Below are 140,297 nucleotides of genomic sequence, written 5' to 3'. Positions count from 1 at the left end.
TTGTAGCCCTGTGTTAGCATGGTGGTGGCTGTTGTAGCCCTGTGTTAGCATGGTGGTGGCTGTTGTAGCCCTGTGTTAGCATGGTGGTGGCTGTTGTAGCCCTGTGTTAGTGAAAAGGACCGAACACTGCTTGTTTAGCGAGTACCACTTCCCCCTGATTTGGCCCATACCTTGTGCGAACTCAGGACCTCTGCCTCGCTAGCACATGAGACCGCCCACCTGCAGCGTGCTACCAGTCGGTGCCACGTGAAAAGATAGCTATTTACTGGTGCAAGTGGGGCCACTTCAGGCTGAGAAGTACGTCTCAGACATCACCATGTGCTACTCTAGCATGTTGGTGGCTGTTGTAGCTCTATGTTAGCATGGTGGTACCTGTTGTAGCCCTGTGTTAGCATGGTGGTGGCTGTTGTAGCTCTGTGTTAGCATGGTGGTACCTGTTGTAGCCCTGTGTTAGCATGGTGGTGGCTGTTGTAGCCCTGTGTTAGCATGGTGGTGGCTGTTGTAGCCCTGTGTTAGCATGGTGGTGGCTGTTGTAGCCCTGTGTTAGCATGGTGGTGGCTGTTGTAGCCCTGTGTTAGCATGGTGGTGGCTGCGGTAGCCCTGTGTTAGCATGGTGGTGGCTGCGGTAGCCCTGTGTTAGCATGGTGGTGGCTGTTGTAGCCCTGTGTAGCCCTGTGTTAGCATGGTGGTTACCAATGACCATGCTAACCTCTCTGCAGCCCGTCCCACTTTCAGATAAGGGCTGAATCATAACACTGAATCAGACATGGATTGTTAAATGGAGAGCAGAGCAGCAGTGAGCCTGGGAGAGATGAGCATGCAAGGAGGAGGAGGAGGAGGAGGAGGAGGAGGAGGAGGAGGAGGAGGAGGAGGTGGAGGAGGAGGAAGTGAGTTTGGTTTGGGATTGACCAGACTGCTGAGGTGTTGTCAGTAGCCTGCCCTAAGCAGTTTGGTACATTATGTAAAACCACTTCAACTATGAAACCTCCCTGCTTACCTTGTATGTGTGCTGACACACACTAGAAATGTGTTTGTGTGTTTCAGCACCATGGACAGCAGCCTGCTACTGGAAACAAGGCAACTCAATAGCCTGAGTTGCTACAGTGACTCCAAGTGATACAAAGTGATGATTGCATAGGCCTCTGGATTAATTCATTTCATGAAATTTGTAAAAACAAAGATTCTCTCTAGAGATCATCATTGGTCAATTACTCTAAATGTCAATCCAAAGCACAACCTGAATTTGAATTATTAGTGTACCAGGGCTCTCCAACCCTGCTCCTGGAGAGCTACCCTCCTGTAGGTTTTCACACCAACCCCAGTTGTAACTAACCTACTTCATGTTATCAACCACCTAATTTTTAAAATCAGGTGCGCTAGATTAGGGTTGGAGTGAAACCCTACACGACAGTAACTCTCCAGGAACAGGGTTGGAGTGAAACACTACAGGACAGTAACTCTCCAGGAACAGGGTTGGAGTGAAACACTACAGGACAGTAACTCTACAGGAACAGGGTTGGAGTGAAACCTTACAGGACAGTAACTCTCCAGGAACAGGGTTGGAGTGAAACCCTACAGGACGGTAGCTCTCCAGGAACAGGGTTGGAGTGAAACACTACAGGACGGTAGCTCTCCAGGAACAGGGTTGGAGTGAAACCCTACAGGACGGTAGCTCTCCAGGAACAGGGTTGGAGTGAAACCCTACAGGACAGTAACTCTCCAGGAACAGGGTTGGAGTGACACCCTTACAGGACAGTAACTCTCCAGAAACAGGGTTGGAGTGAAACACTACGGGACAGTAACTCTCCAGGAACAGGGTTGGAGTGAAACCCTACAGGACGGTAACTCTCCAGGAACAGGGTTGGAGTGAAACCCTACAGCACGGTAGGTCTCCAGGAACAGGGTTGGAGTGAAACCCTACAGGATGGTAGGTCTCCAGGAACAGGGTTGGAGTGAAACCCTACAGGATGGTAGGTCTCCAGGAACAGGGTTGGAGTGAAACCCTACAGGACGGTAGGTCTCCAGGAACAGGGTTGGAGTGAAACACTACAGGACGGTAGGTCTCCAGGAACAGGGTTGGAGTGAAACACTACAGGACGGTAGGTCTCCAGGAACAGGGTTGGAGTGAAACACTACAGGACGGTAGGTCTCCAACAACAGGGTTGGAGTGAAATTCTACAGGACGGTAGGTCTCCAGGAACAGGGTTGGAGTGAAACCCTACAGGACGGTAGGTCTCCAGGAACAGGGTTGGAGTGAAACCCTACAGGACGGTAGGTCTCCAGGAACAGGGTTTGAGAGCCCGGGGTAGACCGTTGTCTAAAAACAGAACTTCACTGCATTTATAGGCCACATAGCTAGATTCAAGAAATATAACGTTAAGTCATGTTTATGTCCAAAAAAAGTATACAACGAACAACAGCTAACATGCACACAGCAAACACATTGTCTGGAGACTGATTCTTCCATGCCACGATGAAACAACAACGAAAAGCATCATAAGTTCAAGGCAAATACATACAGCTAGCCATGGGTATAGGTTTAGTAAGACCTTACCTTCACAGATATTTGAAATGTACCTGGTCGCATCAGCAGGGTTGCTGTCTTGTTAGATCTCTATTCCGACCATCACCGAGGCTGGCACGTGAGTCACCGAAGGGTCGCGGGCAGACTTGGGTGATAATGATGAGTTTATTTCTGTCACTGCTTGACTGAACCCCTAACAGTTGTGTTAACCCCTCCAGTTTCACCATATGACCGATCCCCGCATGGAAAAGTGTCCAAAACAAAACGTTACATTAATAACTATTTAATACGAACTATAAAATGGATTTAAGGCATAGACTAAAATATGAGTTAATAATGTCTACTAAAATCACAACGAAATGATCTCAATATGAATAGTGTTGAGTCCCCGTTGTTTGTTTGTGTCGCTCTCCTCTCGTTCCGCTATCCAACTCCTTCATATAGGATAGAAAAGTCATATAAAGGCCAATTCCAGGCTCCTTTCAATTCACATGCAACGCAAAAACAAAGTATCCAAATCTGCTTAAAATAATCTCAAAATACGTCCAAAGAAACGACAAAAATATATGTTCTGATAAGGCATGCAGCCATATACCACCAGCGCCCGGTTGGACGGAGTTTGATAGGTTGTATTGTGACTGCCTGGTATCTGCTGGATATCTTTAAAATACGGTCCTTACACCCATACCGCGCAAAACAAAAGCATGTGTAACCGTCACAAAGCAGTTTTCCACATTTAGAAGTGGTCAGATTTCCTGTCCCGGGGGTGCTTTGAGAAATAACCGTCAGGGAATTGAAGCTGTTCTTTCTCCCCTCCCGGTTTTGGCTCCACTGTTAGGCTTGTGGCTGCAGTTGGTTCGGTTAGTCCATCAGCGAATGTAGACCGTATTCCTGACACTCGGGTAGTCGCCCTATAATTCCTGTACTGGGCGGCTTGTTCGTTATAACCTTGCTGTGTAGCGTATTTCCTCGCGCTCCCAGCGCAAATGGAAATCAGCAGACAAAAAAAATGATCGGCATTGGTGGTGCTCCAATCGAAAGCGTTGAGATTGAGACAGAAGAAAGAAACCTAGGAAAATATCACCGCTGAATAGAGTAAACCGCGGCTGAGCAGACAGAGCAGAGAAAGTGGTCATTAAAGTCAGCGCTCCTCGTAGCCTATGCCCAAATGTTCATGTAGTATATGGCTGTTGTAAAACTGTGACAAGTTGAATCACTACAGTATCGACTCGTGAGATGTCGACGTGAAGAGCATCCCTAAGAGTTAGATTCGACACCTCTGTCCTATTCTCATCTTCGACAAGAGGACTGTAAGATCATAGAAACGCATCACCTTAATTGCCCACTTTTCGTGAAGCGGTTATGAGCAGCTGCAAATTTATAGGCTAGACTAGTTTACTCTCACTGCAAGTTTTGTTATATTTCTGTCCATTTTGGTAGATTTCAACATTGTCTGTCTTTATAGGCTTTTTCAGACATTTCTCGCGGCTGTTTGTGTATTTCAGCAGCACGGCCTCATCAACATGCGAAATGAGTCTGTTTCATCACCATGGATAACAACTTAGCTATAATAATGCATAGGTGTTATACTCCTTCCAATGCATACGGAATTATAATATAACATTTATAATAATTCATAAAACATGTATAAACACTTGTAAGTGTTTATAATGGCTTATTCATGAAAGTTATTTTAAAGTGTCCAAAGAAACATTGGGAGAAAAGAGAGAGGAGAGAGGAGAGAGCAGAAAGAGAGAGAGCAATAGCACAGAGAGGAGATAGAAAGAGAAAGAGAAAGAGAGAGAGAGAGAGAGAGAGAGAGAGAGAGAGAGAGAAAGAAAGAGAAAGAGAGAGAGAGAGAGAGAGAGAGAGAGAGAGAGAGAGAGAGAGAGAGAGAGAGAGCAGAGATAAAGATTGAACCCAGCTATAAAGTGAGAGAGAGGGGCACAGAGAGAGGGAGAAACATATGTTTACCATGCCAACAAAGCCCCTTAAATTGGAACTGAATTGAAAGAGTGAAAGAGGAGAGAGGGAGTAGCAGCTTGAACACAGAGAGCAGAGAGAGCAGAGAGGGAAGAGAGTAGAGAGAGCAGAGAGGGAAGAGAGGGCAGAGAGTAGAGAGAGCAGAGGGAGCAGAGAGAGCAGAGAGGGCAGAGAGCAGAGGGAGTAGAGAGAACAGAGAGAGAAGAGCAGACAGAGGGAGCAGAGAGAACAGAGAGAGCAGATATAACAGAGAGAGCAGAGAGGGCAGAGAGGGCAGAGAGAAAAGAGCAGAGAGAGAAGAGCAGACAGAGAGAGCAGAGAGAGCAGAGATAACAGAGAGAGCAGAGAGAGCAGAGAGAAGAGAGCAGAGGGAAAAGAGAGAACAGAGAGAGAAGAGCAGACAGAGAGAGCAGAGATAACAGAGAGAGCAGAGATAACAGAGAGAGCAGAGAGAGCAGAGAGAACAGAGAGAGAAGAGCAGACAGAGAGAGCAGAGATAACAGAGAGAGCAGAGAAAACAGAGAGAGCAGAGAGAGCAGAGAGAACAGAGAGAGAAGAGCAGACAGAGAGAGCAGAGATAACAGAGAGAGCAGAGATAACAGAGAGAGCAGAGAGAGCATACTGGGACACATAGAACACACCCAGCCCAACCAACCAACCTGGCCAGGAGCCAAAACAAGCAGTGGTCCATCTGGTGTGCCCTAGCTGCTTTAGGATTTCAGCCAGCATGTTAATGACCAGTGACTGGGATACTTAGCTGGTTCTGAGCCCCACTGGGCAGCAGGTTATGGCTGGGTGCTGCTGAGATGGCAGATCAGCTATACAAATTATGGACATGTTAACCTTTATGTAATATCAGCCTAAAGACAAGTGATTTGTCTTAAGTCAAGAGAGGGCTTTACATGAAGAATATGTTACAATGCTGTTTTTATAAAGGATTGCCAATGACAGGAGGATGAGGATAGGGCTCTTGTCCAGGTTAATTTCTCTGTAGGTGATGGCTTTGTTATGGAGGGTTTGGGAATCGCTTTCTTTTAGGTGGTTGTATAATTTAACGTCTCTTTTATGTTGATTTTGATAAATACTGGGTATTGGCCTAATTCTGCTCTGCATGCATTATTTGGTGTTTTACATTGTACACTGAGGATATGTTTGAAGAATTCTGCATGCAGTCTCAATTTGGTGTTTGTCCCATTTTGTGAAATCTTGGTTGGTGAGCGGACCCCAGACCTCACAACCATAAAGGGGGCAATGGGTTCTATAACTGCTTCAAGTATTTTTTGCCAGATCTTAATTGGTATGTCAACTTTTATATTCCTTTTGATGGCATTGAAGGTCCTTTTGCCTTGTTTCTCAGATCGTTCACAGCTTTGTGAAAGTTACATGTGGCGCTGATGTTTAGGCCAAGGTATGTATCATTTTTTGTATGATCTAGGGCAACAGTATCTAGGTGGAATTTGTGTTCGTGGTCCTGGCAACTGGACCTTTTTTGGAACACCATTATTTTTGTCTTACTGAAGCACCAGAAGATCTAGGTGCTGCTGTAGGCCTTCCTTGGTTGGGGAGAGAAGCACCAGATCATCAGAAAACAGTAGACATTTGATTTCAAATTCTAGTAGGGTGAGGCCGGGTGCTGCAGACCATTTTTGTTCCCTCGCCAATTCGCTGATATATATGTTGAAGAGGGTGGGGCTTAAGCTGCATCCCTGTCTTGGCCCCGGACCTGTGGAAAGAAATGTTTTTTTTTCCAATTTTAACCACACACTTGTTGTTTGTGTACATGGATTTTAAAATGTAATGTATTTTTCCCCCAACACCACTTTCCATCAATTTGTACAGCAGGCCCTCATGCCAAACTGAGTTTGCTAATTTTCTTAGGTTGTCTGCTTGACATTTTTTAGTTTGACAGGCAAGCTGTGAGATCAAATATACTGTTTAGATGTTTTTACTGCTAAGTTTACACCTTCACTATTACAGTAAAACATTTTGTCCAGGAAGTTGTATAAAGGGATTGAATTTGTTGTTGCCTAAAAGTTTGTTAGATTTCCACACTACTTTCCTTCCGTCAATAGCATTTCTTAATATTATTCAGTTCCTTTGGCTTTGATGCCTCATGATTGTGCACAGCTCTGTTCAAGTAGAGTGTAATTTTGCTGTGATATGGTAAGGGTGTCAGTGGACTGACTGTGAACACTCTAAGAGACTCTGGGTTGAGGTCAGTGATAAAGTAATCTACAGTACTACTGCCAAGAGATGATCTATAGGTGTACCTATCATAGGACTCCCCTCAAAGCCTATCATTGACTATGTACATACCCAGCTTCCGACAGAGCTGCAGGAGTTGTGACCCATTTTATGTTGGTTATGTTGTCGTAGTTGTGTCTAGGGGGGCATATGGGGGAGGGAATGCTGTCACCTCCAGGTAGGTGTTTGTCCCCCTGTGTGCTGAGGGTGTCAGGTTCTTGTCCAGTTCTGGCATTTAGGTCACCACAGATTAGTCCATGTCCCTGGGCCTGGAAATGGTTGATCTCCCCCTCCTAGATGGAGAAGCTGTTGTTGTTAAATATGGGGATTTTACTGGGGGGATATAGGTAGCACACATGAACATATTTCCTTATTAATTTCTAGCCAGATGTTAAATGTTCCTGTTTTGACTAATTTAATAGAGTGGGTTTGGTCTGCTCTTTACCAAATTAGCATACCCCCTGAGTCTCTTCCGCTTCACACCCGGTAGTTTGGTGGATGGGACTACAAGGTCCCTGTAACCTAGAGGGCAACCAGTGGGTCCATCTCCTTTATACCATGTTTCTTGTAGGATGACAATGTCTGTATTTCCAATTTATTTGATGAAGTCTTGGTTCCTGCTCTTTAGGCCAAAGGCAGATGACCTCAGACCTTGTATATTCCAGGATGAGATTGTCACGGTTCATGAATCCACTGCCTCCCTCTCTCTTTCTCTCTCTCTCTCTCTCTCTCTCTCTCTCTCTCTCTCTCTCTCTCTCTCTCTCTCTCTCTCTCTCTCCCGTGTTTGTGTGGGCGTGGTTCCCAATCTCGGCCTGATTGTCTGCGCCAGTTGGAACCACTTATCGTCCCTTTATATGTTCTGTAACCAGTGTTTCTTGTTGTCAGATCGTTGTTACTTCCCTGAGGTTGTGTTGTTACTTCCCTGAGGTTGTGTCGTGTGTCCGTGCTCATCTCTCGCCGCCCTTGTGTGGATTATCTGCTGTGCTCCTTCCTACACATCCGGACACACTCCCCTGGATTTCTCAGCACGCTATCACCGGAAGATGCGCCCTAGTCCCTGGGTCGGATTCCGTCTGAGTACAGTCTGTCTGTCCTGTTGCTGCTGTAAATTGTATTCATTAAACCATCGTTGCTTGCATCTTGCATCCGCCTCTGTATTGTCACAGAACGATCTGACCAGACCATGGATGCAGCGAGTTCAATGAGTCTGACCGAATTCATTTCCTGCAGTATCACGAGAATGGATCAACAAGAGGAGAACATCTCCAGCACAGGTCGGGCAGTACAAGCCATTGCGACGCAGGTATCCCAGCTGACCCAACAATTACAACATCTGAGGGGTTCCGCTGCGCCACCTACACCGGCAGTTCAACCCGCCCCGCCAATGCCGGATTCCCAGCTAGAGCCACGGCTACCGATACCAGAGGGTTATTCAGGTGATCTTGACTATTGCAGAGCTTTTCTTACGAGATGTTCCATGCATTTCTCGTTGCAGCCACGGACCTTCAACCATGAACAGTCTAAGGTAGCATTCGTACTCACACTGCTATCAGGCAAAGCGGCTCTTTGGGGAACGGCGGTGTGGGCGAACCAGGACCCATGCTGCACCTCTTTCCAGACACTCTCCGAGGAGATGAGAAGGGTCTTCGATCGGGCCGTGGCGGGTAGGGAGGCGGCCAGACTACTCGCTGACCTTCGCCAAGGAGACCGTTCCGTATCGGAATACTCCATCCAATTCCGCACTCTGGCCGCAGAGTGTCAGTGGAACGAGGAGGCGCAGTGGGACATGTTCCTGCATGGGCTGGAGGACCGGATCCAGAAGGAGATTTATGTTCTGGACCTTCCCAGGAGTTTAAATGGACTAGCGGAACTAGCCTTGAGGGTCGACGCTCGTCTGAGTCGTATTGGCCGCCGAGCATGCCCTAACAGACCGTATAACGACACGGAGGGCTGGCATGCCAGCGGCGGGAACACGGCCAGTTCAGCCTCCGCTCACGAACCCATGCAGCTGGGGAGAGCTCGCCTCTCCTGGGAAGAGAGGGAGAGGCGGAGATCCCAAGGACTCTGTCTCTACTGTGGTAGAGCGGGCCACTTTATCCACTCCTGCCCGGTAAAAGATCAGGCCCGGTAGTAAGCATGAGGCTACTATCGGGTGGTGTCACCACAGAGAAGACCTCATCATCTACTCTCCTCCCGGTAAGACTAAGATGGGCCACCCACACGCACGACACCCAAGCCTTACTGGACTCAGGAGCAGAGGGAAATTTCATGGACATCAAGCTCGCTCACAAACTCCAGATTCCTATCAACTCACTCACGCACAAGATATCCGTCAACGCTCTCAATGGTCAAGAACTCCCCAACATTTCTCACACCACTGAACCTATCACACTCATCACTTCTGGCAATCACACTGAGACACTATCATTTCTACTCATGGACTCACCCCTTGCACCATTAGTTCTCGGCCACCCTTGGCTCACCCAACACAACCCCAGAGTTGACTGGGTTCATAACTCTATATCCATGTGGAGTAACAAGTGTCTTGAGTCCTGTTTAGTGTCTGCTTGTTCGTCTGTGTCTGATTCTGTGTTTCTAGAGGAGGCAGTGGATTTGTCTAACGTGCCCGTTGAATACCTTGACCTGAAGGAGGTGTTCAGTAAGTCCCGTGCTGCTTCTCTTCCTCCGCATCGTCCCTATGACTGTGCAATAGAATTATTGCCAGGTGAGTCTCCGCCTAAGGGCAAGTTATATTCACTCTCTGTTCCGGAGAGGGAGGCTATGGAGAGATACATCTCTGATTCTCTGGCATCTGGATTCATTCGTCCTTCCTCTTCTCCAGCGGGGGCGGGGTTCTTCTTTGTGGGGAAGAAGGACGGATCTCTGCGTCCTTGCGTTGATTACCGTGGGTTGAATAACATCACAGTGAAGAATACCTATCCCTTACCGTTGATGTCCTCAGCCTTTGAAAGGTTACAGGGAGCATCCGTGTTCACTAAGTTGGATTTACGTAATGCATATCATTTGGTTCGCATAAGGGGGGGGTGAATGGAAGACCGCGTTTAACACCCCCAGAGGGCACTTCGAATATTTGGTCATCCCAGCGGATGGAAGACCGCGTTTAACACCCCCAGAGGGCACTTCGAATATTTGGTCATCCCAGCGGTTTTCCAGGCACTCGTCAATGACGTGCTGAGAGATATGATTGATCAGTTCATATATGTTTACCTGGATGACATACTGATTTTTTCTTCTTCTCTCCAGGAACACGTTCAGCACGTCAGATGAGTGCTTCAAAGGTTGATGGAGAATGGACTTTTTGTCAAGGCGGAGAAATGCATTTTTCATGCACAATCCGTTCCATTCCTAGGTTACATCGTTTCGACTGAAGGTATTCGCATGGATCCGGACAAGGTTAAGGCTGTGGTGGATTGGCCAAGCCCAGATTCCCATAAGGCCCTACAGAGGTTTCTGGGATTCGCCTATTTCTACCGGCGTTTCGTTCGCAACTTTAGTCAGATAGTCGCTCCTCTTAGCGCCTTAACCTCCCCCAGAGTGACGTTCAGGTGGTCCGATACAGCCGAGGCTGCATTCGCCAAACTCAAGAGCCGCTTTGTTTCGGCTCCCATCCTCATAGCTCCCGATCCCTCGCATCAGTTCGTGGTGGAGGTGGACGCTTCAGAGGTGGGGGTAGGTGCGGTACTTTCCCAATGTTCCTCTTCTGACGACAAGATGCACCCTTGCGCGTTCCTTTCCCATCGGTTATCACCTGCGGAACGCAACTACGACATTGGCAACAGAGAGTTGTTGGCAGTGAAGTTAGCACTGGAGGAGTGGCGCCATTGGTTAGATGGGTCGGGGGTACCTTTTATAGTTTTGACCGATCACAAAAATTTGGAATATATCAGAACCGCCAAGCGACTCAACTCCAGGCAGGCGCGGTGGGCACTCTTTTTCGGACATTTTGACTTCTCTCTCTCGTATCGCCCAGGTTCCAAGAATGTCAAACCCGATTCCCTTTCTCGCATTTTTGACCATTCCGAACGCCCATCCACTCCCGAGTGCATCCTACCCGGGACCCTAGTGGTCTCCACACTCACATGGGAGGTTGAATCGAGGGTCAAAACGGCCTTAGAAGGGGTAACGCCTCCGCCCGGTTGCCCGCCTAATCGGTTGTTTGTGCCGGAGGGGTGTCGGTCTGATGTTATTCGGTGGGGGCATTGCTCCAACGTAGCGTGTCATCCAGGAGTCAGCCGCACTAGCTTTTTGGTTAAGCAACGCTTTTGGTGGCCACTGATGGCTCGTGACATTCACAGTTTCCTCTTGGCTTGCTCGGTTTGTGCCACTGGGAAGACTTCTAATCGACCCCCAGATGGGTTACTCCAACCGCTGTGGGTCCCTTCGAGACCCTGATCCCACATCTCGCTAGATTTTGTTACCGGCCTTCCACCCTCCCAGGGCAAGACGGTTGTTTTGACCGTGGTGGACCGGTTCTCGAAGGCGGCTCATTTTATTCCCTTGCCTAAATTACCATCTGCCAAGGAGACAGCGGTAACTGTCGTGGATCACGTCTTTCGCTTACATGGCCTGCCGATGGACGTAGTTTCTAACAGGGGGCCCCAATTTGTGTCCAAGTTTTGGCAAGAGTTTTGTAGGTTACTGGGAGCGAGTGTCAGCCTGTCTTCAGGGTTTCATCCCCAAAGGAACGGTCAAACGGAGAGGGCCAACCAAGATTTGGAGAGAGTGTTGCGATGTTTGGTTTCTAAGAATCCCTCTTCCTGGAGTCAACAACTCTCTATGGTTGAGTACGCTCACAATTCGTTGCCAGTGGCAGCCACGGGTCTCTCTCCGTTTGAGTGTAGTTTAGGTTACCAGCCACCTATCTTTCCCAGTACGGAGTCCGAGGTCACTGTTCCCTCCGCTCACGCTTTCATCCAGAGGTGCCGTCACGCATGGAGCAGAGCCCGTGAGACTCTTCTCCGGGTGGGGGCGCGCACCAAGGCTAAGGCCGATCGCCACCGGTCGAAGCCTCCGGTATACGTTGTTGGCCAAAGAGTGTGGCTTTCTACTAAGAACATTCCACTCCGATCCGTTTCGAACAAGCTTGCCCCCAAATTTATCGGCCCGTTCAAAGTCACCAGGATCATTAGTCCGGTGGCGGTCCGGCTCAAGCTTCCTCCGGCATATAGGAGAATTCATCCTACCTTTCATGTGACTAAAATAAAACCTGTGTTTCAGGCACGCATTAACCCGCCGGTCCCGGTTCCCCCGCCGCCACGACTTGTTGATGGGGAACCCACCTTTTCTGTCAATCGTATTTTGGACTCTAGAAGGAGGGGACGCGGATTCCAGTACCTGGTGGACTGGGAGGGTTACGGCCCGGAGGAGAGAAGTTGGGTACCTGCTAGGGACATTCTGGATCACTCCCTTATCGATGATTTCAATCGACAGGTAAATTCGCCTGGGATCACTCTCTTTCTCTCTCTCTCTCTCTCTCTCCCGTGTTTGTGTGGGCGTGGTTCCCAATCTCGGCCTGATTATCTGCGCCAGCTGGAACCACTTATCTTCCCTTTATATGTTCTGTAACCAGTGTTTCTTGTTGTCAGATCGTTGTTACTTCCCTGAGGTTGTGTTGTTACTTCCCTGAGGTTGTGTCGTGTGTCCGTGCTCATCTCTCGCCGCCCTTGTGTGGATTATCTGCTGTGCTCCTTCCTACACAACCGGACACACTCCCCTGGATTTCTCAGCACGCTATCACCGGAAGATGCGCCCTAGTCCCCGGGTCGGATTCCGTCTGAGTACAGTCTATCTGTCCTGTTGCTGCTGTAAATTGTATTCATTAAACCATCGTTGCTTGCATCTTGCATCCGCCTCTGTATTGTCACAGAGATAGTAAAAGCTTTGTGTTCCATAGTGTCTAGTGTTGTTTTTGTGTGGTTTAGGTCCGGACCATTACACTAGGTGTGAGCAGAGAATGTTGAGCATCTGATACATACCTCTTAGGTCGCAGGATGGGGCTTGGGCGGTGTAGCAGTGGGGGTTGTTAGGGGGGGTGGGGTCTGTTTGGTTTTTGGGGCCTGTGTTGTCTGTCCCATCGTGGTGTTGTGGTCTGGGTCTGAGGTGGGCTGCTCTGCTGGCTTCTCTGGGGGAGTGTCCTGCTCTCTGTTTGTTGTGTCTTTGGCTATGCCTGATTAATTGCTATGACATGCTATTCTATAAAATAATTTCTCCATAATTAATATCACCTGATTGAGCTAATCAGGTAAATGTAATTAACTAGAGAGTCGGGCACCACAAAATAATATTTATAGAGCTGTTATCTTCCGAATAAACTCTTAAAGATTTAGCAATATTTTACTTTAATAGCAGTCAACATTAATCGTCATCTTACTTCAGTCTCATATTCTGAAAGTTGTAAATTCTTGGTTATCTGCAAGAATCATGGCTAACAAGTTGAATCAGCAATACAAAATTTGGTTTAATTATTTATTTACTAAATACCTAACAAATCACACAGAATTACATATACAAAGAATTAATTATACCTGGAGAATTCTTTATGTCATAGGAAACGTCCCTAGCGGGTGGAACATATATGACAGCTTGTTACACAAAGGAAAAGGGGCGGGGTTTGAATGAAAGAGCGGGAAACTGGGGAACAAAGGGAAGAAGCTGTGCTATCGTAAATACAGTATCTTATGCATTCTAAATTACCGCCCATTTGGAAAAGGAAAATGCAATAAATATTTACTCTGAGCTGCGCTTCAGTAGGTTCGTGATAGATGGAAGGCCGTATTGCCAAACCGAGTCCTTTGAAGAATGTCTCTGGTGGTCACTTGAATAAGTTGTAGTAACGTCGTTGTGTGGTAGAACGCCGTTGTGTGGTAGATGGGATACTCTGTCTGTTCCTTCCTAACCTGCGTTTGCAGCTGCAGTCGCTAACTCAACGGCGAGGAGGTATCACTTCTGTCGTGAATAAGAGTTCAAAGTTCATACCATTCGCAACCAAAGCTCATGCTGATGTTGACATCGTTCTGTAGTTTTTTTCTGAACCCTTCTGACATGGGACCGTCATCTCATGTCACGTCATGTCACGTCATCGGAACAGGAAGTTATGTTGTAGTCAAGAGCCTATATAGGAAGTAAGAGGAGGGTGTGTTTTACAGCCTTCTTTGTCCCTTCACAGGGGAGGGCCATTGATTGACCAGCCCTATCTTATGAAAATCCAAATCTCACATTTTAGAAACTAAAATAACATTTCATCCCATCACAAATCATTTCAAATTCAAACATTTAAATTGAACAACAATTCCACCATGTGAATCTGATAACTCTGATGTGTAGACTTTCCACTGTAGAGTTTATGTCATCTTATCATGGATGAGAATGTCTCAGATGACAACCAAACTGACGTCATATTCATTAAGTACCACTGCATATGTTCAATTGTTCGGATTACCAGAATATAGTTCATTTCACCCCACCTTCTGATGTTCCCAGAATCTCTATGTTAACCAAGGGTTTTGCAAATGTAACCTTAGTAGGGTAGAGAGAGGAAAAGGGGGGAAGAGGTATTTATGACTGTCATAAACCAACCCCCAGGCCAACGTCATGACACTGTCACACCTCAGCTTACTCACCTTATCATTCAGTGCCATGTGTGCCTCTTTAAATTCTCTCACCTCAGTCCATAGAGCAGCCAGCTCACTCAGACATCTGTCCAACAACACATTCTGCCATCCGGGTTGTGTTGGGGGGGGGGGGGTTGTCCTGTCTGTATTGTGTGGACCTGGGTGGGACCTGGGTGTGTTCAGTGCTGGGGGGGACTCACTCAGGGTGGGGGAATCGTCACAGTGAGAGAGTTTTATCTGCTGTGCTGTCTCTTTGATCCAGTAAAAGTCATGCTGGAACTGCATGAGGATGCCCTGCAGCTTTACTGTCCCAGACTTTACAGAGGTTGTTTCAATTTCCTAAATGTCTAGTATTCTGAGTTTCCTCCCTGGGCCAATACCCTCTCTCTTGACATAGGGGTACCATCGATCACCACATGGTGATGGTTTGTTCTCTGACAAATCAACTGTAAATTTCGGTGTTCCTCAAGGTTCCGTTATTGGACCACTATTGTTTTCACTATATATTTTACCTCTTGGTGATGTCATTCAGAAACATAAGGTTAATTTTCACTGCTATGCGGATGACACACAGCTGTACATTTCAGTGAAATATGGTGAAGCCCCAAAATGGCCCTCTCTGGAAGCCTGTGTTTCAGACATAAGGAAGACATAAGGAAGTGGATGCTGACAAAACAGAGATGCTAGTTCTAGGTCCCAAGAAACAAAGATATCTTCTGTTGGATCTGACAATTCATCTTGGTGGTTGTACAGTCGTCTCAAATAAAACTGTGAAAGACCTCGGCGTTACTCTGGACCCTGATCTCTCTTTTGACAAACATATCAAGACTGTTTCGAGGACAGCTTTTTTCAATCTACGTAACATTGCGAAATTCAGAAACTTTCTCTCCAAAAATGATGCAGAAAAATTAATCCATGCTTTTGTCACTTCTAGGTTAGACTACTGCAATGCTCTACTTTCCCGAATGGTCTGCCTACCCATGTGAGAGATGCAGACTCGGTCTCAACCTTTAAGCCTTTACTGAAGACTCATCTCTTCAGTAGGTTCTATGACTGGGTGTAGTCTGGCCCAGGAGTGTGAAGGTGGACGGAAAAGCACTGGAGCAACAAACCACCCTTGCTGTCTCTGCCTGGCTGGATTCCCTCTCTCCGCTGGGATTCTCTGCCTCTAACCCTATTACAGGGATTGAGTCACTGGCTTACTGGTGCTCTTCCATACCGTTCCTGGGAGGGGTGCGTCACTTGAGTGGGTTGAGTCACTGACGTGATCTTCCTGTCAAGGTAGGCGCCCCACCTTGGGTTGTGCCGTGGCGGAGATCTTTGTGGGCTATACTCGGCCTTGTCTCAGGATGGTAAGTTGGTGGTTGAAGATATCCCTCTAGTGGTGTGGGGGCTGTGTTTTGGCAAAGTGTGTGGGGTTATATTCAGCCTGTTTGGCCCTGTTCGGGGGTATCGTTTGATGGGGCCACAGTGTCTCCCGACCCCTCCTATCTCAGCCTCCAGTATTTATGCTGCAATAGTTTGTGTTGGGGGGCTAGGGTCATTCTGTTATATCTGGAGTATTTCTCCTGTCTTATCCGGTGTCCTGTGTGAATTTAAGTATGCTCTCTCTAATTCTCTCTCTTTCTCTCTCTCCTTTTCTCTTTCTTTCTTTCTCTCTCTCTGAGGACCTGAGCCCTAGGACCATGCCTCAGGACTACCTGTCTTCATGACTCCTTGCTGTCCCCAGTCCACCTGGCCCTGCTGCTGCTCCAGTTTCAAGCCCTTCTTACATCAGCTGATGTCACAAAGTGCTGTACAGAAACCCAGCGTAAAACCCCAAACAGCAAGTAATGCAGGTGTAGTAGCACGGTGGCTAGGAAAAACTCCCTATAAAGGCTGGAACCTAGAAAGAAACCTAGAGAGGAACCAGGCTATGAGGGGTGGCCAGTCCTCTTCTGGCTGTGCCGGGTGGAGATTAAAGCAGAACATGGCCAAGATGTTCAAATGTTCATAGATGACCAGCAGGGTCAAATAATAATAATCACAGTGGTTGTAGAGGGTGCAACAGATCAGCACCTCAGGAGTAAATGTCAGTTGGCTTTTCATAGCCGATCATTGAGAGTATCTCTTCCACTCCTGCTGTCTCTAGAGAGTTGACAACAGCAGCTCTGGGACAGGTAGCACGTCAGGTGAACAGGTCAGGGTTCCATAGCCGCAGGAAGAACAGTTGAAACTGGAGCAGCAGCACGGCCAGGTGAACAGGTCAGGGTTCCATAGCCGCAGGCAGAACAGTTTAAACTGGAGCAGCAGCACGGCCAGGTGAACAAGTCAGGGTTCCGTAGCCGCAGGCAGAACAGTTGAAACTGGAGCATTACACTTACAAAAGTTCCAAAAGAATAAAGACATTTCAAATGTCATATTACAGATTTTTACAATCACTTTGGCACACATTTCGGAACCTTGATACCATTTTTCAAAACTCTAGCCACAAAACTCACAACCAATTATCAAAATGCTAATTTTTCAAAACTCTAACACTTTTTCCAATTGCTTGGATACAATACACATAAAGCTAAGATCATTTGTTCATTGAACTAAAATCACCTGTTGAAAATGACACAACTTAACATCACAGTATTACCATTTCAAAATGCAATTCACACATTACATCTGAATTGACTGTCTATTCATTTCATTACAATGATCTAACTCAATTGATACAACTGCTCAAAAAGTAACTGTTGCATTACTCTTAATGCATAGTTTTATGGAAACTGACAAACAAAATTCCATGTTTAGGTCATGAAGGTTTCAGGATAATGAGATCCATTGACACCAATTACCGTGGAACATGAACCAATTGGACTACATTATCTATGGATGTAATATTTCACCATCATTCTTTATCAGACACTGTTTCTACGGTCCCATGTTCCACTTTTCCAGACCATGTTTTCAGATTTGACATTACTGTACACTCACCGGACACTTTATTAGGTACACCTATCTAGTACTGGGTAGAGCCCCCTTTTGTCACCACGATCTCCTCTGACCTCTCTCATTAACAAGGTGTTTTTCCCCACAGAACTGCCGCTCACTGAATGTGTTTTGTTCATCGCACCATTCTCTGTAAACTCTAGAGACTGTAATGCGTAAAAAACACAGGAGGGCAGCTGTTTCTGAGATGCTGGAACCACCATGTGTTGCATCAACAATCATACCATGGTCAAAGTTGCTTAGATTACTCATCTTGCCTGTTCTAATGTTAGGTCGAACAACAACTAAAGCTCTCTACTCTATATACTTTATATATTGAGTTGCAGGCAGCCACATGATTCGCTGTTCGAATGTAACCTTCCTTGATAAGTCAGGTCTGTAGAGCTGATGGAGTGACCTATGTCATTGTGTGGGACAATGTCAGGCTCCACCATGCTCAAATGGTGCAAGCAGGTTTCAGGCCCATCCACGATTTACCACCCTGTGCTTACCCTCCATATTCTCCTTTCCTTAACCCGATTGAGGAATTTTTCTCCACATGGAGGTGGAAGGTATATGATAGGTGCCCTCACGAACAAGTCGCCCTTCTCCAGGCCATGGATGACACATGCAATGACTTCCCGGCAGACCAGTGTCAGGCCTGGATTCACCCTGCCGAAGATTCCTCCCAAGAGGTTTGGCTAATGAAAACATCCATTGTGATGTGGATGAGAACCTGTAGCCAAATCCACCAGACAGGGTTGATGAAATATAGAAGTACAGTAATCCATCTTTTGTTTAGCTTTTTACAGTAAGCCAGGTGAGGAACACTGCAGTGATGTTTTACAGTAAGCCAGGTGAGGAACACTGCAGTGATGTTTTACAGTAAGCCAGGTGAGGAACACTGCAGTGATGTTTTACAGTAAGCCAGGTGAGGAACACTGCAGTGATGTTTTACAGTAAGTCAGGTGAGGAACACTGCAGTGATGTTTTACAGTAAGCCAGGTGAGGAACACTGCAGTGATGTTTTACATTAAGCCAGGTGAGGAACACTGCAGTGATGTTTTACAGTAAGCCAGGTGAGGAACACTGCAGTGATGTTTTACAGTAAGCCAGGTGAGGAACACTGCAGTGATGTTTTACAGTAAGCCAGGTGAGGAACACTGCAGTGATGTTTTACAGTAAGCCAGGTGAGGAACACTGCAGTGATGTTTTACAGTAAGCCAGGTGAGGAACACTGCAGTGATGTTTTACAGTAAGCCAGGTGAGGAACACTGCAGTGATGTTTTACAGTAAGCCAGGTGAGGAACACTGCAGTGATGTTTTACAGTAAGCCAGGTGAGGAACACTGCAGTGATGTTTTACAGTAAGCCAGGTGAGGAACACTGCAGTGATGTTTTACAGTAAGCCAGGTGAGGAACACTGCAGTGATGTTTTACAGTAAGCCAGGTGAGGAACACTGCAGTGATGTTTTACAGTAAGCCAGGTGAGGAACACTGCAGTGATGTTTTACAGTAAGCCAGGTGAGGAACACTGCAGTGATGTTTTACAGTAAGCCAGGTGAGGAACACTGCAGTGATGTTTTACAGTAAGCCAGGCGAGGAACACTGCAGTGATGTTTTACAGTAAGCCAGGCGAGGAACACTGCAGTGATGTTTTACAGTAAGCCAGGCGAGGAACACTGCAGTGATGTTTTACAGTAAGCCAGGCGAGGAACACTGCAGTGATGTTTTACAGTAAGCCAGGCGAGGAACACTGCAGTGATGTTTTACAGTAAGCCAGGTGAGGAACACTGCAGTGATGTTTTACAGTAAGCCAGGTGAGGAACACTGCAGTGATGTTTTACAGTAAGCCAGGTGAGGAACACTGCAGTGATGTTTTACAGTAATCCAGGCGAGGAACACTGCAGTGATGTTTTACAGTAAGCCAGGCGAGGAACACTGCAGTGATGTTTTACAGTAAGCCAGGCGAGGAACACTGCAGTGATGTTTTACAGTAAGCCAGGCGAGGAACACTGCAGTGATGTTTTACAGTAAGCCAGACGAGGAACACTGCAGTGATGTTTTACAGTAAGCCAGGTGAGGAACACTGCAGTGATGTTTTACAGTAAGCCAGGTGAGGAACACTGCAGTGATGTTTTACAGTAAGCCAGGTGAGGAACACTGCAGTGATGTTTTACAGTAAGCCAGGTGAGGAACACTGCAGTGATGTTTTACAGTAAGCCAGGTGAGGAACACTGCAGTGATGTTTTACAGTAAGCCAGGTGAGGAACACTGCAGTGATGTTTTACAGTAAGCCAGGTGAGGAACACTGCAGTGATGTTTTACAGTAAGCCAGGTGAGGAACACTGCAGTGATGTTTTACAGTAAGCCAGGTGAGGAACACTGCAGTGATGTTTTACAGTAAGCCAGATGAGGAACACTGCAGTTGACCTTTATCTGTTTTTTCTTTTTTAGAGGTTATTATTTTTGCTTTGATTCAAAGAAACCTATGTTGTGATTTTATTGTTTCATCAATACATGTCATATTTTGTTCAATGATTTCACTGTGTCTGTAGTATTCTCTTTACTTGTCCTTTTACAGTGATGTATTTACGTGTAGTAGCATAATGAAACATATATCACATATTTTATACTACAATATTTAATGATTGGATGAACAACTACACAGTGAAACTATCGGTATCTTGTGTGTGGGTGAGCTAAATGAATGTTCCTATGGTATTTCATGATGAATGAGTTATTTGAACCAATGATTCTGCAAGTGGAAGGTTTCTTTAAAGATATGAATGCACTATGCAATGTTTTGAACATTGGACAGCCTGTGTTACAAGTGATGACCGTGTTGAGTTTGTGTCTAGAGTTTTGAAAAATGACCACAAGGTTCTGAAATTAGTGCCAAAGTGATTGTTAAAAATAATGTATCTTTACAGTGTTGTAATGATGTGCAAATAGTTTAAGTATGAAAGGGAAAATAAATAAACATAAAATTGGTATTTACAAAGGTGTTCGTTCTTCACTGTTTGCCCTTTTCTTGTGGCAACAGGTCACAAATCTCTCTCTTTTTCTCCCTCTTGCCCTCTCTCCTCCCCTAGTCCATCTATGTAGTGATGAAGATCTGTATTATTCATAGATGTAGGAAGACAGAAGTGAGGTTATTTTATTCTGTTCTCCTCCTGCTCTCCCATGAGACAATACAGTCCTCCCAGACAGACAGAGACAATACAGTCCTCCTAGACAGACAGAGACAAACAGCCCTCCCAGACAGACAGAGACAAACAGCCCTCCCAGACAGACAGAGACAATACAGTCCTCCTAGACAGACAGAGACAAACAGCCCTCCCAGACAGACAGAGACAGACTGCCCTCCTAGACAGACAGAGACAATACAGTCCTCCTAGACAGACAGAGACAATACAACCCTCCTAGACAGACAGAGACAAACAGCCCTCCTAGACAGACAGAGACAATACAGCCCTCCCAGACAGACAGAGACAAACAGCCCTCCTAGACAGACAGAGACAATACAGCCCTCCCAGACAGACAGAGACAAACAGCCCTCCTAGACAGACAGAGACAAACAGCCCTCCCAGACAGACAGAGACAATACAGCCCTCCCAGACAGACAGAGACAATACAGTCCTCCCAGACAGACAGAGACAAACAGCCCTCCCAGACAGACAGAGACAGACTGCCCTCCTAGACAGACAGAGACAATACAGTCCTCCTAGACAGACAGAGACAATACAACCCTCCTAGACAGACAGAGACAAACAGCCCTCCTAGACAGACAGAGACAATACAGCCCTCCCAGACAGACAGAGACAAACAGCCCTCCTAGACAGACAGAGACAATACAGCCCTCCCAGACAGACAGAGACAAACAGCCCTCCTAGACAGACAGAGACAAACAGCCCTCCCAGACAGACAGAGACAATACAGCCCTCCCAGACAGACAGAGACAATACAGTCCTCCCAGACAGACAGAGATACAGTCCTCCTAGACAGACAGAGACAGACAGCCCTCCCAGACAGACAGAGACAGACTGCCCTCACACACAGACAGAGACAATACAACCCTCCCAGACAGACAGAGACAAACAGCCCTCCCAGACAGACAGAGACAAACAGCCCTCCTAGACAGACAGAGACAAACAGCCCTCCTAGACAGACAGAGACAAACAGCCCTCCCAGACAGACAGAGACAGACTGCCCTCCTAGACAGACAGAGACAAACAACCCTCCTAGACAGACAGAGACAAACAGCCCTCCCAGACAGACAGAGACAGACTGCCCTCCTAGACAGACAGAGACAATACAGCCCTCCTAGACAGACAGAGACAAACAGCCCTCACACACAGGCAGAGACAGACAGCCCTCCCACACAGGCAGAGACAGACAGCCTACACAGACAGACAGACAGACAGACAGACAGACAGACAGACAGACAGACAGACAGACAGACAGACAGACAGACAGACAGACAGACAGACAGACAGACAGACAGACAGACAGACAGACAGACAGACAGACAGACAGACAGACAGACAGACAGACGGACAGACAGACGGAGATAGACAGACAGACAACCCACACAGACGGAGACAGACAGAGAGACAACCCACACAGACAGACAGAGACAGACAGAGAGACAACCCACACAGACAGACAGAGACAGACAGACAGACAACCCACACAGACGGAGACAGACAGAGAAACAACCCACACAGACAGACAGAGACAGACAGACAACCCACACAGACAGACAGAGACAGACAGACAACCCACACAGACAGACAACCAACAGAATTCATGCAACAATAATTGCCAAAATGGCACCCCCACTGTCCTACTACAGTCCCCCACTGTCCATGTCTAGACCCCCACCCCCACTGTCCTAGTCCAGTTCCCCACCCCCACTGTTCTAGTCCAGCTCCCCACCCCCACTGTTCTAGTCCAGCTCCCCACCCCCACTGTTTTAGTCCAGCTCCCCACCCCCACTGTCCTAGTCCAGCCCCCACACCCCCACTGTCCTAGTCCAGCCCCCACCCCCACTGTCCTACTACAGTCTCCCACTGTCCTAGGCCAGATTGTTCTAGTCCCGACCCCCACCCTTACTGTCCATGTCTAGACCCCCACCCCCACTGTCCTACTACAGTCCCCCACTGTCCATGTCTAGACCCCCACCCCCACTGTCCTAGTCCAGCTCCCCACCCCCACCCCCACTGTTCTAGTCCAGCTCCCCACCCCGACTGTCCTAGTCCAGCCCCCACCCCCACTGGCCTAGTCCAGCCCCCCACCCCCACTGTCCTACTACAGTCCCCCACCCCCACTGTCCTAGTCCAGCTCCCCACCCCCACTGTCCTTGTCCAGCTCCCCACCCCCATTGTCCTAGTCCAGCTCCCCACCCCCACCCTGACTGTCCTAGTCCAGCTCCCCACCCCCACCCCACCCCCACTGTCCTAGTCCAGCCCCCCACCCTCACTGTCCTACTACAGTCCACCACCCCCACTGTCCTAGTCCAGCTCCCCAATCCCACTGTCCTAGTCCAGACCCCCACCCCCACTGTCCTAGTCCAGACTCCCACCCTCATTGTCCTACTACAGTCCCCCACTGTCCTAGTCCAGCCCCCGACCCCCACTGTCCTACTCCAGTCCCCCACTGTCCTAGTCCAGCCCCCCACCCCACTGTCCTACTACAGTCCCCCACCCCCACTGTCCTAGTCCAGCTCTCCACCCTCACTGTCCTAGTCCAGCCCCCACCCCCACTGTCCTAGTCCAGCTCCCCATCCCCACTGTCCTAGTCCAGCCCCCACCCCCACTGTCCTACTACAGTCCCCCACCCCCACTGTCCTAGTCCAGCTCCCCACCCCCACTGTCCTAGTCCAGCTCCCCACCCCCACCCTGACTGTCCTAGTCCAGCTCCCCACCCCCACTGTCCTAGTCCAGACTCCCACCCTCATTGTCCTACTACAGTCCCTCACTGTCCTAGTCCAGCTCCCCACCCACACTGTCCTACTACAGTCCCCCACCCCCACTGTCCTAGTCCAGCTCCCCACCCTCACTGTCCTAGTCTAGACCCCCACCCCCACTGTCCTAGTCCAGCCCCCCACCCTCACTGTCCTAGTCCAGCCCCCCACCCTCACTATCCATGTCTGTCTAGACCCCCACCCCCGCTGCCATGTCTAGACCCCCACCCCTGCTGCCATGTCTAGACCACCCACCCCGCTGCCATGTCTAGACCCCCACCCCCGCTGCCATGTCTAGACCCCCACCCCGCTGCCATGTCTAGACCCCCACCCCCGCTGCCATGTCTAGACCCCCACCCCCGCTGCCATGTCTAGACCACCCACCCCCGCTGTCCTAGTCCATCCCCCCACCCTCACTGTCCATGTCCAGACTGTCCCTCACTGTCCACACTCGATCCCTCCGATGTCAACAATTACAGACCAGTATCCCTTCTTTCTTTTCTCTCCAAAACTCTTGAACGTGCCGTCCTTGGCCAGCTCTCCCGCTATCTCTCTCTGAATGACCTTCTTGATCCAAATCAGTCAGGTTTCAAGACTAGTCATTCAACTGAGACTGCTCTCTTCTGTATCACGGAGGCGCTCCGCACTGCTAAAGCTAACTCTCTCTCCTCTGCTCTCATCCTTCTAGATCTATCGGCTGCCTTCGATACTGTGAACCATCAGATCCTCCTCTCCACCATCTCCGAGTTGGGCATCTCCGGCGCGGCCCACGCTTGGATTGCGTCCTACCTGACAGGTCGCTCCTACCAGGTGGCGTGGCGAGAATCTGTCTCCTCACCACGCGCTCTCACCACTGGTGTCCCCCAGGGCTCTGTTCTAGGCCCTCTCCTATTCTCGCTATACACCAAGTCACTTGGCTCTGTCATAACCTCACATGGTCTCTCCTATCATTGCTATGCAGACGACACACAACTAATCTTCTCCTTTCCCCCTTCTGATGACCAGGTGGCGAATCGCATCTCTGCATGTCTGGCAGACATATCAGTGTGGATGACGGATCACCACCTCAAGCTGAACCTCGGCAAGACGGAGCTGCTCTTCCTCCCGGGGAAGGACTGCCCGTTCCATGATCTCGCCATCACGGTTGACAACTCCATTGTGTCCTCCTCCCAGAGCGCTAAGAACCTTGGTGTGATCCTGGACAACACCCTGTCGTTCTCAACCAACATCAAGGCGGTGGCCCGTTCCTGTAGGTTCATGCTCTACAACATCCGCAGAGTACGACCCTGCCTCACACAGGAAGCGGCGCAGGTCCTAATCCAGGCACTTGTCATCTCCCGTCTGGATTACTGCAACTCGCTGTTGGCTGGGCTCCCTGCCTGTGCCATTAAACCCCTTCAACTCATCCAGAACGCCGCAGCCCGTCTGGTGTTCAACCTTCCCAAGTTCTCTCATGTCACCCCGGTCCTCCGTTCTCTCCACTGGCTTCCAATTGAAGCTCGCATCCGCTACAAGACAATGGTGCTTGCCTACGGAGCTGTGAGGGGAACGGCACCTCAGTACCTCCAGGCTCTGATCAGGCCCTACACCCAAACAAGGGCACTGCGTTCATCCACCTCTGGCCTGCTCGCCTCCCTACCACTGAGGAAGTACAGCTCCCGCTCAGCCCAGTCAAAGCTGTTCGCTGCTCTGGCCCCCCAATGGTGGAACAAACTCCCTCACGACGCCAGGACAGCGGAGTCAATCACCACCTTCCGGAGACACCTGAAACCCCACCTCTTTAAGGAATACCTAGGATAGGATAAGTATCCCCCCCCCCCGCCCCTTTAAGATTTAGATGCACTATTGTAAAGTGACTGTTCCACTGGATGTCATAAGGTGAATGCACCAATTTGTAAGTCGCTCTGGATAAGAGCGTCTGCTAAATGACTTAAATGTAAATGTCCATGTCTAGACCCTCCACCCTTATTGTCCTAGTCCAGATTGTCCTAGACCCGACCCCCACCCCCACTGTTCATGTCTAGACTCCCAGCCCCACTGTCCTAGTCCAGACTGTCCTAGTCCAGACTGTCCCGTCTTGTCCTGTCATGTCCCACCCCGTCCTGTCCTGTCATGTCCCACCCCGTCCTGTCCTATCCTACCCCGTCCTGTCCTGTCATGTCCCACCCCATCCTGTCCTGTCATGTCATGTCCCACCCCGTTCTGTCCTGGCTTAGCCGAGCACAGTACAGTATGCTGGGATGTTCTAGGAGGAGTGAATGGCTTGTTCCAGGAGAAGTGACTGGCTTGTTCCAGGAGGAGTGACTGGCTTGTTCCAGCCCAGTTCAACTCACTGTCCCAGTCTCTAGTCATGTCTCCCTTTCTCTCTCTCTCTCTCTCTCTCTCTCTCTCTCTCTCTCTCTCTCTCTCTCTCTCTCTCTCTCTCTCTCTCTCTCTCTCTCTCTCTCTCTCTCTCTCTTGCTCTCTCACTCTTTCAATCTCTCTGTTTGTCTCTCTCTTTCTCGCTCTCTGTTCCTCTCTCTCTTTTCTCTAGTTCACATCCTTCTTTTGTGTCGCTACTGTATCAGTGGCGGAAGGAAGGAACTGGAGCTAGTAGAAGCAGCCTGTAGTCTCATCCAGCTACGTGTGGGCCTGCCTGGCGCATTGTCATGTCTCTCAGGCTATAAGACACAGCAGCCCCATGGCTTCAGGGCACAGCCCATCATTACATTACCCATGCTGCCTCTCTCTGCTACTCTTAACCCCTCCCTCACTCTCTCTCTCCCTCCATCCCCTGCTGACCTTTTCGGTAAACAAGAAGGTGTCCATGTATCTTCATTGAGAAAAACACAACGCTATTGACAGCCTTCTGATTGTATCTTCCTCTAACCCTGGAGGGGTGGGTAATGGTGGGGATTAATGGTGGTTTATCTGACACACACACACACGCACACGCACACGCACACACAAAGAGGAGGGCAGGACAATAGTGAGGGTTAATGTTCTTTTACTTCAGAGACATTGTGCCTCTTGTTTGAATTAGCCTCCTGAAAAGCCAGGCGAAAGCCAGGTGAAAGCCAGGTGAAAGCCAGTTGAAAGCCTGGTGAAAAACAGGTGAAAGCCAGGTGAAAGCCAGGTGAAAGCCAGTTGAAAGCCAGGGGAAGACTGGTGAAAGTCAGGTGAAAACCAGTTGAAAGCCAGGTGAAAGTCAGTTGAAAGCCAGTTGAAAGCCAGGTGAATGTCAGGTGAAAACCAGTTGAAAGCCAGGTGAAAGTCAGGTGAAAGCCAGTTGAAAGCCAGGTGAAAGTCAGGTGAAAGCCAGTTGAAAGCCAGGTGAAAGTCAGGTGAAAACCAGTTGAAAGCCAGGTGAAAGTCAGGTGAAAGCCAGTTGAAAGCCAGGTGAAAGTCATTTGAAAGCCAGGTGAAAGTCAGGTGAAAGTCAGGTGAAAACCAGTTGAAATCCAGGTGAAAGTCAGGTGAAAGTCAGGTGAAAGTCAGGTGAAAGCCAGGTGAAGACTGGTGAAAGCCAGGTGAAAGCCAGGTGAAGACTGGTGAAAGCCACGTGAAAGCCAGGTGAAAGCCAGTTGAAAGTCAGGTGAAAGCCAGGTGAAGACTGGTGAAAGCCAGGTGAAGACTGGTGAAAGCCAGGTGAAAGCCAGGTGAAAGCCAGTTGAAAGCCAGGTAAAAGCCAGGTGAAAGCCAGTTGAAAGTCAGGTGAAAGCCAGTTGAAAGCCATGTGAAAGCCAGGTGAAAGCCAGGTGAAGACAGGTGAAAGTCAGGTGAAAGCCAGTTGAAAGTCAGGTGAAAGTCAGGTAAAAGTCAGGTGAAAGTCAGGCGAAAGCCATGTGAAAGCCAGTTGAAAGCCAGGTGAAGACTGGTGAAAGCCATGTGAAAGCCAGTTGAAAGCCAGGTGAAAGTCAGGTGAAAGTCAGGTAAAAGTCAGGTGAAAGTCAGGCGAAAGCCATGTGAAAGCCAGTTGAAAGCCAGGTGAAAGTCAGGTGAAAGTCAGGTGAAGTCAGGTGAAAGCCAGGTGAAAGCCAGGTGAAAGTCAGGTGAAAGTCAGGTGAAGTCAGGTGAAAGCCAGGTGAAAGCCAGGTGAAAGTCAGTTGAAAGCCAGGTGAAGAATGGTGAAAGCCAGGTGAAAGTCAGGTGAAAGCCAGGTGAAAGCCAGGTGAAAGTCAGTTGAAAGCCAGGTGAAAGCCAGGTGAAGACTGGTGAAAGCCAGGTGAAACCCAGGTGAAAGTCAGGTGAAAGCCAGGTGAAAGCCAGGTGAAAGCCAGGTGAAGACTGGTGAAAGCCATTTGAAAGCCAGGTGAAGACTGGTGAAAGCCAGGTGTAAGCCAGGTGAAAGCCAGGTGAAGACTGGTGAAAGCTAGGTGAAGGAGGATTGTTCCTTGAAAACCAACACCTGGTGAGATCGATAGCATGATACCAGCTTTCAGCAACAAGGACAAATAGCAAAATGTGTGTGTGTCTTACTCCAGATTAAAATAATTACTCTACAAGGACTAAAATTGGCATATTCATAAAAAATGTCCTCATTAATTATGAATATTTCTGTTTCCGTTATTATAGGCCTTTCTGTCAGTGCAATTTGTTGTTGATCAGACAGTAAAATCAATGAAAGCATAATTTGCAGAAGAACGTGAGAGTCTGTTTTGATATCATGTCACGACAAACTAAAATAACAAAATTTTCATAATCTCAAAGCAGTTGTCATGGTGAAAGGTCCCAGAGTTTTGACTGGTCAGGTGATGTGGTGCTAGAATGGCTCACGTACACGTTGTGGCTGGTCTTCTGCCTGATCAGACAGATAGCAACCAAGGTCAGAGTTTGAACATCAGACTTCCCTTAAATCCAGCCATACATCCCCAATTGGCCTATGAGACCAAAAGCAGAGGAGATTGAATAGGCAATAAAACTCAGTTAGTCTGTCTGGATTGCCATTGATAATGTCCATGGTCCATTAGGATCAATTATGGACTGGCAGATGTCGAAAACCGTGCTTGACCCGAGGGCTTAATGAAAACAATTGAATTTTGGTCAACAAACATAATGTCGTTAAACCAGATAAAGAGTCAGGGGTCACATGGGATTTCCTTTAAAAGACTAGAAAGAGAGTGAGAGGGATGAGACAGGTCGCAGAGACAGAGAGAGACACAGGCCAGAGGAGAGACACCAACCAAGAAGAGACAGGAAACAGAAAAAGAAGAAGACGGTGTTCGATGGCATTCAATCGAGAGAAAAAGAGACTAGTTAGAAAAAGATGAGGAACTGAGAAGACAGGATACTGTGAAAAAACCGGATAACCCACAAACCAGACATTGGCATGAGGAACCACCTGGAGAAATAAGGAGAAAGAGAAGAGAGCGTTACTGTGAAAAAACAACTGGTAGACAAGAGAATGAGAGGCACTTCAGTTGCTCTTTGTGAGAACTGAGTTACACTGAGACTAACAGACCAAACAACCAACTAACCAACTCACCATCCAACTGACACCGGCTAACTGACCAACCGACTAACCAACCCACCAACCCACACAATAGTCTCTGCACAGTATGCGCCTCTTCAACAAGGACCTGAGGCTGCAGGACGTGACTCTGATGTACCTGACCGTCTTAGCCACCCTGGTGGTGATCCTGGTAGCCTCCTACCAGGTAGATCCTGCTGCCAGCCCCTCCAGGGGAGGATCCACCCCAACCTCCACCTCCACCCCGGTGCAGCTGCCCTACCACATGCCCCTGGACCCCCGCGGACACCTCCATCTCTCTTGGAACATCTCCTACCCCCTCCAGGAGCTGTATCTGGAGGTGCTCTGCAGCGAAATGAAACATGGCCTGGTCCTGGGAATGTCCGACCGCGGGGAGCTCACCAACGCTGACCTGGTGGTCCTCTGGGACGACGGCCACCAGTCCTTCTTTGGGGTAAGGAAGTGGCATATTGTAAGGACTAGTCAGTCCTACTTTGGAGAAAGGAAGGGCACTAGTCCTAGTTTGGAGAAAGGAAGGGCACTAGTCCTAGTTTGGAGAAAGGAAGGGCACTAGTCCTACTTTGGAGAAAGGAAGGGTACTAGCCTTAGTTTGGAGAAAGGAAGGGTACTAGTCCTAGTTTGGAGAAAGGAAGGGTACTAGCCTTAGTTTGGAGAAAGGAAGAACACTAGTCCTAGTTTGGAGAAAGGAAGAGCTCTAGTCCTAGTTTGGAGAAAGGAAGGGTACTAGTCCTACTTTGGAGAAAGGAAGAGCTCTAGTCCTAGTTTGGAGAAAGGAAGGGTACTAGTCCTAGTTTGGAGAAAGGAAGAGCACTAGTCCTAGTTTGGAGAAAGGAAGGGTACTAGTCCTAGTTTGGAGAAAGGAAGAGCACTAGTCCTAGTTTGGAGAAAGGAAGGGTACTAGTCCTAGTTTGGAGAAAGGAAGGGCACTAGTCCTAGTTTGGAGAAAGGAAGGGTACTAGTCCTAGTTTGGAGAAAGGAAGGGCACTAGTCCTAGTTTGGAGAAAGGAAGGGTACTAGTCCTAGTTTGGAGAAAGGAAGGGCACTAGTCCTAGTTTGGAGAAAGGAAGAGCACTAGTCCTAGTTTGGAGAAAGGAAGAGCACTAGTCATAGTTTGGAGAAAGGAAGAGCACTAGTCCTAGTTTGGAGAAAGGAAGGGTACTAGTCCTAGTTTGGAGAAAGGAAGGGCACTAGTCCTAGTTTGGAGAAAGGAAGGGCACTAGTCCTAGTTTGGAGAAAGGAAGGGCACTAGCCCTAGTTTGCGTCCAAATAACATTCTATTTCCTATGAGGTGACCTATTTTAATCCAGGGTTATGGTCAGAGGTAGTGTACTATATAGGGAATAGCATTTGGGTCCTGTTCTGTTGCTTTCAATAAGGGGTGCTTCTGCTAGTATAAGAGAGACAGTGGCTCAATGTGTTTCCAATGACAGGTTCATTAGAGAGTGTGATGTTTACCAAGGTTGAGGGCTTCATTCCCACGTGGAAGGGATAATGCTGTAGCTCAGTGGTGTTTTCCTTCTTCAATCTGATTCAGAGTGCAGTGCTGCCTACAGGGCAGAACAAATGTGAATGATTGCGTGAAAGAAAGAAAGCACAACGCCTAACCTTAACCAATTAGGATTACTTGCCTAAATTTAACCAATCCCATTTGTTTCTGCCCTCGAGGCAGAGCTGCCCCCAGAACAAGATTGAGTAAGAAACACGCCAATCTGCCACATTGTGGCTGGTACCCGTTATATTGCTTTACGTAAGAGCTGGTTCTGTTGATGGTAGACTGCCAGGCAGGATATGTCCACATCATCCTAAACTAGAGAATAAATAAGGCCATTGAAATGGGCATTTGTTGCATATCAAACTTATCAAAAGACATTGAATGTTGAATGTTGACATCATGTAAAAACCAATATCTGGAAATGCTGTAAACTCAATAAACTAGTAGAAACTTGTGATCATCCAAAAGATTTCCCCCACCAAGGGAAAATATACTTTTCTCAAAATAAACATTTAATGTCTGCTAAATTTTGCAATGCTCTCAAAAGGACATCTCACTTTCCATGTGAGGACAGGAGTCTTATAATAGGAAGGATCCCAGCCATATGTCTGTCTATGTGGGATGAGATCCTCTTTCCAAGCCATATGTCTGTCTATGTGGGATGATATATCCTCTTTCCCAGCCTTAGGGAAAGGCTGTTGGGAGCAGGAAGGTCACAACGGTGTGCTAGCCATTCACAGATTCTCTCTCTCTCTCTCTCTGGGGCTTCAATTCAAGGGGCTTTATTGGCATGGGAAACATGTGTTAACATTGCCAAAGCAAGTGAGGTAGATAATATACAAAAGTGAAATAAACAATTAAAAAAAAAAATTATCTCTGTACTAATCTGCTGTGGGGCAGCACACATGCATTATAAATCCATTTTCACTCCTCCTGCCTCTACCTGGACCCGTCCCTGGTCTGCCTGACTCTCTGCCTGGACCCGTCCCTGGTCTGCCTGATTCTATGCCTGGACCCGTCCCTGGTCTGCCTGACTCTCTGCCTGGACCCGTCCCTGGCCTGCCTGACTCTATGCCTGGACCCGTCCCTGGTCTGCCTGACTCTCTGCCTGGACCCGTCCCTGGCCTGCCTGACTCTCTGCCTGGACCCGTCCCTGGTCTGCCTGACTCTCTGCCTGGACCCGTCCCTGGTCTGCCTGGACCCGTCCCTGGTCTGCCTGACTCTCTGCCTGGACCCGTCCCTGGTCTGCCTGACTCTCTGCCTGGACCTGTCCCTGGTCTGCCTGATTCTCTGCCTGGACCTGTCCCTGGTCTGCCTGACTCTCTGCCTGGACCTGTCCCTGGTCTGCCTGGACCCGTCCCCGGTCTGCCTGATTCTCTGCCTGGACCCATCCCTGGTCTGCCTGACTCTCTGCCTGGACCCATCCCTGGTCTGCCTGACTCTCTGCCTGGACCCATCCCTGGTCTGCCTGACTCTCTGCCTGGACCCGTCCCTGGCCTGCCTGACTCTCTGCCTGGACCCGTCCCTGGTCTGCCTGACTCTCTGCCTGGACCTGTCCCTGGTCTGCCTGGACCCGTCCCCGGTCTGCCTGATTCTCTGCCTGGACCCATCCCTGGTCTGCCTGACTCTCTGCCTGGACCCATCCCTGGTCTGCCTGACTCTCTGCCTGGACCCATCCCTGGTCTGCCTGACTCTCTGCCTGGACCCGTCCCTGGCCTGCCTGACTCTCTGCCTGGACCCGTCCCTGGTCTGCCTGACTCTCTGCCTGGACCCGTCCCTGGTCTGCCTGACTCTCTGCCTGGACCCGTCCCTGGTCTGCCTGACTCTCTGCCTGGACCTATCCCTGGTCTGCCTGACTCTCTGCCTGGACCCGTCCCTGGTCTGCCTGACTCTCTGCCTGGACCCGTCCCTGGTCTGCCTGACTCTCTGCCTGGACCCGTCCCTGGTCTGCCTGACTCTCTGCCTGGACCCGTCCCTGGTCTGCCTGGACCCGTCCCTGGTCTGCCTGGACCTGTCCCTGGTCTGCCTGGACCCGTCCCTGGTCTGCCTGACTCTCTGCCTGGACCCGTCCCTGGTCTGCCTGACTCTCTGCCTGCCTGATTCTCTGTGAAAAACTGCCTAGCTTCCTTTTGCGCCCTCTCTCCAAATGAGTGTTGAATGGCCCCTCCAATCCCTGTACAAGGGAGTGGGTCCAAAAGGGAGAGATGAATGGAGAGAGAGAGAGAGAGAGAGAGAGAGAGAGAGAGAGAGAGAGAGAGAGAGAGAGAGAGAGAGAGAGAGAGAGAGAGAGAGAGAGAGAGAGAGAGAGAGAGAGAGAGAGAGAGAGAGAGAGAGAGAGAGAGAGAGAGAGAGAGAGAGAGAGAGAGATGAAAGGGGAGAGAGGGGTGAGGGATCAGGATAGAGAGATAACTCAGAACTTCTGTTAAAATCCTAGGACCACTTTGGTCACAACAGCACACGGAAACTGCTTCAAAATGGAGTCTGAGGCGCACAGAGCCCAACTAACTCTGACACATGGAGCATCCCTGGTTAATTTGGGCTTTTTAATAAATGTGTGGCTACTTTGGAGTCTTTATACTTTGCCCCAACCTCAAGCAATCATGCAAGGTGGAGCAAACATGTATTGGATGGCTGGTTCTATTTCGGTGCATTTTACATGCGGACGATGTGATTGGAGGAGACAGATTCAGTTGTTACCATTGGCTCCTGGGACTTGCATCTTGCACGTTCACTTGGCCATTGCTCGGCATCGCTGTATAATAGGGTTGGGGTTAGGGTTATATGTCACAGAATGTTTATGGAAATACATACTTGGCTGGCTGGGAGATCTCTAGGGTTCTTTAATTGCAATTGCCCAGCATGTGGATTGCTGTCCATAAAATTGATCTAGTATCTGTCTTTGTGTGTGTGTGCGTGCATGTGTGTGTATTCGGACCTATGGGTGTGTGTTTGTTTCTCTCTGTGTGTGTTACTCCAGGATGCGTGGAGTGACAGTCAGGGTCATGTGAGTCTGGACAGCCAACAGGACTACCAGCTGATGGACACCAGGCAGACACCTGAGGGATTCTCCCTGCTGTTCAAGAGACCCTTCAGCACCTGCGACCCCAGAGATTACATCATAGAGGTGAGAGACAGAGAGAGAGACACAGGGGGAGAGGGTGAAAGAGAGAGAGGGAGTGAATCACTAAAACAATTCAGAAATACAATATGGAAAAAGAAGGAACAGCACGTCAGAAATCAGCTCAATGTAATTGAAGAATCGATAGTCTCTAACCACTTCGGGGAAAATTGGAAAACACTAAACAAACAACAACACAACGAATTATCTAGCCAAATTGGAGATGTATGGATAAACCACTTCTCCAATATTTTTGGCTCTATAACAAAGAACAGCAAAAACATATACATGATCAAATACAAATCTTAGAATCAACTATTAAAGACTACCAGAACACACTGGATTCTCCAATTACCTTGAATGAGCTACAGGACAAAATAAAAACCCTCCAACCCAAAAAGGCCTGTGGTGTTGATGGTATCCTCAATGAAATGATCGAATATACAGACACAAATTCCAATTGGCTATACTAAAACTCTTTAACATCATCCTTAGCTCTGGCATCTTCCCCAATATGTGGAACTAAGGACTGATTACACCAATCCACAAAAGTGGAGACAAATTTGACCCCAATAACTACCGTGGGATATGCATCAACAGTTACTTTGGGAGAATCCTCTGCATTTTCATTAACATTTTCATTGACTCCTACACTTCCTCAGTGAAAACAATATACTGAGCAAATGTCAAATTGGCTTTTTACCAAATTATTGTACGACAGATCACGTATTAACCCTGCATACCCTAATTGACAAACAAACAAAGGCAAAGTCTTTTTTTAACCTTTATTTAACTAGGCAAGCAAGTTAAGAACAAATTCTTATTTTCAATGACGGCCTAGAAACAGTGGGTTAACTGCCTTGTTCAGGGACAGAACGACAGATTTTCACCTTGTCAGCTCGGGGAATTGATTTTGCAATCTTTCGGTTACTAGTCCAATGCTCTAACCACTAGGCTACCTGACGCCTCTTAATGCATTATTCATTTCAAAAAAGCCTTTGACTCAATTTGGCATGAGGGTCTGCTGTAGAAATTGATGTAAAGTGGTGTTTGGGGAAAAACATATAACATTATAAAATCCATGTACACAAACAACAAGTGTGCAGTTAAAATAGGCAAAAAACAAGACCCACAGGGCCGTGGGGTGAGACAGGGATGCAGCTTAAGCCCCACCCTCTTCAACTTATATATCAGCAAATTGGCAAGGGCACTAGAAAAGTCTGCAGCACCCGGCCTCACCCTACTAGAATCTGAAGTCAAATGTCTACTGTTTGCTGATGATCTGGTGCTGTCACCAACCAAGGAGGGCCTACAGCAGCACCTAGATATTCTGCACAGATTCTGTCAGACCTGGGCCCTGACGGTAAATCTCAGTAAGACCAAAATAATGCTGCTCCAAAAAAGGTCCAGTCGCCAGGACCACAATTACAAATTCCATCTAGACACCGTTGCCCTAGAGCACACAAAAAACGATACATACCTCAGCCTAAACATTAGTGTCACAGGTAACTTCCACAAAGCTGTGAACGATCTGAGAGACAAGGCAAGAAGGGCATTCTATGCCATCAAAAGGAACAAAATATTCGACATACCAATTAGGATTTGGCTAAAAATACTTGAATCAGTCATAGAATTCATTGCCCTTTATGGTTGTGAGGTCTGGGGTCCGCTCACCAACCAAGAATTCACAAAATGGGACAAACACCAAATTGAGTCTCCGCATGCAGAATTCTGCAAAAATATCCTCCATGAACACCAAATAATGCATGCAGAGCAGAATTAGGCCAATACCTGCTAATGATCAAAATCCAGAAAAGAGACATTAAATTCTACAACCACCTAAAAGGAAGCGATTCCCAAACCTTCCATAACAAAGCAATCACCTACAGAGAGATGAACTTGTAGAAGAGTCCCATAAGCAAGCTGGTTCCCCACAGAGCCCCAGGACTGCAACACAATTAGACTCAACCAAATCATGACAAAACAAAAATATAATTACTTGACACATTGGAAATATTTAACAAAAAAAACATGCAAACAAGAATGCTATTTGGCCCTAAACAGAGAGTACACAGTTGCAGAAAACCTGACCACTGACTGACCCAAACTTAAGGAAAGCTTTGACTATGTACAGACTCAGTGAGCCTAGCCTTGCTATTAAGAGAGGCCGCCGTGGGCAGACCTGGCTCTCAAGAGAAGACAGGCTATGTGCACACTGTCCTCAAAATGAGGTGGAAACTGAGCTGCACTTCCTAACCTCCTGCCCAATGTATGACCATATTAGAGACACATATTTCACTCAGATTACACAGATTCACAAAGAATTAAAAAACAAACCCGATTTTGATAAACTCCCATATCTACTGGGTGAAATACCACAGTGTGCCATTACAGCAGCAAGATTTGTGACCTGTTGCCACAAGAAAAGGTCAACCAGTGAAGAACAAACACCATTGTAAATACAGCCCGTATTTATGATTATTTATTTTCCCTTTTGTATTTTAACCATTTGTACATCGTTACACCACCATATATACATAATATGACAATTGTAATGTCTTTATTATTTTGGAACTTCTGTGAGTAGAATTTTTCTGTGAGTGTTCATGTTTATTGTTTATTTCACTTTTGTATATTATCTACTTCACTTGCTTTGGCAATGTTAACATATGTTTAGCATGCCAAAGAAAACTCCTTCAATTGAATTGAATTAAGAGAGAGATGGAAAAAGAAAGAGGGGGGGAAAGAGAGATAGAGAGAGGGGGGGAGATAAATAAAGATAGGGAGAGAGAGATAAATAAAGATAGGGGGAGAGAGATAAATAAAGATAGGGAGAGAGAGATAAATAAAGATAGGGAGAGAGAGATAAATAAAGATAGGGAGAGAGAGAAAGCCAGAGAGAGAGATAGAGAGAGAGAGAGAGGGAGAGAGAGAGAGAGAGAGAGAGAGAGAGAGACAGAGAGAGAGAGGGAGAGAGAGAGAGACAGAGAGAGAGAGAGAGAGAGGGAGAGAGGGAGATAAATAAAGATAAGGAGAGAGAGGTGACTAAAGTTAGGAAGAGAAGGAGAGAGAGAGAGAGGGAGAGAGGGAGATAAATAAAGATAGGGAGAGAGAGATAAATAAAGATAGGGAGAGGGGGAGAGAGAGAGAGAAAGAGAGGGAGAGAGAGAGACAGAGAGAGACAGAGAGAGAGAGAGAGACAGAGAGAGAGAGAAAGAGAGAGAGAGGGAGAGAGGGAGAGAGAGAGAGAAAGAGACGGAGAGAGAGAGACAGAGAGAGAGAGAGAGAGAGACAGAGAGAGAGAGAAAGAGAGAGAGAGGGAGAGAGGGAGATAAATAAAGATAAGGAGAGAGGTGACTAAAGATAGGAAGAGAGAGAGAGAGAGAGAGAGAGAGAGAGAGAGAGAGAGAGAGAGAGAGAGAGAGAGAGAGAGAGAGAGAGAGAGAGAGAGAGAGAGAAGAGAGAGAGAGAGAGAGAGATAAATAAAGACAGGGAGTGAGCCAGAGAGAGAGACAGAGGGAGAACAGTATAGCAGGTGAAAAGAGAGAGACAGAGAGAGAGAGAGAGACCGAGAGACAGAGAGAGACAGAGAGAGAGACAGAGAGAGAGACAGATAGAGAGACAGAGAGAGATACAGAGAAAGAGACAGAGAGAGAGAAAGAGAGACAGAGAGAGACAGAGAGAGGACAGTAATAGCAGGTGAAAAGAGAGAGACAGAGAGAGAGACAGAGAGAGACCGAGAGACAGAGAGACAGAGAGAGAGAGACAGAGAGAGACAGAGAGAGAACAGTATAGCAGGTGAAAAGAGAGAGACAGAGAGAGAACAGTATAGTAGGTGAAAAGAGAGAGACAGAGAGAGACAGAGAGAGGACAGTATAGCAGGTGAAAAGAGAGAGACAGAGAGAGAACAGTATAGTAGGTGAAAAGAGAGAGACAGAGAGAGAACAGTATAGCAGGTGAAAAGAGAGAGACAGAGAGAGAACAGTATAGTAGGTGAAAAGAGGTAAAGAGAGGAATAATAAAGACTGTGCTTGATTCTGATTGGCAGGAGGGTACTGTTCACCTGATCTACGGAGTGTTGGATCAGCCAATCCGCTCGCTGCAGCAGCTCAACCTGTCCCAGATTGAGACGGGAGTGCAGAGGGCCCTCCTGCTGCGCCCAGACACCCCACCCCCCTCCCTGCCCCGAGACGTACAAACCCTGGAGGTCCGGACCCCCGACATCACCATCCCCACCCAGGAGACCACCTACTGGTGCCACATCTTCCAACTGCCACCCAACATGCCCAAGAACCACATTGTCATGGTAAACCGCTAAACCTAGTCCTTTTCAATAATGGAACCAGAATTAGAATGACATTTCGTTATTCCATAGAATTAGAATGACATTTCATTATTCCATAGAATTAGAATGACATTTCGTTATTCCATAGAATTAGAATGACATTTAGTTATTCCATAGAATTAGAATGACATTGAGTAATTCCATAGAATTAGAATGACATTTAGTTATTCCATAGAATTAGAATGACATTTAGTTATTCCATAGAATTAGAATGACATTTAGTTATTCCATAGAATTAGAATGACATTTAGTTATTCCATAGAATTAGAATGGCATTTAGTTATTCCATAGAATTAGAATTACATTTAGTTATTCCATAAAATTAGAATGACATTTAGTAATTCTATTAGGATTATTCTCAGTAATTATATTTCTATGGATGGAACCATCGAGTCCAATTCCATCAAACCCTGGCCCCTAGGCATTCGAATAGACTTGGATAAGTGAATATGGATATGGATATGAATGTAATCAATATGACAATATCCCTCCCATCCTTATTGCTTAGCCCTACCCAATCCTTGGGCATAGCAATGAGTTTGAAAATCTCAACAGTAGAGTCAATACCAATCAATCTCCACCTCTTCTTTCCTCCTCCTCCTCCTCCTCCTCCTCCTCCTCCTCCTCCTCCTCCTCCTCCTCCTCCTCCTCCTCCTCCTCCTCCTCCTCCTCCTCCTCCTCCTCCTCCTCCTCCTCCTCCTCCTCCTCCTCCTCCTCCTCCCTCCCTCCTCCTCCTCCTCCCCCTCCTCCTCCTCCCCCTCCTCCTCCTCATCTCTCTTCATCACCCCCACCCCAGTATGAGTCGGTGGTAACCCCTGGTAACGAGGCCATAGTGCACCACATGGAAGTGTTTGAGTGTTCTCCTGAGATGAGTACAGTCCCACAGTACAGCGGGTCCTGTGACTCCAAGATGAAGCCCGCCAGCCTCAACTACTGTCGCCATGTTCTGGCGGCCTGGGCTATGGGGGCGAAGGTAATACACACACAGACACCAGCACTGGGTTCAAATAGTATTCCTTTTTGTTCAAGTGCTTACAGTGCCTTCAGAAAGTATTCAAACCCCTTGACCTTTTCTACATTTTGTTGTGTTACAACCTGAATTTTAAAAAACTGCCTGAATTTAAAAAATATTAAATGTAGATTGTTTTGTTGTCTCTGGCCTAAACACAATACTCTATAATGTCAAACTTTAAAACATTTTTTTACTAGGCAAGTCAGTTAAGAACAGATTCTTATTTTCAATGACAGCCTAGGAACAGTGGGTTAACTGCCTGTTCAGGGGCAGAACAACAGATTTGTACCTTATCAGCTCGGGGATTTGAACTTGCAACCTTTCAGTTACTAGTCCAACGCTCTAACCACTAGGCTACCCTGCCGCCCCTGGAATGATGTTCTGAGAAATGTTTACAAATTAATTAAAAATGAAAAGCTGAAATGTCTTGGGTCAATAAGTATTCAACACCTTTGTTATGGCAAGCTTAAAAAATGTTCTGGAGTAAAAATGTGCTTAACAAGTCACATAATAAGTTGCATGGACAATAATAGTGTTTCACATTATTTTTTCATGACTACCTCATCTCTGTACCCCACACATACAATTATCTGTAAGGTCCCTCAGTAATGCTAAGAATTTCAAACACAGTTTCAACCACAAAGACCAGGGAGGTTTTCCAATGCCTCGCAAAGAAGGGCACCTATTGGATGGGTAAAATATTAAAAATATTTAAAAAATGCAGACATTGAATATCCCTTTGAGCACGGTGAAGTTATTAATTACACTTTGGATATTGTATCAATGTACACAGTCACTACACAGATACAGGCGCCCTGAGCGGTTTCCTTCCTCTCTGGCTACTGAGTTAGGAAGGACACCTGTATTCTTGTAGTGACTGGGTATATTGATACACCATCCAAAGTGTAATTAATAACTTCACCGTGCTCAAAGGGATATTCAATGTCTGCTTTTTATTTTATTTTACCCATCTACCAATCAGTACCCTTCTTTGCGAGGCATTGGAAAACCTCCCTGGTCTTTGTGGTTGAATCTGTGTTTGAAATTCACTTCTTGATTGAGGGACCTTATAGATAATTAAATGTGTGGGGTAAAGAGATGAGGTAGTCATTTAAAAAGCATGTTAAACACTATTATTGCACAGAGAGTGAGTCCATGCAACTTATTATGTGACTTTAACTTACTCCTGAATGTATGTAGGCTTGTTATAACAAAGGAGTTGAATAGTTATTGACTCAAGACATTCCAGCTTTAATATTATGGGGTATTGTGTGTAGGCTGTAACACAACAAAATGTGGAAAAAGTCAAGGGGTGTGAATACTGTCTGAAGGCACTATAGGTACACTGACACTTTGAGGGCATAATTGGTTAACATAGTAAAATCCTGAACAGTAAGAGCCTGCTGTTCAATTCTTTCCATATTAAGCACAGACGTGTCAACCAGGTAAGTCACAGTAGTAGAGAGGCAGGGTGGTAAAGTCTGAGAGACTAGAGATCCACAGAAACAGAGACAAACTGAGGAAACAACTCAGAGAAACCATTAAAGCATCAGAGGATGTTACTAGGAAAATACCTATCTCTGAATAATGTCATGTCTGGTTCAATAGAAGTATGTTTTGATGAGAGCAGGGAAGCAGTCTCTAGAGGAGCTGGTGCGTGGTGGTGAGTAGAGGAGCGTGTGTGTGTGTGTTTGTATGTGCCTCTGTGCATTGGTGTGTGTGTGTGTGTGTGTGTGTGTGTGTGTGTGTGTGTGTGTGTGTGTGAGTGAGTGAGTGAGTGAGTGAGTGAGTGAGTGAGTGAGTGAGTGTGTGTGTGTGCGTGTGCGTGTGCGTGTGCGTGTGCGTGTGCGTGTGTGTGAGTGAGTGAGTGAGTGAGTGAGTGAGTGAGTGAGTGAGTGAGTGAGTGAGTGAGTGAGTGAGTGAGTGTGTGTGTGTGTGTGTGTGTGTGTGTGTGTGTGTGTGTGTGAGAGTGTGTGAATCTGTGTGTGAATCTCTCTCTTTGTGTGTGTGTGTGTGTGTGTGTGTGTGTGTGTGTGTGTGTGTGTGTGTGTGTGTGTGTGTGTGTGTGTGTGTGTGTGTGTGTGTGTGTGTGTGTGTGTGTGTGTGTGTGTGTGTGTGTGTGTGTGTGTGTGTGTGTGAGAGTGTGTGTGTATGTGTGTCTGTGTGAATCTGTGTGTGTGTGTGTTCATGTAGGTGGTGGTGATTCTCTGGGATGTGTGAGGCAGAGGAAGACACATCTTACTGGATAAGAATCACATCACAGCCAGAGAACTGGTGCCTAGTGCCAAGCCTCTGAGCCCTCCCATTGGATTAGCAGACGGCGAAAACAAAACAGAAATCATGTGTTCTGCTGAGTGGCGAGGGTAGAAGCAGAGCTGGAGAGATGAGATTAGCTAGGAAATATACAGGCCTGTTCAGTTTTAGCACATTCTGGATCCCACTCACATCTAAAGGGAAATATGGCATTATAAAAGAAGGGAGGCGAAAGAAGAGGAGGAAGGCGAGAAAAAGAAAGAGAGAGGGAAGAGAGAGATAGGGGAGAGTGTGGAGGAGGAGGAGGAGGATGAGGAAGAGAAAGACCAGTTATGTAAAATAGTCCTAGGGATGCTGCCAGGCCGGGGGAGAGAAAAGATTCACAAGCTCTCCTCTCCTCTCCGGAATGTTAATAAGATTGATATGAAAATAAGTTTTTATCTCCAAAAGTATTTTTGTTTAATCGTCTATCTCTTTTATGAACAGATCCTCAGAACACGTTAGGGGAACATATACCATGTATAGTGATGAATATAGAAGATAGAAATAGAGACAAACAGACTCGGTGCTGTTTTAGTCTTCTCTGGATCAATAAGAGCTATTTCCTTCCTGCTGAAACTACTCCTTTTATGGTGGATGATTCACATGTCCCAAAAATAATATGTTCAATGATTAAAAAATATACATGTTAAATGATAAAAATAACGTGATGTTCAATGATTAAAAAATATACATGTTAAATGATAAAAATAACGTGATGTTCAATGATTAAAAAATATACATGTTAAATGATAAAAATAACGTGATGTTCAATGTTAAAAATAATGTGATGTTAAATGATAAAAATAACGTGATGTTTAATGTTAAAAATAATGCATCTGTGTGTGTGTGCATGTGTAGTCTTTCTACTACCCAACTGATGCAGGGCTGCCTCTAGGAGGACCAGCGTCTTCCAGGTTTCTTCGACTAGAGGTGCACTACCACAACCCACTCCTCATATCAGGTAAAACGACCTACCCATCACAAAGTTATATACTATTCTACCCCTAAGAACCTTAGAGCTAGGTTATTAAATTACCACCCTTCAGCAATGTAGCAGCTAGCTTTATTTTCTACCTGGTGGTAAATTGATCAATTACTGTCACTGATTGTCAACAGTCCACCCACCAGGTGTTCCCTGATTGGAGGCAGAGAATGAAAACCAGAAGTACCAGTTGATTAGCTCTGCTCTATAGTCTCCCAATATCTCCCCTGCTTCTTCCATCTTCCTTCTACTCAACACCCGTCTTCATCTCTCCCCTCCCTACGTCATCCGTCACTCCCTCTACCCCTTCTTCCGAATCCCCATCCTTCTCTCATATTTTATCTCCTCCCCCACTACTCCTCTTCCCTCCCTCCCTACACCCCTTCTATCTCCCCTTCCCCTTTCCTTCCCCCTCTACCCCCTTCTTCCCCCACTTACCTCCCTTCAGTCCCGCCCCCTCCCTCTACCTCTCCTCCTTCCTGTCTCCCCTCCTCTCTGACAGGTTCTGGTTATGCTGTGTCCCCATGCAGGTCGTAAGGACAACTCTGGGGTGCGTCTCTACCACACCCCCAGCTTAAGGAGGTACGACGCGGGCATCATGGAGCTTGGGCTGGTCTACACCCCGGTTATGGCCATACCACCCAGAGAACAGAACTTCCATCTCACAGGATTCTGCACGTCCAAGTGTACACAAACTGTTAGTACAATATCTTTCTAACATAAATCCTTAGAAAACGTGTACACAGACTGTTGGTACAATATCTTTCTAACATAAATCCTCAGAAAACGTGCACACAGACTGTTGGTACAATATCCTTCTAACATAAATCCTTAGAAAACGTGTACACAGACTGTTGGTAGGCTACAATATCCCTCCGGGATGTCTACTGTAGATACAGGACTGAAACCACTCCTGGACCTTCTATAACAATGGAACATTTTGGTAGCTGGTAACATTTTACTCAAAACCCAGAGGTAAATGCATTAAGATGTGGTTGTAATGCATTGTGATACTTGTCATGACCTCCTTTGTCTTATTGTAATCAGATACTATTTCTACTTACATGGCCAGAACTACAGTACAGTATCTCAGTACAAATGGAACTGACAGGAGTTAGTATATCATAATGGTGTAAGGGTTGTTGTCGGTGGAAAAAGTGTTCATGATGATTTTAATAAAAGAAAGCACTGAACACTGAATCAAAACAATAAACGATGACGTGAATTTACAAAACCGAAACAGTACCGTGTGGCCCAAACACTCACATGGAAACAAACACCCACAAACCAAAAGTGAAACCCAGGCTACCTAAATATGATTCTCAATCAGAGACAATTAATGACACCTGCCTCTGATTGAGAACCATAATAGGCCGAACATAAAAACCAACATAGAAAAACAAACATAGATTGCCCACCCTAGCCATGGGTCCCAAATGGATGGGAGATTCCGGCAGCCATGGACAGGCGGGAGACTCCGGAAGCGCCGGACAGGCGGGAAGCTCCGGCAGCGCCGAACAGGCGGGAGACTCCGGCAGCTCCAGAGTGAAGGGCGATTCTGGCATCGCCTGGCTGACTGACGGCTCTGGCGGCTCCTGGCTGGCTGACGGCTCTGGCGGCTCCTGGCTGGCTGGCGGCTCTGGCGGCTCCTGGCTGACTGGTGGCTTTGGCGGCTCCTGGCTGACTGGCGGCTCTGGCGGCTCCTGGCTGACTGGCGGCTCTGGCGGCTCAGGACAGACTGGCGGCTCTGGCGGCTCAGGACAGACTGGTGGCTCTGGCGGCTCAGGACAAACGGGAGACTCTGGTGGCTCAGGACAGACGGGAGACTCTGGCGGATCAGGACAGACGGGAGACTCTGGCGGATGAGGACAGACGGGAGACTCTGGAGGCTCAGGACAGACGGGAGACTCTGGAGGCTCAGGACAGACGGGAGACTCTGGCGGCTCAGGACAGACGGGAGACTCTGGCGGCTCAGGACAGACAGGAGACTCTGGCGGCTCAGGACAGACGGGAGACTCTGGCAGCGCTGGGCAGGAGGAAGGCTCTGGTAGCGCTGGACAGGCGGGAGCACCTGTAGGAAGAAGACGGAGAGACAGCCTGGTGCGGGGGGCTGCCACCGGAGGGCTGGTGTGTGGAGGTGGCACCGGATAGACCGGACCGTGAAGGCGCACTGGAGCTCTTGAGCACCGAGCCTGTCCAACCTTACCTGGTTGAATGCTCCCCGTAGCCAGGCCAGTGCAGCGAGGTGGAATAGCCCGCACTAGGCTGCGCTGGCAAACCGGGGACATCATGCGTAAGGCTGATGCCATGTACCTCGGCCCGAGGAGATGCACTGGAGACCAGATGCGTAGAGCCGGCTTCATGGCACCTGGCTCGATGCACACTCTAGCCCGGCCGATATGGGGAGCTGGAACGTACCGTACCGGGCTATGCACACGCACCGGGGACACCGTGCGCTCCACCGCATAACACGGTGCCTGCCCGGTCCCTCTCTCTCTCCGGTAAGCCCGGAAGTTGGCGCAGGTCTCCTACCTGGCTTCACCACACTCCCCGTGTGCCTTCTCCAAGACATTTTTGGGGCTGCCTCTCGGGCTTCCAGCCGTGCTGCTGAGCTAGCTCCTCATAATGCCGCCCCTCGGCTTTCGCTGCCTCCAGCTCTGCCTTGGGGCGGCGATATTCTCCCGGCTGTGCCCATGGTCCCTTGCCGTCTAATATTTCCTACCAAGTCCAGTTGTCCAGGCATTGCTGTCTCTCCTGCTGCTGCTGTCTGTTACCACGCTGCTTGGTCCTTTCTTGGTGGTGGGTGTTTCTGTAAGGGTTGTCGTCGGTGGTAGAAGGATCGGACCAAAGCGCAGCGTGGGAAGTGTTCATGATGATTTTAATAAAAGAAAGCACTGAACACTGAATCAAAACAATAAAAGATGACGTGAATATACAAAGCCGAAACAGTACCATGTGGCCCAAACACTCACACGGAAACAAACACCCACAAACCAAAAGTGAAACCCAGGCTACCTAAGTATGATTCTCAATCAGAGACAACTAACGACACCTGCCTCTGATTGAGAACCATACTAGGCCGAACCCAAAAACCAACATAGAAAAAAAACATAGACTGCCCACCCCAACTCATACCCTGACCATACTAAAACAAAGAATAAAATAACAGAACTATGGTCAGAACGTGACAAATGGACCTTTCTTAACGTGTCCAATTCCTCTCATGACCTCCACCAGGCCCTTCCTCCAAGGGGGATCAACATCTTTGCGTCCCAGCTGCACACTCACTTGGCGGGGAGAGGGGTGAGGACGGTCCTGGTGAGGGGTGGAAGAGAGGTGAAGGTGGTACAGGAGGATAAGCATTTCAGCACCCACTATCAGGTAACCCCTCTGGGTACATACTGCATGCACCAACAAACACACACGCACACACAGAGCTCTCTCTCTCTCGCTCTCTCAAGATACCACAAACTCTCCAAGGTTCAGTGAGGCAAGACACACACATCTGGTTTGCTGCTGCAGAACAACACAACTCTCCCTTGACCTGTATTCATATCCTTTCTCTAACTGATCAGTATTCATATCCTTTCTCTAACTGATCAGTATTCATATCCTTTCTCTAACTGATCTGTATTCATATCCTTTCTCTAACTGATCAGTATTCATATCCTTTCTCTAACTGATCAGTATTCATATCCTTTCTCCGACTGATCAGTATTCATATCCTTTCTCTAACTGATCAGTATTCATATCCTTTCTCTAACTGATCAGTATTCATATCCTTTCTCTAACTGATCAGTATTCATATCCTTTCTCTAACTGATCAGTATTCATATCCTTTCTCTAACTGATCAGTATTCATATCCTTTCTCTAACTGATCAGTATTCATATCCTTTCTCCGACTGATCAGTATTCATATCCTTTCTCTAACTGATCAGTATTCATATCCTTTCTCTAACTGATCAGTATTCATATCCTTTCTCCGACTGATCAGTATTCATATCCTTTCTCTAACTGATCTGTATTCATATCCTTTCTCTAACTGATCAGTATTCATATCCTTTCTCTAACTGATCAGTATTCATATCCTTTCTCCGACTGATCTGTATTCATATCCTTTCTCTAACTGATCAGTATTCATATCCTTTCTCTAACTGACCTGTATTCATATCCTTTCTCTAACTGATCAGTATTCATATCCTTTCTCTAACTGATCAGTATTCATATCCTTTCTCTAACTGACCTGTATTCATATCCTTTCTCTAAATAGTCTAGATGCAACCTCGAGGGACATAAACCATTTTATTTGTAGATGTTATCGCAGGTGCAGCGAAATGCTCGTGTTTCTAGCTCCAACAGTGTAGTAATACCTAGCAATACAAAATAAGTGTCATGTAAGCCTTTCTATTGAGACTCCCTTTGTATGTATTACAACTATTTTCCTCGTATCTTCTAACCTCCTGCCTGTACAACACTCTTCCTTGTAACCAGCTCATATCTTCTGATTAGTCTAGATACAAGACAACTTTAAGCAACATCAAAACAAGAAATCACAGCCAGATCATTGTGTTTTATAAAAATAAATAAAGAGAGTTACACTCTGTATATACAAGCTGCCAGTAATTTATTGGGTAAAACACCACCAATGTTTCAGCATCACAGTGACTTCTTCAGGATGAAGGTGGGTTGTTGGTGTTTTACCAATTCAATTACTGAGACTTTATATTGTATAGAGTGAGTGCCAATCTCTTTATTATTATTGTTTTATAGCCTACAGTTTACTCGCCGTTAGTCAGCACCTCTACTAACTTTTCTTGGCTCATGTTTTTCACTGGATCATTGTGTTTTGAAAGCAATTCAATCGATGAGAATGTTGTTGTCTCCTCCTGCAGATAATCAGAATGCTGAGGAAGATGGTGACAGTGCTGCCTGTAAGTATGCTCCTCTTTCTACTTTCACAGCTGTCTCAGCAGGTGGAATAAGATACCACACAGTACGGTGGGTTTTGTCTCTGGAATAAGATTCAGTAAAGGGAACGGGGACAGTGAGAGAAAGAAGGAAGAGAAGATGACTGAGGGTGAAACAAGACGAGAACAACAGAGATGATACACAGTACTACTACAGCTACAGTCTGTCTCTGCTCTGCTGCAGATCAACAAAGATGATACAATATACTCCTACAGCTACAGTCTGTCTCTGCTCTGCTGCAGAACAACAGAGATGATACACAGTACTACTACAGCTACAGTCTGTCTCTGCTCTGCTGCAGATCAACAGAGATGATACAATATACTCCTACAGCTACAGTCTGTCTCTGCTCTTGCAGATCAACAGAATGAACAAGAAATCACAGCTACAGATCATGTCTCTGCTCTGCTAAAGATCAACAGAGATGATACAATATACTCCTACAGCTACAGTCTGTCTCTGCTCTGCTGCAGAACAACAGAGATGATACACATACTCCTACAGCTACAGTCTGTCTCTGCTCTGCTGCAGATCAACAGAGATGATACAATATACTCCTACAGCTACAGTCTGTCTCTGCTCTGCTGCAGATCAACAGAGATGATACAATATACTCCTACAGCTACAGTCTGTCTCTGCTCTGCTGCAGATCAACAGAGATGATACACAGTACTACTACAGCTACAGTCTGTCTCTGCTCTGCTGCAGAACAACAGAGATGATACACAGTACTACTACAGCTACATAATCTCTGCTCTGAGGAAGATCAACAGAGATGATACTACTACTACAGCTTCAGTCTGTCTCTGCTCTGCTGCAGATCAACAGAGATGATACACAGTACTACTACAGCTACAGTCTGTCTCTGCTCTGCTGCAGATCAACAGAGATGATACACAGTACTACTACAGCTACAGTCTGTCTCTGCTCTGCTGCAGAACAACAGAGATGATACACAGTACTACTACAGCTACAGTCTGTCTCTGCTCTGCTGCAGAACAACAGAGATGATACACAGTACTACTACAGCTACAGTCTGTCTCTGCTCTGCTGCAGAACAACAGAGATGATACACAGTACTACTACAGCTACAGTCTGTCTCTGCTCTGCTGCAGAACAACAGAGATGATACACAGTACTACGACAGCTACAGTCTGCTCTGCTCTGCTGCAGAACAACAGAGATGATACACAGTACTACTACAGCTACAGTCTGTCTGCTCTGCTGCAGAACAACAGAGATGATACACAGTACTACTACAGCTACAGTCTGTCTCTGCTCTGCTGCAGATCAACAGAGATGATACAATATACTCCTACAGCTACAGTCTGTCTCTGCTCTGCTGCAGAACAACAGAGATGATACAATATACTCCTACAGCTACAGTCTGTCTCTGCTCTGCTGCAGATCAACAGAGATGATACAATATACTCCTACAGCTACAGTCTGTCTCTGCTCTGCTGCAGAACAACAGAGATGATACACAGTACTACTACAGCTGAAGTCTGTCTCTGCTCTGCTGCAGAACAACAGAGATGATACACAGTACTACTACAGCTTCAGTCTGTCTCTGCTCTGCTGCAGAACAACAGAGATGATACACAGTACTACTACAGCTACAGTCTGTCTCTGCTCTGCTGCAGAACAACAGAGATGATACACAGTACTACTACAGCTGAAGTCTGTCTCTGCTCTGCTGCAGAACAACAGAGATGATACACAGTACTACTACAGCTACAGTCTGTCTGCTCTGCTGCAGAACAACAGAGATGATACACAGTACTACTACAGCTACAGTCTGTCTGCTCTGCTGCAGAACAACAGAGATGATACACAGTACTACTACAGCTACAGTCTGTCTGCTCTGCTGCAGAACAACAGAGATGATACACAGTACTACTACAGCTACAGTCTGTCTCTGCTCTGCTGCAGATCAACAGAGATGATACAATATACTCCTACAGCTACAGTCTGTCTCTGCTCTGCTGCAGAACAACAGAGATGATACAATATACTCCTACAGCTACAGTCTGTCTCTGCTCTGCTGCAGATCAACAGAGATGATACAATATACTCCTACAGCTACAGTCTGTCTCTGCTCTGCTGCAGAACAACAGAGATGATACACAGTACTACTACAGCTGAAGTCTGTCTCTGCTCTGCTGCAGAACAACAGAGATGATACACAGTACTACTACAGCTTCAGTCTGTCTCTGCTCTGCTGCAGAACAACAGAGATGATACACAGTACTACTACAGCTACAGTCTGTCTCTGCTCTGCTGCAGAACAACAGAGATGATACACAGTACTACTACAGCTGAAGTCTGTCTCTGCTCTGCTGCAGAACAACAGAGATGATACACAGTACTACTACAGCTACAGTCTGTCTCTGCTCTGCTGCAGAACAACAGAGATGATACACAGTACTACTACAGCTACAGTCTGTCTCTGCTCTGCTGCAGAACAACAGAGATGATACACAGTACTACTACAGCTGCAGTCTGTCTCTGCTCTGCTGCAGAACAACAGAGATGATACACAGTACTACTACAGCTGCAGTCTGTCTCTGCTCTGCTGCAGAACAACAGAGATGATACACAGTACTACTACAGCTACAGTCTGTCTGCTCTGCTGCAGAACAACAGAGATGATACACAGTACTACTACAGCTACAGTCTGTCTGCTCTGCTGCAGAACAACAGAGATGATACACAGTACTACTACAGCTACAGTCTGTCTGCTCTGCTGCAGAACAACAGAGATGATACACAGTACTACTACAGCTACAGTCTGTCTCTGCTCTGCTGCAGAACAACAGAGATGCAGAGTTGCCTGTTTAAAAATAAAGAGGAACAATGCAAATATTCTGTAAACCATGGTAACTTAATGTTACCCTCTAGGAAGATACGTGTAAAACATTGGCAGAACATTGCCTGATTTGAGTGTGTGTCCCCAACAGGGGGACGTCCTCTTGACAAAGTGCACATACAACACAGAGGACAGGAGCCAGCCTACAGTGGTGAGTATGTTTGGTTTTCACTACAAGTGCAGCCATGAAATGTAGCAAATGGTTATGCAGACCGCAAACATGCACACATGCACTTGAAGGCGAGTCTAGACTGACTGATCTACAAAATCACCTTCATAAATAACTCAATACTATTTGTAGAATAGTAAGTCAGTTAATCACGATCTACCCATGATACATAATGATACATAACGGTTTCGATGCTCTTCAGGGCAGTGGCTGTGTTCGAAGCATCTATCCAGTAACTTTAGCCAACCAGCTTAATGTGTTTAATGTGGGTATATCCTCATGCCACATACAGACAGGGCTCAGAGCGGCTCTACTGCCCTGCCCAGATCTCAGTAATCTGGGGTCAGACACAGTGAGAAGGAGGCTCTGGGCTGGATGATGATGATGATGATGATGCTCTCTCCTCCTCTCCACTGATGCTGAGAGCAGTGGACAGAAGTGGACACACACACTCACTCTCACGCATGTACAATTGCACGAACAGACACATGCACAAATATAAACACACATACTCACACACTGTCCTCAGTGTTTCTGGGGTTACGATAAGGGCAAGGAGGAAATTCTGGGCAATTGAGAAAGTTTCTCTTTCCTCCAGAGGTTGCAATATAGTGAGGAGATTGTTACAGAGAGAGATACTTTGGATCGTCTGCAATCAGATTGCATTGAGCCACAAGGTCTGAATGAACAACTGTCTGTTTTGGTAAATACCTTTTTCCTTAGTTGATATCTGTCTTTTGCTATTCAAGTGGGATGTATGTGGAGGAGTCTGAAATGTATATGTATGGGGAGGAGACTGGAATGTATGGGGAGGAGTCTGGAATATATGGGGAGGGGTCTGGAATGTATGGGGAGGAGTCTGGAATATATGGGGAGGAGTCTGGAATATAAAAAATAAAATAAAAACATTATTTAACCAGGTAGGCTAGTTGATAACAAGTTCTCATTTGCAACTGCGACCTGGCCAAGATAAAGCAAAGCAGTTCGACACATACAACAACACAGAGTTACACATGGAACAAACAAACATACAATCAATAATACAGTAGAAAAATCTATATACAGCATGTACAAATGAGGTAGGATAAGAGAGGTAAGGCAATAAATAGGCCATGGTGGTGAAGTAATTACAATATTGCAATTAAACACTGGAATGGATGGATGTACAGAGGATGAATGTGTAAGTAGAGATACTGGGGTGCAAAGGAGCAAAATAAATAAATAAATACATTATGGGGATGAGGTAGATTGGATGGGCTATTTACAGATGAGCTATCTACAGGTGCAGTGATATGTGAGCTGCTCTGACAGCTGGTGCTTAAAGCTATTGAGGGAGGTAAGAGTCACAGCTTCAGCAATTTTTACAATTTGTTCCAGTCATTGGCAGCAGAGACCTGGAAGGAGACCGGCCAAAGGAGGAATTGGCTTTGGGGGTGACCAGTGAAATACACCTGCTGGAGCGCGTGCTACGGGTGGGTGCTGCTATGGTGACCAGTGAGCTGAGATAAGGCGGGGCTTTACCTAGCAGAGACTTGTAGATGACCTGAAGCCAGTGGGTTTGGCGACGAGTATGAAGCGGTGGCCAGCCAATGAGAGCGTACAGGTCGCAGTGGTGGGGCTTTGGTGACAAAACGGATGGCACTGTGATAAACTGCATCCAATTTGTTGAGTAGAGTGTTGGAGGCTATTTTATAGATGACATCGCCAAAGTCGAGGATCGGTAGGATGGTCAGTTTGGCTGCATGAGTGAAGAAGGGTTTGTTGTGAAATAGGAAGCCGATTCTAGATTTAATTTTGGATTCGAGATGCTTAATATATATGTATATGTATGGGGAGGGGTCTGGAATGTATATGTATGGGGAGGGGTCTGGAATGTATGGGAGGGGTCTGGAATGTATATGTATGGGGAGGGGTCTGGAATGTATGGGAGAGGTCTGGAATGTATATGTATGGGGAGGGGTCTGGAATGCATGGGAGGAGTCTGGAATGTATATGTATGGGGGGTCTGGAATGCATGGGAGGAGTCTGGAATGTATATGTATGGGGAGGGGTCTGGAATGTATGGGAGGGGTCTGGAATGTATATGTATGGGGAGGGGTCTGGAATGTATGGGAGGAGTCTGGAATTTATATGTGTGGGGAGGGGTCTGGAATGTATGGGAGGAGTCTGGAATGTATAGGAAAGAGTCTTGAATTTATATGTATGGGAGGAGTCTGGAATGTATAGGTATGGGGAGGGGTCTGGAATGTATAGGAGGAGTCTGAAATGTATATGTGTGGGGAGGGGTCTGGAATGTATGGGAGGAGTCTGGAATATATATGTGTTGGGAGGAGTCTGGAATGTATATGTATGTTGAGGAGTCTGGAATGATTAGGAGGAGTCTGGAATGTATGGGAGGAGTCTGGAATGCATATGTATGTTGAGGAGTCTGGAATGATTAGGAGGGGTCTGGAATGTATGTCAGGAGTCTGGAATGTATAGGAAGGAGTCTGGAATGCATATGTATGGGGAGGGGTCTGGAATGTATATGTATGGGGATGGGTCTGAAATGTATAGGAGGAGTCTGGAATGTATATTTATGGGAGGGGTCTGGAATGTATATGTATGGGGAGGGGTCTGTAATGTATAGGAGGAGTCTGGAATGTATATGTATGGGGAGGGGTCTGGAATGTATAGGAGGAGTCTGGAATGTATATGTGTGGGGAGGGGTCTGGAATGTATAGGAGGAGTCTGGAATGTATATGTGTGGGGAGGGGTCTGGAATGCATGGGAGGAGTCTGGAATGTATATGTATGGGGGGTCTGGAATGCATGGGAGGAGTCTGGAATGTATATGTATGGGGAGGGGTCTGGAATGTATAGGAGGAGTCTGGAATGTATATGTGTGGGGAGGGGTCTGGAATGTATAGGAGGAGTCTGGAATGTATATGTGTGGGGAGGGGTCTGGAATGTATGGGAGGAGTCTGAAATGTATATGTATGGGGAGGGGTCTGGAATGTATATGTATGGGGAGGGGTCTGGAATGTATAGGAGGAGTCTGAAATGTATATGTGTGGGGAGGGGTCTGGAATGTATGGGAGGAGTCTGGAATATATATGTGTTGGGAGGAGTCTGGAATGATTAGGAGGAGTCTGGAATGTATGGGAGGAGTCTGGAATGCATATGTATGCTGAGGAGTCTGGAATGATTGGGAGGGGTCTGGAATGTATGGGAGGAGTCTGGAATGTATAGGAAGGAGTCTGGAATGCATATGTATGTTGAGGAGTCTGGAATTATTAGGAAGAGTCTGGAATGTATATGTATAGGGATGGGTCTGAAATGTATAGGAGGAGTCTGGAATGTATATGTATGGGGAGGGGTCTGGAATGTATAGGAGGAGTCTGGAATGTATATGTATGGGGAGGGGTCTGGAATGTATAGGAGGAGTCTGGAATGTATATGTATGGGGATGGGTCTGGAATGTATAGGAGGAGTCTGGAATGTATATGTATGGGGAGGGGTCTGGAATGTATAGGAGGAGTCTGGAATGTATATGTATGGGGATGGGTCTGGAATGTATAGGAGGATTCTGGAATGTATATGTATGGGGAGGGTCTGGAATGTATAGGAGGAGTCTGGAATGTATATGTATGGAGAGGGGTCTGGAATGTATAGGAGGAGTCTGGAATGTATGGGAGGAGTCTGGAATGTATATGTAGGAGGGTCTGGAATGTATATGGGGGAGTCTGGAATGTATATGGAGGAGTCTGGAATGTATGGGGAGGGGTCTGGAATGTATATGTATGGGGAAGGGTCTGGAATGTATGGGAGGGGTCTGGAATGTATATGTATGGGGAGGGGTCTGGAATGTATGGGAGGAGTCTGGAATGTATATGTGTGGGGAAGGGTCTGGAATGTATGGGAGGGGTCTGGAATGTATATGTATCGGGAGGGGTCTGGAATGTATGGGAGGGGTCTGGAATGTATATGTATCGGGAGGGGTCTGGAATGTATATGTATCGGGAGGGGTCTGGAATGTATGGGAGGGGTCTGGAATGTATATGTGTGGGGAAGGGTCTGGAATGTATGGGAGGGTCTGGAATGTATGGGAGGGGTCTGGAATGTATATGTATGGGGAGGGGTCTGGAATGTATATGTATCGGGAGGGGTCTGGAATGTATGGGAGGGTCTGGAATGTATATGTATGGGGATGGGTCTGGAATGTATGGGAGGGGTCTGGAATGTATATGTATGGGGAAGGGTCTGGAATGTATGGGAGGGGTCTGGAATGTATATGTATGGGGATGGGTCTGGAATGTATAGGAGGAGTCTGGAATGTATATGTATGGGGAGGGGTCTGGAATGTATAGGAGGAGTCTGGAATGTATATGTATGGGGATGGGTCTGGAATGTATAGGAGGATTCTGGAATGTATATGTATGGGGAGGGGTCTGGAATGTATAGGAGGAGTCTGGAATGTATATGTATGGAGAGGGGTCTGGAATGTATAGGAGGAGTCTGGAATGTATGGGAGGAGTCTGGAATGTATAAGGAGGAGTCTGGAATGTATAGGAGGAGTCTGGAATGTATATGGAGGAGTCTGGAATGTATGGGGAGGGGTCTGGAATGTATATATATGGGGAAGGGTCTGGAATGTATGGGAGGGGTCTGGAATGTATATGTATGGGGAGGGGTCTGGAATGTATGGGAGGAGTCTGGAATGTATATGTGTGGGGAAGGGTCTGGAATGTATGGGAGGGGTCTGGAATGTATATGTATCGGGAGGGGTCTGGAATGTATGGGAGGAGTCTAGAATGTATGGGAGGGGTCTGGAATGTATATGTATCGGGAGGGGTCTGGAATGTATGGGAGGGGTCTGGAATGTATATGTATGGGGATGGGTCTGGAATGTATAGGAGGAGTCTGGAATGTATATGTATGGGGAGGGGTCTGGAATGTATAGGAGGAGTCTGGAATGTATATGTATGGGGATGGGTCTGGAATGTATAGGAGGATTCTGGAATGTATATGTATGGGGAGGGGTCTGGAATGTATAGGAGGAGTCTGGAATGTATATGTATGGAGAGGGGTCTGGAATGTATAGGAGGAGTCTGGAATGTATGGGAGGAGTCTGGAATGTATAAGGAGGAGTCTGGAATGTATAGGGAGGAGTCTGGAATGTATATGGAGGAGTCTGGAATGTATGGGGAGGGGTCTGGAATGTATATATATGGGGAAGGGTCTGGAATGTATGGGAGGGGTCTGGAATGTATATGTATGGGGAGGGGTCTGGAATGTATGGGAGGAGTCTGGAATGTATATGTGTGGGGAAGGGTCTGGAATGTATGGGAGGGGTCTGGAATGTATATGTATCGGGAGGGGGTCTGGAATGTATGGGAGGAGTCTAGAATGTATGGGAGGGGTCTGGAATGTATATGTATCGGGAGGGGTCTGGAATGTATATGTATCGGGAGGGGTCTGGAATGTATGGGAGGGGTCTGGAATGTATATGTATCGGGAGGGGTCTGGAATGTATGGGAGGGGTCTGGAATGTATATGTGTGGGGAAGGGTCTGGAATGTATGGGAGGGGTCTGGAATGTATATGTGTGGGGAAGGGTCTGGAATGTATGGGAGGGGTCTGGAATGTATATGTATCGGGAGGGGTCTGGAATGTATGGGAGGGGTCTGGAATGTATATGTATCGGGAGGGGTCTGGAATGTATGGGAGGAGTCTGGAATGTATATGTATCGGGAGGGGTCTGGAATGTATATGTGTGGGGAAGGGTCTGGAATGTATGGGAGGGGTCTGGAATGTATATGTATCGGGAGGGGTCTGGAATGTATGGGAGGGGTCTGGAATGTATATGTATCGGGAGGGGTCTGGAATGTATGGGAGGAGTCTGGAATGTATATGTATCGGGAGGGGTCTGGAATGTATATGTATTGGGAGGGGTCTGGAATGTATGGAAGGAGTCTAGAATGTATGGGAGGAGTCTGGAATGTATAAGGAGGAGTCTGGAATGTATAGGGAGGAGTCTGGAATGTATGGGAGGGGTCTGGAATGTATATGTATCGGGAGGGGTCTGGAATGTATATGTATCGGGAGGGGTCTGGAATGTATGGAAGGAGTCTAGAATGTATGGGAGGAGTCTGGAATGTATCGGAGGGGTCTGGAATGTATATGTATCGGGAGGGGTCTGGAATGTATATGTATCGGGAGGGGTCTGGAATGTATGGAAGGAGTCTAGAATGTATGGGAGGAGTCTGGAATGTATAAGGAGGAGTCTGGAATAGTCAGCAGTCTGAATGTATATGGAGGAGTCTGGAATGATGGGGAGGGGTCTGGAATGTATATATGGGGAAGGGTCTGGAATGTATAGTCTGGAATGTTATGTATACTGGGGTCTGGAATGATAGTCAGGAGTCTGAAGTATATGTGGGGGAAGTCTGGAATGATAGTCAATGTATGAAGTATCGGGAGGGGTCTGGAATGATAGTCAGGAGGGGTCTGGAATGTATACTGGGGTCTGGAATGATAGTCAGGAGATGAAGTATATGTATCTGGAGGTCTGGAATGATAGTCAATGTTATGTATACGGGAGGGGTCTGGAATGTATGGGAGGGGTCTAGAATGTATGAGGGAATCTTGACTGATGTCACTCTTGATTGAATAACCTGTGTAGTTGAGACTACTGACAGTATTGATATTATGGACATGTTTGATTGACATAATGAGCACACTCCCCTGGGAGGAATAATAGTCCTCCCAGTTTTTCTACTCAAAGCTCTGAATGAAAGTCATGCGGAAATGTAAGCTGATTGTTTTCTTGTCCTGTCAATAATCAGATTTACCCAGAGCTGCTTTTCCTTTATTTTCCTGGATAGTCAGCAGTTGAAGTATCCTGGGGTAAGGAATGATAGTCAGCAGTTGAAGTATCCTGGGGTAAGGAATATAGTCACTAGTTGAAGTATACTGGGGTAAGGAATGATAGTCACTAGTTGAAGTATACTGGGGTAAGGAATGATAGTCACTAGTTGAAGTATACTGGGGTAAGGAATGATAGTCACTAGTTGAAGTATACTGGGGTAAGGAATGATAGTCAGCAGATGAAGTATACTGGGGTAAGGAATGATAGTCACTAGTTGAAGTATACTGGGGTAAGGAATGATAGTCAGCAGATGAAGTATACTGGGGTAAGGAATGATAGTCACTAGTTGAAATATACTGGGGTAAGGAATGATAGTCACTAGTTGAAGTATACTGGGGTAAGGAATGATAGTCACTAGTTGAAATATACTGGGGTAAGGAATGATAGTCACTAGATGAAGTACACTGGGGTAAGGAATAATAGTCACTAGATGAAGTATACTGGGGTAAGGAATGATAGTCAGCAGATGAAGTACACTGGGGTAAGGAATAATAGTCAGCTAGATGAAGTATACTGGGGTAAGGAATAAAGTCACTAGTTGAAGTATACTGGGGTAAGGAATGATAGTCACTAGTTGAAGTATACTGGGGTAAGGAATGATAGTCACTAGTTGAAGTATACTGGGGTAAGGAATAATAGTCACTAGTTGAAGTATACTGGGGTAAGGAATGATAGTCAGCAGTTGAAGTATACTGGGGTAAGGAATAATAGTCACTAGTTGAAGTATACTGGGGTAAGGAATGATAGTCAGCAGTTGAAGTATACTGGGGTAAGGAATGATAGACAGCAGATGAAGTATACTGGGGTAAGGATGTTTTTTTTTAAACTCACACACTGTCCTCAGTGATGCCTGAGCTAGCTGTTTCTGGGGTTATGATGAAGGCATGGAGCTAAACCCAGGAACCTGACTCCTCCCCCTCTCTCTCTCTCTCTCTCTCTCTCTCTCTCTCTCTCTCTCTCTCTCTCTCTCTCTCTCTTCCTCTCCCTCCCTCTCTCTCCCTCTGTTTCCCCTCTCTCCCTATCATTTGCTCTGTCTCTCTCTCCTCATTTTTAATCCAGGGAGGCTTTGGGATCATGGAGGAGATGTGTGTGAACTATGTACACTACTACCCCAGAACTCAACTAGAACTCTGTAAGAGTAACATTGACCCTGGATACCTGCAGAAGTACTTCAGCTTCATCAACAGGTAATATACAGTACATGAGCACCACAGAAGGCTGGTGAAGGGAATGACAGCTCATAATAATGTCTGGAACGGAGTGAATGAAATGGCATGTGTTTGATACGATTCCCTGATGTTTTTGATACCATTCCACTAATTCTGCTCCAGCCATGAGCCCATCCTCCCCAATTAAGGTGCCACCAACCTCCTGTGATGGGCACACCAACTTGGGGGAGTGGGCACACACACACACACACACACACACACACACACACACACACACACACACACACACACACACACACACACACACACACACACACACACACACACACACACACACACACACACACACACACACACACACACACACACACACACACACACACACACACAGTACTGTAGCTTCATCGGCAGGTAACACACGCACAGGATAGCTTCATTTCTCGGTAATACCCATCCTCTTTATTAAGAAGAGCTAGCTGTCATCTTTAACCAAACACACACTGCATCTTCATTTCCGTTTTTGCTGACTCAGCTGCCATTAGAAAATCAATCTCTGGAGAACAATCAATATTCTCCTCATCAAACAGCTGTTATTGTTCAGCAGATGAAATCCACTCACACAGACTTCACACGAACCAGCAGAAGAAAACTGCTCATTCCATTCCTTATATAAAACAATCACCAACACAAGGTCAAGAGGTGTGACCACTATGTCACATGAAACTCAAAGAGTTTGTGAACAGATTTGTGATGTCCCAATACCATGGCATCGTGTTTATGAACTGATAAACAAAGACAGCAATGTTCATTTTTTTCTCCTTTATTTAACTAGTCAAGTCAGTTAAGAACAAATTCTTATTTTCAATGACGACCTAGGAACAGTGGGCTAACTGCCTGTTCAGGGGCAGAATGACAGATTTGTACCTTGTCAGCTCGGGGGTTTGAACTTGCAACGTTCCAGTTGCTAGTCCAACGCTCTAACCACTAGGCTACCCTGCCGCCTCTACACTCTAACCACTAGGCTACCCTGCCCCCTCTACACTCTAACCACTAGGCTACCCTGCCCCCTCTACACTCTAACCACTAGGCTACCCTGCCGCCTCTACACTCTAACCACTAGGCTACCCTGCCCCCTCTACACTCTAACCACTAGGCTACCCTGCCGCCTCTACACTCTAACCACTAGGCTACCCTGCCCCCTCTACACTCTAACCACTAGGCTACCCTGCCGCCTCTACACTCTAACCACTAGGCTACCCTGCCCCCTCTACACTCTAACCACTAGGCTACCCTGCCACCTCTACACTCTAACCACTAGGCTACCCTGCCGCCTCTACACTCTAACCACTAGGCTACCCTGCCCCCTCTACACTCTAACCACTAGGCTACCCTGCCCCCTCTACACTCTAACCACTAGGCTACCCTGCCCCCTCTACACTCTAACCACTAGGCTACCCTGTACGCATCAATCTGTACTTTTCAATTTATACAAAATTAATAAAGTATCGTCACAAAACAAGAAAAACATCTATACATGGGGCATTGAACAGTCAGACAGTGCAGACTGCCACGAGGAAACAGAATAAATGGATCATTTCTCTTGGTACTGCCCTTCGGTGGTTATGAAGTCATAATGTCTGTGTTCAGATGGACCTACAAACAGTATTGTTAGGAGATCTGAAAATCCACAATCAAAAGGAAATATGATTATACTCTTAGGTAAAGTATGTATTTTCAGGGAAATCTCAATAGAAATGGTACGGAATAGAGAGGTGCGTGACCCTCGTAAGACATCACAGTAAAATAGAGGGATGTATTGCAAAAGGAAAGAGTAAATGGGTCAAATTGGTTAGTCTGTAGACATCTGAGGGTTGGAATTAAGATTAGAGTGATTGGTTGATTAGCCAATATAATTGGAATCCAGTACGATTAGGATATAAACTATATACAGTCCCTTCAGAAAGTATTCAGACCCCTTGACCTTTTCCAAATTTTGTTACGTTATAGCCTTTTTCTAAAATGGATTTTAAAAAATGTATCCTCACCAATCTACACTCAATACCCAATAATGATAAAGCTAAAACAGTTTTTAGAAATTTTGGCAAAATTATTACACATAAAAACATAACCTTATTTACTTATTTAATTGAGACCTGAAAATAGCTGTGCAGCAATGCGCACCCATCCAACCTGACAAATCTTGAGAGGATCTGCAGAGAAGAATGGGAGAAACTCCCCAAATACAGGTGTGCCAAGCTTGTTGCATCAAACCCAAGAAGACTCACGGCTGTAATCGCTGTTCAAGGCTGCTTCAACAAAGTACTGAGTAAAGGGTCTGAATAGTTATGTAAATGTTATATTTCATTTTTTCATTTTTAATAAATTAGCAAACATTTATAAAACCTGTTTTTGCTTTGGCATTATGCGGTATTGTGTGTAGGTAGATTGATGAGCATTTAAAATAAAACACTTTTAGAATAAGGCTGTAATGTAAGAAAATGTGGAAACGTCAAGAGGTCTGAATACTTCTGAAGGATCTGTATTCACTTATTCCACATGTTGTTGTGATACAAAACATCTCACCCATCTACACACAATACCCCATAATGAAAAAGTTAAAACATGGTTTTAGACATTGTATTGAAAATGAAATGCAGAAATATCTCATTTACATAAGTATTCACACCCTTAAGTCAATATACGTTGGAATCAGCTTTGGCAGTGATTACAGCTGTGAGTCTTTCTGGGTAAGTCTCTAAGAGCTGTGAGTCTTTCTGGGTAAGTCTCTAAGAGCTGTGAGTCTTTCTGGGTAAGTCTCTAAGAGCTGTGAGTCTTTCTGGGTAAGTCTCTAAGAGTTGTGAGTCTTTCTGGGTAAGTCTCTAAGAGCTGTGAGTCTTTCTGGGTAAGTCTCTAAGAGCTGTGAGTCTTTCTGGGTAAGTCTCTAAGAGCTGTGAGTCTTTCTGGGTAAGTCTCTCATTTGGATTGTACAATATTTGCACATTATTCTTTCAAAAATGTTCAAGCTCTGTCAAATTGGTTGTTGATCATTGCTAGACAGCCATTTTCAAGTCTTGCCATAGATTTTCAGGCTGATTTATGTCAAAACTGTAACTAGGCCACTCAGGAACATTTAACGTCATCTTGGCAAGCAACTCCAGTTTATAGTTTGTCTTGTGGTTTAGCTTAATGTCCTGCGGAAAGGTAAATTTGTCTCCCAGTGTCTGTGATTTTGCCTGTGCTTGGCCCTATTACATTTATTTTTTACCTTTTAAAACTTGCTTGTCCTTGTCCGATGAAAAGCATACCCATAGCATGATGCAGCCACCACCACACTTTGTATTCAGGACATAAAGTTAATTTCTTTGCTACATTTTTTGCAGTTTTACTTTAGTGCCTTATTGCCAAAAGGATGCGTATTTTTATATTTTATTCACTTCTCGACTGACGGATCTTACACATAATTGTATTTGGGGTACAGAGATGAGGTAAAAATCATGTTAAACACTATTATTGCACAAATAATGAGTGAATTTTTACTCCTGAACTTAAATAGGCTTGCCCTAAAAAAGGGGTTGAATACTTATTGAATCAAGATATTTCAGTTTCGTGCTCAGTTATTTGTAGTTCATTTCTAAAAATGAAAAACTTATTTCAAAATTCCACTTTGAAATAAGGTTTATTGTGTGTAGACCAGTGACACACAATCTACATTTTATCCATTTTAAATTCAGGCTGTAATACAACCAACATGTGGAAGAAGTCAAGGGGTGTGAATACTTACTGAATTTATGTTGAATTGTAATGTTTTCCACCAAGTCATTGGGGCATGGAGTCTACAAGGTGTCGAAAGCATTCCATAGGGACGTTGGCCCATGTTGACTCCAATGCTTCCCACAGTTGTGTCAAGATGGCTGGTAGTGGATTTCTACTCCGAACAGCTCATTCCATCTCATCCCACAGATGCTCAGTTGGATTGAGATCTGGTGACTGGGAAGGCCACTGCAGTAAGCTGAATTCAGTGTCATGTTTATGAATCCATTCCTGGACAATCCTAACCTTGTGTCAAGGACCATTATCCTGCTGAAAAAAATATTTTTTGTAGATGGGTACACTGCTGCCATGAAGGGATGCACCTGATTGACAATGATGTATCCTGTGGCTTTGAAATGTTGCTCCACTTTTATCACGGAGCCCAATGTGCGCCATGAAAACACACCCCACACCACCACCTGGTACCAGCAGGATTAGGTAGGTTACTTTCTAAATGTAATCTGTTACAGGTACTAGTTAACCGTCCAAAATTGTAATCGGTGGCGTAACTTTTGGATTAACCAAACTCAGTAACATAATCTGATTACATTCCGTTACTTTTAGATGACTTTCCTCTTCATCTTAAGAGGCATTAGAAGAAGACAAAAAAGCAGTTTCCCAATTGAATGACATCTATCGCAGGATAAATCAATGTTAAAGTTTACATAGCTGGCCATACGTGGATTTCAACTTTTACTTTATGGTTTGGTTATGTAGGCTTCTTCTAATCACTTTCTACCACACATAATAATATGATTAAATTATATCTTTACATTAAAAACCAAAGTCTATCAGAAGTTTAGTCATTCCAATAAATGCATTTTATTTATATTTATCTATTTAACTAGGCAAGTCAGTTAACAACAAATTCTTATTTACAATGACGGCCTACTTTTATAACCCTTGATATTCAAGAATAGGACTTGGAAATATGGAAGTATAGATTAGCCAAACTGTTTTACCTGAGCATGACCCCTAAACTAAGGACATATTAGCCAGCCCTACTCTGTTGTTTATGATTTTGCGCTCATGGAATGGCATGCTTTGAGCACTACTGAAAACTGCTATTTACATGTGATAAATGAATGCCATATTCTGCATTTGCTAAAGGCCTATTGTTTACCTTTTTGTTGGTGACACTTTGATATATTGATAATATGCAGCTGTTTAAAGTGCAAATTCACAGATGAAACAATAACAAAACAGTTGACCCGCCTCTATTTTGGTAAAAAGCTGAGGGATGGGCCTGAAGAAATGTAACAACTCTGAGGTTAATAGACAGAGCTATGGAAGCAAGGACTGGCCATCCATGATATCAACATTATTGTTTTAACCATGTTATGAGGCTATACAGTGTTTGTTTACATTTACAATACTTATAAACATTGCATATAAACAAGTTTATATTTTGGGTTCTCATGGAATGTGTCAATTGAACTAAGCTCATGAGGCATTTAAGTTATATTCTTCAAGAATCAGTGGATACCGTTCAAAAGTTTAGGGTCACTTAGACCTGGTTTTTGGAAGAAAAGCAAATGTTTTTGTCCAATTAAATAACATCAAATTGATCTGAAATACAAGTGAAGACATTGTTAATGTTGTAAATGACTATTGTAGCTGGAAAAGTCTGATTTCTTATGGAATATCTACATAGGTGTACAGAGGTCCATTATCAGAAACCTCTTCTGTGTTCCAATGGCACGTTGTGTTAGCTAATCCAAGTTTATAATATTAAAAGGCTAACTGATCATTAGAAAACCCTTTACCAATTATGTTAGCACAGCTGGAAACTGTTGTTCTAATTACAGAAGAAATACAACTGGCCTTCTTTAGACTAGTTGAGTATCTGGAGCATCAGCATTTGTGGGTTCGATTACAGGCTCAAAATGGCAAGAAACAAATAACTTTCTTCTGAAACTTATCAGTCTATTCTTGTTCTGAGATATGAAGGATATTCCATGCGAGAAATTGCCAAGAAACTGAAGATCTCATACATCGCTGTGTACTACTCCCTTCACAGAACAGCACAAACTGGCTCTAACCAGAATAGAAGAGTGGGAGGGCCCGGTGCACAACTGCGCAAGAGGACAAGTACATTAGAGTGTCTAGTTAGAGAAACAAGACACCTCACAAGTCCTCAACTGGCAGCTTCATTAAATACTACCTGCAAAACACCAGCCTCAATGTGTTTGATGAAGGCCACTGTCAACATTGGATGCTGCAAAGAAAAAGCCATATCTCAGACTAGTTCTTCAAAGGTATCTCTAATCTGATCAAATAAATGTTGCTGGTAATGTAACGGATTACAGTTACCGTTTTTTGGTAATCCCTTACATGTGGTCCGTTACTCCCCAACCCTGGGTACCAGCCTGCAATGTTGTGGCATGATGGATGCATGTACTCTGGGTTTTGTCCATACTCTAGTTAAGCGTGAAACAGCAGGAAGTGGGATTCATCGGACCAGCCAATGTTTTTCCAATTCTCCAGTGTTTATGTTCCATAGCCCACTGCAACCACAGTTTCTTGTTTTTTTCCTGAAAGATGTGGAACTCTAAACGGTCGCCGGCTGCCATTACCCCATTCATGTCAAGGTACAACAAGTTTGCATTATTTTATGGCTCTCTGGGCACCAATGTTGGACTGTCAGTTGACTAACTGTAGCCCTTCTATTGCTCTGCACAATGTGTCAGCCTCCTTTGTTCTCATTAATAACCCATTTTCGACCACTGGCCTGCCATTGGCTGGATATCCTTTGGGTAGTGAATCATTCTTGAAACACGGGACACTGTTGAGATTGAAAACCCCAGCAGCGTTGCAGTTCTTGACACACTCAAACCAGTGCGACTGGCAGTGACTACCATACCCTGTTCAAAGGCACTTAAATCTTTTGTCTTGCCCATTCGTCCTCTGAATCTACGTCTCGATTTGTCTCAAGGCATGAAAATGCTTCTTTAACATGTCTCCTCCCTTTCATCTTCACTGATTGGTGGATTTAAAAATTTACATCAACAATAGATCATAGCTTTCACCTGGGTTCACCTGGTCAGTCTATGTCAAGAAAATAGTTTTTAATGTTTTGTACACTCAGTGCATACAGCGCATTCGGAAAGTATTCAGACCCCTTGACTTTTCCACATTTTGTTAGGTTACAGCCTAATTCTGAAATTGAATACATCCCCCCCCCCATCAATCTGCACACAATACCCCAGAATGACAAAGTAAAAACAGTTGTATATTTTTTTGCTAATTAATAAATAAAAAACTGAAATATCACATTTACATAAGTATTCAGACCCTTTACTCAGTACTTTGTTGAAGCACATTTGGCAGTGATTACAGCCTAGAGTCTTCTTGGGTATGATGTACAAGCTTGGCACACCTGTATTTGTGGATTTTCTCCAAATCTTCTCTAATGATCCTCTCAAGCTCTGTCAGGTTGGATGGGGAGTGTTGCTGCACTACTATTTTCAGGTCTTTTCAGAGATGTTCTCTCGGTTTCAAGTCCAAGCTCTGGCTGGGCAACTCAAGGACATTCATAGACTTGTCCCGAAGACACTCCTGCATTGTCTTGGCTGTGTGCTTAGGGTCGTTGTCCTGTTGGAACGTGAACCGAGCTCTGAAGCAGGTTTTCATCAAGGATCTCTCTGTAATTTGCTCCGTTCATCTTTCCCTCGATCCTGACTAGTGTCCCTGCCCCTGAAAAACATCCCCATAGCATCATAGCATGATGCTGCCACCACCATGCTTCACCGTAGGGATGGTTCCAGGTTTCCTTCAGATGTGATGCTTGGCATTCATACCAAAGAGTTAAATCTTGGTTTCATCAGACCAGAGAATCTTGTTTCTCATGGTCTGATAGTCTTTAGGTGCCTTTTGGAAAACTCCAAGCGGGCTGTCATGTGCCGTTTACGGAGGAGTGGCTTCCGTCTGGCCACATTACCATAAAGGCCTGATTGGTCAAGTGCTGCAGAGATGGCTTTTCTTCTGGAATGTTCTCCCATCCCACAGAGGAACTCTAGAGCTCTGACAGAGTGACCATCAGGTTCTTGGTCACCTCCCGACCAATGTCGCTTCTCCCCTGATTTCTCAGTTTGGCCAGGCGGCCAGCTTTAGGAAGAGTCTTGGTGGTTCCAAACTTCTTCCATTTAAGAATGATGAAGGCCACTGTGTGCTTGGGGACCTTCTATGCTGCAGAAATGTTTTGGTACCCTTCCCACAATCCTGTCTTGGAGCTCTACGGACAATTCACTTGACCTCATGGCTTGGTTTTTGTTCTGACATGCACTGTCAACTGTGGGACCTTATATGGACAGGTGTGAGCCTTTCCAAATCATCTCCAATCAATTGAATTACCACAGGTGGACTCCAATCAAGTTGTGGAAACATCTCAAGGATGATCAATGGAAAGAGGATGCACTTGAGCTCAATTTTGAGTCTCATAGCAAAGGGTCTGAATACTTATGTACATTTCTGTTTTTAATTTTTAATAGATTTGCAGAAAATCTAAAAACCTGTTTTTGCTTTGTCATTATGGGGTATTGTGTGTAGATTGCTGAGTATTTTGTATTTAATCCATTTTAGAAAAAGGCTGTAACGTAACAAAATGTGGAAAAAGTGAATGGGTCTGAATACTTTCTGAAGGCGTAATATAAAAGGGGATTAGAAAGGATGCAGGTAATGGTATTTGATAGATTTCAGTTCTTTCATAGATGATCTACATCCCACTCCATATTTATTCACATAAACCTGGTTCTCCGTATACTCCGTATTTGTTTTTACAACAAGCTCTGTCTATGAGGGAGTACTAACATGAGCATGACCATGACCATGCTTGGCCATTCAATGTCTCATCCTCCCTCACCCTCCTTCACTGTCCTCTCATCCTCCCCCTGCTCCCTCCTTCCCCCTACCAATCCTCCTTCACTGTCCTCTCATCCTCCCCCTGCTCCCTCCTTCCCCCTACCAATCCCTCTTCACTGTCCTCTCATCCTCCCCCTGCTCCCTCCCTCCTTCCCCTACCAATCCTCCTTCACTGTCCTCTCATCCTCCCCCTGCTCCCTCCTTCCCCTACCAATCCTCCTTCACTGCCCTCCCTCCCTCCCTCCCTCCCTCCCTCCCTCCCTCCCTCCCTCCCTCCCTCCCTCCCTCCCTCCCTCCCTCCCTCCCTCCCTCCCTCCCTCCCTCCCTCCCTCCCTCCCTCCCTCCCTCCCTCCGTCCCTCCCTCCCTCCCTCCCTCCTTCACTGTCCTCTCATCCTCCCCCTGCTCCCTCCTCCCCCTACCAATCCTCCCTCTCTCCCTCACTGTCCTCTGATCCTCCCCGTGCACCCTCCTCCCTCCCCCTATCTCACCCTCCTTCACTGTCCTCTCCTCCTCCCCCTCTTATTCCCCCTCTCTCCCTACTTCACCCTCCTTCACTGTCCTCTCATCCTCCCCCTCTTTCCCTCTTTTTCCCCCCCTACCTCACCTTCATCCCTCCCCTCCCCCTCCCCTCTCCTCCTCTCAGGTTCCAGGGTGGTGATGTGTGTAGCTGTGGTCAGACCAGTGTGACGGACCAGTTCTCCTCTTTGTCCTGGGACTCCTTCAGTGGAGAGGTGCTCAACTCTCTCTACAACACCGCTCCCATCTCCATGGCCTGTAACCAGTCCTCTGCCAAGCTCTTCCCTGTGAGTATAGTACAGGACAGAGTACAGTTATAGTATAGGACAGGACAGTAGAGTACAGTTATAGTAAATATTCTAAATATGGTTCCGGAGAAAGAAGGCAGTCGTTTTAAGGGTCTCCAACCGATTGCATTTTTTATTTGTTTATTTGCGTTGTTTGTAACTTATTTTTGTACTTATTTTGTACATAATGTTGCCGCAACCAGCTTTTATGACCCAAAAATAACTTCTGGACATCAGGACTGTGATTACTCACCACGGACTGTCAGAATCCTTTTTTCTTTTCATGAGTCTGAGGAGCCCGATGCGAATGATAAACTGCTTTCTCAGGAACATGCCCAGATCCCTGTGATTTGCGTAAAGAGGAGGCGGAGAAAAAGGCCTTATGAGAATTTGTAGGTGATCGAATAAACCCCCACTTCCTTCCATTCTGATAGCAAACGTGCAATCTTTGGAGAATAAAATAGATGACCTACACGGAAGATTAAATTACCAACATGAAACATTAAAAACTGAAATATCTTCAGCTTCACGGAGTCGTGGCTGAACGACGACACTATCAACATACAGCTGGCTGGTTATACGATGTACTGGCAGGATAGAACAGCAGCTTCTGGTAAGACAAGGGGCGGTGGACTATGTATTGTTGTAAATAACAGCTGGTGCACGATATCTAAGGAAGTCACAAGCTATTGCTCGCCTGAGGTAGAGTATCTCATGATAAGCTGTAGACCACACTATCCACCTAGAGAGTTTTCATCTGTATTTTTCGTAGCTGTTTACATACCATCACAGTCAGAGGCTGGCACTAAGACAGCATTGAATGAGCTGTATTCCTGTTATGAGAATTATGTTCTCGATATTCATAAACCAATTCAATTAACTACTCAGTCTACTAACCAGGATTTGTAAAATACTGGTGGAAATGAAACAGACGGAGGCCCAGCTAAAATAGTCAATAAGGTTTATTCACGAGAGAGCTGGTTAGTTGTACAAAACCATTCATTTTATACTGGCTTCTTACTCACATACTTTCACAAAAAAACATTAGGCATCCTACGCACACACTGTCCTGCTACCCAGCCGATAAAGATTAGGGGAGTCCGTGAGAATCACTCCCTGTCCTCCCAAAGAGATAGGGAGAGCCTGGGAAGTACTCTCAGTGGCCCCAGCCAAGGTCGGCACCGAAACTTGCTCAGACAGTCTGTTTTTTAGATACTATAATAGACATTGTTACAGTTATATTGTTTTACCCTAATTCTGAGTTAAACTACACACATCATGACTAAAACTACACACATGATTTATTATAATTTTACTGACTAACACTACACACGTAATTGATTATAGTTTTATGATTCTAATCAATTTCATACAATTATATGGCTTCAGATTTGATTGTATAGTACAGGGCAGTAGAGTACAGTAGAGTACAGTTATAGTATAGTACAGGACAGTAGAATGTGCAGGTGTAGTATATTACAAGACAGTACGGTATAGTTATAGTATCGTACATGACAGTGCAGTTGTAATGATCTTCGTCTGTTGTTTGTAGAAAGTCAGACCGAAATGCAGCGTGTAGGTTACTCATGACTTTTAATGAAGCTAATACGGTACATGAAATAACGGAAGAAGAAAACAACAAACGAATGAAACTAATACAGCCTATCTGGTGACTAACACTAAGACAGGTACAATCACCCACGAAATACAACGCGCACTCAGGCTACCTAAATACGGTTCCCAATCCGAGACAACTAGAACCAGCTGACTCCAATTAGGAATCGCCTCAGGCAGCCAAGCCTAACTAGACACACCCCTAATAATACACACTCCCAATTAATACAAACCCAATACGAAATAACAACATATAAACCCATGTCACACCCTGGCCTACCCAAACATATAACAAAAACACAAGATACAATGACCAAGGCGTGACAGCAGTAGAGTATAGTAGAGTATATTTAAAATATAGTAAATGACAATAGAGGGGAGTTATGGTACAGGACAGTAGAGTACAGTTATAGTACAGGACTGTAGAGTACAGTTGGAGTACAGGATAGTATAGTACAGTTATAGTATAGCACAGGACAGTAGATTACAGTTATGTACAGGATAGTATAGTACAGTTATATTATAGCACAGGACAGTAGATTACAGTTATGTACAGGATAGTATAGTACAGTTATAGAATAGCACAGGACAGTAGAGTACAGTTATGTATAGGATAGTATAGTATAGATATATATAGTACAGGACAGTACAGTAGAGTATAGTTATGTATAGTACAGTAGAGTATAGTTATGTATAGTTATGTATAGTACAGTAGAGTATAGGTATGTATAGTTATGTATAGTACAGTAGAGTAATTGTTATGTATAGTACAGTAGAGTATAGTTATGCATAGTACAGTAGAGTATAGTTATGTATAGTACAGTAGAGTAATTGTTATGTATAGTACAGTAGAGTATAGTTATGTATAGTACAGTAGAGTATAGCTATGTATATTTCAGGACAGTACAGTAGAGTATAGTTATGTATTTTACAGTAGAGTATAGTTATGTATAGTACAGTAGAGTATAGTTATGCATAATTCAGGACAGTACAGTAGAGTATGGTTAGAGACTAACTCTACCGTATAGAGACCTGGTGACTGGAGACTAACTCTACCGTATAGAGACCTGGTGACTGGAGACTAACTCTACCGTATAGAGACCTGGTGACTGGAGACTAACTCTACCGTATAGAGACCTGGTGACTGGAGACTAACTCTACCGTATAGAGACCTGGTGACTGGAGACTAACTCTACCGTATAGAGCATATTCTCATAGAGAAACACTGCACAGAAACACATTCCATCACACATGATCAAACACACAGTTTAACAGTTCAAATGTGCGCTTAACCATCACAAAAAACGAGTCAAAAGTTCACAGCACATTTAAGGTCTTCACAGTACAGTGATAATCACACACACACACACACACACACACACACACACACACACACACACACACACACACACACACACACACACACACACACACACACACACACACACACACACACACACACACACACACACACACACACACACACCTTGTCTGACTGCTTCTGTGTTTTTTTTGTGCCAGGGCGACTGGGAAAGGCAGGAGCTTCCTGTTGTGACATCACAGCTCCAGAGGCCCCGCTACCCGTGTGAGGGGGGCAAGCTGCCCTCCCAGAGCAGTGAGCCCACCGTGGTGCAGCCTGACAGGGGGGAGGAGGTCTGATGCTCTCTCTGGTGATCTACTTCACCTCCACCACATCAACAACACAAGGACTAGCATGATATCAGCTCTGTCATCATCACATTGCAGTATTATTACACAGTGAATTACGACAACATACTCCAACATCTCTCACCAGATATGTTTTGTCCAATGAATGTGAAAACATTGTCACATTGTTGGGTGAAGATACTGGTGGATAAATATGAAGCTTGATTTTACTGGTCGTCGTGGTTTATCATTTTAAGCTGTATGTTAATCATTGACATCAAGAACTGCATATCAATGATACATGTTAAAGTCTTCTAAACCTGCCACTCAATTGATTTGGACATATAGGACCAGTTTCCCAGAGACAGATTAAGCCTAGTTCTAGTCCCATGCTTAACAAATATCAATATTGTCTGTCCCAAAGAAAGAATTCCTGCATTGCATTTGAAATGAATCAATAAAGTGTATTGAAGAATTCACAGGCAAGCAGTTCGACCTTTTGTTTTATACAGGCAAGTAATTATATTTCGTTAATTAATTATCATTGACTCCAATTCAGCAAGAAGAAAATACTGGGTATTCAGTTCTACAATTAACATAGCGCAGTATACAACACTAATATGAACACAACAGCTAAATGAAACCAATGGGATCATATAACATGCTCACATATAGAGTGCCACAGTAAGAGTCATAATACCCATTAAACCTAGCGGTCAAACAGGGAAATGGTTCCAATCGTTTTTCCACCATAGATTTTTCCCATGGGGGATTTTAGAAATAATTCAAATAAGGGCTGTGTTTTGTGTAGGCTTACCCTGGCGTGACGTTTTCATAACCGTGTATATCTCTCTAGGATAAGGTGGTCGGCAGGGTAAATGTCCTTCACACAGTTGTTTGAGGGGTCAAAGTGCAACTTGAGGTATGCCTTAGCCTCGGATACCACTCCGATTCCCCCCAGAGTAAACTTCTCAATCTTTAAAAAGTCAGCATTGACCTGAGAGAGAGAGAGAGAGAGAGAGCACTTAACCTCCTGCAGGTTAGCGATGGATGTCTTACAATGCTACTAACAGAAGATTACATTCACCCCCGAAGCTTGATTGCTAGGAAAAACCTACAAGGATAAACCATCAGATTAGTTGATCTGCTGTTGTTACCGTGTCAAGTGACTACGATACCAGACAGCTGGTCTAGGTTCTCTACTCTCGCCCCCAAATATCAACCCATCAGGAGCATTGAAAACCGTAAGGCTGATCAATCAATCAAATGTGTTGTCATGTGTTGCTGCCTTGCTATGTTGTCTCTCTTGTTGTGATGTGTATTTTGTCCTATATTATATTGTATTTATTATTATTATTATTTTTAATCTCAGGCCCCCGTCCCCGCAGGAGGCCTTTTGCCTTTTGGTAGGCCATCATTGTAAATTAGAATGTATTCTTAACTGATTTGCCTAGTTAAATAAAGGTTAAATAAAATAAATAGTATTTTGTAAAGTCCTTTTTACATCAGCACATACAGTTGAAGTCGGAAGTATACATACACTTTAAAACTCGTTTTACTTGATTTAGTTAAACATTTCAAATATGGACTGTCCAGGGATATTTTTGCCTCAATCTTGATAAGAAATGACCACATTGGAAAATGTTATATAAAAAAATACAAGTGAGCAACACCATTAAAACATTGGTTTTCCATTCATACAACGTGTTGGGTAAATTGCCACAGTAAACGAGGAAATACTTTTTTTCCAAATAGATAACGTCGCCCTTAGTCTGCTCATAAAATAGGACTAAGTTCCCTTACAAAAAAAGATTGCAGTTTTGAAATTGCAGTAAAAGTGCAGTAACTGCAGTTGACTGTGATATTTTGGCGCAGTAATTACAGAATAAACTGCATTTATATTGTACTGTAACTGCAGTTACACAGCAAAACCACTGCAGCAAAAAAAACAGTTATTTTGGACTTAATTGTTTTAATTTCACCTCTATTTAACCAGGTAGGCCAGTTGAGAACAAGTTCTCATTTACAACTGCGACCTGGCCAAGATAAAGCAAAGCAGTGCAACAAAAACAATAACACAGAGTTACACATGGGATTAACAAACATACAGTCAATAACACAATAGAAAAATCTGTATACAGTGTGTGCAGATGAAATAAGGAGGTAAGGCAATAAATAGGCCTATAGTGGCAAAGTAATTACAATTTAGCAGTTTACACTGGAGTGACATATGTGCAGACGACGATGTCCAAGTAGAAATACTGGTGTGCAAAATAACAGAAAAACAAAAACAAATATGGGGACGAGGTAGATAGTTGGTTGGATGGGCTATTTACAAATGGGCTGTGTACAGCTGCAGTGATCGGTAAGCAGCAGAGGGAGATATAAGTCTCCAAACTTCAGTGACTTTGGCATTTCGTTCCAGTCATTGGCAGCAGAGAACTGGGAGGAAAGGAGGTGTTGGCTTTGGGGATGACCAGTGAAATATACCTGCAGGAGCATGTACTATGGGTGGGTATTGCCATGGTGACCAGTGAGCTGAGATAAGGCGGAGCTATACCTTGCAAAGACTTATAGATGACCTGGAGCCAGTGGGTTCGGCGACGAATATGACCAGCCAACGAGAGCATACAGGTCGCAGTGGTGGGTAGTATATGGGGCTTTGGTGACAGAACAAATTGCACTGTGATAGACTGCATTCAATTTGCTGAGTAGAGTGTTGGAGACTAATTTGTAAATGACATCGCTGAAGTCAAGGATCGGTAGGATAGTCAGTTTTACAAGGGTATGTTTGGCAGCATGAGAGCAGGCGTTGTTGCAAAATAGGATGCCAATTCTAGATTTAACTTTGGATTGGAGATGTTTAATGTGAGTCTGGAAGGAGAGTTTACAGTCTAGTCAGACACCTAGATATTTATAGTTGTCCACATATTCTAAGTCAGAACCGTCCAGAGTAATGATGCTAGTCGGGCGGGCGGGTGCGGGCAGCAATCGGTTTAAGAGGATGCATTTAGTTTTACTCGCATTTAAGAACAGTTGGAGGCCACGGAAGGAGTGTTGTTTGGGCGTTGAAGCTCGTTTGTCGGTTTGTTAACACAGTGTCCAAAGAAGGGCCAGATGTCAGTGACCTTGGATATACAGTATATACAGAGAAAAGAGTCGGTCTGAGAATTGATCCCTGTGACACCCCCATAGAGACTGCCGGATGTCCGGACAACAGGCCCTCTGACACACTGAACTCTGTCTAAGATGTAGTTAGTGAACCAGGTGAGGCAGTCACTTGAGAAACCAAGGCTGTTGAGTCTGCTGATAAGAATACGGTATTTGCAGCACACGATATTGCAGTTATACACCACTCTAACTGCAGTTATACTGCACTCTGACTGCAATATTTTATTGTAAGGGGTTGTTCCAAGGATAATACCAACCAGAGGGACGAGATAGTCTTGAAAAATGTTGGCTGCCATCAAGAATAAAGATAACCTCAACATCTGAGTTAGATTGTGGTAAATTGCTGGCCAATGTTGGTTGCAATTGAGATCAGCAGTGCAGGTGGTTTCAGCGCGTATTGAATGTTTAACGAGAGATCAGCTGGAAAAAAACTGGTGGCTCATCCATGGTTGCAATTGGCCCAGAGTGTTTAAAGACAGTTCTTAATCCATCCTTAAGAACTGTGGGCTCAGAGAACCTGAGACTGTTCTTAATGATACTAAACTAAACCTGACTCCTTTCTTCAAAATAACTAGTCCATGCTAAATATTTTAGAATGTATTTTTCTTTAATGTAGAAAAATAAAGACAGGAGGTGCTCCCAACAATTCAGCAGTTACATGGACACATCAGCTAATGGATTTTAGTAGGGAAATAGGGAAAGGGAGGGGATACCTAGTTAGTTGTAGAAATGAATGAATGTATTCAAATGAAATGTGTCTTCCACATTTAACCCAACCCCTCTGAATCAAAGTGGTGAGGGGGGATGCTGCCTTAATCAACATCCACGTCATCGGCGCCCAGGAAACAGGGGCAGAATGACAGATTTTTACCTTGTCGGATTCGGGATTCGATCCAGCAACATTTTGGTTACTGGCCGAAAGCTCCGACCCACCAGTAGTCTCTTTCTTTAATGAAAACCGCATTTAAAAAAGAGGTCTAAGATAGACTCTGATGAGGTCACAAAACACTTACACCCGTTCATTCACGTCTCAATGTCAAAACCATTTGGGTCCAGTGAGTCTGTTCCTTTGCTTCCTTCCCTCGCAGGAAGCCCCGGCTCTGTTCCACAAACGAGCTTGTCTGGAGGCTTGTCTAACCCAGGCCCAAGCCTGGACACTAGCTCAACCGCAGTAAAAGTCTACGGGCCTAGCGTCTAACCCATGGACCCAGCCTAGCCAAGACCCTCCTTAGCCTGCTCCATTCCAAATCGTTATTTCACACCATCTCTTTCGCACCTGTCTCTTCTCTTCCTGTCTCTCTTCCTGTCAGTACTTCATGCTGAGTCTTTCATCCCCTCGCTCACTTCTCTTCCTCCCTTCTAGTATAGGCAGGGCCTATGGAGGGCTTCAACGTAGGCAGGGCCTATGGAGGGCTTCAACGTAGGCAGGGTCTGTGGAGGGCTTCAACGTAGGCAGGGCCTGTGGAGGGCTTCAACATAGGCAGGGCCTGTGGAGGGCTTCAACGTAGGCAGGGGCTATGGAGGGCTTCAACGTAGGCAGGGCCTATGGAGGGCTTCAACGTAGGCAGGGCCTATGGAGGGCTTCAACGTAGGCAGGGCCTGTGGAGGGCTGCAGTGTAGGCAGGGCCTGTGGAGGGCTTCAACGTAGGCAGGGCCTGTGGAGGGCTGCAGTGTAGGCAGGGCCTGTGGAGGGCTGCAGTGTAGGCAGGGCCTGTGGAGGGCTGCAGTGTAGGCAGGGCCTGTGGAGGGCTGCAGTGTAGGCAGGGCCTGTGGAGGGCTTCAACGTAGGCAGGGCCTGTGGAGGGCTGCAGTGTAGGCAGGGCCTGTGGAGGGCTGCAGTGTAGGCAGGGCCTGTGGAGGGCTTCAACGTAGGCAGGGCCTGTGGAGGGCTTCAATGTAGGCAGGGCCTGTGGAGGGCTTCAACGTAGGCAGGGCCTGTGGAGGGCTGCAGTGTAGGCAGGGCCTGTGGAGGGCTTCAACGTAGGCAGGGACTGTGGAGGGCTTCAACGTAGGCAGGGCCTGTGGAGGGCTTCAACGTAGGCAGGGCCTGTGGAGGGCTTCAACATAGGCAGGGCCTGTGGAGGGCTTCAACATAGGCAGGGCCTGTGGAGGGCTTCAACGTAGGCAGGGCCTGTGGAGGGCTGCAGTGTAGGCAGGGCCTGTGGAGGGCTTCAACGTAGGCAGGGCCTGGGAAGGGTTTAAACGTAGGCAGGGCCTGTGGAAGGCTTCAATGTAGGCAGGGCCTATGGAGGGCTTCAACGTAGGCAGGGCCTGTGGAGGGCTTCAACGTAGGCAGGGCCTGTGGAGGGCTTCAACGTAGGCAGGGCCTGTGGAGGGCTTCAACGTAGGCAGGGCCTGTGGAGGGCTTCAACGTAGACAGGGCCTGTGGAGGGCTTCAACATAGGCAGGGCCTGGGGAGGGCTTCAACATAGGCAGGGCCTGTGGAGGGCTTCAACGTAGGCAGGGCCTGTGGAGGGCTTCAACATAGGCAGGGCCTGTGGAGGGCTTCAACATAGGCAGGGTCTGTGGAGGGCTTCAACGTAGGCAGGGCCTGTGGAGGGTTTAAACGTAGGCGGGCCTGTTGAGGGCTGAAACATTGGGCTAGGGCCAGGGCTGTGTGATTGTGTGCTCTGCACTCTGACACGCTGCTCTGCTCTAATGCTACGCTGTGTTGGGCTGATGTGATGGGATGTGTGCCTAATGATAAGGGACAGGGGAATAGATCCTCTGGGACAGGAGGGGACCTGGAGATTACACCCCAACATACCACAGCCTTAACACACACACACACACGCACGCACGCACGCACGCACGCACGCACGCACGCACGCACGCACGCACGCACGCACGCACGCACGCACGCACGCACGCACACACACACACACACACACACACACACACACACACACACACACACACCTGTCTCTACCGTACTGTCCAGCAGCAGCTTAGTGAACAAGACAACGGTCGTCCACTGTGTCACAACATGCTTGGCTGGGTATTGGCGGGAGGGGGGGGGGTCACGGATGAGAATAACACAGGACGTACACATGGATTCACATATAAATCCATGTGTGGTACAAAGAACATGTCCCCCCCAGAAACAATGGTTAACAGTTTCGATACACCGAGAACATGTCCCCCCAGAAACCCTGGTTAACTGCTTCGATACACGGAGAACATGTCAAATCAAATCAAAATGTATAAAAAATAAAAAATAAAAAAATGCCATTTAGCAGACGCTTTTATCCAAAGCGACTTACAGTCATGTGTGCATACATTCTACGTATGGGTGGTCTCGGGGATCGAACCCACTACCCTGGCGTTACAAGCACCATGCTCTACCAACTGAGCTACAGAAGACCACATACACATGGTTAGCAGATGTTAATGCGAGTGTAGTGAAATGCTTGTGCTTCTAGTTCCAACAATGCAGTAATAACCAACAAGTAATCTAACTAACAATTCTAAAACTACTGTCTTATACACAGTGTAAGGGGATAAAGAATATGTACATAAGGATATATGAATGAGTGATGGTACAGAGCAGCATAGGCAAGATACAGTAGATGGTATCGAGTACAGTATATACATATGAGATGAGTATGTAAACAAAGTGGCATAGTTAAAGTGGCTAGTGATACATGTATTACATAAGGATGCAGTCGATGATATAGAGTACAGTATATACGTATGCATATGAGATGAATAATGTAGGGTAAGTAACATTATATAAGGTAGCATTGTTTAAAGTGGCTAGTGATATATTTACATCATTTCCCATCAATTCCCATTATTAAAGTGGCTGGAGTTGAAGTCAGTGTCACTGTGTTGGCAGCAGCCACTCAATGTTAGTGGTGGCTGTTTAACAGTCTGATGGCCTTGAGATAGAAGCTGTTTTTCAGTCTCTCGGTCCCAGCTTTGATGCACCTGTACTGACCTCGCCTTCTGGATGATAGCGGGGTGAACAGGCAGTGGTTCGGGTGGTTGATGTCCTTGATGATTTTTATGGCCTTCCTGTAACAACGGGTGGTGTAGGTGTCCTGGAGGGCAGGTAGTTTGCCCCCGGTGATGCGTTGTGCAGTCCTCACTACCCTCTGGAGAGCCTTACGGTTGAGGGCGGAGCAGTTGCCGTACCAGGCGGTGATACAGCCCGCCAGGATGCTCTCGATTGTGCATCTGTAGAAGTTTGTGAGTGCTTTTGGTGACAAGCCGAATTTCTTCAGCCTCCTGAGGTTGAAGAGGCACTGCTGCGCCTTCTTCACGATGCTGTCTGTGTGAGTGGATCAATTCAGTTTGTCTGTGATGTGTATGCCGAGGAACTTAAAACTTGCTACCCTCTCCACTACTGTTCCATCGATGTGGATAGGGGGGTGTTCCCTCTGCTGTTTTCTGAAGTCCACAATCATCTCCTTAGTTTTGTTGATGTTGAGTGTGAGGTTATTTTCCTGACACCACACTCCGAGGGCCCTCACCTCCTCCCTGTAGGCCGTCTCGTCGTTGTTGGTAATCAAGCCTACCACTGTTGTGTCGTCCGCAAACTTGATGATTGAGTTGGAGGCGTGCGTGAACAGGGAGTACAGGATAGGGCTCAGAAGGCACCCTTGTGGGGCCCCAGTGTTGAGGATCAGCGGGGTGGAGATGTTATTTGAATCAGATTCTATCACCATGACTTTGAGATACACAGCAGCACTTTTGTTGCTTCCTCTGAAACGGACAACTTTATTTCTAGCATTTCAAAATATACTTTAAAGGGCTTTATGCTTTCAAAGCTGTTAACCAGGGTTTCTGGGGGGCATGTTCTCTGTGTATCGAAGCTGTTAACCAGGGTTTCTGGGGGGACAGAGCGCCGACAGAGATGGCCGCCTCGCGTCGCGTTCCTAGGAAACTATGCAGTTTTTATTTTTGTACGTGTTATTTCTTACATTAGTACCCCAGTTCATCTTAGGTTTCATTACATACAGTCGAGAGGAACTACTGAATATAAGATCAGCGTCAACTCACCATCAGTACGACCAAGAATATGTTTTTCGCGACGCGGATCCTGTGTTCTGCCTTTCAAACAGGACAGCGGAATGGATCCCATGCAGCGACCCCAAAAAACGACTCCGAAAAAGAGGGAAACGAGGCGGTCTTCTGGTCAGACTCCGGAGACGGGCACACCGTGCACCACTCCCTAGCATTCTTCTTGCCAATGTCCAGTCTCTTGACAACAAGGTTGATGAAATCCGAGCAAGGGTAGCATTCCAGAGGGACATCAGAGACTGTAACATTCTGTGCTTCACGGAAACATGGCTCACTGGATAGACACTATCCGAAGCGGTGCAGCCAACGGGTCAATCACAGCCGTATATACCCCCCCCCAAGCAGACACATCGATGGCTCTGAACGAACTTTATTTAACTCTTTGCAAACTGGAAACCATTTATCCGGAGGCTGCATTCATTGTTGCTGGGGATTTTAACAAGGCTAATCTGAAAACAAGACTCCCTAAATTTTATCAGCATATCGATTGCGCAACCAGGGGTGGAAAAACCTTGGATCATTGTTACTCTAACTTCCACGACGCATATAAGGCCCTGCCCCGCCATCTTTATGTACATATTCTTTATCCCCTTACACTGTGTATAAGACAGTAGTTTTGGAATTGTTAGTTAGATTACTTGTTGGTTATTACTGCATTGTCGGAACTAGTCGCTACACTCACATTAACATCTGCTAACCATGTGTATGTGACAAATAAAATTTGATTTGATTTTGATTTGATTTGAAATATAATTCTGAATCACCTATCATTCTAAATCAAATATCATTCAAAATCATCTATCATTCTATATTCTGTTCATTGACTATAGCTCAGCATTCAACACCATAGTACCCTCAAAACTCATCATTAAGCTCGGGACCCTGGGTCTGAACCCCGCCCTGTGCAACTGGGTCCTGGTTTTCCTGACGGGCAGCCCCCAGGTGGTGAAGGTAGGAAACAACACCTCCACTTCGCTGATCCTCAACACAGGGGCCCCACAAGGGTGTGTGCTCAGCCCCCTCCTGTACTCCCTGTTCACCCATGACTGAGTGGCCATGCACGCCTCCAACTTAATCATCAAGATTGCAGACGACACAACAGTAGTAGGTCTGATTACCAACAATGACGAGACAGCCTACAGGGACTGCAGTGGAGAAGGTGGAAAGCTTCAACTTCCACATCACAGAAGATCTAAAATGGCCCACCCACACAGACAGTGTTTTGAAGAAGGCGGAACAGCGCCTCTTCAACCTCAAGAGGCTGAAGAATTTTGGCTTGGCACCTAAAACCCTAAAACCCAGCTGCACAATTGAGAGCATCCTGTCGGCTGTATCACCGCATGGTAACTGCACCGCCCATAACCGCAGGGCTCTCCAAAAGGTGGTGCGGTCTGCCCAATGCATCACCGGGGCCCTCCTGCCCTCCAGGACACCTACAGCATCCAATGCCACAAGAAGGCCAAAAATATCATCAAGGACAACAACCAGGCCACTGACTGTTCACCCCGCTATCATCCAGAAGGAGAGGTCAGTACAGGTGCATCAAAGCTGGGACTGAGAGACTGAAAAACAGCTCCTATCTCAAGGCCATCAGACTGTTAAATAGCCATCACTAGCACCTTAGAGGCTGCTGTCCTATACACATAGACTTGAAATCACTGCACACTTTAATAATGGAAAACTTGTCACTTTAATAATATTGATACATTTTTCACTACTCATCTCATACGTACAGTTGAAGTCGGAAGATTACATACACCTTAGCCAAATACATTTACACTCAGTTTTTTTCTCGCAAATCCTGACATCTAATCCTAGTAAACAGTTCCTGTTTTAGGTCAGTTAGGATCAACACTTTATTTTAAGAATGTGAAATGTCAGAATAATATTAGAGAGAATTATTTATTTATTTCTGCTTTGATTTATTTCATCACATTCCCAGTGGATAAGAAGTTTACATACACTCAAATAGTATTTGGTAGCATTGCCTTTAAATCATTTAACTTGGGTCAAACATTTCGGGTAGCCTTCCACAAGCTTCCCACAATAAGTTGGGTGAATTTTGGCCCATTCCTCCTGACAGAGCTGGTGTAACTGTGTCAGGTTTGTAGGCCTCCTTGCTCGCACATGCTTTTTCAGTTCTGCCCACAAAATATCTATAGAATTGAGGTCAGAGCTTTGTGATGGCCACTCCAATACCTTGACTTTGTTGTCCTTAAGCCATTTTGCCACAACTTTGCCACAACTGATGTCTTGAGATGTTGCTTCAATATATCCACATCATTTTCTTCCCTCGTGATGCCATCTATTTTGTGAAGTGCACCAGTCCCTCCTGCAGCAAAGCACCCCCACAACATGATGCTGCCACCCCCGTGCTTCAGTACAGTACAGTCTTTGTCCCCATGTGCAGTTGCAAACCGTAGTCTGGCTTTTTTATGGCTGTGTTGGAGCAGTGGCTTCTTCCTTGCTGTGCTGCCTTTCAGGTTATGTCGATATAGAACTCGTTTAACTGTGTATATATATATATATTGGTACCTGTTTCTACCAGCATCTTCACAAGGTCCTTTGCTGTTGTTCTGTAATTGATTTGCACTTTTCGCACCGAAGTACGTTCATATCTAGGAGACAGAATGCGTCTCCTTGCTGAGCGGTACGACAACTGCGTGGTCCCATGGTGTTTATACTTGCGAAATATTGTTTGTACAGATGAACGTGGTACCTTCAGATGTTTGGAAATTGCTCCCAAAGGTGAACCAGACTTGTGGAGGTCTACATTTTGATTTGATTTTATTTCCCATGATGTCAAGCAAAGAGGAACTGAGTTTGAAGGTAGGCCTTGAAACACATCCACAGGTATACCTCCAATTGAATCAAATTATGTCAATTAGCCTATCAGAAGCTTCTAAAGCCATGACATAATTGTCTGGAATTTTCCAAGCTGTTTAAAGGCACAGTCAACTTAGTTTATGTAAACTTCTGACCCACTGGAATTGTGATACAGTGAACTTCAAGTTAAATAATCTGTCTGTAAACAATTGTTGGAAAAATGACTTGTGTCATGCACAAAGTAGATGTCCTAACCTAATTCCCAAAACTATAGTTTTGCCAAAACTGTAGAAATTTGTGGAGGGGTTGAAAAACAAGTTTTAATGACTCCAACCTAAGTGTATGTAAACTTCTGACTTCAACTGTATATATTCTGAGATCATGTGACAGATCATGTGCTGTAAATTACCAACCTAATTTGATTTGATTTGAATCATTAATCATTCTGATTCAAATATGAAGCTGTTAAAATGCAAGATTTGCTGATGTGGTGTGATTATATGCAGATCTGGAATTCTGCTCCAACACAAGGAGACAATAATAGTAGTCCGATTACTATCTTTACTAAGCAGAGGCTCAGTGTGTGTGTGTGTGTGTGTGTGTGTGTGTGTGTGTGTGTGTGTGTGTGTGTGTGTGTGTGTAGGCTGAGGTGATCAGACTAGATCCAAGAGATGATGACTCATGACTGATAATAGAAAGAGACTGAGCTTCAGAACACACACACACACACACACACACACACACACACACACACACACACACACACACACACACACACACACACACACACACACACACACACACACACACACACACACACACACACACAGTCATAGCTTCACACAGGCTCTGAGAGGAGTCGTAGCTTCACACAGACTCTGAGAGGAGTCATAGCTTCACACAGGCTCTGAGAGGAGTCATAGCTTCACACAGGCTCTGAGAGGAGTCACGGCTTCACACAGGCTCTGAGAGGAGTCATAGCTTCACACAGGCTCTGAGAGGAGTCATAGCTTCACGCAGGCTCTGAGAGGAGTCATAGCTCCACACAGGCTCTGAGAGGAGTCATAGCGTCACACAGGCTCTGAGAGGAGTCAAAGCTTCACACAGGCTCTGAGAGGAGTCATAGCTTCACACAGGCTCTGAGAGGAGTCATAGCTTCACACAGGCTCTGAGAGGAGTCATAGCTTCACACAGGCTCTGAGAGGAGTCAGCTTCACACAGGCTCTGAGAGGAGTCATAGCTTCACACAGGCTCTGAGAGGAGTCATAGCTTCACACAGGTTCTGAGAGGAGTCATAGCTTCACACAGGCTCTGAGAGGAGTCATAGCTTCACACAGGCTCTGAGAGGAGTCATAGCTTCACACAGGCTCTGAGAGGAGTCATAGCTTCACATAGGCTCTGAGAGGAGTCATAGCTTCCTGGCCAAAGGGGGAAGAAGAGCAGAGCAGCACTGAGGCATTTCTAGAAGGCTGGAAACCAGCAGTGTTATCCTGTCTGCCATTCGTCAGAACACAACCAATTATAATAGAAATCCCATATCCCAACCAAGAAGGAATAAAAAGCCTGTTAATGTTCGTTCCACTTGTGGTGGTGGTAGTGACATAGACCGTGTGTGTGGGTGAGCTGAGTTGAGTCACGGACAGGGGAGCTAGTCTGTGTGTGTAGCTAACTATACATTGCTCACCACTCTTCTGTCAGGGTTGTGGATATATCCATATCCGATCTGCTTGTCAATTAAGAATTCATAGTTGGAGCACCTACATGAATGCAGTTCCGGAAGATTTCCTCCACAGCGAACATAGTGATTTTCCTGTTAGTATGAACAACAGATAGACAGCCATGTCAGCTCACACTCAGAAGGATGTAATGTTAGTGAGAGGGGACTGTTAGAGACTGTTAAAGTCTGTTACAGACTGCTAGAGAGAGAGGACTGTTAGAAAGAGGGGACTGTTAGAAACTGTGAGAGAGAGGGGACTGTTAGAGACTGTTAGAGAGAGGGGACTGTTAGAGAGAGGGGACTGTTAGAGACTGTTAGAAAGAGGGGACTGTTAGAGACTGTTAGAGAGAGGGGACTGTTAGAGATTGTTAAAGAGGGGACTGTTAGAGACTGCTAGAGAGAGAGGGCTGTGAGAGAGAGGACTGTTAGAGGCTGTTAGAGGCTGTTAGAGAGAGGAGACTGTTAGAGGCTGTTAGAGGCTGTTAGAAAGAGGGGACTGTTAGAGACTGTTAGAGAGAGGGGACTGTTAGAGATTGTTAAAGAGGGGACTGTTAGAGACTGCTAGAGAGAGAGGGCTGTGAGAGAGAGGAGACTGTTAGAGGCTGTTAGAGGCTGTTAGAAAGAGGGGACTGTTAGAGACTGTTAGAGAGAGGGGACTGTTAGAGATTGTTAAAGAGGGGACTGTTAGAGACTGCTAGAGAGAGAGGGCTGTGAGAGAGAGGAGACTGTTAGAGGCTGTTAGAGGCTGTTAGAAAGAGGGGACTGTTAGAGGCTGTTAGAGAGAGGAGACTGTTAGAGGCTGTTAGAAAGAGGGGACTGTTGGATACTGTTAGAGAGAGGGAACTGTTAGAGACTGTTAAAGTCTGTTACAGACTGCTAGAGAGAGAGGGCTGTTAGAGGCTGTTAGAGGCGGTTAGAAAGAGGGGACTGTTAGAGACTGTTAGAAAGAGGGGACTGTTAGAAACTGTTAGAGAGAGGGGACTGTTAGAGACTGTTAAAGTTTGTTACAGACTGCTAGAGAGAGGGCTGTTAGATAGAGGACTGTTAGAGACTGTTCGAGGCTGTTATAGAGTGTTAGAGACTGTTAGAGGCCGTTAGCGGCTGTTAGAGGCTGTTAGAGGCTGTTAGAGAGGGGACTGTTAGAGACTGTTAGAAAGAGGGGACTGTTAGAAACTGTTAGAGAGAGGGGACTGTTAGAGACTGTTAAAGTCTGTTACAGACTGCTAGAGAGAGAGGGCTGTTAGATAGAGAACCGTTAGAGACTGTTTGAGGCTGTTATAGAGTGTTAGAGACTGTTAGAGACCGTTATAGCGGCTGTTAGAGGCTGTTAGAGGCTGTTAGAGAGGGGACCGTTAGAGAGAGGGGACTGTTAGAGTCTGTTAGAAAGAGGGGACTGTTAGAGACTGTTAGAAAGAGGTGACTTTTAGAGGCTATTAGAGATGGTTAGAGACTGTTAGAAAGAGGGAACTGTTAGAGACTGTTAGAAAGAGGGGACTGTTAGAGGCTGTTAGAAAGAGGGGACTGTTAGAGGCTGTTAGAGAGAGGGGACTGTTAGAGGTGGTTAGAGACTGTTAGAGAGGGGACTGTTATAGGCTGTTAGAAAGAGAGGACTGTTAGAGACTTTTAGAGAGAGGGGACTGTTAGAGGTGGTTAGAGACTGTTAGAGAGCGGACTGTTAGAGACTGTCAGAGTGAGGGGACTGTTAGAGGCTGTTAGAGATGGTTAGAGACTGTTAGAGACTGTTAGAAAGAGGGGACTGTTAGAGTCTGTTAGAGATGGTTAGAGACTGTTAGAGACTATTAGAAAGAGGGGACTGTTAGAGTCTGTTAGAGATGGTTAGAGACTGTTAGAGACTATTAGAAAGAGGGGACTGGTAGAGTCTGTTAGAGATGGTTAGAGACTGTTAGAGACTATTAGAAAGAGGGGACTGTTAGAGGCTATTAGAGATGGTTAGAGACTGTTAGAGAGAGGGGACTGTTATAGGCTGTTAGAAAGAGAGGACTGTTAGAGACTGTTAGAGGTGGTTAGAGACTGTTAGAGAGAGCGGACTGTTAGAGACTGTCAGAGTGAGGGGACTGTTAGAGGCTGTTAGAGATGGTTAGAGACTGTTAGAGACTGTTAGAAAGAGGGGACTGTTAGAGTCTGTTAGAGATGGTTAGAGACTGTTAGAGACTATTAGAAAGAGGGGACTGGTAGAGTCTGTTAGAGATGGTTAGAGACTATTAGAAAGAGGGGACTGTTAGAGTCTGTTAGAGATGGTTAGAGACTATTAGAAAGAGGGGACTGTTAGAGTTTGTTAGAGATGGTTAGAGACTGTTAGAGACTATTAGAAAGAGGGGACTGTTAGAGTCTGTTAGAGATGGTTAGAGACTGTTAGAGACTATTAGAAAGAGGGGACTGTTAGAGTATGTTAGAGATGGTTAGAGACTGTTAGAGTCTGTTAGAGAGAGGGGACTGTTACAGTCTGTTAGAGACAGGGGACTGTTAGAGTCTGTTAGAGAGAGGGGACTGTTAGAGTCTGTTAGAGAGAGGGGACTTTTAGAGTCTGTTAGAGAGAGAGGACTGTTAGAGTCTGTTAGAGAGAGGGGACTGTTAGAGTCTGTTAGAGAGAGGGGACTGTTAGAGTCTGTTAGAGAGAGGGGACTGTTAGAGTCTGTTAGAGAGAGGGGACTGTTAGAGTCTGTTAGAGAGAGGGGACTGTTAGAGTCTGTTAGAGAGAGGGGACTGTTAGAGTCTGTTAGAGAGAGGGGACTGTTAGAGTCTGTTAGAGAGAGGGGGCTGTTAGAGTCTGTTAGAGAGAGGGGGGACTGTTAGAGTCTGTTAGAGAGAGGGACTGTTAGAGTCTGTTAGAGAGAGGGGACTGTTAGAGTCTGTTAGAGAGAGGGACTGTTAGAGTCTGTTAGAGAGAGGGGACTGTTAGAGTCTGTTAGAGAGAGGGGACTGTTAGAGTCTGTTAGAGAGAGGGACTGTTAGAGTCTGTTAGAGAGAGGGGACTGTTAGAGTCTGTTAGAGAGAGGGGACTGTTAGAGTCTGTTAGAGAGAGGGGACTGTTAGAGTCTGTTAGGAGAGAGGGGACTGTTAGAGTCTGTTAGAGAGAGGGGACTGTTAGAGTCTGTTAGAGAGAGGGACTGTTAGAGTCTGTTAGAGAGAGGGGACTGTTAGAGTCTGTTAGAGAGAGGGGCTGTTAGAGTCTGTTAGAGAGAGGGGACTGTTAGAGTCTGTTAGAGAGAGGGGACTGTTAGAGTCTGTTAGAGAGAGGGGACTGTTAGAGTCTGTTAGAGAGAGGGGACTGTTAGAGTCTGTTAGAGAGAGGGGACTGTTAGAGTCTGTTAGAGAGAGGGGGCTGTTAGAGTCTGTTAGAGAGAGGGGGCTGTTAGAGTCTGTTAGAGAGAGGGGACTGTTAGAGGTGGAAAAAGCTAATACAAAAAAAAAACATTCTTTTGTATTTTTCTTTGTACCAACATCTTTGAAATGCAAAAGAAAGGCCATAATGTATTATTCCAGGACCGGTGCAATTTATATTTGGGCCACTAGATGGCAGCAGTGTATGTGCAAAGTTTTAGACTGATTCAAGGAACCATTGAATTTCTGTTAAAGATTTGTATCAAGACTGCGCAATGTGCCTCATTTGTTTCGTAATAACTTTTCATGCTCAAAATTGTGCACTGTCCTCAAACAATAGCATGGTATTCTTTCAAAGTAACAGCTACTGTAAATAGGACAGTGCAGTTAGATTAACAAGAATTTAAGCTTTCTGCCAATATCAGATATGCCTATGTCCTGGGAAATGTTCTTGTTACTTACAACCTCAAGTTAATCGCATTAGCCTACATTAGCTAAACCATCCCGTGGAAGGGACACAGATCCAGAAGTAGTTTTAAGAATGCTGTTCATTGACTACAGCTCAGCGTTCAACACCATAGTGCCCTCAAAGCTCATCACTAGGCTAAGGACTCTGGGACTAAACACCTCCCTCTGCAACTGGATCCTGGACTTCCTGACGGGCCGCCTCTAGGTGCTAAAGGTAGGTAACAACACATCTGCCACGCTGATCCTCGGGGGCTCCTCAGGAGTGCGTGCTTGGTCCCCTCCTGTACTCCCTGTTCACCCACGACTGCGTGGCAAAATATGAATCCAACACCATCATTAAGTTTGCTGACGACACAACAGTGTTAGGCCTGATCACCAACAACGATGAGACAGCCTATAGGGAGGAGGTCAGAGAACTCGTGGTGCCAGGACAACAACCTCTCCCTCAACGTGAACAAGACAAAGGAGCTGATCGTGGACTTCAGGAAAAGGCGGGCCAAACAGGCCCCCATTAACATTGACGGGGCTGTAGTGGAGCGGTCGAGAGTGTCAAGTTCCATGGTGTCCACATCACCAACGAACTATCATGGTCCAAACACACCTCTTAACAAGACAGTCGTGAAGAGGGCACGACAAAACCTTTTCCCCCTTAGGAGACTGAAAAGATTTGGCATGGCTCACCAGATCCTTAAAAAGTTCTACAGCTGCACCATTAAGAGCATCCTGAACAGTTGCATCACCGCCTGGTATGGCAACTGCTCGACATCTGACTGTAAGGCTCTACAGAGGGTAGTGCATACGGCCCAGTACATCACTAGAATGAGAATATATTAGCAAGTGAGTGATTGAATGAGTGAAAGTCTGAGTGAGTGAGTTTGTGAGTGAACGAGTGAAAGATGAATGAATGAATTACTTTCAAGTTTTGAGTTTTATTTTCCATATGCACAAGAACAGTGAAATGCTTAACTTGCAAAGCCCTTCCCAACAATGCAGTGTCTCTAATGAAATACAGTAGATGGAACAGATAGTCCCTCTCTTCCAAACAAACTGCATGTAATGACACTTCAAAATGCATGAGCACAACACAATGTACTCTAGATGTAATGGAATGAATAAATGAGTTGTATATGAGTTGTCCTTGAAAGCAGACAGGCGGACAGACAAGCAGACAGACAGGCAGACAAGCAGACAGACAGCTTCAGACTGGTCTAGTCAGTGTTTTGATGCATTTGACAGAGAGAAGAATCCTTCTAGAGAACAGAACAGCTGCTCTGTATCCTTCCCCCTGCCTACTGCTCACACACACACACACACACACACACACACACACACACACACACACACACACACACACACACACACACACACACACACACACACACACACACACACACACACACACACACACACACACACACACACACACACACACACACACACACACACACACACACACACACACACACACACACACACACACACACACACACACACACACACACACACACCCTCAAGGACATGGTCTGTATGCCTGGCTGCCACACATTCTAATGAAGAACAACCTCTGTCTGCTCCACAGGGAGAGAGGGAACAGAGAGAAGAGAGAGAACGAGGGAGGAACTACAGAACCATGGGAAAGGAAGAAAGGAACAGAGATGGGGATGGAGATAAAAGAGAAGAAGAAAAGTGAGTAGATTTAGTAATGAAGGATAGATTGAAACGAAGAGATTCATGTAAAGACTGTGGAGGAGTAGGTGAAGTGGGATTGGACAGAGGGAGAGAGAAAAAAAAGACGGAGGGGGAAATATTAAGATGGAAAAGGAGTGAAGGAATGCGTAAGGGAAAGAGATGGATAAGGAGTAGAAGAGAGGAAGAAGTGAAAGTCAGAGACTGAAGGAGAGAGGGTGAGAGACGAAGGAGAGAGGGTGAGAGACTGAAGAATGAGAGAGGATGAGAGACTGAAGTATGAGAGGATGAGAGACTGAAGAAGGAGAGGGTGAGAGACGAAAGAGAGAGGGTGAGAGACTGAAGAAGGAGAGAGGATGAGAGACTGAAGAATGAGAGGATGAGAGACTGAAGAAGGAGAGGGTGAGAGACGAAGGAGAGAGGGTGAGAGACTGAAGAAGGAGAGAGGATGAGAGACTGAAGAATGAGAGGATGAGAGACTGAAGAAGGAGAGGGTGACAGACTGAAGAAGGAGAGGATGAGAGACTGAAGGAGGGTGAGAGACTGAAGAAGCAGAGGGTGAGAGACTGAAGAAGGAGAGGGTGAGAGACTGAAGAAGGAGAGGATGAGAGACTGAAGAAGGAGAGGGTGAGAGACTGAAGAAGGTGAGGATGAGAGACTGAAGAAGGAGAGGATGAGAGACTGAAGAAGGAGAGGGTGAGAGACTGAAGAAGGGGGGATGAGAGACTGAAGAAGGAGAGGATGAGAGACTGAAGAAGGAGAGGATGAGATACTGAAGAATGAGAGGATGAGAGACTGAAGAAGGAGAGGGTGAGAGACAAAGGAGAGAGGGTGAGAGACTGAAGAAGGAGAAAGGATGAGAGACTGAAGAATGAGAGGATGAGAGACTGAAGAAGGAGAGGGTGAGAGACGAAGGAGAGAGGGTGAGAGACTGAAGAAGGAGAGGGTGACAGACTGAAGAAGGAGAGGATGAGAGACTGAAGGAGGGTGAGAGACTGAAGAAGGAGAGGGTGAGAGACTGAAGAAGGAGAGGACGAGAGACTGAAGAAGGAGAGGATGAGAGACTGAAGAAGGAGAGGGTGAGAGACTGAAGAAGGGGGGATGAGAGACTGAAGAAGGAGAGGATGAGAGACTGAAGAAGGAGAGGATGAGAGACTGAAGAAGGAGAGGGTGAGAGACTGAAGAAGGAGAGGATGAGAGACTGAAGAAGGAGAAAGGGTGAGAGACTGAAGAAGGAGAGAGGGTGAGAGACTGAAGAAGAAGAGGGTGAGAGACTGAAGAAGGAGAGAGGATGAGAGACTGAAGAAGGAGAGCGGGTGAGAGACTGAAGAAGGAGAGCGGGTGAGAGAATGAAGAAGGAGAGCGGGTGAGAGACTGAAGAAGGAGAGAGGGTGAGAGACTGAAGAAGGAGAGAGGATGAGAGACTGAAGAAGGAGAGAGGATGAGAGACTGAAGAAGGAGAGGGTGAGAGACTGAAGAAGGAGAGGGTGAGAGACTGAAGAAGGAGAGAGGGTGAGAGACTGAAGAAGGAGAGGATGAGAGACTGAAGAAGGAGAGGGTGAGAGACGAAGGAGAGAGGGTGAGAGACTGAAGAAGGAGAGGGTGACAGACTGAAGAAGGAGAGGATGAGAGACTGAAGGAGGGTGAGAGACTGAAGAAGGAGAGGGTGAGAGACTGAAGAAGGAGAGGACGAGAGACTGAAGAAGGAGAGGATGAGAGACTGAAGAAGGAGAGGGTGAGAGACTGAAGAAGGGGGGATGAGAGACTGAAGAAGGAGAGGATGAGAGACTGAAGAAGGAGAGGATGAGAGACTGAAGAAGGAGAGGGTGAGAGACTGAAGAAGGAGAGGATGAGAGACTGAAGAAGGAGAAAGGGTGAGAGACTGAAGAAGGAGAGAGGGTGAGAGACTGAAGAAGAAGAGGGTGAGAGACTGAAGAAGGAGAGAGGATGAGAGACTGAAGAAGGAGAGCGGGTGAGAGACTGAAGAAGGAGAGCGGGTGAGAGAATGAAGAAGGAGAGCGGGTGAGAGACTGAAGAAGGAGAGAGGGTGAGAGACTGAAGAAGGAGAGAGGATGAGAGACTGAAGAAGGAGAGAGGATGAGAGACTGAAGAAGGAGAGGGTGAGAGACTGAAGAAGGAGAGGGTGAGAGACTGAAGAAGGAGAGAGGGTGAGAGACTGAAGAAGGAGAGGATGAGAGACTGAAGAAGGAGAGGGTGAGAGACTGAAGGAGAGGGTGAGAGACTGAAGAAGGAGAGGGTGAGAGACTGAAGAAGGAGAGAGGGTGAGAGACTGAAGAAGGAGAGAGGGTGAGAGACTGAAGAAGGAGATAGGGTGAGAGACTGAAGAAGGAGAGGGTGAGAGACTGAAGAAGGAGAGAGGATGAGAGACTGAAGAAGGAGAGCGGGTGAGAGACTGAAGAAGGAGAGCGGGTGAGAGAATGAAGAAGGAGAGCGGGTGAGAGACTGAAGAAGGAGAGGGTGAGAGACTGAAGTAGGAGAGAGGGTGAGAGACTGAAGAAGGAGAGGGTGAGAGACTGAAGAAGGAGAGAGAGTGAGAGAATGTCTAAGCAGGAGAGGAGAAGGAATGTGAAGAAAAGCTGAGGAGATGTGACAACAGCAAGGAGAGATAAAGAGATGTGACAACAGCAAGGAGAGATAAAGAGATGTGACAACAACATTGAGAGATAAAGAGATGTGATAACAAGGAGAGATAACGAGATGTGACAACAGCAAGGAGAGATAAAGAGATGTGACAGCAACAAGGAGAGATAAAGAGATGTGACAACAACAAGAAGAGATAAAGAGATGTGACAACAACAAGAAGAGATAAAGAGATGTGACAACAACAAGAAGAGATAAAGAGATGTGACAACAACAAGAAGAGATAAAGAGATGTGACAACAACAAGAAGAGATAAAGAGATGTGACAACAAGAAGAGATAAAGAGATGTGACAACAACAAGAAGAGATAAAGAGATGTGACAACAACAAGAAGAGATAAAGAGATGTGACAACAACAAGAAGAGATAAAGAGATGTGACAACAACAAGGAAAGATTAAAAGACATGACAACAGCAAGGAGAGATGAAGAGGAGGAGGAAGAGGTAGCTCCAGAAGAGTCTCTGTCAGCCAGACCATCTCGCCAGCATAGCCTCACACAGGTCCCCTTCTCTCCCCCACACACACAGCAGGAAACTCTAGGGATCTGGGCAGAACTAGGCCATGATCCTCAAACACACAAGCAAACATGAGTAATAATACATGCATGGACACGCATGCACACACGCACGTACACACACACCTGTCACGGTATGGTACACCTGTGTGTGGTATTTGGTATTTTATTGGCATCCCAAATTAGCTGTTGCAAAAGCAGCAGCTACTCTTCCTGGGGTCCACACAAAACATGAAACATAATACAGAACATCAATAGACAAGAACAGCTCAAGGACAGAACTACATACATTTGTGAGTGATGAGACATGAGTAAGTTAGGGCAAAGAGACCCACAGAAGAAAACAATGTTTGGGAGACAGGAAGACATTAAATAAACAATGATAAATAGTGATTAAATAATCAATATTATAATAACAATGACATCAAGCCATACTTAATGTAGGACAAGATGGGGCATTAGTGAAGTCAGGCTGACACAACAAAACACGGTGGAACCAACTGGAAATACAGTGGGGAGAACAAGTATTTGATACACTGCTGATTTTGCAGGTTTTCCTACTTACAAAGCATGTAGAGGTCTGTAATTTTTTATCACAGGGACACTTCAACTGTGAGAGACGGAATCTAAAAAATCCAGAAAATCACATTGTATGATTTTTAAGTAATTCATTTGTATTTTATTGCATTACATAAGTATTTGATCACCTACCAACCAGTAAGAATTCCAGCTCTTACAGACCTGTTAGTTTTTCTTTAAGAAGCCCTCCTGTTCTCCACTCATTACCTGTATTAACTGCATCTGTTTGAACTCGTTACCTGTATAAAAGACACCTGTCAACACACTCAATCAAACGGACTCCAACCTCTCCACAATGGCCAAGACCAGAGAGCCGTGTAAGGACATCAGGGATAAAATTGTAAAACTGCACAAGGCTGGGATGGAAGAAGTTCAAGATGACAGTCAATCACCCTCGGCCTGGGGCTCCATGCAAGATCTCAACTCGTGGGGCATCAATGATCATGAGGAATGTGAGGGATCAGCCTAGAATTACAAGACAGGACCTGGTCAATGACCTGAAGAGAGCTGGGACCACAGTGTCAAAGAAAACCATTAGTAACACACTACGCCGTCATGGATTAAAATCCTGCAGCGCACGTGAGGTACCCCTGCTCAAGCCAGCGCATGTCCAGGCCAGTCTGAAGTTTTCCCAAGACCATCTGGATGATCCAGAGGAGGAATGGGAGAAGGTCATGTGTTCTGATGAGACAAAAATAGAGCTTTTTGGTCTAAACTCCACTCGCCATGTCTGGAGGAAGAAGAAGGATGAGTACAACCCCAAGAGCACCATCCCAACCATGAAGCATGGAGGTGGAAACATCATTTTTTGGGGATACTTTTCTGCAATGGGGACAGGATGACTACACCGTATTGAGGGGAGGATGGATGGGGCCATGTATCGCAAGATCATGGCCAACAACCTCCTTCCCTCAGTAAGAGTATTGAAGATGGGTCGTGGCTGGGTCTTCCAGCATGACAACGACCCTAAACACACAGTCAGGGCAACTAAGGAGTGGCTCCGTAAGACGCATCTCAAGGTCCTGGAGTGGCCTAGCCAGTCTCCAGACCTGAACCCAACAGAAAATCTTTGGAGTGAGCTGAAAGACGACACAACAGTGGTAGGCTAGATTGCCAACAACGACGAGACGGCCTACAGGGAGGAGGTGAGGGCCCTCGGAGTGTGGTGTCAGGAAAATAACCTCACACTCAACGTCAACAAAACTAAGGAGATGATTGTGGACTTCAGGAAACAGCAGAGGGAACACCCCCCTATCCACATCAATGGAACAGTAGTGGAGAGGGTAATACGTTTTTAAGTTCCTCGGCGTACACATCACAGACAAACTGAATTGGTCCACCCACACAGACAGCATCGTGAAGAAGGCGCAGCAGCACCTCTTCAACCTCAGGAGGCTGAAGAAATTTGGCTTGTCACCAAAAGCACTCACAAACTTCTACAGTTGCACAATCGAGAGCATCCTGTCGGGCTGTATCACTGCCTGGTACGGCAACTGCTCCGCCGGCAACCGTAAAGGCTCTCCAGAGGGTAGTGAGGTCTGCACAACGCATCACCGGGGGCAAACTACCTGCCCTCCAGGACACCTACACCACCCGATGTCACAGGAAGGCCAAAAAGATCATCAAGGACAACAACCACCCGAGCCACTGCCTGTTCACCCCGCTATCATCCAGAAGGCAAGGTCAGTACAGGTGCATCAAACCTGGGACTGAGAGACTGAAAAACAGCTTCTATCTCAAGGCCATCAGACTGTTAAACAGCCACCACTAACATTGAGTGGCTGCTGCAAACACACTGACTCAACCGCAGCCACTTTAGTAACGGGAATTGATGTAAAATATATCAGTAGCCACTTTAAACAATGCTACTTTATATAATGTTTACATACCCTACATGATTTATCTCATATGTATATGTATATACTGTACTCTATATCATCTACTGCATCTTTATGTAATACATGTATCATTAGCCACTTTAACTATGACACTTTGTTTACATACTCATCTCATATGTATATACTGTACTCGATACCATCTACTGCATCTTGCCTATGCCGCTCTGTACCATCACTCATTCATATATCTTTATGTACATATTCTTTATCCCTTTACACTTGTGTGTATAAGGTAGTAGTTTTGGAATTGTTAGCTAGATTACCTGTTGGTTATTACTGCATTGTCGGAACTAGAAGCACAAGCATTTCACTACACTCGCATTAACATCTGCTAACCATGTGTATGTGACAAATAAAATTTGATTTTGATTTTGATTTTGATTTGAAAGTCCGTATTGCCCAGCGACAGCCCCGAAACCTGAAGGATCTGGAGAAGGTATGTATGGAGGAGTGGGCCAAAATACCTTCTGCAGTGTGTGCAAACCTGGTCAAGAATGACAGGAAACACAGGATCTCTTTAAATGCAAACAAAGGTTTCTGTACCAAATATTAATTCCTGCTTTTCTGATGTATCAAATACTTATGTCATGCAATAAAATGCAAATTCATTACTTAAAAATCATACAATGTGATTTTCTGGATTTTTGTTTTAGATTCCGTCTCTCACAGTTGAAGTGTACCTATGATAAAAATTACAGACCTCTACATGCTTTGTAAGTGGGAAAACCTGCAAAATCAGCAGTGAATCAAATACTTGTTCTCCCCACTGTATGATGTAATTCAGTTAAATCAAAACAGAATGCATTAGCGACAGCGAGCCTTAGTTAGAAATAGAGCTTCCTTCATTTGGAAGAGAAAGAGACACTCTGCTTCAACACAACGCTGCTCTGCTCATCTAATCTACTGGGAAACACATTACAGTTGACCCACTGTTTTATACTCTACTGCAATTACACTGTAATAGTTAGAGCCGTATTGATGTTTATAAAACACCATTGTACAATACTTATCAAGTAAAACATTCACTGAGTGTTCAAAACAGTAGGAACACCTTCCTAATATTCAGTTTCACCCCCTTTTCCCCTCCGAACAGCTTCAATTTGTTGGGGAATGGACTCTACAAGGTGTCGAAAGCATTCCACATGGATGCTGGCCAGTGTTGGCTCCAATGCTTCCCACAGTTGTGTCAAGTTTGCTGGAAATCCTTTGGGTGGTGGACCATTCTTGATATACACAGGAAACTGTTGAGCGTGAAAAATCCAGCAGAGTTGCAGTTCTTGACACAGTCTCCCTTTGAACGGCACACAATCCATGTCTATCCCTCCATCTACACAGACTGAAGTGGATTTAACAAGTGACATCAATAAGGGATCATAGCTTTCACCTGGATTCACCCGGTCAAGAGGTGTTCCTAATATTTTGTACTGTCATGACGTTGCCCTCTTTGGGGATAGAGAGTACCATCCCCCTCTCTCTCTCACCCCCTACCAACAGGCTCTGTTAGACAGGTCATAAATTCCTTGAGGAGTTCTCTCCTCATGGCCAGAGTATAAGAGAGAGTGAGTTTTCATAGAACAAAGGAACTTCTTCCACATCACAGAACATGAGAACTGAACAATATTCATGTTCTGGAGAATGTATAAACGGTTGGTGAAGTAGCCAGCTACGAACAGATCCGTTTTGTACAATTTTGTGAAACTCATGAGAGATATTACCATTACCATAACTCTGTTTATACAAGAGTCTCAGTTGTGAGGCTTGCATCTAATTGTTGTATAAAATGAATGAGTAAAGATGAAACTATTTGTGAAATTATGAAATGTGATTTTAAACTGTTTAATGAAGGAAACTAGAATTCCCTTTGGAGTTTAACTAAATCGTTGGCTCGCCCCATGAGCACAGACATTGATTTGGCGTCATGGGACAGCCCATTTCTACTGTTGCGAATATAACCCCCACGGGAGGAATTCCCTTCAGACCAGATTACCTCGATTACCACGAGAGGGCTAAGGTTTCAGACCAGTACCTCATCACAGAGGGAGTTAAGGTTTGAGTAGAATGCTGAATCTTTTAACCATACCACATGGTTAAACTCTGAGACTATCGATCCGACAGAATAAGAGCTAGTCTTCGATACTAATTACTACTCTGCAGCTAGAAATTATGTATCTGTGAATGCGAGGACCGACAACCGCAGAAACATCTATCTATAACAACATGGCTGAATGTTACTTTGAACTATCCATTCTAACCATGGCTGAGAGAGAGGGCATACAATCTCTCCAACAGAAACAAACTTTCCAACAGAGATCACGACGACACACTGAGCGTAGAGAAATATATTGATTGCAATGATTTCCGAATGAGTGAGCGTTCATGTGCAAAGTATTAGCATTTAAATTGTTAGAATTATCAAGTTTGTAGTGATTAATTTGCGTACTTCCCACCTTTCTCAGTCTACACCCACTTCTCTTTTGTCTCCCAAACTGCCATGCCGGTTTAGCCCAATAGGGCACATCCCCTATCATTTCCTTGTAACCATATCTACTCTGTTTGTGTGTGCATTTCTGTGATTATTTAGTTAGTTAATAAATAAATGATTGAGACAATTGATGTATGGATGATTCATAGTGAAGACTGGGTTCATGCAGATAACCAACAATTTACGACGTTTGGAATGAGACGTGGGATAAAGAATAATTCATTAATTAGAAGAGTAATTGATCAGATAAATATCTGAAAGTTATATTAGGAAAATTCTAACTTTGTAATCTGAATATTTTCCTTGGTGCCCCGACTTCCTAGTTAATTACATCTACCTGATTAGTTAATCACGTAATAATAATTACTGAGAATTGATTTGATAAACTAACAGTCTTCAGTTTAATGATGCCAAAGACACAATAGTACACAGTGTATACCAGTATTGTCACGCCCTGACCTTAGAGAGCCTTTTATTTCTCTATTTGGTTAGGTCAGGGTGTGATTAGGGTGTGTTCCCAACTAGGCCAAGACACACAAGAAACACACGCACGCACGCAGGCAGCTACACACACACACACACACACACACACACACACACACACACACACACACACACACACACACACACACACACACACACACACACACACACACACACACACACACACACACACACACACACACACACACACACACACACACACACACACACACACACACACACACACACACACACACACACTCTCTCGCATTCTAGTTTGTCTATTTCTTTGTTGACCGGGTATGGTTCCCAATCAGAGGCAGCTGTCTATCTCTGATTGCAGATCATACTTAGGCAGCCCTTTTTCCCACCTTCTTGTTTGTGTGTAGTTGCTTTCTGCACTGCATATAGCTTTACGTTTGTTTTGCATTTTGTTGTTTTTTGGTGTCATTTAAAATATAATATAATGTACGCCTACCACGCTACACCTTGGTCTCCTTCTAACAACGGATGTAACAAGTATATTGTTTTAAAACTAATAGGACTTATATAATGGGACAGTTTATGAGGTTCTAAAGGACAGAGAGAGAGTGAAAGGAGGAATTGGATGGTGAGAGAGAGAGGGGGGGGTGTGAAGGTGAGAGAGAGGGAGAGAGAGAGAGAGAGAGAGAGAGAGAGAGAGAGAGAGAGAGGTAGAGAGCGACATGACGTCTCAGTCGGGGGGGTCACTGGGGTGATGTGAGCCAGGCCATCTGTCCATAAACACACTCACACAGGTCCCTAGACTCACACACTCCCAACTAGGCCAAGACACACAAGAAAGGCACACACGGTGGGCACAAACACAGGCACGCACGCACGCACGCACGCACGCACGCACGCACGCACGCAGGCAGGCAGCTACACACACACACACACACACACACACACACACACACACACACACACACACACACACACACACACACACACACACACACACACACACACACACACACACACACACACACACACACACACACACACACACACACACACACACACACACACACACACACACTATCTCTCTATCTTTCTCTCTCTCTCTCTCTCTCTCTCTCTCTCTCTCTCTCTCTCTCTCTCTCTCTCTCTCGCTCTCTCTCTCTCTCTCTCTTTGCTCTTTCTCCTTGCTCTCTCTGACACACTCTCAGGAGAAACAAACCTTACTTCAAGCAGTCATGAAATTTACATTAATTCTAATTTACTACTTAAATTCCATTTGTAATTGACAGCACTGTGTGAAGCAGAGGAATTTGTACCATATTGAATTATACATTTCATGAGGCCTGGGATTGTGTGTCTCTGTGTTAAATAAGGACGGGAATGACAGATAGACTCAGACAGAGTTACAAATGGGCAGGCAGGCATGCATATCAGCCAGCCAGCCAGCCAGCCAGCCAGCCAGCCAGCCAGCCAGCCAGCCAGCCAGCCAGCCAGCCAGACAGACAGACAGACAGACAGACAGACAGACAGACAGACAGACAGACAGACAGACAGACAGACAGACAGACAGACAGGTAAGACGACAGACTGACAGTCAGACAGTCAGCCAGGCAGAAAGGTAAGAAGACAGACTGGCAGGCAGACAGTCAGCCAACCAGACAGGTAAGAAGACAGTCTGGTAGGCAGACAGAGAGATAGACAGACAGACAGTCATCCAGACAGATAGACAATCAGCCAGACAGATAGACAGGTCCTGTTGTTACCTTGTGTCTGGCAGCGTTACAGACTTTGTGTGTAGAGAAGGGGAAGGCTTCATTACTCAGTTCTGTATCCAGGATCTCCTGTAGCACCTCTCAACTGTGGACAGACAGACATACACCACGTTAACCAATCACCTGCCAATAAGAAACAGCTCTAAACAGCAGCAGCAGCCAATGGGATCAACAGTGTATCAACAGTGTAAGCATTAAGGCACAAGGGGGTGTGGTATATGGCAACTATACCACAGCTGAGGGATGTTCTTATGCATAACGCAACGCGGTGCGTTATTGCTATTATAAACTCGATACGAACATGATTAGAGCAGTAAAAATAAATGTTTCGTCATACCCGTGGTATACGGTCTGATATACCACGGCTGTCAGCCAATCAGCATTCACGGCTCGAACCAACCAATTAATAGCTGTCAATCACCAATTGCAGCAGAGCTGTCAACAGCCAATGTACCCAGTAGTCAACCTGTCAATCTCAGAAAGAACAGTCCAGAAGTTAGTTTGTTACCGTCTCACTGTTTATACGCAGAATCTCTCCATGAGAGATTAGACAGGCATCAATCTTCCAACTGAGAATGACGTCTCAAGTAATATTTTGATGTTAATCTAACTGGATCCGACCGCATCATAACTTCATTCAGAAGATTCTACCTGTGGTGGTGTAGCAGAGTTTGTTCTCAGCAGACAATATACTAATTCATTAAGAGGTAGTGTGGCACAACAGACACTAGGATTGAGTAGGTGAAACAAAACATCATGATTCAATTTTCATGGCCAGTTCAGGTTTGGCTGGTTGTTGTCTTGTCTGATGGTATGCGACACTGGGCCTGGGTCTAGCAGGGTGGACACACACAGTCACACACACACATCCTGCTGTCACTGAAGTAGCCTGATCGCAGATCTGTTTTTGATGTCTTCCCAAAGAAAGTCTTCCCCAAGTCGAAATGTGACAATGGTGTGACCATTGGTGTGAATTTTATAACCCTATGCATAGCCTGTTGATGGAGTATTTTTCTAAACATAAATTATACTTTTGTTATATTGTTTACTGGCTCAGCTGGTTACCTAACTCTCAGTCTCATTGACCACTCAACGTTGCTAACGCTAGCTAGCTAGCCAGTTAATATAACTATTTTTTTCTAAATGTATGTTAGCTAGCTAAGTTAGCTATGTTATGAATACAACTCTAATCTGCTGTCCACATCAGGATGCGATTTAAGAGCACTAGTTAGTTCCAAAAGTGGTTTGTAGCTTTGGCTGCATATGCTGACAGTGAGCCGTCCAGGTGCTAGCCACATTACAACCTTAATTTGACCAGGTTTCCTTGAAGCAATTGTAATGACAGTCCACTACAACATACCTGAGAGTCTCCTGATTAGCAATAGCTTGTCTGTGTTTAATTTCGTTGTGTACTAAAAAACACTTAGCAAAGCGTCAATTGGAAGAACTATTGGGAGAGCTATTGGGAGAACTATTGGAAGAGCTATTGGAAGAGCTATTGGGAGAACTATTGGGAGAACTATTGGAAGAACTATTGGGAGAACTATTGGGAGAACTATTGGGAGAACTATTGGGAGAACTATTGGGAGAACTATTGGAAGGGCTATTGGAAGAGCTATTGGAAGAGCTATTGGGAGAACTATTGGAAGGGCTATTGGAAGAGCTATTGGGAGAACTATTGGAAGGGCTATTGGAAGAGCTATTGGAAGAGCTATTGGGAGAACTATTGGAAGGGCTATTGGAAGAGCTATTGGGAGAACTATTGGAAGGGCTATTGGAAGAGCTATTGGAAGAGCTATTGGGAGAACTATTGGAAGGGCTATTGGAAGAGCTATTGGGAGAACTATTGGAAGGGCTATTGGAAGAGCTATTGGAAGAGCTATTGGGAGAACTATTGGAAGGGCTATTGGAAGAGCTATTGGAAGAGCTATTGGGAGAACTATTGGAAGGGCTATTGGAAGAGCTATTGGGAGAACTATTGGAAGGGCTATTGGAAGAACTATTGGAAGAGCTATTGGGAGAACTATTGGGAGAACTATTGGAAGAGCTATTGGAAGAGCTATTGGGAGAACTATTGGGAGAACTATTGGAAGAACTATTGGGAGAACTATTGGGAGAACTATTGGGAGAACTATTGGGAGAACTATTGGAAGAACTATTGGGAGAACTATTGGAAGAACTATTGGGAGAACTATTGGGAGAACTATTGGGAGAACTATTGGAAGAACTATTGGGAGAACTATTGGGAGAACTATTGGAAGAGCTATTGGGAGAACTATTGGAAGGGCTATTGGAAGAGCTATTGGAAGAGCTATTGGGAGAACTATTGGAAGGGCTATTGGAAGAGCTATTGGAAGAACTATTGGGAGAACTATTGGAAGAGCTATTGGGAGAACTATTGGAAGGGCTATTGGAAGAGCTATTGGAAGAGCTATTGGGAGAACTATTGGAAGGGCTATTGGAAGAGCTATTGGAAGAGCTATTGGGAGAACTATTGGAAGGGCTATTGGAAGAGCTATTGGGAGAACTATTGGAAGGGCTATTGGAAGAACTATTGGAAGAGCTATTGGGAGAACTATTGGAAGAACTATTGGGAGAACTATTGGGAGAACTATTGGGAGAGTTATTGGGAGAACTATTGGAAGAGTTATTGGGAGAACTATTGGAAGAGCTATTGGGAGAACTATTGGAAGAGCTATTGGGAGAACTATTGGAAGAGCTATTGGAAGAACTATTGGAAGGGCTATTGGAAGAGCTATTGGAAGAACTATTGGGAGAACTATTGGAAGAGCTATTGGGAGAACTATTGGAAGGGCTATTGGAAGAGCTATTGGAAGAGCTATTGGGAGAACTATTGGAAGGGCTATTGGAAGAGCTATTGGAAGAGCTATTGGGAGAACTATTGGAAGGGCTATTGGAAGAGCTATTGGGAGAACTATTGGAAGGGCTATTGGAAGAACTATTGGAAGAGCTATTGGGAGAACTATTGGAAGAACTATTGGGAGAACTATTGGGAGAACTATTGGGAGAGTTATTGGGAGAACTATTGGAAGAGTTATTGGGAGAACTATTGGAAGAGCTATTGGGAGAACTATTGGAAGAGCTATTGGGAGAACTATTGGAAGAGCTGTTGGGAGAACTATTGGAAGAGCTGTTGGGAGAACTATTGGAAGAGCTATTGGGAGAACTATTGGAAGAACTATTGGGAGAACTATTGGGTTAACTATTGGAAGGGCTATTGGGAGAACTATTGGTGTTAACTATTGGAAGAGCTATTGGGAGAACTATTGGGTTAACTATTGGAAGGGCTATTGGGAGAACTATTGGGAGAACTATTGGAAGAACTATTGGGAGAACTATTGGAGGAACTATTGGTAGAGCTATTGGAAGAGCTATTGGCATAACTATTGGGAGAACTATTGGAAGAACTATTGGGAGAGCTATTGGGAGAACTATTGGAAGAGCTATTGGGTTAACTATTGGAAGAGCTATTGGGAGAACTATTGGGTTAACTATTGGAAGAGCTATTGGGAGAACTATTGGGTTAACTATTGGGAGAACTATTGGGTTAACTATTGGGAGAACTATTGGGTTAACTATTGGGAGAGCTATTGGAAGAGCTACTGGAAGAGCTACTGGGAGAACTATTGGGAGAACTACTGGAAGAGCTACTGGGAGAACTATTGGAAGAGCTACTGGGAGAACTATTGGGAGAACTATTGGGAGAACTATTGGGAGAACTATTGGGAGAACTATTGGAAGAACTATTGGGAGAACTATTGGAAGAGCTATTGGAAGAGCTACTGGGAGAACTATTGGGAGAACTATTGGAAGAGCTACTGGGAGAACTATTGGAAGAGCTACTGGGAGAACTATTGGGAGAACTATTGGGAGAACTATTGGAAGAGCTATTGGGAGAACTATTGGAAGAGCTGTTGGGAGAACTATTGGGAGAACTATTGGGAGAACTATTGGAAGAGCTATTGGAAGAGCTATTGGGAGAACTATTGGAAGGGCTATTGGAAGAGCTATTGGAAGAACTATTGGGAGAACTATTGGAAGAGCTATTGGGAGAACTATTGGAAGGGCTATTGGAAGAGCTATTGGAAGAGCTATTGGGAGAACTATTGGAAGGGCTATTGGAAGAGCTATTGGAAGAGCTATTGGGAGAACTATTGGAAGGGCTATTGGAAGAGCTATTGGGAGAACTATTGGAAGGGCTATTGGAAGAACTATTGGAAGAGCTATTGGGAGAACTATTGGAACAACTATTGGGAGAACTATTGGGAGAACTATTGGGAGAGTTATTGGGAGAACTATTGGAAGAGTTATTGGGAGAACTATTGGAAGAGCTCATGGGAGAATTATTGGAAGAGCTATTGGGAGAACTATTGGAAGAGCTGTTGGGAGAACTATTGGAAGAGCTGTTGGGAGAACTATTGGAAGAGCTATTGGGAGAACTATTGGAAGAACTATTGGGAGAACTATTGGGTTAACTATTGGAAGGGCTATTGGGAGAACTATTGGTGTTAACTATTGGAAGAGCTATTGGGAGAACTATTGGGTTAACTATTGGAAGGGCTATTGGGAGAACTATTGGGAGAACTATTGGAAGAACTATTGGGAGAACTATTGGAGGAACTATTGGTAGAGCTATTGGAAGAGCTATTGGCATAACTATTGGGAGAACTATTGGAAGAACTATTGGGAGAGCTATTGGGAGAACTATTGGAAGAGCTATTGGGTTAACTATTGGAAGAGCTATTGGGAGAACTATTGGGTTAACTATTGGAAGAGCTATTGGGAGAACTATTGGGTTAACTATTGGGAGAACTATTGGGTTAACTATTGGGAGAACTATTGGGTTAACTATTGGGAGAGCTATTGGAAGAGCTACTGGAAGAGCTACTGGGAGAACTATTGGGAGAACTACTGGAAGAGCTACTGGGAGAACTATTGGAAGAGCTACTGGGAGAACTATTGGGAGAACTATTGGGAGAACTATTGGGAGAACTATTGGGAGAACTATTGGAAGAACTATTGGGAGAACTATTGGAAGAGCTATTGGAAGAGCTACTGGGAGAACTATTGGGAGAACTATTGGAAGAGCTACTGGGAGAACTATTGGAAGAGCTACTGGGAGAACTATTGGGAGAACTATTGGGAGAACTATTGGAAGAGCTATTGGGAGAACTATTGGAAGAGCTGTTGGGAGAACTATTGGAAGAGCTACTGGGAGAACTATTGGAAGAGCTGTTGGGAGAACTATTGGAAGAGCTGTTGGGAGAACTATTGGAAGAGCTACTGGGAGAACTATTGGAAGAGCTACTGGGAGAACTATTGGGAGAACTATTGGGAGAACTATTGGAAGAGCTACTGGGAGAACTATTGGAAGGGCTATTGGGAGAACTATTGGGAGAACTATTGGGAGAGCTATTGGGAGAACTATTGGGTTAACTATTGGAAGGGCTATTGGGAGAACTATTGGGAGAACTATTGGATTAACTATTGGAAGGGCTATTGGGAGAACTATTGGGAGCACTATTGGAAGAGCTATTGGGAGAACTATTGGGAGAACTATTGGGAGAACTAATGGGCCGAAACAGCCCAGACGAGAGCTCAGATGGTGCTCATCCTTCACTGTGATGCTGCCCTCTAATTTGGCTCGTATCCCTCTCTCTCCTCCATTATAATGATGAGCTTCCAACATATTGTTTTCAGCTGTCAAGTCCTTTCCAATAACCAATTGAGATAGAGGCCAGCCTTGGCTTCCTCATTTAGGGTCCGGCAGCAGCGTTAGTGTCTGCGGCTACAGGGTATTAAACTCCATCCCCTCACTACACACACACACACACACACACACACACACACACACACACACACACACACACACACACACACACACACACACACACACACACACACACACACACACACACACACACACACACACACACACACACACACACACACACACACACACACACACGCACACACACTACATTGGCGGCAGTCAAAGTGATGGATGTTTCCACCATGGCAAAGACACGGGCTGCGAGCTGCTACCGCAACACTACGTACAACAACAAACCTCCGTCTAACCCAGTCATTTACTAGGAGTACCAGGTCTATTTCAGGTGCAGGACTGGCTGTATGACTGGCTGAGATTGCAGACACGTCATTCTTTAGAGGTACATTTCAGAGTCGAGTGGCTGCTTCGGATGGAAGAAGAGTAATACATGTTTAGGGCTCTGCCACAAAGTGTGTGTATGGTTGCATGTGTCACAGAGCAGAGAACTGATGAAGACAGAATAAAGGTGTGAGGTAGTGAGGGAGATTAGGTCTGGGATTGGCTGGATGTGGCCGCCACAGAGCAGAGAACTGATGAAGACAGAATAAAGGTGTGAGGTAGTGAGGTAGATAAGGTATGGGATTGGCTGGATGTGGCCGCCACAGAGCAGAGAACTGATGAAGACAGAATAAAGGTGTGAGGTAGTGAGGTAGATAAGGTCTGGGATTGGCTGGATGTGGCCGCCACAGAGCAGAGAACTGATGAAGACAGAATAAAGGTGTGAGGTAGTGAGGGAGATAAGGTCTGGGATTGGCTGGATGTGGCCGCCACAGCATGTGGGATTAGAGAATATAAATATACCAGATCTTTCATGAAGGTAGGTGGTTTCAGGGTATTTTTAAAGTATGAGGTTGGGTTGGGTTGCTGTAGAAGGGATCAGGTTGTGAGTGAATGTGGGTGTGATATTGATTTGGATGTGTGCATGTGTGTTCACTGTGCAGACAACGGCAGACGTGACATGAAGCTCTCTGATATTTCATGAACAGCCTCCTCCCATTCCTTACCTCTGAAACATCACTATGCATCCTGAACTGTAGAGGCCAACAAGCTGTCTAATTATAAACCCAGTGTGTGTGTGTGTGTGTGTGTGTGTGTGTGTGTGTGTGTGTGTGTGTGTGTGTGTGTGTGTGTGTGTGTGTGTGTGTGTGTGTGTGTGTGTGTGTGTGTGTGTGTGTGTGTGTGTGTGTGTGTGTGTGTGCACGAGTCTGTGTATGCATGCGTGTCCGTATGTGTGTGTGTGTGTGTGTGTGTGTGTGTGTGTGTGTGTGTGTGTGTGTGTGTGTGTGTGTGTGTGTGTGTGTGTGTGTGTGTGTGTGTGTGTGTGTGTGTGTGTGTGTGTGTGTGTGCACGAGTCTGTGTATGCATGAGTGTCCGTATGTGTGTGTGTGTGTGCATGTGTGCGTGTCTGTGTGTGTGTGTGTGTGAGTGTGAGTGAGTGCACATGTCTTTGTGTGTGTGTGTGTGTGTTAGTGCGTGGATAGTGCAGGCAGTGAAACAGCCAAATAGTTGCTCCGAATAACCATTTACTGGTCTGTTAGTTCAGGATCAAAGATCTGATTTGACATAGACAGGATAGGAGATCACAGATCAGATCTGATATAGACAGTATAGGAGATCATAGATCTGATATAGACAGTATAGGAGATCATAGATCTGATATAGACAGTATAGGAGATCATAGATCTGATATAGACAGTATAGGAGATCATAGATCTGATATAGACAGTATAGGAGATCATAGATCAGATCTGATATAGACAGTATAGGAGATCATAGATCAGATCTGATATAGACAGAATAGGAGATCATAGATCTGATCTGATATAGACAGAATAGGAGATCATAGATCTGATCTGATATAGACAGTACAGGAGATCATAGATCTGATCTGATATAGACAGTACAGGAGATCATAGATCTGATCTGATATAGACAGTACAGGAGATCATAGATCTGATCTGATATAGACAGTACAGGAGATCATAGATCTGATCTGATATAGACAGTACAGGAGATCATAGATCTGATCTGATAAAGACAGTACAGGAGATCACAGATATGATCTGATATAGACAGTATAGGAGATCACAGATCTGATATAGACAGTATAGGAGATCATAGATCTGATATAGACAGTACAGGAGATCACAGATATGATCTGATATAGACAGTATAGGAGATCACAGATCTGATATAGACAGTATAGGAGATCACAGATCTGATATAGACAGTATAGGAGATCATAGATCTGATATAGACAGTACAGGAGATCATAGATCTGATCTGATATAGACAGTACAGGAGATCACAGATATGATCTGATATAGACAGTACAGGAGATCACAGATATGATCTGATATAGACAGTATAGGAGATCATAGATCTGATATAGACAGTACAGGAGATCATAGATCTGATCTGATATAGACAGTACAGGAGATCATAGATCTTATCTGATATAGACAGTACAGGAGATCATAGATCTGATCTGATATAGACAGTACAGGAGATCATAGATCTGCTCCCAATGAAATCACTTCTTCCCGAAGAGCACTGTCCTCCTGGGGTAGAACACACACACACACACACGCACACACGCACGCACGCACGCACGCACGCACACACACACACACACACACACACCAAATCTAACCAAACTACTAATGTGTGTCTCTATAGCACCACTCCTACTGGACTATTACATGACAAAATCGAATGAAACGTTTCTACATTTAGGCTGCAGTAAATAAACCAAATCAAACTATTTGCAGAATAACTTATTTAGTCATGGATCTGAATATGAGACCAGACACATACAGTACATGAGAAAATTTATGTGGCCCTTGAGATTGTGGCCCCTGCCTATTACTGTACTCTGAGACACAACCAGAACCTCGAGAAATAACCACCAGCCAACCATCTATCACACAGGCTCTCTCCTCCCCTCCCTCTGTGTGTCTGTCTGTCTGTCTGTCTGTCTGTCTGTCTGTCTGTCTGTCTGTCTGTCTGTCTGTCTGTCTGTCTGTCTGTCTGTCTGTCTGTCTGTCTGTCTGTCTGTCTGTCTGTCTGTCTGTCTGTCTGTCTGGAGAGTGGAGGAGAGTAGAGTGGTGGGAGGAGAGTGGAGGAGAGGAGCGTGAAGGGGAGGAGAGTGGAGGAGAGGAGCATGGAGGAGAGGAGAGTGGAGGAGAGGAGCGTGGAGGGGAGGAGAGGAGAGGAGTATGGAGGAGAGGAGCGTGGAGGGGAGGAGAGTGGAGGAGAGGAGTATGGAGGAGAGGAGAGTGGCGGAGAGTGGTGGAGAGGAGAGTGGCGGAGAGGAGAGTGGAGGAGAGGAGTATGGAGGAGAGGAGAGTGGAGGAGAGGAGAGTGGAGGAGAGGAGTATGGAGGAGAGGAGAGTGGCGGAGAGTGGTGGAGAGGAGAGTGGCGGAGAGGAGAGTGGAGGAGAGGAGTATGGAGGAGAGGAGAGTGGCGGAGAGTGGTGGAGAGGAGAGTGGCGGAGAGGAGAGTGGAGGAGAGGAGCGTGGCGGAGAGGAGAGTGGAGGAGAGGAGTATGGAGGAGAGGAGAGTGGAGGAGAGGAGAGTGGTGGAGAGTGGAGGAGAGTAGAGTGGTGGGAGGAGTATGGAGGAGAGAAGCGTGGAGGGGAGTGGAGGGGAGGAGAGTGGAGGAGAGGAGCATGGAGGAAAGGAGAGTGGCGGAGAGGAGAGTGGCGGAGAGGAGAGTGGCGGAGAGGAGAGTGCTGGGAGGAGAGTGGAGGAGAGAAGCGTGGAGGGGAGGAGAGTGGAGGAGAGGAGCATGGAGGAAAGGAGAGTGGCGGAGAGGAGAGGAGAGTGGAGGAGAGGAGCGTGGTGGAGAGTGGAGGAGAGTAGAGTGGTGGGAGGAGAGTGGAGGAGAGAAGCGTGGAGGGGAGGAGAGTGGAGGAGAGGAGCATGGAGGAAAGGAGAGTGGCGGAGAGGAGAGGAGAGTGGAGGAGAGGAGCATGGTGGAGAGTGGAGGAGAGTAGAGTGGTGGGAGGAGAGTGGAGGAGAGAAGCGTGGAGGGGAGGAGAGTGGAGGAGAGGAGCATCGAGGAAAGGAGAGTGGCGGAGAGGAGAGTGGCGGAGAGTGGTGGAGAGGAGAGTGGCGGAGAGGAGAGTGGCGGAGAGGAGAGTGGTGGAGAGGAGAGTGGCGGAGAGGAGAGTGGCGGAGAGGAGAGTGGTGGAGAGGAGAGTGGCGGAGAGTGGTGGAGAGGAGAGTGGCGGAGAGGAGAGTGGCGGAGAGGAGAGTGGTGGAGAGGAGAGTGGCGGAGAGGAGAGTGGCGGAGAGAGGAGAGTGGCGGAGAGGAGAGTGGCGGAGAGGAGAGTGGCGGAGAGGAGAGTGGTGGAGAGGAGAGTGGCGGAGAGGAGAGTGGCGGAGAGGAGAGTGGTGGAGAGGAGAGTGGCGGAGAGGAGAGTGGCGGAGAGGAGAGTGGTGGAGAGGAGAGTGGAGGAAAGGAGAGTGGCGGAGAGTGGTGGAGAGGAGAGTGGCGGAGAGGAGAGTGGCGGAGAGGAGAGTGGTGGAGAGGAGAGTGGCGGAGAGGAGAGTGGCGGAGAGGAGAGTGGTGGAGAGGAGAGTGGAGGAAAGGAGAGTGGAGGAAAGGAGAGTGGAGGAAAGGAGAGTGGAGGAGAGGAGAGTGGAGGAAAGGAGAGTGGAGGAAAGGAGAGTGGAGGAGAGGAGAGTGGAGGAAAGGAGAGTGGAGGAAAGGAGAGTGGAGGAGAGGAGAGTGGAGGAAAGGAGAGTGGCGGAGAGGAGAGTGGTGGAGAGGAGAGTGGCGGAGAGGAGAGTGGCGGAGAGGAGAGTGGTGGAGAGGAGAGTGGTGGAGAGGAGAGTGGCGGAGAGGAGAGTGGTGGAGAGGAGAGTGGCGGAGAGGAGAGTGGCGGAGAGAAGCGTGGAGAGGAGAGTGGCGGAGAGTGGTGGAGAGGAGAGTGGCGGAGAGAAGCGTGGAGAGGAGAGTGGCGGAGAGGAGAGTGGCGGAGAGTGGTGGAGAGGAGAGGAGAGTGGAGGAGAGGAGCATGGTGGAGAGTGGAGGAGAGGAGAGTGGAGGAGAGGAGCATGGTGGAGAGTGGCGGAGAGGAGAGTGGTGGAGAGGAGAGTGGCGGAGAGGAGAGTGGTGGAGAGGAGAGTGGCGGAGAGTGGTGGAGAGAAGCGTGGAGAGGAGAGTGGCGGAGAGGAGAGTGGCGGAGAGTGGTGGAGAGGAGAGTGGCGGAGAGGAGAGTGGCGGAGAGGAGAGTGGCGGAGAGTGGTGGAGAGGAGAGTGGTGGAGAGGAGAGTGGCGGAGAGGAGAGTGGCGGAGAGGAGAGTGGTGGAGAGGAGAGTGGCGGAGAGGAGAGTGGTGGAGAGGAGAGTGGCGGAGAGTGGTGGAGAGGAGAGTGGCGGAGAGTGGTGGAGAGGAGAGTGGCGGAGAGAAGCGTGGAGGAAAGGAGAGTGGAGGAAAGGAGAGTGGAGGAAAGGAGAGTGGAGGAAAGGAGAGTGGAGGAAAGGAGAGTGGAGGAAAGGAGAGTGGAGGAAAGGAGAGTGGAGGAGAGGAGAGTGGAGGAAAGGAGAGTGGAGGAAAGGAGAGTGGAGGAGAGGAGAGTGGAGGAAAGGAGAGTGGAGGAAAGGAGAGTGGAGGAAAGGAGAGTGGAGGAGAGGAGAGTGGAGGAAAGGAGAGTGGCGGAGAGGAGAGTGGTGGAGAGGAGAGTGGCGGAGAGGAGAGTGGCGGAGAGGAGAGTGGCGGAGAGGAGAGTGGCGGAGAGGAGAGTGGCGGAGAGGAGAGTGGTGGAGAGGAGAGTGGCGGAGAGGAGAGTGGCGGAGAGGAGAGTGGTGGAGAGGAGAGTGGCGGAGAGGAGAGTGGCGGAGAGGAGAGTGGTGGAGAGGAGAGTGGAGGAAAGGAGAGTGGCGGAGAGTGGTGGAGAGGAGAGTGGCGGAGAGGAGAGTGGCGGAGAGGAGAGTGGTGGAGAGGAGAGTGGCGGAGAGGAGAGTGGCGGAGAGGAGAGTGGTGGAGAGGAGAGTGGAGGAAAGGAGAGTGGAGGAAAGGAGAGTGGAGGAAAGGAGAGTGGAGGAGAGGAGAGTGGAGGAAAGGAGAGTGGAGGAAAGGAGAGTGGAGGAGAGGAGAGTGGAGGAAAGGAGAGTGGAGGAAAGGAGAGTGGAGGAGAGGAGAGTGGAGGAAAGGAGAGTGGCGGAGAGGAGAGTGGTGGAGAGGAGAGTGGCGGAGAGGAGAGTGGCGGAGAGGAGAGTGGTGGAGAGGAGAGTGGTGGAGAGGAGAGTGGCGGAGAGGAGAGTGGTGGAGAGGAGAGTGGCGGAGAGGAGAGTGGTGGAGAGGAGAGTGGCGGAGAGTGGTGGAGAGGAGAGTGGCGGAGAGAAGCGTGGAGAGGAGAGTGGCGGAGAGGAGAGTGGCGGAGAGTGGTGGAGAGGAGAGGAGAGTGGAGGAGAGGAGCATGGTGGAGAGTGGAGGAGAGGAGAGTGGAGGAGAGGAGCATGGTGGAGAGTGGCGGAGAGGAGAGTGGTGGAGAGGAGAGTGGCGGAGAGGAGAGTGGTGGAGAGGAGAGTGGCGGAGAGTGGTGGAGAGAAGCGTGGAGAGGAGAGTGGCGGAGAGGAGAGTGGCGGAGAGTGGTGGAGAGGAGAGTGGCGGAGAGGAGAGTGGCGGAGAGGAGAGTGGCGGAGAGTGGTGGAGAGGAGAGTGGCGGAGAGGAGAGTGGCGGAGAGGAGAGTGGTGGAGAGGAGAGTGGCGGAGAGGAGAGTGGTGGAGAGGAGAGTGGCGGAGAGGAGAGTGGCGGAGAGGAGAGTGGTGGAGAGGAGAGTGGCGGAGAGGAGAGTGGTGGAGAGGAGAGTGGCGGAGAGTGGTGGAGAGGAGAGTGGCGGAGAGTGGTGGAGAGGAGAGTGGCGGAGAGAAGCGTGGAGGAAAGGAGAGTGGAGGAAAGGAGAGTGGAGGAAAGGAGAGTGGAGGAAAGGAGAGTGGAGGAAAGGAGAGTGGAGGAAAGGAGAGTGGAGGAGAGGAGAGTGGAGGAAAGGAGAGTGGAGGAAAGGAGAGTGGAGGAGAGGAGAGTGGAGGAAAGGAGAGTGGAGGAAAGGAGAGTGGAGGAAAGGAGAGTGGAGGAAAGGAGAGTGGAGGAGAGGAGAGTGGAGGAAAGGAGAGTGGAGGAAAGGAGAGTGGAGGAGAGGAGAGTGGAGGAAAGGAGAGTGGAGGAAAGGAGAGTGGAGGAGAGGAGAGTGGAGGAAAGGAGAGTGGAGGAAAGGAGAGTGGAGGAGAGGAGAGTGGAGGAAAGGAGAGTGGAGGAAAGGAGAGTGGAGGAAAGGAGAGTGGAGGAAAGGAGAGTGGAGGAAAGGAGAGTGGAGGAAAGGAGAGTGGAGGAAAGGAGAGTGGAGGAAAGGAGAGTGGAGGAAAGGAGAGTGGAGGAAAGGAGAGTGGAGGAAAGGAGAGTGGAGGAAAGGAGAGTGGAGGAAAGGAGAGTGGAGGAAAGGAGAGTGGAGGAAAGGAGAGTGGAGGAAAGGAGAGTGGAGGAAAGGAGAGCGGTGGCAGAGCGAGGACAACCATAATGATAAGGCCCATAACAGGCTCACTTTTAAACCAGAAAACTAAAAGTGTTTTGGGGCCTAGACTAGCTCATGGTAGAGCAGCACCCACATCTGTCCAGAGAGAGAGATTGTATGTGACGTACTGGTTGTGGATCGGTGATGACTAGCGGCTTATGGCAGGTACAAGTGAGAGCCTCATCTCAGAAACTGCAGACATATGAGAAACAAGGTAATCTCTTTAATAAACTGGGTTTAATACTACCACTTTATAAATCACTCTAAATCCAGGGGGAGTGCCTTCAGAAACTATTTACACCCCATGACTTTTCCCACATGTTGTGTTGTGTTGTGTTGTGTTGTGTCGTGCTGTGTTGTGTTGTGTTGTGTTGTGCTGTGTTGTGTTGTGTTGTGTTGTGTTGTGTTGTGTTGTGTTGTGTTGTGTTGTGTTGTATTGTGTTGTGCTGTGTTGTGTTGTGTTGTGTTGTGTTGTGTTGTGCTGTGTTGTGCTGTGCTGTGCTGTGCTGTGTTGTGTTGTGTTGTGTTGTGCTGTGTTGTGTTGTGTTGTGTTGTGCTGTGTCACTGGCCTATGCACAATATCCCATAATGTCAAAGTGGAAATATGCTTTTGAAATCTTTCCAAATAATTAAAAATGAAAAGCTGAAATGTCTTGAGTCAATAAGTATTCAACAGCTTTGTTATGGCAAGCTTAAATAAGTTCAGGAGTAAACATCTGCTTCACAAGTCACATAAGAAGTTGCATGGACTTTCATGATTTTTCAATGACTACCTCATCTCTGTACCCCACACATACATATCTGTATGAAGGTCATTCAGTCAGGCAGTCAATTTCAAACAGATTCAACGTCAAAGATCAGGGAGGTTTTCCAATGCCTCGCAAAGAAGGGCACCTATTGGTAGATGGGTAAAAACAGCAGATAATAAATATCCCTTTGAGCATGGTGAAATTATTAATTACACTTTGGATGGTGTATCAATACACCCAGTCACTACAAAGTCCTTCCTAACTCAGTTGCTGGAGAGGAAGGAAACCACTCAGAGATTTCACCATGAGACCAATGGTGACTTTAAAAAAGTTTAAAAGTTTAATGGCTTTGATAGGAGAAAACTGAGGACGGATCAACAACATTGTAGGTACTCCACAATACTAACCTAAATGAAAGAAGGAAGCCAGTACAGAATAAAAATATTCCAAAACATGCATTGTGTTTGCAATAAGGTACTAATTTAAAACTGCAAAAAAATGTGGGAGAGTACCACTCTTCATATTGACTACCACTCTTCATATTGAGTACCACTCTTCATATTGAGTACCACTCTTCATATTGACTACCACTCTTCATATTGAGTACCACTCTTCATATTGAGTACCACTCTTCATATTGAGTACCACTCTTCATATTGAGTACCACTCTTCATATTGACTACCACTCTTCATATTGAGTACCACTCTTCATATTGAGTACCACTCTTCATATTGACTACCACTCTTCATATTGAGTACCACTCTTCATATTGAGTACCACTCTTCATACTGAGTACCACTATTCACATTGAGTACCACTATTCATATTGACTACCACTCTTCATACTGAGTACCACTCTTCATATTGAGTACCAATCTTCATATTTTCAAGCATGGTGGTGGCTGCATCATGTTATTTGTATTTGTATTTATTATGGATCCCCAATAGTTTCTGCCAAGGCAGCAGCTACTCTTCCTGGGGTTTATTATGGATCTCAAATAGTTTCTGCCAAGGCAGCAGCTACTCTTCCTGGGGTTTATTATGGATCTCCAATAGTTTCTGCCGAGGCAGCAGCTACTCTTCCTGGGGTTTATTATGGATCCCCAATCGTTTCTGCCAAGGCAGCAGCTACTCTTCCTGGGGTTTATTATGGATCCCCAATAGTTTCTGCCAAGGCAGCAGCTACTCTTCCTGGGGTTTATTATGGATCCCCAATAATTCCAGCCAAGGCAGCAGCTACTCTTCCTGGGGTCAGGCAACATTAAGGAAGTTATACCACATACAGTATCTACAACGCAAAGTCCATGTGTACATGTGTATATAGTACGTATCTCATCATGTGTGTGTATGCATGTGTCTCTGCCTATGTGTTACTTCCCAGTCCCCGCTGTTCCAGGTGTATTTTTACCTGCTTTTTAAATCTGATTCTACCGCTTGCATCAGTTACCTGATGTGGAATAGAGTTCTATGTAGTCATGGTTCTACGTAGGAAAGTGTGCTTCCCATTGTCTGTTCTGGACTTGGGGACTGTGAAGAGACATGGTGACATGTCTTGTGGGGTATGAATGGGTGTCTGAGCTGTGTGCTAGTATTTTAAACAGACAGCTCTGTACCTTCAGCTTCCACTTTGAGTAGTGAGAGATTGACATTAATGTTAGCTCTCTGTGTACTTTTAAGGGCCAGCCGTGCTGCCCTGTTCTGGGTATGCTTGTGATCGGCAAGGGAGCTTTTAGGAGAAAAAGAAATGGAACACAAATCCTAGAGGAAAACCTGGTTCAGTCTGCTTTCCAACAGACACTGTGAGACAAATTCATCTTTCAGCAGGACAATAACCTGAAACACAAGGCCAAACATACACTGGAGTTACATACCAAGAAGACAATGAATGTTCCTGAGTGGCCTAGTTGCAGTTTCGACTTAAATCGTTTCTGTCTAGCAATAATCAACAATTAACTTGACAGAGCTTAAGGATTTTAAAAAGAATAATGTGCAGATATTGTACAATCCAGGTGTGCAAAGCTCTTAGAGACTCACCCAGAATGACTCACAGCTGCAATTGCTTCCTAAGGTGATTCCAACATGTATTGACTCATGGGTGTGAAACCTTATGTAAATTAGATATTTCTGTATTTCATTTTCATTTTGTTTGTCGATGAGCGAGAAAAACAAAACAATTTAATCCATTTTAATTCAGGCTGTAAGAAACCAAAATGTGTAATAGGGGTATGGGGGGGTATGAATACTTTCTGAAGGCACTGTAGCTTCCACACACACACACACACACACACACACACACACACACACACACACACACACACACACACACACACACACACACACACACACACACACACACACACACACACACACACACACACACACACACACACACACACACACACACACACACACACACACATACAGCTGGTTGCTGATAAACACAGGGCATGGCTATGCATGGCAGCTTCCACACACACACACACACACACACACACACACACACACACACACACACACACACACACACACACACACACACACACACACACACACACACACACACACACACACACACACACACACACACACACACACACACACACACACACACACACACACACACACACACAGCTGGTTGCTGATAAACACAGGGCATTGCAATGCATGGCAGCTTCCACACACACACACACACAGCTGGTTGCTGATAAACACAGGGCATGGCTATGCATGGCAGCTTCCACACACACACACACAGCTGGTTGCTGATAAACACAGGGCATGGCTATGCATGGCAGCTTCCACACACACACACACACACACACACACACACACACACACACACACACACACACACACACACACACACACACACACACACACACACACACACACACACACACACACACACACACACACACACACACACACACACACACACACACACACACACACACACACACACACACACACACACACACACACACACACACACACACACACACACAGCTGGTTGCTGACACAGGGCATGGCTATGCATGGCAGCTTCCATAATAACAGGGTTGATTAAATTCATGCATAGCGAGACAACGCTGCAACTCCAATTTCAGTGGTGTCAGAGAACTCAGTATATGAGATGATGTTATGCCCAAGTGGCATGAAATCAGATGACAATGAGCACTATGATCAAGGTGTTATGACTGTTGAGTGTTGCACGTATTCCCTATTGCCCTAACAGAGACAGAATAGTACTATGTTTTATTGTGAGTGCAGTGTGTGAAGCATTACTTCCTGGGTTTGATTTCAGAGACCCTCTCACAGAGAGAGATGGACATCATAAAGACTGGCCAGCACTGTCTAGGAGACTACAATACTTCCTGTGTTTGACGTCAAAGACCCTTGATGAGAGAGATCGTTAAGATGATAGTAACTATTTAATACATTCCCTATCTGACAGTATCACAATAGTACCGTTTCATCAATAGTGTAGATTGCTGTGTGTGAAGCACTACTTCTCAGTCAGAGAGTGACATCACAGAGATAGACCCTTTTCTGCATGTAGATTGATGGGTATGTTGACACATTTCTTCCTGGGTGTGACGTCAGAGAAGCTGGAAACAGAGCAAGACAGACATCATAGTGAGGCCAGAGTAGCCTGTCCTTCTGCACTTTGAGTGACGAGAACAAAGAGAAATGGGAGCGAGGGAGAGAGAGGTCGTGAGGGAGAGAAGAGAGAAGGGAGAGAGAGAGGGAGCGAGGGAGGGACAAGGGAGAGAAGGGAGAGAAAGAGGGAGCGAGGGATGGAGGGAGAGAGCACAAGGGAGAGAAGGGACAGAGAGAGGGAGCGAGGGAGAGAAGGGAGAGAAGGGAGAGAGAGAGGGAGCAGAGAGAGGGAGCAGGGGAGAGAAGGGAGAGAGAGAGAGAGAGGGAGCGAAGGGAGAGAGAGAGGGAGCGAGGGAGAGAACGGACAGAGAGAGGGAGCGAGGGAGAGAAGGGAGAGAAGGGACAGAGAGAGGGAGCGAGGGAGGGAAGGGAGAGAAGGGACAGAGAGAGGGAGCGAGGGAGAGAAGGGAGAGAGGGAGAGAGAGAGGGAGTGAGGGAGAGAAGGGAGACAAGGGACAGAGAGAGGGAGCGAGGGAGAGAAGGGAGAGAGGGCGAGAGAGAGGGAGCGAGGGAGAGAAGGGAGAGAAGGGAGAGAAAGAGGGAGCGAGGGATGGAGGGAGAGAGCACAAGGGAGAGAAGGGACAGAGAGAGGGAGCGAGGGAGAGAAGTGAGAGAGAGAGGGAGCGAGGGAGAGAAGGGAGAGAAAGAGGGAGCGAGGGAGAGAAGGGACAGAGAGAGGGAGCGAGGGAGAGAAGAGAGAGAGAGAGGGAGCGAGGGAGAGAAGGGAGAGAAAGAGGGAGCGAGGGAGAGAAGGGACAGAGAGAGGGAGCGAGGGAGAGAAGGGAGAGAAGGGAGAGAGAGAGGGAGCAGAGAGAGGGAGCGGGGGAGAGAAGGGAGAGAGAGAGAGAGAGAGGAGCGAGGGAGAGAAGGGAGAGAGAGGGAGCGAGGGAGAGAAGGGACAGAGAGAGGGAGCGAGGGAGAGAAGGGAGAGAGGGAGAGAGAGAGGGAGCGAGGGAGAGAAGGGAGAGAGTGAGCGAGGGAGAGAAGGTACAGAGAGAGGGAGCGAGGGAGAGAAGGGAGAGAAGGGAGAGAGAGAGGGAGCAGAGAGAGGGAGCGGGGGAGAGAAGGGAGAGAGAGAGAGAGAGGGAGCGAAGGGAGAGAGAGAGGGAGCGAGGGAGAGAACGGACAGAGAGAGGGAGCGAGGGAGAGAAGGTACAGAGAGAGGGAGCGAGGGAGAGAAGGGAGAGAACGGACAGAGAGAGGGAGCGAGGGAGAGAAGGGAGAGAGGGAGAGAGAGAGGGAGCGAGGGAGAGAAGGGAGAGAGTGAGCGAGGGAGAGAAGGTACAGAGAGAGGGAGCGAGGGAGAGAAGGGAGAGAAGGGACAGAGAGAGGGAGCGAGGGAGAGAAGGGACAAAGAGAGGGAGCGAGGGAGAGAAGGGAGACAAGGGACAGAGAGAGGGAGCGAGGGAGAGAAGGTAGAGAGGGAGAGAGAGAGGGAGGGAGGGAGAGAAGGAGAGAGAGAGGGAGCGAGGGAGGGAGAGAAGGGAGAGAGAGAGGGAGCGAGGGAGAGAGAGAAGGGAGAGAGAGAGGGAGAGATGGGACAGAGAGAGGGAGAGATAAAGAGAAGGGCGAGAAGGGACAGAGAGAGGGAGAGAGGGAGAGAGAGAAGGGAGAGAGAGAGGGAGCGAGGGAGAGAAGGGACAGAGAGAGGGAGCGAGGGAGAGAAGGGACAGAGAGAGGGAGCGAGGGAGAGAAGGGACAGAGAGAGGGAGCGAGGGAGAGAAGGCAGAGAGGGAGAGAGAGAGATGGAGAGAGGGAGGGAGGGAGAGAAGGGACAGAGAGAGGGAGCGAGGGAGGGAGAGAAGGGACAGAGAGAGGGAGCGAGGGAGAGAAGGGAGAGAGGGAGAGAGAGAGGGAGTGAGGGAGAGAAGGGAGACAAGGGACAGAGAGAGGGAGCGAGGGAGAGAAGGGAGAGAGGGCGAGAGAGAGGGAGCGAGGGAGAGAAGGGAGAGAAGGGAGAGAAAGAGGGAGCGAGGGATGGAGGGAGAGAGCACAAGGGAGAGAAGGGACAGAGAGAGGGAGCGAGGGAGAGAAGTGAGAGAGAGAGGGAGCGAGGGAGAGAAGGGAGAGAAAGAGGGAGCGAGGGAGAGAAGGGACAGAGAGAGGGAGCGAGGGAGAGAAGAGAGAGAGAGAGGGAGCGAGGGAGAGAAGGGAGAGAAAGAGGGAGCGAGGGAGAGAAGGGACAGAGAGAGGGAGCGAGGGAGAGAAGGGAGAGAAGGGAGAGAGAGAGGGAGCAGAGAGAGGGAGCGGGGGAGAGAAGGGAGAGAGAGAGAGAGAGAGGAGCGAGGGAGAGAAGGGAGAGAGAGGGAGCGAGGGAGAGAAGGGACAGAGAGAGGGAGCGAGGGAGAGAAGGGAGAGAGGGAGAGAGAGAGGGAGCGAGGGAGAGAAGGGAGAGAGTGAGCGAGGGAGAGAAGGTACAGAGAGAGGGAGCGAGGGAGAGAAGGGAGAGAAGGGAGAGAGAGAGGGAGCAGAGAGAGGGAGCGGGGAGAGAAGGGAGAGAGAGAGAGAGAGGGAGCGAAGGGAGAGAGAGAGGGAGCGAGGGAGAGAACGGACAGAGAGAGGGAGCGAGGGAGAGAAGGTACAGAGAGAGGGAGCGAGGGAGAGAAGGGAGAGAACGGACAGAGAGAGGGAGCGAGGAGAGAAGGGAGAGAGGGAGAGAGAGAGGGAGCGAGGGAGAGAAGGGAGAGAGTGAGCGAGGGAGAGAAGGTACAGAGAGAGGGAGCGAGGGAGAGAAGGGAGAGAAGGGACAGAGAGAGGGAGCGAGGGAGAGAAGGGACAAAGAGAGGGAGCGAGGGAGAGAAGGGAGACAAGGGACAGAGAGAGGGAGCGAGGGAGAGAAGGTAGAGAGGGAGAGAGAGAGGGAGGGAGGGAGAGAAGGGAGAGAGAGAGGGAGCGAGGGAGGGAGAGAAGGGAGAGAGAGAGGGAGCGAGGGAGAGAGAGAAGGGAGAGAGAGAGGGAGAGATGGGACAGAGAGAGGGAGAGATAAAGAGAAGGGCGAGAAGGGACAGAGAGAGGGAGAGAGGGAGAGAGAGAAGGGAGAGAGAGAGGGAGCGAGGGAGAGAAGGGACAGAGAGAGGGAGCGAGGGAGAGAAGGGACAGAGAGAGGGAGCGAGGGAGAGAAGGGACAGAGAGAGGGAGCGAGGGAGAGAAGGCAGAGAGGGAGAGAGAGAGATGGAGAGAGGGAGGGAGGGAGAGAAGGGACAGAGAGAGGGAGCGAGGGAGGGAGAGAAGGGACAGAGAGAGGGAGCGAGGGAGAGAAGGGAGAGGACAGGGTGGCAACATGAGACAGAGAGAAAAAGGGCTAATTTCAATGCTACCCTCTTTCCTCTACATTTGTCCTTTCTATTGTCTGTCTGTAAATGGACGAGCCATGGAACGCATGCAGTACATGGTCATGTTGCCATGTCTGTGTTTCCAGGTCTGTGTTTGCCGATTTACAGTAAATGTGTATTTTTGATGAACAAGAGCATATGGTACAGATGATATAGGATATGATATGAATCCACCCAGTATTACCAGAAAGTGGGTTCAAATGTGATTTTCTGGTTGAAATTGTATGGCAAAACCCAAGCCATGAACAGGTACTTGCAGAATTCTCTCACTGGGCATCACAACTCCCATGTTCCTCTGCCCAAAAGTAGAGCCCCCCCCCTCCCCTGCATGGATACATCGACAAGATTCACTATAATGAATCACTCTCTCTTCTCTTTCTCCTGCTTCACAGCTCTCTGTCTTCACAACACCCAGCACCTTGAACCTCCATTCATGTAGCTGCTCTACTAGTTCACAAGGTAGATGGGAGTGAGGGAAGAGTGAGAGAAGAGTGAGAGAAGAGTGAGAGAAGAGTGAGAGAAGAGTGAGGGAAGAGTGAGAGAAGAGTGAGAGAAGAGTGAGAGAAGAGTGAGAGAAGAGTGAGGGAAGAGTTTGAGAGAGAGAGGACAGGGAGAGTGAGGGAGAGAAGAGACAGAGAAAACGATGGGATGGGAGAAGTGAGGTGGGAATGGAGAGCGCTCAAAGGCTGTTCACACACATCTCCTCCATGATCCCAAAGCCTCCCTGGATTAAAAATGAGGAGAGAGCGACAGAGCGAAAGATAGGGAGAGAGGGGAAACAGAGGGAGAGAGAGGGAGGGAGAGGAAGGGAGAGAGAGAGAGAGAGAGAGAGAGAGAGAGAGAGAGAGAGAGAGAGAGAGAGAGAGACAGACAGACAGACAGACAGACAGACAGACAGACAGACAGACAGACAGACAGACAGACAGACAGACAGACAGACAGACACCAACACACACAAGGAAAAAAATATATATGTCACGTTCTGACCATAGTTCTGTTATTTTATTCTTTGTTTTAGTATGGTCAGGGCGTGAGTTGGGGTGGGCAGTCAATGTTGGTTTTTCTATGTTGGTTTTTCTATGTTGGTTTTTGTGTTCGGCCTAGTATGGTTTTCAATCAGAGGCAGGTGTCGTTAGTTGTCTCTGATTGAGAATCATATTTAGGTAGCCTGGGTTTCACTTTTGGTTTGTGGGTGTTTGTTTTCCGTGTGAGTGTTTGCTGCACACGGTACTGTTTCACTTCTGGTTTGTGGGTGTTTGTTTTCCGTGTGAGTGTTTGCTGCACACGGTACTGTTTCACTTCTGGTTTGTGGGTGTTTGTTTTCCGTGTGAGTGTTTGCTGCACACGGTACTGTTTCACTTCTGGTTTGTCTGTGTTTGTTTTCCATGTGAGTGTTTGGTCCACACGGTACTGTTTCGGTTTTCGATCGTTCACTTTATTGTTTTGTATTTCAGTGTTCAGTTCGTTTCATTAAATATTACATCATGAACACTTACCACGCTGCGCTTTGGTCCGATCCTTCTTCTACCTCTGAATGCCATTACAGAAACACCCACCACAAAAGGACCAAGCAGCGTGGTAACGGGCAGCAGCAGCAGGAGCAGCGATGTCAGGACTCCTGGACATGGGAGGACGTTTTGGACGGCAAGGGTTGCTACACATGGGAGGAGATCCTGGCTGGAAAGGACCGCCTCCCATGGGAACAGGTGGAGGCAGCTACTGTGTTATGTTGTGGAGCGCACGGTGTCCCCGGTGCGTGTGCATAGCCCGGTGCGGTACATTCCAGCTTCTACACATCTGGTCTCCAGTGAGTCTCCTCAGGCAGGCGTATATGGCACCAGCCTTACGCATGGTGTCCCCGGTACGCCAGCACAGCCCAGTGAGGGCTATTCCACCTCGCAGCACTGGCCTGGCTAGTTGAGACAGTTGAAACAGTTGAGATAGTTGAGACAGTTGAGATGGTTGAGACAGTTGACATAGTTAAGACAGTTGAGACAGTTAAGTCAGTTGAGACAGTTGAGATAGTTGAGACAGTTGAGATAGTTGAAATAGTTCAGACAGTTGAAATAGTTCAGACAGTTGAAATAGTTCAGACAGTTGAAACACTTGACATAGTTGAGACAGTTGAAATAGTTGAGACAGTTGAAATAGTTGAGACAGTTGAGACAGTTGACATAGTTGAGACAGTTGACATAGTTGAGACAGTTGACATAGTTGAGACAGTTGAAATAGTTGAGACAGTTGAAATAGTTGAGACAGTTGACATAGTTGAGACAGTTGACATAGTTGAGACAGTTGAAATAGTTGAGACAGTTGAAATAGTTGAGACAGTTGACATAGTTGAGACAGTTGAAACACTTGACATAGTTGAGACAGTTGAAATAGTTGAAACACTTGACATAGTTGAGACAGTTGAAATAGTTGAGACAGTTGAAACACTTGACATAGTTGAGACAGTTGAAATAGTTGAGACAGTTGAGACAGTTGACATAGTTGAGACAGTTGAGACAGTTGACATAGTTGAGACAGTTGAAATAGTTGAGACAGTTGAAACACTTGACATAGTTGAGACAGTTGAAACACTTGACATAGTTGAGACAGTTGAAATAGTTGAGACAGTTGAGACAGTTGAAACATAGTTGAGACAGTTGAGACAGTTGACATAGTTGAGACAGTTGAAATAGTTGAGACAGTTGAAACACTTGACATAGTTGAGACAGTTGAAATAGTTGAGACAGTTGAAATAGTTGAGACAGTTGAAATAGTTGAGACAGTTGACATAGTTGAGACAGTTGAGACAGTTGACATAGTTGAGACAGTTGAAATAGTTGAGACAGTTGTGACAGTTGACATAGTTGAGACAGTTGAAATAGTTGAGACAGTTGAAATAGTTGAGACAGTTGACATAGTTGAGACAGTTGAAATAGTTGAGACAGTTGACATAGTTGAGACAGTTGAAATAGTTGAGACAGTTGTGACAGTTGACATAGTTGAGACAGTTGAAATAGTTGAGACAGTTGAAATAGTTGAGACAGTTGAAATAGTTAAGACAGTTGAAATAGTTGAGACAGTTGACATAGTTGAGACAGTTGAAACACTTGACATAGTTGAGACAGTTGAAATAGTAGAGACAGTTGAAATAGTTGAGACAGTTGAGACAGTTGACATAGTTGAAATAGTTGAGACAGTTGAAATAGTTGAGACAGTTGAAATAGTTGAGACAGTTGAAATAGTTGAGACTGTTGAAATAGTTGAGACAGTTGAAATAGTTGAGACAGTTGAAATAGTTGAGACAGTTGACATAGTTGAGACAGTTGAAATAGTTGAGACAGTTGAAATAGTAGAGACAGTTGAAATAGTTGAGATAGTTGAGACAGTTGACATAGTTGAGACAGTTGAAATAGTTGAGACAGTTGAAATAGTTGAGACAGTTGAAATAGTTGAGACAGTTGAAATAGTTGAGACTGTTGAAATAGTTGAGACAGTTGAAATAGTTGAGACAGTTGACATAGTTGAGACAGTTGAAATAGTTAAGACAGTTGAAATAGTTGAGACAGTTGACATAGTTGAGACAGTTGAAACACTTGACATAGTTGAGACAGTTGAAATAGTTGAGACAGTTGAAATAGTTGAGACAGTTGAAAAGTTGAGACAGTTGAAACACTTGACATAGTTGAGACAGTTGAAATAGTTGAGACAGTTGAAAAGTTGAGACAGTTGAAAAGTTGAGACAGTTGAGACAGTTGAAACACTTGACATAGTTGAGACAGTTGAAAAGTTGAGACAGTTGAGACAGTTGAAACACTTGACATAGTTGAGACAGTTGAAATAGTTGAAAAGTTGAGACAGTTGAAACAGTTGAAAAGTTGAGACAGTTGAAATAGTTGAAAAGTTGAGAATTGAAACAGTTGATAAGTTCATTGGCAAATCTGTAATATATTAGCTGTTTTTTATATTGTTTTCGCCGACTCTTGGATAGGTTTATTCATTAGGCTACACAAATGCCTTCTCTTCACTGTCTACTGCATTCCACAAATAGATGTGACTACCAGTACCAATGTAATGGCCAATGTTTGTGGTGATCACAACCTATTCCTCCTTCCCCCTCTCTCACTCTTTCTATCTGTCTCTCACTTTCCCTTCTTCTCTCTATGTCTCAGGTCTCTTCGAACAGTTCGAACCCTGGTTGCTAGGCAACCCCCCTCATTCTGTGATTCCTTCTGAGATTCTGAAAGGTCTCTTGGCCAGAAGAGAAAAGAGGAGAGGAAAGGGAGAGTGAGAAGGATTGGAGGAGGGGAGAGGAGAGCGAGAGGAGCCTAGATGTTATAAGAGGTTAAAAGAGGTTAAGAGAGCTGGGCCAGTAACTGGAAGGTTACTGGTTTGAATCCCTGAGCCGACTAGGGGAGAATTCTGGAGATGTGCCCTTGAACAAGAAACTTAACCATAATCGCTCCTGTAAGTTGTTCTGGATAAGAGCATCTGCTAAATTACTAAAATGTAAAAAATAAAAAAATAAAAAAAGAGATGGAGGAGGACAAAACCTGCGTCACGGGGCTGCTGTGTTCTCAACCAGAAAAAACTGTTCTTTTCCTGTTTTTATAATGATAATGATGCTACAATATATAGAATTAAATAATTCCAAAAATAACAGCGTCTGTTTTGATTGCCGTTTCCATGCCGATGGAGCCCTTCCATTAGTTAGAGTTGGGAGCTCAGCTAGCTGAGAACAGCATTGAGTTGATTCAATATTACCTGTATACTGCAGATGGGTAAACAGTCAGCCGGAACAACAGAGAGTGCTTTTGAGAGTGTGTTTTGATGTTGTAGTGTGACACAGAGTAGTGTGTCATACACACTGTGTATGTCGATGGAGCCAGGACAGCACGAAAAAGGACAAAAAGGGCAAAACAAGAATAAAATAATGTGTATGTGTTTCTTTGTATACTAAGTCGTCATAAACTCAGCAAAAAAAGAAACATCCCTTTTCAGGACCCTGACTTTCAAAGATAATTAGAAAAAATCCAAATATCTTCATAGATATTCAATGTAAAGAGTATAAACATTATTTCCCATGCTTGTTCAATGAACCATGAACAATTAATGAGCATGCACCTGTGGAAAGGTCGTTAAGACACTAACAGCTTGCAGATGGTAGGCAATTAAGGTCACAGTTATGAAAACTTAGGACACTAAAGAGGCCTTTCTACTGACTGTGAAGAACACCAAAAGAAAGATGCCCAGGGTCCCTGCACATCTGTGTGAATGTGCCTTAGGCATGCTGCAAGGAGGCATGAGGCCTGCAGATGTGGCCAGGTCAATAAATTGTAATGTCCGTACTGTGAGACGCCTAAGATAGCACTACAGGGAGACAGGACAGACAGCTGATCATCCTCGCAGTGGCAGACCACGTGTAACAACACCTGCACAGGATCGGTACATTCGAACATCACACCTGCGGGACAGGTACAGGATGGCAACAACAACTGCCCGAGTTACACCAGGAATGCACAATCCCTCCATCAGTGCTCAGACTGTCCACAATAGGCTGAGAGAAGCTGGACTGAGGGCTTGTAGGCCTGTTGTAAGGCAGGTCCTCACCAGACATCACCTGCAACAACGTCGCCTATGGGCACAAACCCACTTTCACTGGACCAGACAAGACTCGCAAGAAGTGCTCTTCACTGACGAGTCGTAGCTTTGTCTCACCAGGGGTGATGGTCGGATTCATGTTTATCGTAGAAGGAATGAGCGTTACACCGAAGTCTGTACTCTGGAGAGGGATCGATTTGGAGGTGGGGGGTCCGTCATGGTCTGGGGCGGTGTGTCACAGCATCATCGGAATGAGCTTGTTGTCATTGCAGGCAATCTCAACGCTGTGTGTTACAGGGAAGAGATCCTCCTCCCTCATGTGGTACCCTTCCTGCAGGCTCATCCTGACATGACCCTGCAGCATGACAATGCCACCAGCCATACTGCTCGTTCAGTGCATGATTTCCTGCAAGACAGGAATGTCAGTGTTCTGCCATGGCCAGCAAAAAGCCCGGATCTCAATCCCATTGAGCACGTCTGGGACCTGTTGGATCGGAGGTTGAGGGCTAGGGCCATTCCCCCCAGAAATGTCTGGAAACTTGCAGGTGCCTTGGTGGAAGAGTAGGGTAACATCTCACAGCAAGAACTGGCAAATCTGGTGCAGTCCATGAGGAGGAGATGCACTGCAGTACTTAATGCAGCTGGTGGCCACACCAGATATTGACTGTTACTTTTTTTTTTGACCCCCCCCTTTGTTAAGGGACACATTATTCCATTTCTGCTAGTCACATGTCTGTGGAACTTGTTCAGTTTATGTCTCAGTTGTTTTATCTTGTTATGTTAATACAAATATTTACACGTTAAGTTTGCTGAAAATCAACGCAGTTGACAGTGAGAACAGGTTTCTTATTTTGCTGAGTTTAGTATGTGACTGTTAAGATCATTCCATACGAGCAAGACACACACACACACACACACGCACACACACGCACACACACACACACACACACACACACACACACACACACACACACACACACACACACACACACACACACACACACACACACACACACACACACGCACACGCACACGCACACGCACACGCACACGCACACGCACACGCACATAGACTAACCTAACCTAACCAGTAGAGAGAGAGGTGGAGAGGAGGAGAGCGAGGAGAATTTATGCTTTGGCCACAAATACAAGTATAGGGTGAGACAACAACATTATTTGGGTATGAGTTAATTAATATTCTGTTAACTTCAGCAATGCACCATCTCTTTATTAAGCAGTAGCTTAGCAACAAGTCACCCCCCCCACACACACACACACACACAAACACGTTAGAGTTTAAGGTGCTACAAGCCATTTTTGTAATTGTTTTATCAAGTGCCACTTCCTTTTCGATCAAACCGAACCGAACAAATCACATTTTATTTGTCACATGCGCCGAATACAACAGGTGTATTTCACTTTACAGTGAAATGCTTACTTACAAGACCTTAACCAACAATGCAGTTTTAAGAAAAATAAGTGTTTAGTAGAAAATAGATAAGCAAAAAATTTAAATAATACGTGGCATAAACATTATATACTGAATAAGTCACAAATAACGCGTAAAAACACACAATAGCTGAATTGGCTAGGAGACCGTAAAACGGCAGCCATCTCCTCCTGCACGATTACCATGACATGATGAGGGGTTTTGAATTCATAATTCCACCATTTGTTATTGATGTAGTGTAATTGTCTCAGAGGGCTGAGCTGTCCATTGAGGCTTACTATGGGAAAACATGGCTGCCTGTTTTATTGTATACAGTGGATATAGCGTATTGGCTTGAGGGATCACTCACAAACACACATAGTAAAACTCAGAGACAACAGTGCACACACACACACACACACACACACACACACACACACACACACACACACACACACACACACACACACACACACACACACACACACACACACACACACACACACACACACACACACACACACACACACACACACACACACACACACACACACACACACACACACACACACACACACACACACACACACACACACCAGGGTTTCTGGGAAGGTTTTAATTGATTTGACATTTGAGAAATGTACCAGTCATCCATAGGCCTGTTCATTGGGTGCGTAAACCCATTAGGGCATCCACCCAGGCAGCCATCGACATCTATACATAAGGGATATTGGGCCAAATGAGACGCATTTGAGTGTCCTTCAAAACATCCTATAACAATTGACAAAAACACTATTCGTTGTGTTTTCGATGTGCACCATCAACTTTAGAAACTGTTTTATTGGTTTTTACTTTCCTAAAACAACAATATTCTTCATCAGAACATTGCCTTGTATATTTTTTACCTTTATTTTCAACTAGGCAAGTCAGTTAAGAACAAATTCTTATTTTCAATGACGGCCTAGGAACAGTGGGTTAACTGCCTGTTCAGGGGCAGAACGACATATTTGTACCTTGTCAGCTCGGGGGGTTTAACTTGCAACCTTTCGGTTACTAGTCCAATGCACTAACCACTAGGCTACCTGCTCTAACCACTAGGCTACCTGCTCTAACCACTAGGCTACCTGCTCTAACCACTAGGCTACCTGCTCTAACCACTAGGCTACCTGCGCTAACCACTAGGCTACCTGCTCTAACCACTAGGCTACCTGCTCTAACCACTAGGCTACCTGCTCTAACCACTAGGCTACCTGCGCTAACCACTAGGCTACCTGCTCTAACCACTAGGCTACCTGCTCTAACCACTAGGCTACCTGCGCTAACCACTAGGCTACCTGCTCTAACCACTAGGCTACCTGCTCTAACCACTAGGCCACCTGCTCTAACCACTAGGCCACCTGCTCTAACCACTAGGCTACCTGCTCTAACCACTAGGCTACCTGCTCTAACCACTAGGCCACCTGCTCTAACCACTAGGCCACCTGCTCTAACCACTAGGCTACCTGCGCTAACCACTGGGCTACCTGCGCTAACCACTAGGCTACCTGCTCTAACCACTAGGCTACCTGCGCTAACCACTAGGCTACCTGCTCTAACCACTAGGCTACCTGCTCTAACCACTAGGCTACCTGCTCTAACCACTAGGCTACCTGCTCTAACCACTAGGCTACCTGCTCTAACCACTAGGCTACCTGCTCTAACCACTAGGCTACCTGCTCTAACCACTAGGCTACCTGCGCTAACCACTAGGCTACCTGCTCTAACCACTAGGCTACCTGCTCTAACCACTAGGCTACCTGCTCTAACCACTAGGCTACCTGCGCTAACCACTAGGCTACCTGCTCTAACCACTAGGCTACCTGCGCTAACCACTAGGCTACCTGCTCTAACCACTAGGCTACCTGCTCTAACCACTAGGCCACCTGCTCTAACCACTAGGCTACCTGCTCTAACCACTAGGCTACCTGCTCTAACCACTAGGCTACCTGCTCTAACCACTAGGCTACCTGCTCTAACCACTAGGCCACCTGCTTTAACCACTAGGCTACCTGCTCTAACCACTAGGCTACCTGCTCTAACCACTAGGCTACCTGCTCTAACCACTAGGCTACCTGCGCTAACCACTAGGCTACCTGCTCTAACCACTAGGCTACCTGCTCTAACCACTAGGCCACCCTGCCGCCACTGTTGTATTTGGCTTAGATGTCCTCTGTATGGATCAACATCTGGGATCTTATATTTCAGCTCATAAAACATAGGACCAACATTTTTCATGTTGCGATTATATTTTTGTTCAGTGTAATAACGTTTTGATATTTTCCCTATTACACTGAACAAAAATATATCCGCAACATGAAAAATGTTGGTCCCATGTTTAATGAGCTGAAATATAAGATCACAGATGTTGTCCATACGCACAAAAATCTTATGTGTTCACATCCCTGTTAGTGAGCATTTCTCCTTTGTCAAGATAATCCATCCACCTGACAGGTGTGGCATATCAACGAAGCTGATTAAACAGCATGATCATTATACAGGTGCACCTTGTGCTGGGGACAATACAAGGCCACTCTAAAATGTGCAGTTTTGTCACACAACACAATGCCGCCATAGATGTCTCAAGTTTTGAGGAAGTGTGCAGTTGGCATGCTAACTGTAGGAATGTCCACCAGAGCTGATGCCAGATAATTGAATGTTCATTTCTCTACCATAAACCGTCTCCAATGGCATTTTTGAGAATTTGGCAATACATCCAACCGGCTTCAAAACTGCAGACCATGTGCATGGTGTCGTGTGGGCGAGTGGTTTGCTGATGTCAACATTGTGAACAGAGTAGTGGTGGTGGGGTTATGGTATGGGCAGGCATAAACTATGGACAACAAAAACAATTGCATTTTTCGATGCCAATTTGAATGCACAAAAATACCGTGATGAGATCCCGAGGCCCATTGTTTTAAGGTATCTGTGACCAACAGATGCGTATCTGTATTCCCAGTCGTGTGAAATCCATTGAATTTATTTCAATTGACTGATTTTCTCATATGAACTGTAAGTTAGTCAAATCTTTGAACCGTTTGCATGTTTGCGTTTATTTTTCTGTTCAGTATATATTTATTTATTTTTCTTTATTTATTTCACCTTTATTTAACCAGGTAGGCTAGTTGAGAACAAGTTCTCATTTGCAACTGCGACCTGGCCAAAATAAAGCATAGCAGTGTGAACAGACAACACAGAGTTACACATGGAGTAAACAATTAACAAGTCAATAACACAGTAGGGAAAAAAATGGGCAGTCTATATACAATGTGTGCAAAAGGCATGAGAAGGTAGGCGAATAATACAATTTTGCAGATTAACACTGGAGTGATAAATGATCAGATGGTCATGTACAGGTAGAGATATTGGTGTGCAAAAGAGCAGAAAAGTAAATAAATAAAAAACAGTATAAAAACAGTATGGGGATGAGGTAGGTGAAAATGGGTGGGCTATTTACCAATAGACTATGTACAGCTGCAGCGATCGGTTAGCTGCTCAGATAGCTGATGTTTGAAGTTGGTGAGGGAGATAAAAGTCTCCAACTTCAGCGATTTTTGCAGTTCGTTCCAGTCACAGGCAGCAGAGTACTGGAACGAAAGGCGGCCAAATGAGGTGTTGGCTTTAGGGATGATCAGTGAGATACACCTGCTGGAGCGCGTGCTACGGATGGGTGTTGCCATCGTGACTAGTGAACTGAGATAAGGCGGAGCTTTACCTAGCATGGACTTGTAGATGACCTGGAGCCAGTGGGTCTGGCGACGAATATGTAGTGAGGGCCAGCCGACTAGAGCATACAAGTCGCAGTGGTGGGTGGTATAAGGTGCTTTAGTGACAAAACGGATGGCACTGTGATAGACTGCATCCAGTTTGCTGAGTAGAGTGTTGGAAGCCATTTTGTAGATGACATCGCCGAAGTCGAGGATCGGTAGGATAGTCAGTTTTACTAGGGTAAGCTTGGCGGCATGAGTGAAGGAGGCTTTGTTGCGGAATAGAAAGCCGACTCTTGATTTGATTTTCGATTGGAGATGTTTGATGTGAGTCTGGAAGGAGAGTTTGCAGTCTAGCCAGACACCTAGGTACTTATAGGTGTCCACATATTCAAGGTCGGAACCATCCAGGGTGGTGATGCTAGTCGGGCATGCGGGTGCAGGCAGCGATCGGTTGAAAAGCATGCATTTGGTTTTACTCGCGTTTAAGAGCAGTTGGAGGCCACGGAAGGAGTGCTGTATGGCATTGAAGCTCGTTTGGAGGTTAGATAGCACAGTGTCCAATGACGGGCCGAAAGTATATAGAATGGTGTCGTCTGCGTAGAGGTGGATCAGGGAATCGCCCGCAGCAAGAGCAACATCATTGATATATACAGAGAAAAGAGTCGGCCCAAGAATTGAACCCTGTGGCACCCCCACAGAGACTGCCAGAGGACTGGACAGCATGCCCTCCGATTTGACACACTGAACTCTGTCTGCAAAGTAATTGGTGAACCAGGAAAGGCAGTCATCCGAAAAACCGAGGCTATTGAGTCTGCCGATAAGAATATGGTGATTGACAGAGTCGAAAGCCTTGGCGAGGTCGATGAAGACGGCTGCACAGTACTGTCTTTTATCGATGGCGGTTATGATATCGTTTAGTACCTTGAGTGTAGCTGAGGTGCACCCGTGACCGGCTCGGAAACCAGATTACACAGCGGAGAAGGTACGGTGGGATTCGAGATGGTCAGTGACCTGTTTGTTGACTTGGCTTTCGAAGACCTTAGATAGACAGGGCAGGATGGATATAGGTCTGTAACAGTTTGGGTCCAGGGTGTCTCCCCCTTTGAAGAGGGGGATGACTGCGACAGATTTCCAATCCTTGGGGATCTCAGACGATATGAAAGAGAGGTTGAACAGGCTGGTAATAGGGGTTGCGACAATGGCGGCAGATAGTTTCAGAAATAGAGGGTCCAGATTGTCAAGCCCAGCTGATTTGTACGGGTCCAGGTTTTGCAGCTCTTTCAGAACATCTGCTATCTGGATTTGGGTAAAGGAGAACCTGGAGAGGCTTGGGCGAGGAGCTGCGGGGGGGCAGAGCTGTTGGCCGAGGTTGGAGTAGCCAGGCGGAAGGCATGGCCAGCCGTTGAGAAGTGCTTATTGAAGTTTTCGATAATCATGGATTTATCGGTGGAGACCGTGTTACCTAGCCTCAGTGCAATGGGCAGCTGGGAGGAGGTGCTCTTGTTCTCCATGGACTTCACAGTGTCCCAGAACTTTTTGGAGTTGGAGCTACAGGATGCAAACTTCTGCCTGAAGAAGCTGGCCTTAGCTTTCCTGACTGACTGCGTGTATTGGTTCCTGACTTCCCTGAACAGTTGCATATCACGGGGGCTATTCGATGCTATTGCAGTCCGCCACAGGATGTTTTTGTGCTGGTCGAGGGCAGTCAGGTCTGTAGTGAACCAAGGGCTGTATCTGTTCTTGGTTCTGCATTTTTTGAACGGAGCATGCTTATCTAAGATGGTGAGGAAGTTACTTTTAAAGAATGACCAGGCATCCTCAACTGACGGGATGAGGTCAATGTCCTTCCAGGATAACCGGGCCAGGTCGATTAGAAAGGCCTGCTCACAGAAGTGTTTTATATATTGTGGCATTAAATTAAGTTTAGAATTGTATCTCGACCTTCTTGGTTTTTCATTTTCATGGTATATTGCTATATTGCAGCAAACACAACATTACAGTTGGAACTTAATTTGTCAAAAAAAACCTGTATGAAACTGGTTTAAAACTTCGCAACATTTTTGAACAGGCAATTGCCGAGAAAGGCAATTGCCTACAGTATCCAACAAATGACAACACTACGCTAATGATATTTATTTTACAACAGGCACACCTATTTTAATCAATGTGATTTTGTTTCACTGAATCTCCATCTGTATAATTGGTTAATTCTCTGGCTGGGCAAATAAGAGGAGGTGGTATAGTTCATCTGTACGTTTGCTCATCTATCACTGATCAGAAACGTTTAGCATGCTGTAATGTAGCCCTAATCAAGTGTTCATCTATCACTGATCAGAAACGTTTAGCATGCTGTAATGTAGCCCTAATCAAGTGTTCATCTATCACTGATCAGAAACGTTTAGCATGCTGTAATGTAGCCCTAATCAAGTGTTCATCTATCACTGATCAGAAACGTTTAGCATGCTGTAATGTAGCCCTAATCAAGTGTTCATCTATCACTGATGAGAAACGTTTAGCGTGCTGTAATGTAGCCCTAATCAAGTGTTCATCTATCACTGATCAGAAACGTTTAGCGTGCTGTAATGTAGCCCTAATCAAGTGTTCATCTATCACTGATCAGAAACGTTTAGCATGCTGTAATGTAGCCCTAATCAAGTGCTCATCTATCACTGATCAGAAACGTTTAGCATGCTGTAATGTAGCCCTAATCAAGTGTTCATCTATCACTGATCAGAAACGTTTAGCATGCTGTAATGTAGCCCTAATCAAGTGCTCATCTATCACTGATCAGAAACGTTTAGCGTGCTGTAATGTAGCCATTTACATTACATTTAAGTCATTTAGCAGACGCTCTTATCCAGAGCGACTTACAAATTGGTGCAATCACCTTATGACATCCAGTGGGACAGTCACTTAACAATAGTGCATCTAAAACTTAGGGGTGGGGTGAGAGGGATTACTTAACCTATCCTAGGTATTCCTTAAAGAGGTGGGGTTTCAGGTGTCTCCGGAAGGTGGTGATTGACTCCGCTGTCCTGGCGTCGTGAGGGAGTTTGTTCCACCATTGGGGGGCCAGGGCAGCGAACAGTTTTGACTGGGCTGAGCGGGAGCTGTACTTCCTCAGTGGTAGGGAGGCGAGCAGGCCAGAGGTGGATGAACGCAGTGCCCTTGTTTGGGTGTAGGGCCTGATCAGAGCCTGGAGGTACTGAGGTGCCGTTCCCCTCACAGCTCCGTAGGCAAGCACCATGGTCTTGTAGCGGATGCGAGCTTCAACTGGAAGCCAGTGGAGAGAACGGAGGAGCGGGGTGACGTGAGAGAACTTGGGAAGGTTGAACACCAGACGGGCTGCGGCGTTCTGGATGAGTTGAAGGGGTTTAATGGCACAGGCAGGGAGCCCAGCCAACAGCGAGTTGCAGTAATCCAGACGGGAGATGACAAGTGCCTGGATTAGGACCTGCGCCGCTTCCTGTGTGAGGCAGGGTCGTACTCTGCGGATGTTGTAGAGCATGAACCTACAGGAACGGGCCACCGCCTTGATGTTAGTTGAGAACGACAGGGTGTTGTCCAGGATCACGCCAAGGTTCTTGGCGCTCTGGGAGGAGGACACAATGGAGTTGTCAACCGTGATGGCGAGATCATGGAACGGGCAGTCCTTCCCCGGGAGGAAGAGCAGCTCCGTCTTGCCGAGGTTCAGCTTGAGGTGGTGATCCGTCATCCACACTGATATGTCTGCCAGACATGCAGAGATGCGATTCGCCACCTGGTCATCAGAAGGGGGAAAGGAGAAGATTAATTGTGTGTCGTCTGCATAGCAATGATAAGAGAGACCATGTGAGGTTATGACAGAGCCAAGTGACTTGGTGTATAGCGAGAATAGGAGAGGGCCAAGAACAGAGCCCTGGGGGACACCAGTGGTGAGAGCGCGTGGTGAGGAGACAGATTCTCGCCACGCCACCTGGTAGGAGCGACCTGTCAGGTAGGACGCAATCCAAGCGTGGGCCGCGCCGGAGATGCCCAACTCGGAGAGGGTGGAGAGGAGGATCTGATGGTTCACAGTATCGAAGGCAGCCGATAGATCTAGAAGGATGAGAGCAGAGGAGAGAGAGTTAGCTTTAGCAGTGCGGAGCGCCTCCGTGATACAGAGGAGAGCAGTCTCAGTTGAATGACTAGTCTTGAAACCTGACTGATTTGGATCAAGAAGGTCATTCAGAGAGAGATAGCGGGAGAGCTGGCCAAGGACGGCACGTTCAAGAGTTTTGGAGAGAAAAGAAAGAAGGGATACTGGTCTGTAATTGTTGACATCGGAGGGATCGAGTGTAGGTTTTTTCAGAAGGGGTGCAACTCTCGCTCTCTTGAAGACGGAAGGGACGTAGCCAACGGTCAGGGATGAGTTGATGAGCGAGGTGAGGTAAGGGAGAAGGTCTCCGGAAATGGTCTGGAGAAGAGAGGAGGGATAGGGTCAAGCGGGCAGGTTGTTGGGCGGCCGGCCGTCACAAGACGCGAGATTTCATCTGGAGAGAGAGGGAGAAAGAGGTCAGAGCACAGGGTAGGGCAGTGTGAGCAGAACCAGCGGTGTCGTTTGACTTAGCAAACGAGGATCGGATGTCGTCGACCTTCTTTTCAAAATGGTTGACGAAGTCATCTGCAGAGAGGGAGGAGGGGGGAGGGGGCGGAGGATTCAGGAGGGAGGAGAAGGTGGCAAAGAGCTTCCTAGGGTTGGAGGCAGAAGCTTGGAATTTAGCGTGGTAGAAAGTGGCTTTAGCAGCAGAGACAGAGGAGGAAAATGTAGAGAGGAGGGAGTGAAAGGATGCCAGGTCCGCAGGGAGGCGAGTTTTCCTCCATTTCCGCTCGGCTGCCCGGAGCCCTGTTCTGTGAGCTCGCAATGAGTCATCGAGCCACGGAGCGGGAGGGGAGGACCGAGCCGGCCTGGAGGATAGGGGACATAGAGAGTCAAGGGATGCAGAGAGGGAGGAGAGGAGGGTTGAGGAGGCAGAATCAGGAGATAGGTGGGAGAAGGTTTGAGCGGAGGGAAGAGATGATAGGATGGAAGAGGAGAGAGTAGCGGGGAGAGAGAGCGAAGGTTGGGACGGCGCGATACCATCCGAGTAGGGGCAGTGTGGGAGGTGTTGGATGAGAGCGAGAGGGAAAAGGATACAAGGCAGTGGTCGGAGACTTGGAGGGGAGTTGCAATGAGGTTAGTGGAAGAACAGCATCTAGTAAAGATGAGGTCGAGCGTATTGCCTGCCTTGTGAGTAGGGGGGGAAGGTGAGAGGGTGAGGTCAAAAGAGGAGAGGAGTGGAAAGAAGGAGGCAGAGAGGAAAGAGTCAAAGGTAGACGTGGGGAGGTTAAAGTCGCCCAGAACTGTGAGAGGTGAGCCGTCCTCAGGAAAGGAGCTTATCAAGGCATCAAGCTCATTGATGAACTCTCCGAGGGAACCTGGAGGGCGATAAATTATAAGGATGTTAAGCTTGAAAGGGCTAGTAACTGTGACAGCAGATTAGTAGCCCTAATCAAGTGTTCATCTATCACTGATCAGAAATGTTTAGCATGCTGTAATGTAGCCCTAATCAAGTGCTCATCTATCACTGATCAGAAACGTTTAGCGTGCTGTAATGTAGCCCTAATCAAGTGCTCATCTATCACTGATCAGAAACGTTTAGCATGCTGTAATGTAGCCCTAATCAAGTGTTCATCTATCACTGATCAGAAACGTTTAGCGTGCTGTAATGTAGCCCTAATCAAGTGTTCATCTATCACTGGTCAGAAACGTTTAATGCGATCAGAAACTGTAATGTAGCCTACATCAAGTGTTCATCTATCACTGATCAGAAACGTTTAGCGTGCTGTAATGTAGCCTACATCAAGTGTTCATCTATCACTGATCAGAAACGTTTAGCGTGCTGTAATGTAGCCTACATCAAGTGTTCATCTATCACTGATCAGAAACGTTTAGCGTGCTGTAATGTAGCCTACATCAAGTGTTCATCTATCACTGATCAGAAACGTTTAGCGTGCTGTAATGTAGCCTACATCAAGTGTTCATCTATCACTGATCAGAAACGTTTAGCGTGCTGTAATGTAGCCCTAATCAAGTGTTCATCTATCACTGATCAGAAACGTTTAGCGTGCTGTAATGTAGCCCTAATCAAGTGTTCATCTATCACTGGTCAGAAACGTTTAGCGTGCTGTAATGTAGCCCTAATCAAGTGTTCATCTATCACTGATCAGAAACGTTTAGCATGCTGTAATGTAGCCCTAATCAAGTGTTCATCTATCACTGATCAGAAACGTTTAGCGTGCTGTAATGTAGCCCTAATCAAGTGTTCATCTATCACTGATCAGAAACGCTTAGCATGCTGATCAATGTGCTGTAGCCCTAATCAAGTGCTCATCTATCACTGATCAGAAACGTTTAGCATGCTGTAATGTAGCCCTAATCAAGTGTTCATCTATCACTGATCAGAAACGTTTAGCATGCTGTAATGTAGCCCTAATCAAGTGCTCATCTATCACTGATCAGAAACGCTTAGCGTGCTGTAATGTAGCCCTAATCAAGTGTTCATCTATCACTGATCAGAAACGTTTAGCATGCTGTAATGTAGCCCTAATCAAGTGCTCATCTATCACTGATCAGAAACGCTTAGCGTGCTGTAATGTAGCCCTAATCAAGTGCTCATCTATCACTGATCAGAAACGTTTAGCATGCTGTAATGTAGCCCTAATCAAGTGTTCATCTATCACTGATCAGAAACGTTTAGCATGCTGTAATGTAGCCCTAATCAAGTGTTCATCTATCACTGATCAGAAACGTTTAGCGTGCTGTAATGTAGCCCTAATCAAGTGTTCATCTATCACTGGTCAGAAACGTTTAGCGTGCTGTAATGTAGCCTACATCAAGTGTTCATCTATCACTGATCAGAAACGTTTAGCGTGCTGTAATGTAGCCTACATCAAGTGTTCATCTATCACTGATCAGAAACGTTTAGCGTGCTGTAATGTAGCCTACATCAAGTGTTCATCTATCACTGATCAGAAACGTTTAGCGTGCTGTAATGTAGCCTACATCAAGTGTTCATCTATCACTGATCAGAAACGTTTAGCATGCTGTAATGTAGCCCTAATCAAGTGTTCATCTATCACTGATCAGAAACGTTTAGCGTGCTGTAATGTAGCCCTAATCAAGTGTTCATCTATCACTGGTCAGAAACGTTTAGCGTGCTGTAATGTAGCCCTAATCAAGTGTTCATCTATCACTGATCAGAAACGTTTAGCATGCTGTAATGTAGCCCTAATCAAGTGTTCATCTATCACTGATCAGAAACGTTTAGCGTGCTGTAATGTAGCCCTAATCAAGTGTTCATCTATCACTGATCAGAAACGTTTAGCATGCTGTAATGTAGCCCTAATCAAGTGCTCATCTATCACTGATCAGAAACGTTTAGCATGCTGTAATGTAGCCCTAATCAAGTGTTCATCTATCACTGATCAGAAACGTTTAGCATGCTGTAATGTAGCCCTAATCAAGTGCTCATCTATCACTGATCAGAAACGTTTAGCGTGCTGTAATGTAGCCCTAATCAAGTGTTCATCTATCACTGATCAGAAACGTTTAGCATGCTGTAATGTAGCCCTAATCAAGTGCTCATCTATCACTGATCAGAAACGTTTAGCATGCTGTAATGTAGCCCTAATCAAGTGCTCATCTATCACTGATCAGAAACGTTTAGCATGCTGTAATGTAGCCCTAATCAAGTGTTCATCTATCACTGATCAGAAACGTTTAGCATGCTGTAATGTAGCCCTAATCAAGTGCTCATCTATCACTGATCAGAAACGTTTAGCGTGCTGTAATGTAGCCCTAATCAAGTGTTCATCTATCACTGATCAGAAACGTTTAGCATGCTGTAATGTAGCCCTAATCAAGTGCTCATCTATCACTGATCAGAAACGTTTAGCGTGCTGTAATGTAGCCCTAATCAAGTGCTCATCTATCACTGATCAGAAACGTTTAGCATGCTGTAATGTAGCCCTAATCAAGTGTTCATCTATCACTGATCAGAAACGTTTAGCATGCTGTAATGTAGCCCTAATCAAGTGTTCATCTATCACTGATCAGAAACGTTTAGCGTGCTGTAATGTAGCCCTAATCAAGTGTTCATCTATCACTGGTCAGAAACGTTTAGCGTGCTGTAATGTAGCCTACATCAAGTGTTCATCTATCACTGATCAGAAACGTTTAGCGTGCTGTAATGTAGCCTACATCAAGTGTTCATCTATCACTGATCAGAAACGTTTAGCGTGCTGTAATGTAGCCTACATCAAGTGTTCATCTATCACTGATCAGAAACGTTTAGCGTGCTGTAATGTAGCCTACATCAAGTGTTCATCTATCACTGATCAGAAACGTTTAGCGTGCTGTAATGTAGCCCTAATCAAGTGTTCATCTATCACTGGTCAGAAACGTTTAGCGTGCTGTAATGTAGCCCTAATCAAGTGTTCATCTATCACTGATCAGAAACGTTTAGCATGCTGTAATGTAGCCCTAATCAAGTGTTCATCTATCACTGATCAGAAACGTTTAGCGTGCTGTAATGTAGCCCTAATCAAGTGTTCATCTATCACTGATCAGAAACGTTTAGCATGCTGTAATGTAGCCCTAATCAAGTGCTCATCTATCACTGATCAGAAACGTTTAGCATGCTGTAATGTAGCCCTAATCAAGTGTTCATCTATCACTGATCAGAAACGTTTAGCATGCTGTAATGTAGCCCTAATCAAGTGCTCATCTATCACTGATCAGAAACGTTTAGCGTGCTGTAATGTAGCCCTAATCAAGTGTTCATCTATCACTGATCAGAAACGTTTAGCATGCTGTAATGTAGCCCTAATCAAGTGCTCATCTATCACTGATCAGAAACGTTTAGCGTGCTGTAATGTAGCCCTAATCAAGTGTTCATCTATCACTGGTCAGA

The 140,297-nt window shown here is 46.2% G+C and overlaps 2 protein-coding genes across 2 annotated transcripts in view; one reads left to right on the top strand and one right to left on the bottom strand.

The window, feature by feature from the left end:
• Positions 1 to 3,861, bottom strand: part of LOC123998750 (protein FAM163B-like) — a 63,965-nt gene extending 60,104 nt beyond the window's left edge. Inside the window, exon 1 of the mRNA XM_046303873.1 lies at positions 2,555 to 3,861. The gene's annotated coding sequence lies outside the window, so the exon portion shown is untranslated. The remainder of the gene's footprint in view (positions 1 to 2,554) is intronic.
• A 24,614-nt stretch (positions 3,862 to 28,475) lies between these two features.
• On the top strand, positions 28,476 to 71,585 carry LOC124000827 (dopamine beta-hydroxylase-like). Its single transcript, XM_046307462.1, has 12 exons — positions 28,476 to 29,210; positions 33,247 to 33,393; positions 37,436 to 37,693; positions 38,529 to 38,705; positions 41,898 to 42,000; positions 42,552 to 42,718; positions 45,259 to 45,402; positions 46,915 to 46,953; positions 49,951 to 50,010; positions 57,996 to 58,123; positions 67,420 to 67,579; positions 70,715 to 71,585. The coding sequence occupies exons 1-12, from the start codon at positions 28,845 to 28,847 to the stop codon at positions 70,850 to 70,852; spliced, it is 1,887 nt and encodes a 628-aa protein (XP_046163418.1). The 5' UTR covers positions 28,476 to 28,844; the 3' UTR covers positions 70,853 to 71,585.
• Positions 71,586 to 140,297: the final 68,712 nt, after the last annotated feature.

This window comes from Oncorhynchus gorbuscha, linkage group LG16, assembly GCF_021184085.1.
Source record: "Oncorhynchus gorbuscha isolate QuinsamMale2020 ecotype Even-year linkage group LG16, OgorEven_v1.0, whole genome shotgun sequence".
Taxonomy (NCBI): Eukaryota; Metazoa; Chordata; class Actinopteri; order Salmoniformes; family Salmonidae; genus Oncorhynchus; species Oncorhynchus gorbuscha.
Note: the sequence above shows the minus strand (reverse complement) of the source record. Positions and strands in the feature narration are given on the sequence as shown.

Bases quoted from the DNA above. Each gene is read 5' to 3' on its own strand.
- LOC124000827 (XM_046307462.1), top strand. From the start codon at position 28,845: ATGCGCCTCTTCAACAAGGACCTGAGGCTGCAGGACGTGACTCTGATG. The intron at 37,694-38,528 runs GTAAACCGCTAA...CCCCCACCCCAG, and splicing joins CCAAGAACCACATTGTCATG to TATGAGTCGGTGGTAACCCC. The intron at 46,954-49,950 runs GTAAGTATGCTC...TGTCCCCAACAG, and splicing joins AGATGGTGACAGTGCTGCCT to GGGGACGTCCTCTTGACAAA.